This window comes from Miscanthus floridulus, chromosome 16 (assembly GCF_019320115.1).
Source record: "Miscanthus floridulus cultivar M001 chromosome 16, ASM1932011v1, whole genome shotgun sequence".
Taxonomy (NCBI): domain Eukaryota; kingdom Viridiplantae; phylum Streptophyta; class Magnoliopsida; order Poales; family Poaceae; genus Miscanthus; species Miscanthus floridulus.
In genome coordinates this window covers 12334775-12456670 of record NC_089595.1, presented here as the reverse complement: position 1 = coordinate 12456670, position 121896 = coordinate 12334775, and the positions used below count along the sequence as shown (strand labels likewise).

The 121896-nt window shown below is 47.2% G+C and overlaps 9 protein-coding genes and 2 pseudogenes across 12 annotated transcripts in view; 8 read left to right on the top strand and 3 right to left on the bottom strand.

The window, feature by feature from the left end:
- The first annotated feature begins 1939 nt into the window (after positions 1-1939).
- Positions 1940-2745, top strand: LOC136510288 (uncharacterized; annotated as a pseudogene).
- A 15102-nt stretch (positions 2746-17847) lies between these two features.
- Positions 17848-20545, top strand: LOC136514187 (putative protein phosphatase 2C 46). Its single transcript, XM_066508178.1, has 4 exons — positions 17848-18507; positions 18981-19584; positions 19693-20056; positions 20192-20545. The coding sequence occupies exons 1-4, from the start codon at positions 17933-17935 to the stop codon at positions 20311-20313; spliced, it is 1665 nt and encodes a 554-aa protein (XP_066364275.1). The 5' UTR covers positions 17848-17932; the 3' UTR covers positions 20314-20545.
- Positions 20546-20753: 208 nt separating this feature from the next.
- LOC136511996 (pectin acetylesterase 5-like) lies at positions 20754-24658 on the top strand. Its single transcript, XM_066506008.1, has 11 exons — positions 20754-21062; positions 21224-21306; positions 21612-21741; positions 22255-22334; positions 22414-22503; positions 22833-22957; positions 23525-23636; positions 23748-23825; positions 23920-24025; positions 24128-24273; positions 24358-24658. Exons 1-11 carry the CDS (start codon positions 20837-20839, stop codon positions 24478-24480), a joined length of 1299 nt encoding a protein of 432 aa, XP_066362105.1. The 5' UTR covers positions 20754-20836; the 3' UTR covers positions 24481-24658.
- A 3087-nt stretch (positions 24659-27745) lies between these two features.
- LOC136513616 (putative pentatricopeptide repeat-containing protein At3g28640) lies at positions 27746-32420 on the top strand. 3 transcript variants are annotated; one of them, XM_066507586.1, is made up of 5 exons: positions 27746-29625; positions 29682-29703; positions 32059-32109; positions 32221-32305; positions 32397-32420. In XM_066507586.1, the coding sequence occupies exons 1-3, from the start codon at positions 28159-28161 to the stop codon at positions 32085-32087; spliced, it is 1518 nt and encodes a 505-aa protein (XP_066363683.1). In that variant the 5' UTR covers positions 27746-28158; the 3' UTR covers positions 32088-32109; positions 32221-32305; positions 32397-32420. The 3 variants fall into 3 exon arrangements, with proteins under 3 accessions (XP_066363683.1, XP_066363684.1, XP_066363682.1); XM_066507587.1 differs by lacking the exon at positions 32397-32420 and having other exon boundaries at positions 32059-32343; XM_066507585.1 differs by lacking the exon at positions 32397-32420 and having other exon boundaries at positions 27748-29703; positions 32221-32275.
- Positions 32421-39383: 6963 nt separating this feature from the next.
- Positions 39384-42330, bottom strand: LOC136512836 (E3 ubiquitin-protein ligase XB3-like). 2 transcript variants are annotated; one of them, XM_066506847.1, is made up of 8 exons: positions 41948-42330; positions 41781-41840; positions 41524-41595; positions 41286-41407; positions 41053-41193; positions 40844-40951; positions 40218-40491; positions 39384-40036 (listed from the first exon to the last, which is right to left on the bottom strand). In XM_066506847.1, the coding sequence occupies exons 1-8, from the start codon at positions 42128-42130 to the stop codon at positions 39611-39613; spliced, it is 1386 nt and encodes a 461-aa protein (XP_066362944.1). In that variant the 5' UTR covers positions 42131-42330; the 3' UTR covers positions 39384-39610. The 2 variants fall into 2 exon arrangements, with proteins under 2 accessions (XP_066362944.1, XP_066362945.1); XM_066506848.1 differs by lacking the exon at positions 40844-40951.
- A 9152-nt stretch (positions 42331-51482) lies between these two features.
- Positions 51483-67626, top strand: LOC136510287 (protein ACCELERATED CELL DEATH 6-like; annotated as a pseudogene).
- A 13792-nt stretch (positions 67627-81418) lies between these two features.
- On the top strand, positions 81419-83144 carry LOC136510285 (uncharacterized). Its single transcript, XM_066504794.1, has 3 exons — positions 81419-81469; positions 81556-81660; positions 82686-83144. The coding sequence occupies exons 1-3, from the start codon at positions 81419-81421 to the stop codon at positions 83142-83144; spliced, it is 615 nt and encodes a 204-aa protein (XP_066360891.1).
- A 7043-nt stretch (positions 83145-90187) lies between these two features.
- LOC136510284 (uncharacterized) lies at positions 90188-91693 on the top strand. The gene is made up of 4 exons (XM_066504793.1): positions 90188-90324; positions 90442-91123; positions 91175-91279; positions 91370-91693. The coding sequence occupies exons 1-4, from the start codon at positions 90188-90190 to the stop codon at positions 91691-91693; spliced, it is 1248 nt and encodes a 415-aa protein (XP_066360890.1).
- A 6176-nt stretch (positions 91694-97869) lies between these two features.
- Positions 97870-99964, bottom strand: LOC136510283 (uncharacterized). The gene is made up of 3 exons (XM_066504792.1): positions 99817-99964; positions 99524-99717; positions 97870-99438 (listed from the first exon to the last, which is right to left on the bottom strand). Exons 2-3 carry the CDS (start codon positions 99569-99571, stop codon positions 97870-97872), a joined length of 1617 nt encoding a protein of 538 aa, XP_066360889.1. The 5' UTR covers positions 99572-99717; positions 99817-99964.
- A 2456-nt stretch (positions 99965-102420) lies between these two features.
- Positions 102421-112635, bottom strand: LOC136510282 (uncharacterized). Its single transcript, XM_066504791.1, has 6 exons — positions 112480-112635; positions 105137-105376; positions 104398-104957; positions 103379-103567; positions 102585-102873; positions 102421-102522 (listed from the first exon to the last, which is right to left on the bottom strand). Exons 1-6 carry the CDS (start codon positions 112633-112635, stop codon positions 102421-102423), a joined length of 1536 nt encoding a protein of 511 aa, XP_066360888.1.
- Positions 112636-121339: 8704 nt separating this feature from the next.
- Positions 121340-121896, top strand: part of LOC136510281 (uncharacterized) — a 1789-nt gene continuing 1232 nt past the window's right edge. Inside the window, exons 1-2 of the mRNA XM_066504790.1 lie at positions 121340-121560; positions 121798-121896. The exon at positions 121798-121896 is cut by the window's right edge and continues 55 nt beyond it. Coding sequence (XP_066360887.1) covers positions 121340-121560; positions 121798-121896 — 320 coding nt within the window. The remainder of the gene's footprint in view (positions 121561-121797) is intronic.

Here is a 121896-nt window from a genome sequence, read left to right as displayed (position 1 = left end):
AGAGCCTCAGCGTCCGGTCGAGTACAGTAAGGGTCTAAAACCGGTTTTCCTCGACCGGACGCGTCCGGTCTACCTCGACCGGACATAGCCCAGCGTCTGGTGGTAAACCCTAGCCACTGTACCGCCAAGTCAGCGTGACCGGACGTAGGCAGTCAGCGTCCGGTGCTTTTGGATCCAGCGTCCGGTCACTTGACCGACGCTGGCATCTCCTCCATTCTCTTCACCCTTGCTCAAGTGTGCTAACCACCAAGTGTATCACCTTGTGCACATGTGTTAGCATATTTTCTCAAACATTTTCAAGGATGTTAGCACTCTACTAGATCCTAAATGCATATGCAATAAGTTAGAGCATCTAATGGCACTTTGATAACCGCATTCCGATACGAGTTTGACCCCTCTTAATAGTACGGCTATCAAACCTAAATGTGATCATACTCTCTAAGTGTCTTGATCACCAAAATAAAATAGCTCCTATGGATTATACCTTTGCCTTGAGCATTTTGTTTTTCTCTTTCTTCTTTTCAAGTTTGAGCCCTTGATCATCGCCATGTCATCACCATTGTCATGTTATGATCTTCATTGGCTTCTCCACTTGAAGTGTGCTACATATCTCATGATCACTTGATAAACTAGGTTAGCACTTAGGGTTTCATCAATTCACCAAAACCAAACTAGAGCTTTCACTTGGTCAATCCAGTGTTCAAAGTAGGAATGATCTTTGAGTCTGTAGAGTTGCTAAGGAAGGCTATTATAGAATATAGTATGAAGCACAGGGTGGATATTAAGATGCCAAGGAATGAGAAGAAGAGGCTGCGAGCCATATGTGAGAAAGGATGTCCTTGGAATTTGTATGCTTCAAATGATAGGAGGGCTCAAGGAATGCTGATAAAGACTTTTTGTGGTGAGCACAACTGTCACAAGAAATGGGTATTAAAGAGGTGCACATCCAATTGGCTTGTTGATAAGTACTTGGAATCTTTCAGAGCTGATAAGAAGATGACACTAGGAAATTTTGCTAGAATAGTGCAAAAAGAGTAGAATCTGACACCAGCTAGGACAAAGCTTGCGAGAGCTAGAAGAATAGCAATGAAAAGGGTAATGGGTGATGAAGCAGAGCAATATAAGCTGTTGTGGGACTATGCTCAAGAGCTAAGAAGGACCAATCCAGGCAGCACATTATATCTGAACCTTAATGGTAATCTTTTTACCTCACTTTATATGTCACTTGATGCTTGCAAGAGGGGCTTCCTTGAGGGTTGTAGACCTTTAATATGTTTGGATGGATGTCACTTGAAAACCAAATATGGGGGGATAATGCTGACAGCTGTAGGTATTGATCCTAATGATTGTATTTATCCAATAACTCTAGCAATTGTTGAAGTTGAGTCACTAGCAACTTGGAAATGGTTCTTAGAAACTTTGAAGGCAAACCTTGGCATTGAAAACACATATCCATGGACACTTATGATAGACAAACAAAAGGTGAGAACTTGATGATTCATTGTTGTTATAGTAAATCTTATTGTTATTTACCTGATGTTCTAGACCTAATTCAATTTTTCACTGTGTGCAGGGCCTCATTCAAGCATGCAGCAAAGTATTCCCTGAAGCTGAGCATAGATTCTATGTTAGACATTTGTACAACAACTTCCAGCAGCACTTCAAAGGTGAGAACTTGAAGATACAACTTTGGAAATGTGCTAGGTCCACCACTGTGGATGTATGGAATAGAAACATGGAAAAAATGAGGGCACTAAACCAGAAGGCATATGAGTGGCTAGAAAGGATGGCTCCAAACACTTGGGTGAGGGCATTTTTTAGCACTTACAGCAAGTGTGACATACTTTTGAACAATAGCTGTGAGGTTTTCAACAACTATATCTTGGATGCTAGAGAAATGCCAATTCTCAGTATGTTGGAGCACATCAAGGGCCAACTGATGAGTAGGTACTACAGCAAGGAGAAAGAGGTTGGACAAGTGTGGCAGGGACCAATCTGCCCAAAGATTAGGAAGAAAGTTCAGAAGAATTCAGAGTTTGCCAACACTTGTTTTGCAGCACCTTCTGGACATGGTATATTTCAGGTGCAGGATAGGGGGGTATCAGTTAGTAGTTAACATTAGGCTGAAACAATGTGACTGTAGAAGGTGGGATCTCACTGGTATACCTTGTTCACATGCCATTTCTTGCCTAAGGCATGAAAGGATACCCACTAAAACAATGGTCCATGATTGCTATACTTCAGTAAGATTTCTGATTGCATATGGTCCCAAGATCTATCCATGTGCTGACAAGTCCATTTGGGAGAAGGTCCAAGGACTTCCTGTTGTGCTTCCTCCTCTATACGAAAAGAAGGTGGGTAGACCTCCTAAGAATAGAAGGAAAGAACTAGTGGAATTAGAAGGAACTAGTGGAACAAAAATGTCAAAGCATGGAATGCAAATGACTTGTAGCTACTGTGGGGATCAAGGCCACAATAGAGCAGGGTGTCAGTTAAGGAAGTCAGGAATAAGGCCCAAACTGCAACCTGTGAGGAAAACTATGGAAGAAGCACAAGAAGAGGACCCTACACAGCAAATGGATGACAACTTAGATGAAGAACCAGTGATTACACAGGTAGTATGGACTGACCAAATATTTTACTCACAATACACCAATTTTACACTATACTTGCACACCTAACTATCTATGCTTGCAGGTTGCCATTCATTTTCCAGAAACCAACACACCACTACTGTCACAGTAAACAAACACTATGCTTTCACAGCTGGAAGAAGAGGTACGACACTATTCTTTAACAACTACTATTGTCACATTTAACAAAGAGGCCTCTTTAACAAACATTTGTTTTCTCAGTCTTCACAGACCAGCAGCATGGTGAGGCAACACGAACCCATGCCAGCCTCTGCATTCATTGGAACAAACCTGCCAACCACAAGACCACTGCCACTTACAACTACATCAAAGCTGGGGAGGTCAACAGCATCTAAGAGAAGTGCCAGGCAGGGTGACAAGTCCAAAGGTCAGCAGAAGAACACCTCATCTCCAAAGTCTATAGACAAGCAGTAGAAGATGACAAGTCCTTTTGTGCTTTAGTGTAGTCCTTCTGTGCTTTTGTTCAGCACCAGCATAAGGATTTAGATTGTGCTGTACAATCTTTTGTAAAGCTTATTATGGCCCCAGAACATTGTTTGAGATGGTGGCAATAGTCTTTTGTTTAGATCATCACATGAATCACTGACCAAAACAGTGTATGTGCACATGGATGCTATTACTGCTATCAGGTAAACTATGAAATAGATGGAAAATTGAGATAAAAAAGGATGGTTTCCATTGCTTCTGATGTTCACATTACACAATGAGTACTCTTACACAGTTGTGACTGAGTTTATTTGCACAACTGAACAACCACAACTAACACAAGTGCCAACACTATACACACAGAGAGAACACATATCACATTCAGCAAATGAACTGTGTCTTGGTCCTTCCCTTGATTTCCTTGAGCTTTGTTGGCCACTGCATTGTCCATCAGGCCAGCATAGGGACGTAGGTTTGATTCACCTTCGGACTGGGCTTCACATGTGCCATTGCCGCCTTCCTTCAACATCTTTAAGATGTGCTTGATGTAGTCTGCTTCCCAGTAGAAAAATGGACACCCGCTGCCATCCCTCTACCAAAATAACCAAATCAAACTCAATTGCAACAAGGACACAGCAATCCAAGTGCTAAAGATTTGAATCATCAAACCCTAACTCACCTTATGCTCTGGGCAACAGTAGAATACCTTCCCTGCACTCCATGGCTGCGTGGAAACACGCCTCACCACCATTCGACCGCCGCATTCGGTGCACAGGATGAGGGGAAGGCCGCCTGCACGCCTATTGGAGCACGAGAGTAGATCCACAAGGCAGCGGCGGTGGCGGCGGCTTGGAGTTCGGGCAGAGAGACAGACAGAGAAGGGAAGAGGTGAAGGAAGGGGAAATGACAGAAATGAAAATAACTAGGGGGCTCTCTGCTTATTTGCACGCCCCAAACCAGGCTCACGCGCGGCTCACGTGCGCTATGTCCACGCCACGTCGGCAAAAAGCTTGATCCGATGAGTTATGGATCTAAGTAGCATACTTAAACAACATTAGGGTGCCAGAAGTCCGATTTGAGAGTTTGAGGACCTAAGTGGCACCACGCGACAAGTTGAAAGGCCTACTATGCATATACCTCATCTTTTTTGTACATTTTGGAAAAGACAGAGCGCTTGGGCATGATTACTGTTAGAAGAAGAGGGGAAAACAGGAACAAAACGAAAAACAGAAAGCTACTAGCAACCAATGGCGCTGCTGCGCACGAAGGCAAGGCCAAAGGCCAGCACTGTTAGTCTCTGACAACATTTTGCAGAATGCAGAGTACCCTGAAATCTGGAACATCAACATGACCAGCTACAGTTCAGGCTACTGTTCTTGATTTTCTCTTTTCCCTTAGATAACGGAAAATTGATATCTAAGTAACTGAGCCCAAAAAAAAGGATATGAGTATCTTTTTCCTCTTGGCCAGCACAGTTAGTCTCAGACAAGATTTTGCAGAATGCAGAGAGCCCTGAAATCTGTAACATCAACATGACCAGCAAGAGTTTTCAGGCTACTGTTCTTGATTTTCTCTTTTCCTTTAGATAATCGAAAATTGATATCTAAGTAACTGAGCCAAAAAAAAAGAGGATACGAGTATCTTTTTCCACTTGGCCAGCACAGTTAGTCTCTGAAAAAGATTTTGCAGAATGCAGAGTACCCTAAAATTCAAAGCATCGACATGACCAGCTACGTTTTCAGGCTACTGTTCTGGATTTTCTCTTTTCCTTTAGATAGCAGAATATCGATATCTTTTTTAATGGAATAATGGAATAGTGATATCTAACTGAGCCAAAGAACAAAGATATGAGTATCTTTTTCAGTTATGGTCTGAACTCTGAACAATCTTGCAAACTTGAAATGTGTTTTTGTTTTTTCTTTTTCGGAGAGAGATAGAGAGAAACAGCTCATAATATGCTTTCACTTGAATGAACCTAAGAATAGACAGAAAGAAAAAGTGAAAGCGGAAATAGATGAAGGAAAACAAAAGTTGCAGAATCTGGGATGGGCATGCAGTCTAATCATAGTGGTGTATACAAACCATATTCTGTGAGCACCTCTCTCTTTAAGTCAATTGCGCACTTGTATAAGTGCTATAAAGATAAAGATGATTATATACCCTTTCTGTAGAGTACAGTAATTTCAATAGTCCTCTGAGTCACATTCATTTGATAATAAAAAAAGTCACCTCTGTCTTGTTCTTTTCGCTCTATGTTCAAATTGAGTTTCATTTTTTGGCACAAGGGAATCTGGAAAAAATATACTTAAAAAGAGGGGAAAACTCCGCAAGAGTTTGTATTGAAATCCTTCAGCTTCTCTGCCTTTTATCACCGAGTATGTAAGCAAAAAAAAAAAAAAAAAAAAAGATTCAATCGGTTGGCACTTTCACAGTTCCTGTCCGATGTATGATTGTCATATGCTGATCCTGATGTCATCAGAAAGGAAATAGGATGACGATCTTGAAATGCCACTAAAACAGAGTGGAAATCCCTCGCTCAGTTTTTTATGCATAGCTTAACGAACAAGTTTAAACTGGAATGGTTAAGATTGAGGTCATCATCGGCAGTTCAGTACCAATTCAGGTACTATGACTTCTGAGCAGCCTCATCGATCAGTATTATACTCAACATGATCCGCAAATAGTCAAATATCAAACAATTCCCTTGCTATCATGGTACTGCTAGCATTGTTTTCTATCCAACGACGTCACAAGAACCACAGCCAACGCATGTTGCAAGCTAAGATCCGCCAGGATATTCCCGGCGATTCATTGGCCCCGGCATACACAGACTAATATTTCACCTCATTGTATACTGCTACACGTATGGGTGCGTATATTGTATACAAATACAAGTGAGTAGTCCACTTGCTACCCTCGAATAAAACTACGTCTGAACTTTTCATGTATGTCATGTGTGCAAGTAGTGCCATGTATTATACAAAAATATTCCGGCCTGGGGATTGACCTGAGGTTGTCTTCATCCAATCACCAGCTGCACGAAGAAAATGGCTTAGCTCGATCTTGTACTGCAGTCTGCAGGTGCCGGTGCTCCTGTTAATGGTCATGAACTGCGGACCGAGCCTAGCTCGGGTGGCAAGTGCCCAGCTGCTGGGGCTTGCCGGCCGGAGTTCGATCCCTCGGGGAGCAGAATTTCCGGTCTCGCATCCAAAAATATCCCCTCGCTGTGCACGCGAGCTTGGTGACTGCGTCGGCAATGGTGCGCCTCTCGCAGCGCCGGCCTGATGATATGTCCCGGTTCACTCAGCCCTTCGGGGTATGTGTCAGGGTTCAGGGGTTTTCTTGACCGGGGTCATACGGTCCCCTTCCTATGACATTGCTGTGAGGACAGTTCTTTCCTCACCGGTCGAGTTTTTTTTAATGGTCATGAACTTTCTAGGTTACCAAAGTCAGCGCAGGTGGATGTATGTATGTATGTATATATATATGTATGTCTGTATGCATATGCATATGGTGAAGAAGATGATGTCTCGAAGATGTGGGCATGGCGTAGCAACAGCTAGGGTGACCTCGATCAAAGAAATGCACCAATTTGTAATGCAACTTGTTCCATCTCTCGCTGTGTCTGCACTTGCAGTTGGTTTCAAGTGGAGTTTCATTCAGTGATGCTTGAGCCATCTGAACGATTGGCTCCTGCCTCCTCCTGTCCTATTCTTTTAGGAGCTACAATATATATCAAATCAAATATTCATCTAATCATCTATCTTTAATAAATATAATGGCTACTATATGTGGTTGTAGAGCGGCAGCAAGTTGAAGCTAGCAGGGGGCAGGACATATGATTCAAGGTGGAATGACCAAGTTTTGATTTATAAAGGACCAATAAATGGGATACAATAACGAAGCTAACATAGTTCAAGCCTTCAAGGTAAGCTTTTAAATAAAACACAAATTGAACACATATGGAGATATGATGCAAAGGGCAAAAATATTAATATAGAATGGAAAAGCATGTAAATTAGCTGGTTAAATATCAGAACCGTGTATTAAGTTAGGGAATAGATGAATGAAAGTCCAATGAATTTTTTATTAAATGTGAGCCCTAAATTTATCCATAAAACTTTGAATAATTAGATCTCTTCTAAATTAACCATGCCTCTTTTAAAAATATAAGTAATTTGGACAAGCATAGTTAATATATTATCGAAATAAAGTTTTATACTGGGCATACCAAAAATAAGCAGCCAAGAATTCCGGCTTTTTTTCTTCTAGTGGTGAGGATTCATATAAAAGTCAAACTTTTCCTCACAAAAATATTGTACAAGTTTCTGAAAAAAAGCTACACATGATACTTGAGTGTTTCTCCCTTCCCTAATACCCAAGCTTTCCTTTCTTATCCAGTGCAACTTTGGCAAGATCCACTCTAGTGTATTGTATCTTACTAGGGTTGGGTTTCTTCATAGGGTTAGGATTTTACTACTAAAAAGAGATTCCCCTGGTGTAAATGGGAATTTGGGGTTGAAATTTGCCACAATAATGCCTCAAGAAATGGGATAGAAATTTGAAGGACTTGGAGTTTTTTTTTAAAAAAAGGACTTAGAGATTTATGGCATGTTTAGATTTATTAGTACTAAAGATTAGTAGCTAAAATTAGTACTAATGGATCCAAACAGGCCTACTAATTATTAGAGGGCTACTAAATATTAGTTCCTGTAGATGGTTTGTAGTTGCTAATTGGTGCTAATAGTTCATATCTACCTTTAAATCGCTATCCAACCACCTATTAGCGGGTGAATTCAAACAATCTTCTACTAAAAAGTAGCTAGTAGCTATTAGCTAACTACTTTTAGTGCTAATGTATAGCACCCGGTTTTAAGAAAAAAAAACAGATACGCACCATATGTGAGCCCAGGAAGTCAAATCTAACATATAGCTACAAATAAGGGTAATATCGAAAGACAATGCTCAAAATATAACGTACTTAGTATAAAGGATATAACCTTAGACAGCAAACAGCGGAAAGACAACTCCGATCTTTGGGTGAAGACTCCAGTTCCATAGGGACAACTGATTGGTTGATCACAAGCCTAATTCCTCCAAACTCTAGCAATCTGGTACCCATCCGGAAATTATTCAAATATTTAAAAAGTAAAGCAAGCGTAAGTACATGTCGTACTCAACAAATATAACATGGGGTTCGAGGCTCAAAAGGCTGACACTAGTTAACTACGATTAGCTTTTAATGAGTCATAATTTTAACAATTGGGTGACAACAAGTTTATTCACAAGCCTATGTAAACACATGATCAGGTAAATATGAATAATGAATAGCATAAACAGTAACCATTAGTGAGCATCTTTATGATCAGTATCATCAGTGTTCATCATCTATTCCGTAAGGGTCCAAGGCCGCTCGTGACCGTGAGCAAGGCTGATACACCAGTTTTATACTCTACAGAGGTTGTATACTTTCACTATGAGTCGTGATTTACCCTTTCTCCTGAGCTCGCGAGCCTCTTAACCCACTACCAAAGAAGATCGGCAGGGTTCACTATGAAGCCTTTCAAAGGTTCGTCTAACAAGTTAGGGCCACTAAGGTTTCCCCATCAATAAGCATGAACCCCCTTCCAAGGAGTGACTAACAAAATACCAAGAAACCAAAGTGCACCCTCTTGGCAGGCCGAGATCATACCTGTTGGAGCCCCTCTTGCGCCATAAAGGTAACCACTAACAAGCTAGAAAAGGTCTTCGTACTGAGCTAAAGCCAGAGCCATGTAGCCTTCACAGCTGTACTATAAGTCCCGGATGATCACTTACATATAAGTCCTTAGGGAGAGAAATCTAGAGCACCATAAAAACAGCTCAATGCTCTAGCCCCCTTGTTCCATGTTGCTAAAAAGCATCTTTTAGTGTTTATTGCATAATCCATTAGTCAAGTTACAAGATCATGGCTTTAGTTGAGCACTTGCATCATACTACCCAATGCAATACCCCATAGGTATCAAGGAATCCAAGATATCAAATAGCTAGGAAAATTACTACGGTTGTAAGGTAGACACATACATACAATTAAAATCATATTAAGGTGAGTAGGACAACAAGGAAGATCACATGCTATACTTGCCTTAAACTCTGATCCTTCTTCTAGTCCAAACCTTCAATGGAACACCTTCTTGATCAACACGTAAAGCTCACCGACTGGACATAATCATAAGGCACCACACAAGCATCCAAACAAACATGCATAACATTCAAACATAGCTATATTAGAACAATACACCAATCTATGAAAAAGAATTTGAAATCAAATCTACATGTTGCTATGATCACATAGACATGAAAAGCACGCTAATCGGAGTTATAATGAAAAAGTTATGACTTAAATAAGATTTCCTTTAATAAAATAATAGATTAAATCTAATATTGAATTTTAAAAGTTGAAAATATATTTAACAGTAGGATGAATATGTAGATTACTCAATTATGAATCTAACACAACTTGAATGGATCAAAACGGAGTTAAAACGAAGATTTTATGGCTTAAATAAGACTAGTGGCAAAAATTGTAAATAGCTTGAACTTATTTTTGAAATAAAATAAATCAAAATTGAGATTTTGAATCAGCCAAGGGACCGCGGGTTGATTTTGAAGAACTACAGGGTGCTTCTACAAAAGTGCAGCAGCTAGCGGGTTGACCTGGTCCTCGTCCACGTGGAGGCCACATGGCGGTTGCGGGTTGGTGGCTCTTTGGTGGACCGGCTGGCGTGGCACTGTGGACTAGGTCCATGGTCCACGGTGGACCGATTATGAAGGGGTACGCCCCGATCTAATCTGGACCACACATCGATGAACAGATGGTTGAGGGTGGTTGGGAGGATTGGGTCACCGGCACAGTGATCTCGACGGCGGAGGCCATGGTCGGAAACTCGGAAGCTCACCTGCGCAAGCGAAAAACGGCGTAGGCGCCTCGGTTCTCCACGGGGAAAGCACGAGGAGTTAGCTTAGGGTGCGGCGAACTCACCTGGCCACTTCCCTGGGACAGTGATGGCTCAACGACGACGCTAGGCTAAATGGGGCGGCAGCGATAGTTCGGCGATGTGGCGGCACGAGAATGATAAAGGGCGAGAGAGGGAGCGAGCAAGGCACCGTCTGCTTGCTTACCTCTTAGTGAAGCTCGATGACCGATTCTTGACGTCGGGGAGGCAGTGCCTGGCTCCAGAAGCGGCGGCTGGTGACCTCGAACCCGATGAGATCCCTAGCGTGCGCACGGCGTGGGGTTAGGGCTAGCTACGGCTGTGACTTGGCTTGGCAGGTGCAGCATGGTGCAAGAGCTCTTTTTATGGGGCCATGAGGCGTGGGGCGTACGCTGACAGGTGATGATGGCACGGAGGCGAACTCTCGGTGGCAGAGTCTGGCTCAGCCACGGGAAGAAGGCATGGCTGATAAGGTAGGCCGACCTATCGGCGAGAAAGAGCACGGGGCCCGGCGATCAGTCACAGCGAGAGAGAGAGGAGTGGGCTCACGACTGGGCTAGAGCAGAGCGAGCCGCGGAACTAGAGAGAAGGGAAAGGAGCGGGCGCGCGCTTGGCCTTCGGCCGTGCTCAGGCCGACTTAGCAATTGGGCCATGCGAGGGATGGAGGGATTCGGCCTACAGAAGGGATAGAGTGGTGCTAGGCCTACGCGGCTGTGCTGGCTGGGCCACCAGGCCAAAAAATAGAGAGAGGGAAAGGTTCTTCCTTTTTTCTTTTTATTTCCAAACCTTTTTCAAATTCGCATTTCAAAAAGCATTTCAACAAATTTTGAATTTCTTTTTGAAGCAAAACAACTCATCTTAGTAAATCAAATGCAATGACATGTATGCTCAAACATGTTTCTAAACCCTATGATGAATTTTATTTTAATGAAAAATTATTATTTCCTATATTTTATGAGCACAAAAATACATAATTGAATCATTCTAACTTTATTTTAGAAAAAGCAAATTTTTGGGTGTTACAATTCTACCCCCTTAAGATGAATCTCGTCCCCGAGATTCACGAAGATGGTGACAAAAGAGATATGGGTATTTTGCCTTTGGATCTTCTTCACATCCTTGAGTAACTCCACCTTCTTGGTAAACCTTCCGCTTTACTTTGCATACCCTGATAGCTCAACTAATTCCAAGATTTTAACAGGCACCTTGAGCAACTCTCAGGTAACTCCAATCACTAGGCCACCTTTCCTTTTTAGTCCATACTTATTAGACCTCTTTCTTCATATGTTCACCTTCCAACAGAGCCTTCTTACTTTCTTGATCCAAAGTAGGTTCTATAACCAACTTTAAAACATTAATGACTTTATATGCTCATATCAAATTGCTCAACTCTCAAACACAATTCTAAGTCCACATAGAACCAACTATAGATGTCTCATATCTCCTCCCCAAGGTGTTTGTTCCTCTACATTGCCATCTGAAAACTCACAGCCCACTTTACTATCCTCACAGGACACACCTTCTAATAGGTCATTCTCATCTTCCTCAGGTGCAGGTTGAATACCCTCACACTCAATTCTTTCCCCTGACGGTGTTGTTAGTAACACCGAATGTTGAGCATACTTAATTACTCCTTTACAAGCATATAACCTTCCCTTTCCAAGGATAACATAAATGTCCATTAACTCCAAAACTATAAGGTTTGCCACGAAGTTCTTCCCTTTTATGTTTAGACTAACTTTTGGGCATATACGGTTTGCCTTCTTTTCTCCTCCTAGAGAGTTAACTATTGGGGGTTTCCTCATCGGAAGCATAGTTATCTTATGTTCTTTCACATATTCCACAGAGATGAATGAATGTGACGCACTGGGGTCAAATAACACCATAGCAGTGTCTGAGCTTACTGCAATCAAACCATAAACGACCTCCTTAGCTCCATGAGTGATAATCAGATCCACATTGTTCAACCTACCTTGAATGTAGTTTCGCTTTAACTTATTGCATTGCACCTGCTCCTTATAGACATTATGTTCTGGCTCTTGCTGCTGTTGACTCTAGCTTTGATTACTCTCAGCAAAGTTATCCAGACAATCATTCTTATAGAGTTCAATCTCACCCCAATCATAACCTTCCCTACTAGTAGAAGTATTTGTCGTTATCAAGATGATAGTGGGAGATGACAGACATGGCTCTTGAGAACTAAAATGCTGCACTTCATCATTAGGTTGCTGATACTGATCCTGATCTATACTCCCAAGCAGATTCATAGGGTGTGACTGATATTCTGGTTGTGTAGCGAAATGGAGACGAGTATTTCTTAACTGGCGTTGAAGGTCACGCTTTCTCTTCTTCTCTTCCATCTCTCGACGCTTGTTCTCAATTACAATTGCTCTGTCCACCAATGTTTGATAGTCGGCATACACCACGGTCATCAGCTGTAGTTGCAAACTATCATTCAGTCCTTTCAAAAAGCATTTTGCTTCTTAGCATCACTATCCACCTCTTTTGAAGCATAGCGTGACAATTGAGTGAACCGGTTATGATACTCACACACTGACATAGATCCTTGCTTCAAGTTGAGGAACTCTTCTTGCTTAAGTTCTACCTCACCTAACGAGATATGATAGGACCTGAAATTCTCCTTGAATTCCTACCAGGTGATAGCAGGAGCATTGTTGGGACGCCCATACTCAAATGACTCCCACCAATCTTGGGTAGTTCCTTGCAGTTGACTGAAAGCATAAAACACCTTTTCATGGTTGTCACACTGAGCTATGTCCAATTGTCGCTCCACAGCTCTAAGCCAGTCATCAGCTTCTAGTGGTTTGCTTGTATGAGAAAATGTCGGTGGGTGTCCCTTCATAAATTCACCACGCTTGTCAATAGGTGGCGCTTGATGTGGATTGTTCAACACACTTTGAGCAATAGTCTGTAATAACTGAGTCTGTATCATCAAAGCTTGCTCTATAGATGGGGAATTGGATGGCGGTGGATTAGAATTGGTAGGATTCCTTCCAGCACCTTGTGAAGCACTTCTCCTAGTAGCAACCATCTATTTTCAACATGTATGAATTAGGACTCAGTCATTCATAGCATTCTTATATGTAGCTTCAAGGGAGGGCAAGATACGAGAGACAAGACAAGACCCCACCACCGAGATAATTGATGCTTCCAAATGAATAACTAGAACGTATGAAACTTTATCTTGCAAATCCTTCAACTTGGCTACCCCCCTTAAGAAAAGATCAACTAGGGGACATAAAAAGGGTAGATTGCACCTCCTTCTAGATGAGCTAACTAGTATCAAGATACTCTTGTGTTTGGGCAAGGACAAGAAATATGAAATTCCTCGCATGATGAAAAATAGCAGCATAGTAAAATAGATGTAACTCTCATTCTATTAATTCAATGAAGTTGTAGCTTATACCGTTGGAAATCTTATCAAATCCTCCACAACTTCCTTATAGAACACTTTTCCAAATTCTGTAGTTTAGGTGGTCGAAAACAATGCACAACATAAACTACTCTAGATTTTAGACAGCGCGGTTGCATCATCTTGTGATTTTCATAACTCCATAACCAACATAGCTATCAAGGTGATTCTTGTGGTCAGAGAAAGATATTGAAGTCTAATGTCGTCCAGAATTTTGTCATGATTTTTTATCATCCAAAATCAGAGATATAAGCCAAAGAGTGCAGGCTGCTCCAAAAGGCGAGATAGGGAAAACAGAAGATAAACAAAACCCAACTACTTATTTCATTAATCCTTATACCTTAGGCATATAAACTAAATGAAATTGTGGAAAAAAACCCATAAGATCATTGCACTCATTACAAAGATCCAAAACAAGCATAACATGATAACAACCAATTAAACAATAAAGGTTCACACTTCAAATATTGACTCAATTAGCGATACTATCATTTTCTCCATATTAAGGGCAAAGATCCTAAAGCTCCTCTTCTGATGATGCAAGAAGATGGTAAGAGAAGGTTCTAAAAGCATATCAAATCAAGGAGTGGAGATGAGAACAAAGAGTTTAAAATAAGCACCAAGGTAGAGATGAATAGCAAGGGTAGAGATATAGTAGAGAAGAAAATATCAAGGTTTATAGAGCAAGGGTTTTTGTAGCAACTTCTAAACCTTAAAACGATTAGTTTCTATTAGGCTTGCATCCTACAGTTAGCATTGCTCTAATACCACTTTGTCACACCCGGTTTTAAGAACAAAACCAGATACGCACCATATGTGAGCTTAGGAAGTCAAATCTCACATATAGCTACAAATAAGGGTAATATCTAAACACAATGCTCAAAATATAACGTACTTAGTATAAAGGATATAACCTTAGACAACAAATAATAGAAAGACAACTCTGATCTTTAGGTGAAGACTCCAGTTCCACAGGGACAACTGACTGGTTGATCACAAGCCTAATTCCTCCAAACTCTAGCAATCTGGTACCCATCCGGGATTTTTTCAAATATTTGAAAAGTAAAGCAAGTGTAAGTACATGTCGTACTCAACAAATATAACATGGGGTTCATAAGGCTCAAAAGACTAACACTGGTTAACTGCGATTAGCTTTTAATGAGTCACAATTTTAGCAATTGGGTGGCAACAAGTTTATTCACAAGCCCATGTAAACACATGATCAGGTAAATATGAATAATGAATAACATAAACAGTAACCATTAGTGAGCATCTTTATCATCAGTATTATCAGTGTTCATCATCTATTCCGTAAGGGTCTAAGGCCACTCGTGACCGTGAGCACGGCCGATATACCAGTTTTACACTCTATAGAGGTTGTACACTTTCACTGTGAGTCGTGATTTACCCTTTTGCCTGAGGTCATGAGCCTCTTAACCCACTACCAAGGAAGGTTGGTAGGGTTCACTATGAAGCCTTTCAAAGGTTCGTCTAACAAGTTAAGGCCGCTAAGGTTTCTCCATCAATAAGCATGAACCCCCCCTCCAAGGAGTGACTAACAAAATACCAAGAAACCAAAGTGCACCCTCTTGGCAGGCCGAGATCATACCTGTCGGATCCCCTCTTGCGCCATAAAGTTAACCACTAATAAGCTAGAAAAGGTCCTCATATTGAGCTTAAGCCAGAGCCATATAGCCCTCATAGCTGTACTATAAGTCTCGGATGATCACTTACAGATAAGTCCTTAGGGAGAGAAATCTAGAGCACCATAAAAACAGCCCAATGCTCTAGCCCCCTTGTTCCATGTTGCTAAAAAGCATCTTTTAGTGTTTATTGCATAATCCATTAGTCAAGTTACAAGATCATGGCTTTAGTTAAGCACTAGCATCATACTACCCAATGCAATACCCCATAGGTATCAAGGAATCTAAGATATCAAATAGCTAGAAAAATTACTACGGTTGTCAAGGTAGATACATGCATATGATTAAAATCATATTAAGGTGAATAGGACAACAAGGAAGATCCCATGCTATACTTGCCTTAAACTCTGATCCTTCTTCTAGTCCAAACCTTCAACGGAACTCCTTCTTGATCAACGCATAAAGCTCACCGATTGGACATAATCATAAAGGATCACACAAGCATCCGAACAAACATGCATAGCATTGAAACATAGCTATATTAGAACAATACACCAATCAGTGAAAAAGAATTTGAAATCAAATCTATGCATTGCTACGATCACACAGACACAAAAATCACGCTAATCGGAGCTATAACGAAAAAGTTATGACTTAAACAAGATTTCCTTTAATAAAATAATAGATTAAATCTAACCTCGAATTTTAAAAGTTGAAAATATATTTAACAGTAGGATGAACATGTAGATTACTCAATTATGAATCTAACACAACTTGACTGGATCAAAACGGAGTTAAAACGAAGATTTTATGGCTTAAATAAGACTAGTGGCAAAACTGTAAATAGCTGGAACTTATTTTTGAAATAAAATAAATCAAAATCAAGATTTTGAATCAGCAGAGGGACCATGGGTTGATTTTGAAGAACTACAGGGTGCTTCTGCAAAAGTGCAGCAGCCAACGAGTTGACCTGGTCCTCATCCACGTGGAGGCCACATGGCGGCTGTGGGTTGGTGGGTGCTTGGTGGATCGGCTGGCGTGGCACCGTGGACTAGGTCCATGGTCCACGGTGGACCGGTTATGAAGGGGTACGCCCCGATCTAATCTGGTCCACACATCGATGAACGGATGGCTGAGGGCGGTTGGGAGGATTGGGTCACTGGCACAGTGATCCCGTCGGCGGAGGCCATGGCCGGAAACTCGGACGCTCACCGGCGCAAGCGGAAAACGGCATAGGCGCCTCGGTTCTCCATGGGGAAAGCACAGGGAGTTAGCTTGGGGTGCGGCGAACTCACCTGGCCACTTCCCTGGGACAGTGATGGCCCAGCGACGACGCTCGGCTAAACGGGGCGGCGGTGATAGTTCGACGACGCAAGAGTGACAGAGGGCGAGAGAGGGAGCGAGCAAGGCACCGTCTGCTTGCTTACCTCTTAGCGAAGCTCGGCGACCGATTCTTGACGTCGGGGAGGCAGTGCCCGGCTCCAGAAGCGGCGGCCGATGACCTCGAACCCGGCGAGATCCCTAGCGTGCGCACGGCGTGGGGTCAGGGCTAGCTGCGGCTGTGACTTAGCTCAGTGGGTGCGGCATGGCGCAAGAGCTCTTTTTATGGGGCCACGAGGCGTGGGGCGTACGCCGACCGGTGATGACGGCGCGGAGGACAGGGTGGGCTGACATTTCGGCGAGAGAGCGCACGGGACCCGGCGGTCAATCATAGCGAGAGAGAGGAGTGGGCGCGCGACTGGGCCGGAGCAGAGCGGGCCGCGGAGACGGAGAGAAGGGAAAGGAGTGGGCGCGCGCTTGGGCTTTGGCCGCGCTCGGGACGACTTGGCAACTGGGCCACGCGAGGTATGGAGGGAGTCGGCCTGCGGAAGGGATGGAGTGGTGCTGGGCCTGCGCGGCTGCGCTGGCTGGGCCACCAGGCCGAAAATAGAGAGAGGGAAAGGTTCTTCCTTTTTTTATTTTCATTTCCAAACCTTTTTCAAATTCTCATTTCAAAAAGCATTTCAACAAATTTTGAATTTCTTTTCGAAGCAAAACAACTCATTTTAATAAATCAAATGCAATGGCATGTATGTTTAAACATGTTTCTAAACCCTACGATGAATTTTATTTTAATGAAAATTTATTATTTCCTATATTTTATGAGCACAAAAATACATAATTGAATCATTCTAACTTTATTTCAGAAAAAACAATTTTTTGGGTGTTACATAATGGATCCAAATAGGCTCTTAAAGGGAGATCTGGATATGTATCTAGGCAAAATGTTATTTTTTATGCACTATGGATATGCTAAGTTTAAAAAAAAATGTGCGATCGAAATACGTTATTTTGAATTGGTTCCTATGTTTTACGTGTTAGGTGGTTTCCACCATATATTTTGCCATGTATCCATTTGGGTGCAATTCAACCCCGGGATGTCACATGTAAATAGGGCAGAGTAGCCATGGATGATGGGTGTGACCGACTGACCGTGTGAGAAGAGGACGTCACGACACGTTGAGCCAGAGCGCCGGCCCAGATAGACACTGTAGAATCAAAGCTCCAAGCTTGCATAAATGCCATTTTTGTTTACTCCTGAGAATCAAAGTTAACCTGGATTACGAGGATAAAGAAGAGCTGATCGCAGATACAAGAAAAACAAATGCAAGAGATAGATCCTGGTCAACTCTATAAACAAATCTTATTTGCTCCTCTTCAGCAATGTCAACGCCGGCCTAGCTTGCCTTCCTTCTTTGCTTGTTGCCGCCCATTTTTGCCCCGACCGGCGCCACATTCCCCGATGCCAATCCAGATCCGGCGATGGGCAACCGCGTGGCGAGGCTGGCCACGCCCTGCTTCGCGCCGGCCGACGGTCACGCCGCGGACGACGCGCACCACTACACGGATGCGGCGGGGACAGGGGCGGCGGATGATGGCACCGGCGTCTGCCACATTCTCAGCTTCGACGGTCGCGAGGGGCGCATCCACGGCGTGCTGCTGCCGTCGAACCAGTCCACGGTGGGCGGCTCCTTGTTCTTAAGCGACCGGGCGTCCTTCTCCGGCTCGTCGTCGTTCGACAGCTCCAACTCCTTCTCGTTCCGGACGCTCCAGCCGCGGCAGTACTCGGGCCCGCTGGACAGCTACGGCGGCAGCAGCAGCATCCCGTCGCCGTCAACGTCGAGGTCCGCCACGAACTCGGGCGTGTCGTCGGTGTCGCGCCTCCCCGCGAGCACCGACGAGCAGATCCTCGCGGACCTCTACGACACGCGGCACCGGCGGCGGCAGGCGTCTTGCAAGTCCAGCCCGCTCCTCGGCGGCCTCCGCAGGGCCGTTGCATCGGTGCTGCGCGCGGGGCCGTGCGTGTACCCCGGCGGCGGGAACGAGCACGCTGTTGTATAACCCAAGCTCGGTCATGCTCCGTTTCCTCAGTTAGCAGTCAGTTAGGAGTCTTAGCTGAATAATGAGCTCACTTGAGCGCGTCCTGTAAAGGCCAGACGCATGCTCCGTTCATGCAGCGGTCTTCCTTCATTCTAGCAAGTAGTGGTGTGCGTGTGCGCGTCGGTCTCGTCCGTGGGATGGCACGGGCCTGTCGGAGTTCGTGGCGCGCTTGCAGGAGTGGCGATCGGCATGCATCCAGTCGTGGGATGGCGCGACAATGGCGGGTGCGTGGTCGACGCAGCGTCGTGGCTTAGAAGCCGCATGTAATCTGCTATTTATATTGCATATAGAGTCCAGAAAATGCTGCGGTTGTTAGCGGCACCAAACCTTGTGTCTGTGTTCTTGAATTCCACCGTGTTCGCGCGAGTTTTACAGGAACGCACTGTTCCTCTTCTCCATCTCCGGCGACGGGCGCCGGCGATCCGGGGACAACACACGCCGTGGCAGTCGGCAACGGTGCGCCGGACGTCGACGGCGGCGCGGCGAGGGTGCAGTGGGCGCGCGGGAAGGCCGGGGAGGACAGGGTGCACGTGGTGGTGTCGGAGGAGCACCGCTGGATGTTCGTCGGCATCTACGACGGCTTCAACGGGCCCGACGCCACCGACTACCTCGTCGCTCACCTGTACGCGGCCGTGTGCCGCGAGCTCGACGGCGTGCTGCTGCGTGCGGAGCAGGAGGAGGACGACGACGAGGAGGCGGCGCGGTGCAACGGATGCGCTGGCGCGCGGGCGCGCGACCACGACGTGCTGGACGCGACGGCCCGCGCCCTGAGGAGCACGGAGGCGGAGGCGCGCGCGGCGGAGTGCCCGGAGCTGGCGATGATGGGGTCGTGCGTGCTGGTGGCGCTGGTGAAGGGCGCCGACGTGTACGTGATGAACGTCGACGACAGCCGCGCCGAGCCCGACCTGTCGTGCGCCCTCGTCGGCGACCTCGCCGGCGTCAAGGAGGAGATCAAGCGGCAGTTCGACGCGTGCGAGATGGGGGACCTCGTCGCGCTGCAGCTCACCATGGACCACAGCACCAGCGTCTTCAAGGTGCTTCACATGACACAGTCGATGGTGATCATCCATTGATTATTTGCTCGTAAATTCTTGTTGCTGCATGATGGGTTGGTTAATTTGATTTGGTCGATGATAATGCAGGAGGCGAGAAGGATCAGGAGCGAGCACCCCGATGATCCCGCCTGCATTGTGAATGGCAGGGTGAAGGGCTCGTTGAAGGTGACGAGAGCATTCGGCGCCGGCTACCTGAAAGAGCCGAGGTGGAACAAGGCTCTGCTGGAGGTGTTCCGGGTGAAGTACGTGGGGACGTCGCCGTACATCAGCTGCCAGCCGTACCTCCGGCACCACCGCGTGGGGCCACGGGACAAGTTCATGATCCTCGCCTCCGACGGCCTCTACGACTACCTGAGCAACGAGGAGGTGGAGGCCTTCACCGCCAGCTACCCCGACGAGGGCCCCGCCAAGTACCTCAGCCACGATGAGATCCTCCTCCGCGCCGCCACAAGCCGGTGAGTGACTAGTGAGTGTTCAGGAATAAAGGGGTTTATTTGAAACTAGTAACAGTGAACTGAATGAAGAAACTAGTGCAGTATATGTATATCTGATAGAGCTATGTATGTAAATTGCTGCGATGGTGAATATGCAGGAATGGGGTTCCATGAGTTGCTCGAGGTGCAGCAAGGCGACCGGAGGCGGTACCATGACGATGTCTCCATCATCATCATCATCTCGTTAGAGGGGAAGATTTGGAGCTCATCATAGGTTTCTTAAGAATTATTATTGCCATACTGATAATGGCATTGTAACCGTGGTAGCATGGATTATACTGATTCACAATGTACACTGTAAAAAACGAACAGACTAATTCTTTGAGCAAAAAGTTTTGGCGGCAGTTTCTTTTTCTTTGTATTTCTTGTAGTTGTAGGTAATAAAGGAGCTCTCTTGTTTCATTTGAAATTGAGTTGGCACAATACACATCTTTAGTTAAAGCTTATGTCATATATATAAAGATCTTTAAAGATGAGCTATAATGATACTGTATGTTATATAATCTTCATTTGTTTGAATCTTTGCTGATGGGGAACGATGAAGAACAGACAAGACAGTTGGACCAAAAGGCCGGAAGATTCGGCCCAAGTAAAATCGACCCAGCCCAGTATAAAAACTGGGGGGGCGCCGCCACCAACCGCAGGGCAGGGGCAGAGCACGAGCACTCCACGGCCGCCTGTCTGCAGCAGCCCAGCCGTCGCGATCAGATCCTGCGCTGCGCTGCCCTGCCCCGGCCATGCCGCCGCCGTCGGCCCCGGCCTCGCACCACCTGCGCCTGTGGTGGAGGCGCCGCGGCCGGGCTGGCGCAGTCGGGGCCACCTTCGCCGTCGCGCTCCTCGCGGCCGCGCTGCTCCTCGCGCTCTCCAGCTACGCATCCGTAGTATTCCCGGCGTCCGGTGGCCGCCGCGGCCCCGCTCTCGTCGGGCTCACCCTCGTCCGCCGCGCCAGCGAGAAGGGCGCGCGTGAGTTCCCGGCTGCCCCACACTCCCTCGTTTCAATTTTTCGATTTCAAAATTCGAACGGCCGTTCGTACTCGTACCGTCGTACGTACGGTACCTCGAGTACTTCCCGACCAGGAATCGGCCTCGGGATCTGAATCGGGTTTCTGCTCTGGTTTTCGCAGTGTGCTTGGATGGGAGCGCGCCCGGGTACCATCTGCAGAGAGGGTCTGGGAGTGGCTCGCAGAGCTGGCTAATCCACTTGGAGGTAGGTGACGTTTTCGATCGACATCACGTTTTGATACGAACCCGTGCGCCTTGGGTCGCCAAGCTCGTTTGGACAATGCGTGCGTTGTGAATTTCAATTCCAGGCATCGGACTTCGTAGCAATGTGGTCATTGGTACTATTTTTTTAAGTGAAGGTCTAAGGAAAATGCAGGAGCGCTGGGGCGTTTTCCATTTTACAGCGAAGCATAATGCTGTGCTATACGTTGTGCGACTCTGTTACGACAACAACAACATAATCGTCTGTTGTTTGTTCCCTAACTTCTCTATGTTTTTTGCAACCTCTAGGGTGGAGGCTGGTGCCGTAATCTTAAGTCATGTGCCTCACGTCAGAGATCGATGTTGGGCTCATCCCGGTACATGGAAGGCCAGGTTGAGTTTACCGGGATCTTGAGCGATGATAAATCTCAGAATCCTGGTATTGAAGTTTCCATCTCTGATAGTCTGATATCTGTTACCTTTCTTGTTTATTACGTTTATGTGTCTAAATTGCAACACTGCACCCATTAGTATGTCTTCACAATTGGGTAGTTGTGCCTGCAGATAGGTTTGGCTGTACAATTTACACTTTTTAGAAGCATAAAGTCCCCATCTAATTTCTAACCGTCCTTGAATTGCTATTTTGCATATTAAACCAATTAGTTAGATCAATTTCACTACAATGTAGGAATCTGATAATATTCATGAAGCGTAACTAGCTAACTAGCCGTATCTGCTTTCATATTCTTGTACTAGTGTTTTAAGTACCAGTTAACTATGAATGGGCACAAGATAGGCGCCCCCTGTAGTCCTGTAGTATTTACATGCTTTCAACTGTGTTAATTTCTCGCTGCAAACAGTCAACTCCTGATCAGCAATTAAATGATCATCCTGTTGTATTACTTCACAATAATAAATTAATATGTCCAATTGCTCTGCTGTCAATTTGCAGACTTTTACAATTGGAATAAAGTGAAGATAAGGTATTGCGATGGGGCATCATTCTCTGGGAATGTAAAAGATGAATTGCAGGTCTGATTTGCTTATTTTCCAGCAAATTATGCTTAATACTTGGAAAGTATAACGAGTCTTATTCCGTGAGCTCGTGCAGAATGGCACAAGATTCTTCTTCAGAGGCCAGCGTATCTGGGAAGCAGTTATGAACGAACTTGTAGTTAAGGGGCTCAGAAATGCTAAACAGGTCATTCCTTGCAAGTAGAATCGATTGCCCTTTTCTTAACGAAAAAATTGTACGTATTACAATAGTACTAGTCTCATTTACTTTGGCATTCAATGGAAGTCGTTGTCTATGAGCTATTAGTAAGGACGACTATTTTGGATGCTTTACATTGATGATTTTTTTGCTATATAGTATGTTGTATAATTGTATCTGCTTGCAATTTTAGTTCTAGGTGTGATTAGGAATGCATATGTTGATTGCATACTACTTATTTCATCTTTGCCCATATAAAGTAATTATAAACCACTGTACTGATAGTGTGATGCTGATATTTTATTTCCAGCTTTCAGGCTTTCCTAACAGGATGCTCTGCTGGTGGGCTAGCCACTTACATTCACTGTGATTCTTTTCGTGCACTGCTACCAAAGGATTCTAGGGTTAAGTGTCTCGCGGATGGCGGGTTTTTCCTTGATGTGTATGTCTCTCTATTGCATCCTGTGACTGATATTGATACATTTTGCCATTTATTTATTTATGACCTGTGTTGTGTGGTTTATCTTTTCACATGCATGTCTTGTTACTCTACTCTTGATAATCTGAAGTTTCCACAAACTGCTCGTGGCGGGAAATGACAGGATTACTAATCAGTCTAATTTAGACGTTTAGAGAAGCCCGTGTACCATCATTTGACAGTACCAGAAGTCATTATAAGACCAGAAAATGGGACCATAGTTTGAACTCTTAAGTACTTGTAGCTCACGGCATTCAATGTCAACGAAAACCATTTCAATAGTTAGATGCATTTTTGAACTTCAGAAACCTTACCTTAAAGGCATCACCAATCATATATCTTACTTGCTCATTTAACATTTTGAAATGCCAGTCAGTAAGCACCAAATTTCAGGTTTGTTAAATTCCTGTTACCAGTCAGGAATGAGATATTATCTTTGGAAATAAATAAAAAAGTGGGAAATGGGAATTGTACCACTTTTGCCGTGTACTTGGTTCCTATCTAATTCCTTGGTTTGTTCGTCAATTACAGAGAAGACATTTCTGGGAGAAGGACAATGCAGTCTTTCTACAGTGATGTTGTGCGCCTTCAGGGTCTAAAGGAAAGGTTTCCACATTGTAACTCAAACATGGAGGTGGGCCAGGTTAGTACTTAATTTTGAATAATATATAATAATTAGCCACAACAGTATCATCACTGATTTCCATCGCTGAATGTATGATATTCTAAAACTGTCACTTGCACTGTGTTCCAGTGTTTCTTTCCACGTGAAGTTGTGAAACACATTGTCAGCCCAGTCTTTGTTCTTAATCCAGCATATGATGCTTGGCAGGTACCCTTACCATATCCATCAAATTTCAGACTGTCCTATTTCTGTGCTAAAATATCAATTTCAACGTACTCATACTTGAAGATATATGTTTCAGGTACAACATGCATTGGCTCCAGAAGCATCTGACCCTCAACATTCATGGCTGGACTGCAGATTGGATATTAGCAAGTGCAGCTCTGAACAACTTGAAATTCTCCAAGGTTGACTCACCCTGCATATGACATTTTCTTGTTAACTTATCTAGCTTCCTGAGACCTGAATTAATGGTCATGTTTTGCCATGCCCAATGCAAAAATTTACAGGTTTCAGGAAAGAACTGCATGACGCTATAAGTGAAGTTAAGCAGAAACGGGACTGGGGATTTTATATCAACTCGTGCTTTGTTCACTGCCAGTCGCTAAGCTCGTTGACTTGGCACTCTCCAACTTCCCCCAGAGTCAACAATAAGGTGCTGTAACAATCATATATGAACTTGGTGATAACGATCTTGCCTGCCATTGTAATCTTAGTGTTTTTTCCTTTCGGTGAACAGAGCATTGCAGAAGCAGTTGGAGACTGGTTCTTTGACAGAAGAGAGGTGAAGGAGATAGATTGCGAATACCCCTGCAACCCGACGTGCCACAACTTGGTCTTCGAAAAGCCTTTCAAGATATGAAGTTTTGGCCTCTTCTTTTGCCATGGTTTTGTTGTAAAATTAGAAAAATAAACTTGTCATTACCCTTTTTCTTGAACTTATTTTTGTGAGTGGTACCCCGCCATATACTTGACGTATACAAAGTATAGTTGTAAAGAATATATCTGAACTATCCAATGAGCATTTATACTTAGAAGAAGCATGTTGTATCGTTATGCGATGATGATGCTATTGGCAAGTTTATTTTCAACTGATGCTTGACAGTGACCCTGATGAGGGCGTGCACCTGGCTTGATGAAGTTGACGGATGAACCAATTCGAATGGAGTTGGAGCTAGAGGCTGTTGTCGAACAATGCGCACCTGGAACAGCGGAATTTTGCCACCTCCAATCCTGATGCAGGCGTGCTCAGCTTGGACGTGACATTCTCAGCTCTGGCCTCTGGAGCACCTGTAGGTACGCATGCTCGTGCCAGGACATGTTTCTCTCCTTATCAGACCCATAACTTTCTTTTCCTTTTCCTTAGGCCATGCCCAACGCTCCACCCTGGAGTGCTGCCCCAACTTCCAGCTATGCACCTAGTGTCAGATTCTCCTGCAGAGGAAGCGGTGGCTTGGCCTGACAAAAAGTTGAAGCAGCAACATGTCTTGCGTTGTGGCATGGAAGAGCACGTAATATGCTGACAAAACTCTGGGCAAAAGCTGAGCCAGTGCTGGACCGTAGTAGAGGCAAGGTTCTGCTTGCGTTGAGACTTGAGAGGGTATTGGCCCTTGCTCATTTCAGTGTACGTGGAGCACAACTTTATGTTGCGGCTAGCACTAGGTTTGTTCAAGTGAGAAGCTCCAACTAAAGGAATTTTGCAATGTCTAGACTGACGCTTTATAGACTAAATAAAGTGCCTGTATTTATTTTTCAATGCCTGGATTGGGATTAAGATGAGAAGCTCCAACCGGAGAAGATTTTGCATCGAGCGAGTGGAGTCGAGCAGAAAAGCGAAGTGTTCACTGTCGAGTGTGTGTGCTGGGCCATTAGCGCATCAATGGGCACTATAGAAAGGCAAATTCTGCTGCTCTTTTTCAGTCAGTTTTCATCAGCCGATGAAGTGTGATGCCTAGATATATATTTCTTTAGACAGATAGATTAGGTATAATAAAGCATACGATGACGCGTCCTTCATGCAAAGAAAAGGAAAGCTTGTGAAAATATCTGGCTGAGCCTAGCTTCGTCACACTGAGCAGCACCAGCACTGCACAGTGCTTGGTGAATCACGTCATCTGGGAACGCGTCCGTGACAGGCAGCCGGATGTTTCACCGTGCTCCTGTGCCCAAGAAGTCAAACCAGACGTTTAGCCTGCATCTGCATGTAGGAGGCATGTCGTCTTTGCAAGCTCAAGCTGCGTATGAACAGAGACAGAGTGGCTGCGGCTGCACGAGGATTCTCTTGAACTTGAGCCCTAGTCCCCCTCCCCGAATCACTCACGGTCACGGAGACACGGAGCATTGGCACCAGAGCTGCAACTGCCGGCCGGCGATGGCCGGTCACGGTCACGGTCACGGAGGTGGTGACCCTCACCCCGCAGTTAAAGGGCCGGTACATTGTCATCCCGACAGGCCGCAGCAGAGCAGGCGTATCCCTCAGCAGATTCAAGCCACCGCCCAAGGGGCTGTTTAGATTGAAGGAATTACAAAGGAATTTCGAAGGATTGTATTCGTGTGGAAAGTTTTTGAAGATTGCTGTTTGGATTGAAGGAAAGATACATCCCTTTCCAAAGAAAAGGATTCCTATGCTGTACAAAACGCAGGAAAAAAAACATCCAGTCGAACTCAAGGGAAATCTTATCTCTTGCTTGGTCGCTTGCTCGTCACAGCAAATTAAAATACGTACAGGGAGAGAGAACGCTTAGGCAAAGATATGAATTAAAAAAGAACTATGCCAAATGATTAGTGAAAAGCACCTAAAATCCCCAGATGAATTAAATATGTTTATTTGTTAATTAAAATTCAACATTGCAATGACAAATATTTGAATAATAAAACAAGTATTCATGTCTTTTAATCACACCTCATGTTTTGAAAATCCTGTGTTATAATTCATACGTTCCAAACACATCTATCTATATTTTACTGTGTTTTTTCGTTCCTCTGTCCCATAACACCTAGTATACCCGTTCCTGCGAACAGGCCCCCAAAAGTACGGGGAGGACCACTGTGCTCAGCCGACGCCCACCGGTCGCACCAGTACAATGTACACTGGAGAGCACAGGAGCATGCCTCTCTGCTCTACAGCCATTAGCACCATGGCAGGTAACACGAGGTAAAAGGCAAGTGTGGCATCCTTTACTGCAGTTCGAAAGAAAAGCAGCTTAACAGCAACTCCAAGAGAGACTCTGGTATCTTTTCTAATTTATAGAAATAAAAACTTTAGTGAAAAAATTAACCTCCAATAAGCTTTTAAATTGGATTTTCAAATATAGTCATCCTCTATTCCGGATTTCTCGCTAGCCAAAGATGAAGAGCAACAATGGCTCTCATCTCTAAAGTGTGCATAAGGTATAGAAAGTGATTTTACTAAAAAAAACTCTCTAAATGATTATTTATTTAAAGAGTAAATTTTAGAAACACTCTTGGAGATGCTCTAAAGCACCCTATACATCTTCAAACATTCAAGCTTGTTATGTAAAAGCCATCACACTATATATGGATAACATTGCTAGATTTCAATATTGTCTTTCACGATTTTGAATCAAGAAATGATTGAACTGAGCTTTTCCAAACCAATAAAGCATTATTGCGAATGGAGTAGGGAGTTTGGTTTTTCATAAGTCATATTGTCTCCGTTTTACGAAGAAATAGAGAGAGGAAAACAACTTGTAAACAAGATGTAAACAATCATGCGGGCCGTTTAAGGGCCGTTTTTCCAATAATACTCAGGTAGGGAGCACCTCCCCCGTAGACATTAAAAAAAGAGGTCATTTTAGGTTTTTTTTAGATACATAGCTATTACTATGCATCTAAATATATGTCATATCTAGACATAATAAAATTATGTATCTAGAACAATTTACAATTTAGAATAGAGGGGGTACTAGTTTTATTTTGTTGTTCTTTTGGTTAGTTATATGTTGTAGTATCGGTGTTGTTTTTAATATCTGGAATATCTTTCCTGTTAACTCTTACTTAGTATTATTATTACTATCTCCTTTATAATGTTAGAAATGAAAAAAAAAAACAGTCTAAAGGGCATTCGTCCAACGACTCTTGAAAATATAGAGACGGATTTTTTTTTTAGGGGATATAGAGACGGAGCTAGGCGGGCCAGTTCGATAACCCCACGAAAACGTTGGATGTGGGGACAAGGGAAAACCTTACTGCCACCGGCCCAGCCCAATACTGTCCTCTGCACCAGCGGTCCAGCCGCCATTAGCAGCTGTGGCCTGTGGGCCTGTAGGTCTGTGCGGCTGCAGGCTGCCGAACGCCGATCTCCGCCGCCGATGCCGAGCAGCCGCAGCCCCCTGCCACCGTGAGCGCCCTGGCCGCCGCCCCCGGCGCCACCCCTCTCCCTTCCGAGCGCGAGGCTCGCCGTCCATGGAGTCAGGTGCCCGTGCGCCAGGTACCGCCGCGTGAGGCACCCCGGTAACATGAGAATCTCTGCACCTGCGACCCATCGTCGGCGGCGCGCGATCAAAGCAAGCAGGCAAGCATGCGCCAGTACATCCCCAAAGCTACCTTCGCCTTCTGCCACGGCCTCCTCGCCTCCCGCCTCCTCCCCTCCGCCGCGTCCCCAGCCGCACCGCTCCTCTCCGTCCAGGCCCTCCTCGTCACCGCCGGCCTGCTCCCGCGCCACCCGGACCTCGCCCTGCTGGCGCTCAACTCGCTCCTCCACGCGCTCTCCCGCCGCGCCGCGTGCCCCGCCCACCCGCGCCTCGCGCTCCGCCTCCTCCGCCACATGCTCTCCCCCGCCACGCCCCCGGCGCTCCCCGCCCCGGACCACCTCTCCTTCCCCTTCGCGCTCTCCGCCGCCGCCGCGCTCGACGCCGCCCCGGACCCGTCCTCCTCCGCGTCCGCCGGACCGCAGCTCCACGCGCTGCTCGTCAGGAACGCGCTGTTCCCGGCCGACCACTACGTCACGACCGCGCTGCTGCAGCTCTACTCACCCCACCCGGACCTCGCGCGGAGGGTGTTCGACGAGCTGCCACGTCGTGAGGCGATCCACTACGACCTGCTCATCGGCTCGTACGCGCGCGCGGGGGCGCCCGCCGAGGGGCTAGCCGTGTTCCGGGCCATGTTCGCCGTCGCCGCCATCGACGACGACGACGGGGTGGTGGTCCCGGACGCGGTGGTGCTGACCACGGCCGTGGCGGCGTGCGCGCAGGCGGGGGCGCTGGACCACGGCGCGTGGGTGCACCGCTACGTGGAGCGGACCTCGCCGGGGCTCCTCGCCGACGCCTTCCTCGGGTCCGCGCTCGTCGGCATGTACGCCAAGTGCGGGTGCCTGGACGACGCCGTGCGGGTGTTCGACGGCATGCCCGAGCGGAACGCCTACGTGTGGGGCACCATGGTGGGCGCGCTCGCGGTGCACGGGATGGCGGCGGAGGCCGTCGCGTGCCTGGACAGGATGGCGCGGGAGGACGGGGCGCGGCCCGACGGCGTCGCCGTGCTCGGGGCGCTGTCCGCGTGCGCGCACGCCGGGAACGTCGAGGAAGGGCTGCGCCTGCTCAGGGAGATGCGGCCACGCTACGGCGTCGTTCCGGGGCACGAGCACTACAGCTGCGCGGTCGACATGCTCTGCCGGGTCGGGCGGCTCGAGGACGCGGTGGGGCTCGTCGAGACCATGCCGATGGCCCCGCTCGCGTCCGTGTGGGGCTCCGTGCTCGCTGGTTGCCGGAGCTACGGCAACGTTGAGCTGGCGGAGGTCGCGGTGCGCGAGCTCGAGAAGCTTGGTGGCACTGCCGACGACGGCGTGTACGTGCAGCTGTCCAACATCTACCTCGATGCCAACCGGAAGGATGACGCTCGTAGGGTGCGGAAGCTGATCGGCACCCGGGGGATCAAGAAGGTCCCCGCGTATAGCGCCGTGGAGGTGGACGGCGAGGTGAGCTCGTTCGTTGCCGATGACCAAGCGCACCCCCGGCGTTTCGAGATTTGGGAGGTGCTCCGGCTGCTAGCTGACCAGATGGCGCAGAAACCTAAGGAAGAAGAATTTATTCAATTTGTTTGCATGCTCACAAGACTGTAACGGAGAGAGGTGCTGATACTTAGCTAGTGTTTAGTTGGGGAATTTGGGAACGTGGGCTACTGTAGCACTTTCGTTTTTATTTGGCAATTAGTGTTCAATCATAAATTAATTAGGTTTAAAACGTTCGTCTCGTGATTTCCAACTAAACTGTGCAATTAGTTTTTTTTTCGTATATATTTAATGCTCCATGCATATATCGCAAGATTCGATGTGATGGATACTGTAGCACTTTTTGGGAATTTGGTGTGGGAACTAAACACGGCGTTAGGGCCTGTTTGGTTACTACACCTCCTCCTAAAATTCTTGTCACATCGAATATTTGGACATATGCATTGAGTATTAAATATAGACTAATTACGAAACTAATTGCATAACTTGCGACTAATTTGCGAGACGAATCTTTTAAGCCTAATTAGTCCATGATTTGTCAACATGGTGCTACAGTAAACATATGCTAGTGACAGATTAATTAGGCTTAAAAAATTCGTCTCGAAAATTAGCCTCTATTTATGTAATTGATTTTATAATTAATCTATATTTAATGCTCCTTATTAACATCTAAATATTCGATGTGATATAAATTTGAGAAGTGACTAAAGAACCAAACACCCGTTACTTTACATATGGCCTACTTTACACATGGCCCGTGCATCGGCGGGGATACGGCGGCGGTTCTGGCGTGCGTGACGGCCACGCTGCTCGTGCCGCCGCCCCTGCAACACGGTGCCATGGCATTGTGTCTTGTGGTTTGACATGGGGTCTACCGACAGATTCTGCACGGAGAAGTCTGTTGTTCCTCTCCACCACCTCTCCCTGATCCACCCCAACTCACTGTAACAGGCAATCTTCACCGAGCCCATCGCAATGGTGAAGGAGGAAGATAAGTGCCCAGCTACGAGGCTCAGGTCCAGGATAAGCATTGTGAGGGCATTTGAGCACTGTAGCATAGACACATCAGTTGAAACCACGGCAACGAGGTCCATGGCCGGAAATGCAGCTGGCCTGTTCAGATATATTCAATTTGTGACCAATCAGATGCCTATTTGGGTTTAAGTTTGCTTCTTCCCTACCATCTTCTGCCATCAGCTGGCAGCAGCAATTGTTATTAGAATTTTATTTCTGTAGTTCAAGTTTTGCACGCTGAATGAGCATTTTGCCCATCTGGAGTTTGCTAGAATGATGATCGTGAGGATTAGATTGGAAGACTTTCTGGAATGGTTAGGGTGTAATTGTGTAAAAGAATCAGATTCAAGCGTTGTCCTCTCCACATCTCCCTGTTCTACGCCAATTCGCTGTTACAGACAGTCTTTGAAGAGCCGATCGCAATGGTGAAGGAGGAATCATCTCCATCTGTTGGCACAGATAAGTGCCGAGCTACGATGCTCAGGTCCTGGATAAGCATTGTGAGGGCATCTGAGCACCGTAGCATAGACATTGGTTGAAACCACGGCAATCAGCTCAGACGGCCGGAAACGCAGCTGGCCTGTTGAGATATTCAATTTGTGACCCAATCAGATGCCTATTTGGGTTCAAGTTTGCCTCTTCCCTACCATCTTCTGCCATCAGCAGCAATTGTTATTAGAATTTGTTTCCGTCGTTCAAGTTTTGCACACTGAATGAATACTTTGCCCATCTGGAGTTTGCTAGAATGATGATCGTGAGGATTGGATTGAAAGACTTTCTGGAACGGTTAGGGTATAATAATTGTCTAAAAAAATCAGATGGAATGGTTATGGTGTAATTGTGTAAAAGAGTCAGATTCAGACTGGTTTGGCCCAAGTTCTGTCAGAATGATGTTGACGCCTTGACGGGGATGAAGGCAAACATAATGTATTTGTGTTAGTGATCAAGCATGTTGTGCATCACAAACAACAGATGAATTCAGATACCAGTTCATTTAAATACTGTTTGATGTTCATCTAAAGTCACGGATAGATATGGCAACCATAATTCAAAGTATTTCGGTGAACATTGTTCTGTGTGAATCATGGTTGCCATTCTGTCCATGACTTTAGATGAATCAGAATTGGGCTAAGAGCAGAATACTGTAGGACCTTTGTATCGTGGGTCATGATACAAATAGAGAACTGCTAAGTGTTGGGCTATTCTGTTCCTTGGCTTTGAAATGGTGATACAAATTGTACCTTGTGGCATGGATCAATTTAGGATAATGATTGGACCCTTATTATTGAGGTTGGCCGCTAGAAATGCATGTCCAGTAACATTATTGGCTAAGTTCACTTGCCAATAACCATGTGTATGCTATATTGCTATCATGCTATGTGCACGTTGAATCTGGACATGCTACCACCATGTTTCTCCATTTCCAGCATCCATGTTTCATTTCTGAATGCTTTGTTTCAGGGTCTAAGGGAAAGCTTTTCGCACTGTGACTCAAACATGGAGCCGGGCCAGGTTAGTAATTTATTTTCAATGGCGTTATAATTAGCCACATCAGTATAATCACTCGTTGCCATTGCTGAGCATATATGATGTTCTAAAACTGCCACTTATACTGTGTTCCAGTGTGTTTCTTTCCACGTGAATGAAGCTGTAAAACACATGATCAACCCAGTATTCATTCTTAATCAAGCATATTGATGCTTGGCAGGTACCCATTTGCCATATCCATAATATCTGACATGTCCTGTTTCTGAGTTAAAATATCAATTTTCAACATATACTTCAAGAAATATTTTTAGGTACATACAACATGTGCAGAGTTCAGAGTCTATAGAACCAAAAGCATCTGACCCTCAACGTCATGGCTGGACTGCAGACTTGATATTAACAAGTGCAGCTCTGAACAACTTGAAATTCTCCAACGTTGACTCACCATGCATGTATAGTATTTTTCTTGTTACCTTATCAACCTTTCTGAATTCATAATCATGTTTTGTTTAGCAATGCTACGGCAGGTGATAGCCGGCCTGGACAGATATCGATGTCAAGGCTGTTTGGGGCATGTCTTTTGATAATGTAACATAACACCAAATCCGCTCACCCCTTCCCTGCCCTGTACTCCATCATGTTTTGCCATGTCCACAACAACAACAACAAAGCCTTTAAGTCTCAAATAAGTTGGGGTAGGCTAGAATTGAAACCCAGCAGAAGCAATCAAGGTTCAGGCACGTGAATAACTGTTTTCCAAGCACTCCTATCTAAGGCTAAGTCTTTGGGTATATTTCATCCTTTCAAGTCTCCTTTTATTGCCTCTACCTAAGTCAACTTCGGTCTTCCTGTGCCTCTCTTCACGTTATTATCCTGGCTTAGGATTCCACTACGCACCGGTGCCTCTGGAGGTCTCTGTTGGACATGTTCAAACCATCTCAACCGGTGTTGGACAAGCTTTTCTTCAATTGGTGCTACCCCTAATCTATCACGTATATCATCGTTCCGAACTCGATCCCTTCTTGTATGACCGCAAATCCAACGCAACATACGCATTTCCGCGACACTTATCTGTTGAACATGTCGTCTTTTCGTAGGCCAACATTCTGCACCATACAACATAGCAGGTCTAATCGCCGTCCTATAAAACTTGCATTTTAGCTTCGGTGGTACTCTTTTGTCACATAGGACACCAGATGCTTGACGCCACTTCATCCACCCTGCTTTGATTCTATGTCTAACATCTTCATCAATATCCCCGTCTCTCTGTAGCATTGATCCTAAATATCGAAAGGTATCATTCCTAGGCACTACTTGACCTTTCAAACTAATATCTTCCTCCTGCCGAGTAGTAGTGCCGAAGTCACATCTCATATATTCAGTTTTAGTTCTACTGAGTCTAAAACCTTTGGACTCCAAAGTATCCCGCCATAACTCCAGTTTCTGATTCACTCCTGTCCGACTTTAATCAACTAGCACTAATCGTCCGCGAAAAGCATACACCAAGGGATGTCCCCTTGTATGTCCCTTGTGACCTCATCCATCACTAAGACAAACAGATAAGGGCTCAAAGCTGACCCTTGATGTAGTCCTATCATAATCGGGAAGTCATCCGTGTCTCCATCACTTATTCGAACACTAGTCACAACATTGTTATACATGTCCTTAATGAGCCCGACGTACTTCGTTGGGACTTTATGTTTGTCCAAAGCCCACCACATAACATTCATTGGTATTTTATCATAAGCCTTCTCCAAGTCAATAAAAACCATATGTAGGTCCTTCTTCTTCTCCCTATACCGCTCCATAACTTGTCTTATTAAGAAAATGACTTCTATGGTTGACCTTCCGGGCATGAAACCAAATTGGTTCATAGAGACCCGTGTTATTGCTCTCAAACGATGCTCGATAACTCTTTCCCATAGCTTCATAGTATGGCTCATCAACTTAATTCCCCGGTAATTAGTACAACTTTGAATATCCCCTTTATTCTTGTAGATCGGTATCAATATACTTCTCCTCCACTCGTCAGGCATCTTGTTCAATCAAAAAATATGGTTAAACAGCTTGGTTAGCCATACTATAGCTATGTCCCCAAGGTATCTCCACACCTCGATTGGGATACCATCCGGTCCCATCGCTTTACCTTCTTTCATCCTTTTCAACGCATCTCTGACCTCAGATTCTTGGATTCTCCGCACAAAGCACCTATTGGTGTCATCAAAAGAGTCATCAAACTGAAAGGTTGTGTCCGTATTCTCACCATTGAATAATTTGTCAAAATACTATTGCCATAGATGTCGGATCTCATCCTCCTTCACCAAGAGATGCTCCCTTTCATCCTTAATGAACTTAACTTGGTTGAAGTCCCTTGTCTTTCTCTCACGAACCCTAGCCATCCTATAAATGTCATTCTCTCCTTCCTTCGTACTCAAATGTTGGTAAAGATCCTCGTACGCTCTACCCTTTGACACACTTACAGCTCGCTTTACAGTCGTCTTTGCCACCTTGTACTTCTCTATGTTGTCCACACTCCTGTCATGGTACAAGCGTCTATAGCATTCTTTCTTCTCCTTAATAGCCCTTTGGACTTCCTCGTTCCACCACCAAGTATCTTTAGCCTGGCCTCCACTTCCTTTGGTTACTCCACACACCTCTGAGGCCACCTTCCGATTGTTGGTTGCCATCTTCTCCCACATGTTGTTTATGTCCTCTTCTTCCTTCCAAGAGCCCTCTTTGATAACCCTTTCCCTGAATACCTCTGACGTCTCTCCTTTCAGTTTCCACCACTTTGTTCTTTCAATCTTAGCTTGTTTATTCCTACGGGCACGCACCTGAAAACGAAAGTCTGCCACCAAAAGCTTATGTTGAGAAACAACACACTCCCCTGGTATCACCTTGCAACCCAAGCATGCTCGTTTGTCCTTTCTTCTTGCGAGGACAAAATCAATCTGGTTAGAGTGTTGTCCGCTACTGAAGGTCACTAGATGAGATTCTCTCTTTCTAAAGAAAGTGTTGGCTATCATCAGGTCAAAAGCTACCGCGAAGTCCAGAACTTCCTCCCCCTCCTGATTCCTACTATCATACCCAAAACCTCCATGAACTGCCTCAAAACCTGCGCTTGTAGTACCTACATGCCCATTAAAATCTCCTCCTATAAAAAGCTTCTCACTCCTAGGTACAACTCTATTCAGGCCATCTAAGTTTTCCCAGAACTGTCTCTTAGCACTCTCGTCGAGGCCTACTTGGGGGGTATACGCACTAATTACGGCCATATCACCAATGACAAGCTTGACTAAGATAATCCTATCTCCTTGCCTTCTCACTCCCACCACACTATTCTTGAGGCTCTTATCAATTAAAACTCCTACTCAATTTCTATTCGTGACTGTCCTTGTGTACCAAAGCTTGAAACTTGTATTGTCCACCTCCTTCGTCTTCTGACCCTTCCATTTAGTCTCTTGAACGCATAATATATTTACACGTCTCCTAGTCGCGGTATCAACTAATTCTCTTAACTTACCTGTAAGCGACCCTACATTCCAACTACCTAAACGGATCCTAGTTGGTTCGACTAGCTTTCTTACCCTTCGCACCCGTCGACTCAGATGCGAAAACCCTTGCTCATTTTTCACTACACCCGGGCGCCGATGTAGCGCGCCACTAAGGATGCGGCGACCCGATCATTGCTCACTTGACACCGTGCCCAGATCGCGACACGGCGCGTCACGGGGGTGACGACCCGGCCCTTGCTCATTTAACACCATACCCGGGTTCTGATATGGCGCGTCGCTAAGAGGGTTACGTCCCAACGGTTTTCTTTCGAGTTTCATCTCCATTAGAATGGCTAGATTTAACGTTGGCTCGCCACGCCTATCACAACCCTCCTCCTTTATCAGGGCTTGGGACTTGCTATGTTGAGACAACATAGACGGAGTTATGTTTTGCCATGTCCAATGCAAAATTTCACAGGTTTCAGGAAACAACTACAGGATGTGACAAGTGAGGTTAAGCAGAAGGGGGGGGGGGGGGGGGGGGTGTTGGTACTCTCCGACTTCACCCAGAGTCAACAATAAGGTGCTGCAAAGATCATACATGAACATGGAGATGACAACCTTGTTACAAACTTTTAATCTCAATTGGTGATATACCATGCCTGCCATTCTAATCTTATTAATTGTTTTCCTTGAACAGATCAGATCATTGCAGAAACAGTTGGAGACGGGTTCTTGGACATAAGACAGGTGAAGGAGATGGATTCTGAACATCCCTGCAACCCGGCGTGCCACAACTTGGTCTTAGCAAAGCCTTTCAAGATATGAAGCCTTGTCCTCCTCTTTTGCTATGATTTTTTTTGTTGTTGTAAAATTAGCAAATAAAATAAACTTGTTATTATTCTTTCTTTGACTTGTTACCCCAAAAATTATATACTTGATGTGTATACATGGTATAATTGTAGAGCTATTAGAAGCATGTTGTACCGTTGTGCACTGATGATGTTACTGGCAGGTTCAGCTGATGCCTTACTGTGACGCCCACCCTGATCGGGCTGAAGGATGAATGAATCCATTCAGGTGGGCGCTGCTGTGAATCAAGGCGCACCCAGAGCATAGTGGCATTTCATTTTCCCCCTCCAGTACGCTGATGCTGCTGGCATGCTCAACTTGGACGTGACGTTCTTCCTCAGCTCTGCAGAACCTGTAGCTCTAGCCTCTAGGTACGCATATGCGCATGCCCAAGACCGTTTGTTTTTCTTTTTTGTTGGAAAAAATTTATGCCAAGACTGTTTCTCTCCGTTTCAATCGTACCCATAACTTTCTTCTTGTTTTCTTCCAACAAAAGTGAAACCAATTTCGTTTTCACCATCTGAGTCAATGCCTCTCTTGGGGGAAAAAAAACCCAGCTAGAAGCCTCCAACTCCTGGGATTTTGGAAAATCTAGGCTCTTACAGACTGAACTACTCTATGTAGACTGAGCAAAGTGTGGATTTTTCAAAGTGCAAATGGGGATTAAGATTGGTCACCGAAACTTACTTCTCCGGTCTTTGTTTGTAACCCAAAGCACCGGTTCCATCAACTTTAATTTGAAGGCAGAATAGCGTGATATCACACCATTGATCGAGAGAAACCGGATAGGATTTTGCATACTCCTGAGATGAGATACTGCCTGTGATACTCTGTTCTTTTGGGTTAGCAGTTTCGTCAGCACGATGAAGTGTGCGATGCCTAGATATTTTGTTTAGGCTGATAGATAGATTAGGTTAGAGTTTACTCCTACTACGCATAAACCACCATAGGATGACGCGTCCTCTATCTGCAGAGAAAAAAGCTGGCAAAATATCTGCCCCAGGCCCCAGCCTCCGTCACACTGGGGCCTTGCTGTGCTGGGCAGCAGCACTTGTTGGTCAATGACGCCATCTGGGACTGGAAACGCGTCCATGACACAGCCGGATAGTTCACTTTGACAAAAACGCCGTGTAGGCGTGGCCCTAGCCAAACCAGACGGGTAGTCTGCACGTACGGCCTTTTTTTTCCCCCTTGTCTCTTGCAGTCGTCTTTTATTAGTCTCGCAAAGCTCGGCTGCGTATGAACTGCACAAGAATTCCACACGCCATGGTCGGCTTAGCACGCAGTCAAGCCAGTCTTCTAACTCACTTCCTCCGTCTCAACAATATTAGTTAGTCCAGTATGATAATTATAAATATTGATACCTTTGTCATATATTTAATTAAATTTAAGGTTATGTTTGGTTTAGGGACAAAGAGAAATGAGAACGAGTGAATCCTAGTTTTCTGGGACGTACGGAATGGTCTCATGTCCCCGTTTGTCTGTTTTGCTGAAGGGACACGAACGTTCCTGTCTTGTATTTGGTAGAAAGGACAACAGGAAACAGGATAAACTCTATTAGCCATCGTTTATGGACTATAGATATCAGTCGCGTACACCGTAGAGAAGAAGAACGTGCTAGGCAAGATTGGCCACCGGCGGGCCTAGAAGCTGAGGGCGGGGCTCTCCCGGGGATGCCAAGGGCGTCTTATTCGTGTGCAATAGGTAGCCATGGCTCCGCTCCTCTTCCTACCACCTTGCGCCATCCACCTCCCACGTCGTCGACATCGGTGGCGCCGCCAAACATGTCTGGATTGGAGATGCTCGTGAGAGGGAGGCGAGGAAACGAAGCTCGAGTTCACATCCTAAGGGCATGTATGAAATCAAGAATTTCATATGAATCAGTTCAATTTTACGGAAAAACATAGATGGAGGGAAAAAATCCCGTGTTCCAAGCGTGCTCTAAGAAAGGGACGAGCTCATATCTAGTCAAGTCCTCAAATTTACTAGGAATATTCCTATCTAGGATAATCCTTGAAAAAAAAGACTGTCCCAACCCCAAATCTTACATTTTTGTTTTACAACACCCCCAATCCAACATTGTTTGACTGGCGTGCTGCAACGCGTCGGCATCCATCCACCGTACAGTAGAGCTACAGCAGCGTATGTACGGCGCATAATAACTGCGGCTGCTCTGACAGAGTGACGACCACCGCTCCTGCGTGCATCAGTCACGGACCATTGGCACCACAGCTGCCACCGCCGGACGACCATGGCACGGCCGGTCACGGAGCCTGCTGCCTGCCTGTGGATCGGTGACGGTGAGCCCGCAGGCCGCAGCAGCTAGAGCGAGCGCCCCGGTACATTGCCGTCCCTCCCGGCCTCCCGGCAGCAGAGCAGAGCCCCAGAGCAGAGCAGGCGTATCCTTGGCAGATTCACCACCCAGGACGGCGACGGGGATCGGAGGACCACCCTGCTCGCCCTCCCGAGCCCCCCATGGAGCACAGGGCACAGGACTCAGGATCAGGAACAGCCATTAACACCATGACAGTGGCAGCCAACAAGACGGCCAGGCCAAAACCGGGCGAGCCTGATCCATCCATTGCAGTGCAGCGCATCGTTACAACATCACACGGGGCATGGGAGGCCCGGATCGGAGACAGGCCTGCACTCCGGCAGAGCTCACATGCCATGGCAGGCCAGCTTTAGAGCCAGCAAGCTTGTCACCAACATGCAATGCCTCCTTCACAATCAGATCACCAGTCAAGTCGACCTCGCCGGCGGCCACAGTTCCCGACTGTGCTGTGCCTGCGACTGTTTACATACACCGATGGTGCTACATGTCTGTGGCTCAAGTTCAACCATAGCACAGCTGCATGAACAGGAAGGAATGGAATCTATAGCCGGTGACAATGGAATACGGCAATGGCCAGGTGAATCCTGGCAATGACATGCCCAAAAACAGGACAGACAGACAGACAGACATGGACATGGGGAGAAGAAGAGAATGCATTACACTACTTATTTTAATAGTAGTAGTAGCTCCTAGTATATATCTACATAAACCCACGATCACGCTTGCTTGGATGTCCTCATCTTGGAAAGCCAGTGGCAATGGCTGCTTCAGCTTCACTACCACAAGCCAGCCAGCTGGCCGATCAGCCCGCGCTCTGCTCCACATGCACAGGATCCAATGCCGATCACAGGTCGTGCTCGGGCTTGTCCATGCCGTCGTTGTCGGCCATCCGGCTCGACCCGCGCCCGATCTTGGAGAAGGACCCGGCCACGGCAGACGACAGACCCTTGAAGCTGCTGCTCCCGCCGTCACTGAGGTTGTGAGATCGCCGGGACCGCCGCCGGACAAGCTGCGGGGAGGAGGCTGCCGACGCAGCAGCCTTGTCCGCGTCATCAATGGACGTGGTGCTTGCCCTGGCCACGAGCAGCCGCGAGATGCTGCCGCGGCAGAAGGGGCAGGCCGGCGATGGCAGTGTAAGCGTTGTCGGGTTGGGCTTGCTGTGGCAGCACAGCGCCAGCGTGCACGGCGCGCACATCTGGTGCCCACAGTCCTGCACCTCGATCGTGCACGCCTGGTCGAAGCAGATGCAGCACAGCTCTGCGTCGCTCGCCTGTGAGTGGAGTGAAGTGAGTGAGTGAGCACAGATGAACGGTGATGCATGCACATCAGTCCCCCTCATTTCATTTGCCAGCAACCACAAAGCAATGAACTACCAGATGATGATCATGGTTCATGGGATTCTATTTCTACTCTCACAATTGTCACCAACAGAAAGCACTGAACATGCATACCTCCGAGGACGCATCGTCAATGGCATCGGCATCATTCTCATGCTCGCAAGGGGAAGGTGATGGTGGAGAGTACTTTGTGCCCTTCAGAATCTTCTTCTCCCTCTCCCTGTTGGCTTCCATCAGTGCCGCTTCCAGGAGAGCCTTCGCCTCCGGGTCCAGCTCACTGATGAACTTGAGCGGGGAAGGCCACACCATGGGCTCCGCTGACGAAGGGTTCAGCAGCGCCGCGCACGCTTCGTGGTTGCGCTTCAGCGCAACAGCATAAGGAATCCTCCTGCAGGGACCGAAACCATTCGCTGTAAGATCTAGTGGAAAGGATATGAGCAAGCCATTTCCATTCGTTCAGCAAAAGCGCAATTCGAGAACTACGCGGTCAGCAACTGGCCTCTCGTTGAATTTTTCCAAATGTGTCGTGAATTGGGCAAGTGGTTGATGACTCCACTTGCAAATGAGAATCCAGCAGGTGGTTTATGACTGACTCCACTTGACAGTAGACCAGATCGGTTGTGTTCAATGTGGGACCCATATTTGTTTTTGTTCGTCAGACCCACATCTAATCTCTACTCTACACTGAAATAAGACGATCTGCACAAAGACAGAGATCGAGACAGAGGTGTGGTGCTCACCCTGCGGAGTCCCTCTGGAGACGATCTGCGCCCCAGGCGAGCAGCTTCCGGATGCAATCCAGGTTCCCGCTGCGAGCGGCCAGATGCAGCGATGTGCTACCGGGGAACCTGCAGCACCGACGGCGAGTACATGGGTGAGCAGCAGCATCTTGACTGACTGAGCAAGAGGAGACCGACCGCACCACGCAGATAAGACAAGATTAGCGTACCCGTAGGAGCCGGTGAGGGCGGAGACAATGGCGCCGTTCTCCAGCAGCACCTGCACGCAGCCGGGGCGGCCCTGCCTGGCGGCGAGGTGCAGCGGCGTGGCGCCGTGGTCGTCCCTGACGTTGACGAACCGGGCGAAACCCCTGCCAAGCTTCCACAGCAGCAAGTGAGTCGCCGGCAGCGGAGCCGAATCGGACGCGGACACGATGAGGGGGAGGGGAGGCGAAGGTCTCACCATGAGTCGGCCACCGGCGTGGTCCGCGAAGCCGTGAGGATGGCCTGCAGGCAGTCGACGTGGCCGAAGTAGGACGCGTGGTGCAGGCAGGACCGCCCGTGCAGCGAGTCGAACATCAGGATCTGACACACACAGATCGGACAGCGCCGGCGGTTAGTTAGCTAGTCACTCGCACTAGGAAGAAGAGATTCCCTTGCAGGAGCAGGGCAGCGAGGAGGAGTTGGGAGGTTCTGCTCACATTGGCGCCGGCCTGCAGGAGCTTGAGCACGCAGTCGATCTTGCCGTGCATCGCCGCGAGCATCAGCGGAGTCTGGGCAGTGAAAAACAAGCAAAGCAAGCAGGGGGGGAAAAGATGAGATTTTTGTCCTTTGATTTGATTGGAAGCGGTAAAAAAAGGAAGGGAGATTTTGAAGCAGGTAGCCCGGGAGAGATCCTTGCGAGCTGCAAAGGGGAGGAAGGAAAAAAAAAAGGCTTCGATGGGACGGGATCCCGCACCTGCTTGTGCCGATTCACCGCGTCCGGCGGCACCCCGTGATCCAAGATCATGGACAGCACCTGCAGGAAGGAGATGGAGAGCAGCAGCGTCAGCACGAGCGAGATGGTTGGCTGGCAGCCGGCTCAGAGGCCAGGCCATGGATGGACGGGGAGCAGAGGAGGAGGACCTCGAGGTGGCCATTCGCGGCGGCGATGTGGAGCGCAGAGAGGCGGTCGTAGAGCGTGGCGCGGCGGGCGAGGGAGGGGTCGGCGGCGAGGAGCGCGCCCAGGGCGTCGAGGTCCCCGACCTGCGCCGCGCGGAAGTAGTCGTGCTCGTCGCCGGTGCGGGCGCAGCTCACGCCGTGCCCCATGGCTAGCTGCCCGAGCTGCCGGCGGCTCGCTTGCTTGGTACTCTTTTTTCTTTTCTTTTTTTCTTTTTTGGGGGTATGGCAACAGAGGAGAGCGGCTGCTCCGGCCCGACTCCACCCGCCGGCGGCGAAGTGGGGAGGTAGGTGCCGGGGCCGAGCGCAGCGCCGAGCCGAGGCAGCAGCGTGGAATGGGGAAAGAGTGGTGACGGCTTTACGCCTTTTTATCGACACTCTCTGTCGTTCTCTTTTCTTCTCTCTCTAAACAAAAAAAAAAGGAATTTGAGCCCGAAATATCTCTGGTTTTCTTAATATTCTGTTGATGATGCTGAATCGTCCGCGGTAAGTGTAACCGCTAAATGGATGCTTCGTAATAATATTCTGTCAAAAATAACGTAATAATTCTGGTTTTCCAATGAATCAAACAATTTTATGTTTGATCAAATTTATTAAAAAGTATTGTATAATATTTATAATATCAAAAAAATATCATTACATTATTTATGAGATATACTTTGTTAGTAAACCTATATGAGGACATAAAGATTGATACCATTTTAAATGAAATTTACTTAAACTTGAGAAAGATTGACTTTGTTTAAATTTAAAACTAAAGAAAGATTGACTTTGTTTAAATTTAGAATTGAGTTTTCTTTTGGACGGAGGGAGAAGCTGTTTTTGTTCACTGGATTTTGCTGCCGCTGTTATTCTTATCCCTTTTTCCTCTCGAGGATTATTCATTATTCTCTTATTCTAGTCTTTCGGTGTGGGATTATTAGATTCATTAGTAGATGCTAACAATGTTCTTTTCAAACCTGCTTTATCTCACCACCATGCTCGTGATCATGATGGTCCACCGTAACCACATATCTATAGCAACAAATTTAGAGCAACGATAATAACAGAGCCGACTGCCAGCTGCAAGGATTCTTACAGTCCATCTCTCAGCCTACTCATATAGTAGTTAACTCTTCAGCATTAATACATGGGTCTACTTGTCTCTCTCACAGAGTTTCTCGGTTCTTGTGTCTAAGCCGGCTGTAATCTTACAGCCCGCTTCTCCTCTCTTCTCCACTTCAGTATTTAGGCTGCTTACAACATGTTATTATACTTGCTCTTAACCGCTTTGTGATTCCAAAAGGCACATGAAATGAATGGATTTTAAGGTGATGTCGAAAAAACTAAGGGCCTCATGGGCAGCGCTACTGCATGCTCCGTCTTTGTGTACTGTTTACAACGGTAGCAGGAGCAGTAGAGCCAGAAAAATAAGCTCCGCCGGCTATGTGAACAGTGCTTCATGAACAGTGAGACGAAAAGTAGGAGAGAGAAAACAACTTCGATGAACAATGCTGCTACAGTGTAGAAAGAGAGAAAAACGGCTCCATAAACAGTACTGGTTCAGTGGAAGCCGGAGCCGTGAGAGCCGAAACAAACGGGCCCTAACTTTGAACGGCCTCCTTTCTTCGAAGTGGCCTGATGTATTTTTAAGAAAAATCTTTAAAAGAGAAGTGAGATTCGAAAGCTTTTGAGCGTACGTACGTGTCCAAATATAATGAAGGACCCCATGCTTGAAATCGTGTCGGCGCTATTGGACAAGTCCTTTTCTTTTTGGGAATATGGGTATGGCCTTTACCCTTTTTTCTCAACCTTTTTTTCTTGGCTCCTAATGTAATGGTGGGTGGGTACAACAGCATCAAGTGCATCATTGTTGAACCTAATGATGATGGTTTTGGTATTATATATCTTGCGGCCAATGTAGCTAAGGAGAGGGCTTTATTGGGAAAATAAACATTTAAAAAAATAATTTTTTTGTGACTGGTTAATTGGGATAATTTTTTTCTCATCATGCCTAGAGTAATAGTACTCCTTTGTATACCTACATATGTGAGCTAATTGCGCGCGCACTTTGACAACCAACAAAGAGAAATTGACTTCCACTTGGTTGGTACAAGGTTGAGAGGTATGAGTCTTGGGCACATGAACCGTGAACACGGAAGACGACTGAATCAACACTATTATGTGGAAAAGCATAAGCACACAACCATTTTCCACAAACGTGCACATGCTATCTTAACGTGATTGACTGATCGACAATAATGTAAGCCATCCTTTCAACTCAGATGGGTGTCTCTTAACTTAAGTTAGACGGATTCGAGTCGGTGGCGTGGCACTAATTGCAATTAGATCTACCTGCTGCCAATGGCACAAGTCTCCTTTTGTTCTCAAATAAAGCAACCACTTTTATAGTAGTTTTAACTCAAAACTATTTTAAACTGAACCGGATTTTGTAGAAAAAAGAACGGCAATTTTTATGTCACCAAATTCACAACCAGAATATTAGATTTGTCCTAGTAAGGTGGGGTTTTCTTAGTGTTTTGGCATTCAAAATTTAGTATAAATTTTTCTTATCAAATGCCTCCTAGTGAGATTCTTATGTGATAGGACTAGTGATAGTGTTTTATTACTACTTAAAAACACTAGGAGAATTCCACCATTTTGGTAGCGATTAGTATCAACGGATATACCATAAATATATTTTCATAGAGTGCATATTTGATGTCACAAATTTTGTACATTTTTTATATAAATTTAGTTAAAATTAAAAAAGTTTCACTTAACATATCTCGAGAGCTTATTTTCTTTATTACGGAGTTTTATATTTCCGTGAATCCTGGAGCCCGTGATATGCTGTAGTATGAATCAGGAGATTTGTAAAGTTTGCATGAACCTAGCTTTAGCTTAGCTGAAAAGCTGGTCTCACTCTCGCAGCTGGCTAGGCATCAAGGCCATACCGTGGATGTGATGCTCTCTTCGTTCTGGTGTGCCTTGTTTTTTTGCCAACACCCACCATGTCCAATGCGATTCAGTGCAAAGTCCCAGTTTCATGTTGGAATCGGGAAGCGCAACATCGTCGCTGGATCCAATCCAAGTGAAGTGCGCGTAACGTGGCAACAGATCCAAACACGACAGATATCAAGTGATTATTAAAAGTGCACCATCAGTGGTACGTACGGCGCCATTCGAGTACAAAAATCAGGCGTCCAAAAAAAGATATGCTAAATTTGAATCAAGTCGATTTTTTACACCAAAAAAATTAAATAAACATGAAGAAAACAGTATCAATATTTATGTCTCTTATAGAAGTATATTCTGTATTGATCAAACAAAATACTTATATTACTAGTATTTTTTATAGGTTTGATCATACTTTAAATTATCTGACTTAATAAAAAAATGAGAATTGTATTTTTTTTAAAAAAAATATAGGAGAGTTGTCACCTAAAGTTCAGTGCTAGGCTATCTAAACAAGATAACCGATAAATAGATTAATTTTTAGTCATACGTCACTACTCTCTTGCATTGGTCGCACTTTTGGGAAAAAATCATACTTCACTAACAACTATGGCCCCGTTTGATTCGCTGAAAAAAAAAGCTGAAACACTGTTCCGACTGAAAAAACAAACTGAAAAGTACGGATTATAACAAGCGAACAGAGCCTATAGTGCAAAGAGGAGCTAAGTGGCTAGCCCATGCCCATGTATGCAAATTAAACAGCGTATGATTTGATTTTAGTCACCTATTCAGCTAAAATTTAATCTTAGCAAGAAACAATGAACTAAGGTCCAGAAATCCGGACACTTCAACTATTGTAAACCAAACACAATGGCTATAATAATCCTGTGCATAATCTATGTTATAATAATCTAGCTGTGATACTTGTTAAAAAAAAAATCTGGCTGTGATCCGATTAAACAGGCCCTAACAACTAGTGCTACATTATTAAAGGACGAAGGCTCCCGGTTTGCATAAAAAAAACGATAGTGCTACACTGGTATACCCATTTTTTTCCATATATACTGTCAGTAACTAATGAGACAACGTCGGTGTGGGAGCGCATGTATATTTGTTCGTCTGAAGCGGATGTCTGATTGTTATGGCACTATACTACTACTAGTGTATGTATAATACTCCCTCCATGTTGGTAATTCAAGTTGTTTTGGACAGCGACACGGTCTCTAAAACATAACTTTGACTTCTTGTTTTTATAAAAATATTTATTAGAAAATGATATATGTATATTTTTATGAAATTACTTTTCAAGGCAAATCTTTCATATTTCCAAACTCAACAACTTAAAAGTTATTCATGATTTACATAACCAATATTTGACCCAAGCCTTGTCCAAAACAACTTGAATTATGGAGGGAGTATAATGCACCAGTAGTATTATGCCGCTAGCTTTAATTATTTATGGGCCTTGTTGTCAAGTCAAACCCTAGCTGCTCGCAGTGCAAGCGCAACTGTGCAAGGTCACGCCGGAGGTGACTGACAGTTGGGGTTAGTGCACGTTATCTTCACATCCATGGCTCGTGCACAAGCACAATGCATGGTTAGAAGCTAAAGAAAGTGACCTCAAAAAAAGAAAAAAAGAAGCTAAAGAAACCTTCGGCCACTGCTTCCATCTATCCAAGTCGCAACTAATGTGAAAACCAATTTTTTTTAAAAAAAAGAAAAGAAAAGTGAAAAACACAAAGTGGACTAATGGGCCTAGCTAGCAAGCTAGGGGAGCAAGCCGGTGTGTGTGTGTGGACCGTGTACGTACTTAGTACCGTCGCGTTTGCACTCGTGAGTCGTGACACGTCCATCTCGCGGTCTAATCATGCAGTTTAACTTAGATGGTTAATCAGGTCGGATCGGGTGACCTATGGATGGGTTTAATTGCCAGTAGGGCCACAGTCACGTGGATGGGTTAACGTGGCCATGCGTCCCAGTTAATCTTTGTGCATCAAGTACGTATTCAAGTTTTGTCATTTTTCTAATTAATCTCACAAACAATGCAAGGTCGAATTTTAATCTTGCACACGTGCATGCATGGCTGCAAATTAAACACTCACAAGTCACAATTTAGACCCAAAAGAGGTAATTATTATCAACTAACTATTAGTGCTAAGATCCAATCAGGGCGGGTTAAAAGTAGCAACCAACGCAACAAAGACGATCAAAGCGCTCTTGCTAATGGCGACAAAACAACACATGTTTAGAGCAGAACAATTCCAAGGGCAAAATTAACTTTTAGCATGATTCCAACTATCTCTCACTACCGGAATGCCCAGCTTTACTGTGTGTCCACGGCACACGACGAAGGCCAAAAACACTCGGCAAAGCCCACTCGGCAAACGGCACTCAACGTACACAGTGCCGGCAAATGTTTCTTTGCCAAGTGTTTTCTATTGTGCACGCTGCTCGGCTACGCCGCCGCTCGCCCGCGGCTCGCCGCCGCCACCACACCGCCCACTGTGCCACCACGCCGCCACCAGCGCGCCGCTGCCACCAGCACGCTGCTGCCACCACCACGCCTGCCGCCGCCAACAGCAGCAGCAGATGTCAAACAGGAGGAAAAAGAACTACAGAAGATGAAGGTAAAAATGTCAAACAAGAGGAAAAAAATTAGTGAGGCTGCTAGACTTTTGACCCAAAAAAAAAAGAACGAGAATGCTACTCAGGCAATGTCAAGCAGGGGGAAAAATTAGTGAGACTGCTAGACTTTTGGTTTCTCCTCGAGCATTTGGTCGAACAACTCGTAGGCAGAAAAACGCTGAAACAACGGCAGTAGTACAAGGAGTCAAGGACATGGCGGCGACGGTAGGCGGCACAGAACTATACCTTGGCCGAAGCGACCGTCGAGCAGCGGCAACGCAACGGCTAGCGAGCAGCGCACCCCGTGCGTGCAAGGCAAACGGCGAGGACTGGAGTGAGTCGATGATGTCTTCTCACCTCGTCCTTCGCTGGGGCGGCCGGAAGCTTTTTATAACGTGTCCAGTTTGCCGAGTGTTAGATCGAGGACACTCGGCAAAGATAGTGTCAGATCATGACACTCGGTAAACATATTTATTTGCCGAGTGCTTAGTTTTGTCAAGTGTTTTTTTAGTTTGTCGAGTGTCGAACTTTGCCGAATGTTTTTTTACATCGTTTGTCGAGTGCAATTATTTTATCGAGTGTTTTTTCGCAGCACTCGGTAAATGGCTTGTTTGCCGAGTGTCCGAGGAATACGTTACGTTTGCAGATACGACCAAACTGTTGGATGGAGTTTGGTGCGGAATTTCTTCGTCACATCATCTGCAAAAAGATCTTCAGTACATACAAGCCGACGAGCGTGCAGTGCAGATAGAACATTTGCAATGCAATGCAACGCAACGCTGATGAAAAAAAATTAAATTAAATTAAAATACAGCATGTATGGCCGTGTGTGCGTGTTTAATTAATTAGCACTCGCTCGCTCGACAGCGTTGACAGCACACCAAACTTCAATTATATTTCTTAATTAATTGAGTGCCGATTTATTTGTTGTAACAAACTCCATGTTGTTCATTTCATTACTCATTAGCATGCGAGGCTGACACGTTTGCCACGTACGAGAATGCACGCGCCCCTGGTGTGGTCGTTCACCGGCCGGCTTTGTTATTATTATTATGATATGGGTATATTATTCTTTGGATTAACGCGAAGCATATATAATGATCGAATCCGTCCACTGCTGGTTGGTATGATTATGTGTGTAATACTATAACCACTTCTGCCTGCACTAACAGTTACGTACGTGATTATTACACCTTGCCTAAAATAAAAGCTAAAAAATGTACATACTCAGTGCAGTTAGGTTGCAAATATATACAGATCGAGCTTCCCAACAGTTGGGCTTAATTTAACTGAATTTGGCTTGTTTTCATGTATTTTTGTGTACTTGATAACTCCATTTCAGTACATAGAATAGAACTACTAGTATGGTATGTTGTTGGCGCTGCCGTTTCACAAAATATACAACTGCTGAGGAATTACTATCCGTACGTAGTACGTCCTTTAGTTGAAGCACGTTCTGAACCAAGTTAGGCTTTGTTCGTTTGTTCTTCGAATCAAAGGGGGTTGGAGAGGGTTGAGCAGTATTTTGACTTGCAGGGGATCTAATCCTCCTCAATCCCTCCCAATCCCCTTGGTTATGGGATGAGACATCATTGATACTAGAGTGTGGGCGTGAGAAAGAGACCGTTTCCTTTGAACGGCAGGGCACCAGGGGAAATTCGGCCCCGGCTAGCCTTTGCTAATGGGTGAGATAGCAACCCATTCCAAATCTAGTTAGTTATTTTTCAACTCTCCACTCCACCCCATTCTAAATTAACGTAGACCCAACCCAACCCAACCCACTGTATCTTGGATTGCCGTAGGCTGCCATGGGTTTTGCAGCATACTTAGAATAGTACATATCATAGCATGCGACTCCGTAGCATACTTGGAATAATACAGAATAATTTAAAAGGAACAATTTTCACGGGATATTTAAGCGCTCAACAAACAAGCTCAAGTCTTTTCCTGCAGTCAGTAGCTGAGAGAAAGCACAAAACTGCATGCTAGAGAATCATGCAGGAAGACTGCATGCCTAGCCTTGCAGGCGAAACACCGACACCTGCAAGAACCGCAATAGCCTGCTCGCCAAAGCGAGCCTTTCACGTCGCGGCCTCATCAGGCTGCGCGGCAGCGGTAAGAGCGGCACGGCGGGCAGGACGAGTGGCGGCCACCCGCGAGCCAGAGCTCGATGCATCACACGCGGAAGCCATGGAATAACCCATTCCAATCCCAACCCGATTGGCTAGCAAACCCAGCCCATTTGACCTCTAAACCCATTACCACCAGTCCAAACAGTTCCATAATACAAACCAACCCAAAAACCCGAATTATTACCCGACCCATTAGCAGGCCTAGCCCCAGCCCATGAAATTTGTATGGTCCAGTTCCACCCAATTCACGCCATCGTGCCGCCGGCTGTATGCCCACAGGCCACAGCCCACTTCTCCTTCTCGTTCTTTTTTTTTTCTTTTCTTTTGGCTTGCTTGCTAGGATTGCTAGGATTCTGAGTCAGACGGCAATGGCGGCGGCGGCGACTCCCATGCCAGATTGTCTTGCGGCCGGCGAGCCTGACGACGACCCGCACCGTATCTACCTCATCCTTGTTCCGTCGACGCTGAACCCGGCTCCCTTGTTCCCATTTTGGCGAGATGGGGGTCTCAGGAGCAGCGCGGCTAGCTCCCCTTACCGCGACCTCCCGCGCCGGCGAGAAGCAACAAGGACAGCACCACCGGCCCCCCGCTTCCGTCGACTTGGCCGCCTAGGACCCCAACGCAAGGTACATGTCGTCTTGCCCGTCTCTCCTTCACCCCCCTTCGCTAGGTGATTCAAATGGATACATCTGTGTATGTATGACAGTTCGAATTAGCTTCAGAAAAAAGGCTTTGAAATGTATTGTGTTTCTGTGCATTTTTCTTCGGCTCAACGCACCCGTACCTCGCAGTGGCATTGACCCTGAGATTTACTCTCATTGCATCACCTCTGTCCTTGTGGGCTATTCAGTGAAAGGGACAGCATAAATCTCCCAATCAAATGAGCGACGTGCTATTATATTTGAGGCCTCATTATATTTGCATTTGCAACTCTTAGATAAACGGCCAGAAACCCATTGGCTGTGTAGCGGTCTATAGTCTTCTAGGATTATTAGGCAGCCATCCTTTGATAGATCCTTCAGGTTATCAGAACAAAAAATAGCAATGTGGCCTCACGAAAGGCACTGGAATGAACCGGCTCTAGAGGGAAAAGATTTTATTTTTCATAAAAAAACTCTAGAGACACAAGCCATGGACATTGTGCATTGGGATAATTGTTTCTTTGCAAGTGTTTCTTGAATTTTCTATATATCCTGTAGGAATTTAAGCAAATTCTGTACATCATTCAGAGTGAGCAAGCAAAGCAAGCACGCTCAACTCAGTAGCGGATTTCGGCCTTGGGCTGCTGGCGCTGCAGCCCAAGTCCTAAAGAAAAAACAAAACCAATGTTTTCAGGTGCCTGGGACAACACTCTAATACAACCAATTAGTACCATTGAAAGCACAACTCACAAAGAGACAATTCACAATTTTTTCTATAGTCAAACAATGACAATATTACCTCTTACCAGAACAACCACAAAAAATCAGGCACCTGAAATATAGGAGAAGTTCTTAAACATTGTGAAAATGAAAGATTATCAAAAGATTACAGCTAGTTTGACTGAATCAACCCCAGCCTGGAACTGAGCACACTAGACAATTTTTAGCATAACTTTGTTATCCGCCCCGACCAATGTAAATCAGGTGCAGGTGATTATTAAATGCTTCGTTCTAGTATACTACCAAAGTACGAAGTTGCTAGGAAGATGGGCCCTCCTCTTTGTATACATATACAAATATAAACCACTGGACCTATCCTTCGCTGTGTACATGTACTTGGCTGTGCCTACTACCCAGTTTAGGCCGGCCGCAAACAACATAGCATCGATGCACAAGCCACACACAATGAACCCCCAATTGCTCAAAGCTGTCTCCAATGGCAACGCAGACCTCTTAGCACAAATCCTATCCACGACAACAATATCTGAGGAGAGCCGCTGCGCATGCCTAGGAGGCGTCACAGCGGAGGGCAGCTCTGCTCTCCATATCGCAGCCCGCCTTGGGTACCTGAAGCTCGTCGAGATGATCTGTGATCAGGACATATCACTCATCAAGGCAAGGAACAATCTGCTCAACACGCCTCTGATCTGCGCGACAAGGGCTGGGCATGTGGATGTGGTGGATTACCTCATCCAGCTTGCTTCCACGCAGCGAGATACTGAGTATGTACTGAGGGCATGGAACTCCGGTGCCACGACGGCGGTTCATGAGGCTGTTAGGAATGGCCATGCATCTGTCTTGGGGAAGCTCATGTCGAGGGAGGCAAGCCTTGCTGCAGTGGTTGATGGGCAAGGTGTCTCCCCGCTCTACATGGCGGTTGTGTCCAACCGTGCTGACATGGTTGACATCTTGATACGTGAATCTCGTGGAGGTAGCGTGAAATCACCGGCGAGCTATGCTGGACCAGAGATGGACAAACTGCACTGCATCCTGCAGTTTTTGCTAGAAAGGGTATGGTGACATGAGTTCTTTCCGACACATTTGCTACATGCCATATCTGTTTTGTGTTTATTATGTATATACTTTATTTTTTATCTTTGATCTTTTGTGCAATATCATATACAAAAACAGAGGTATAGTACGACACTGGCGAGATATTTTCTTATAGAAATAGAAAATGCATTTGTAGAATTGGTAGTGTTTTGTGTCTATTCCCTCTACTCCACTTTCCTCAATTTGAAGCACGAAGGCTGTTTTTGGTAGACCTCTTTTTTACGTATTCTATGTGTGTAGTGATTCTCTTAGAAAAGTGATTACGTGGCTAAAATTGATTCTTAGGATAAACTATATGTAAGAAGTGATTCTATGCGGGAAGTAAATAAGGAGAAGTTAGTTTTTTTCAGCTCCCAGCCTCCTATATTATTTGAGAAAATCAGCATAGAATCATTTGTCTATGATATACTGTTTGTACGCCAGAGCTCCTCCTGAATTCAACTCTGAGCTCTACCTAATAGGCCTCAAGTGTTAAGTGTTCTCTTTTACTGTAGTGGTAATCTTTTCTTTTTTTTATAGCTCAAGAAATGTGTGAGTCCCTGCAACGCTGGGAGCAACACTTGCGCGAAAGGCTGACAGCTCTGGAAGAACTGCCCTTCAGTCCTTCACTATGCAGCGTCAGTTGGGAATACTGGAGTGGTAAAACTTTTACTGGTCAACAGCTTGCTTGCTTACATTCCAGGTGATGATGGTCTGTATCCTGTGCACTATGCTGCTATAGCTGGTTACTCAAAAATTATCCGTGAGATCATGGAGATATGCCCGAGCTGCGATGAGTTGGTTGACAAGAAACATAGAAGTATTTTGCATTGCGTTGTCGAATTCGGGAGGGCTACTGTTGTGTGGTACATCTGTGTTAACCCAAAGTTCACGAGTATAATGAATGCTGGCGATAGTGAAGGAAACACACCACTACATCTGGCTGTAAAGCATGTGCATGTATTGAGCTTCATCCTTCTTATGATGGATATTAGGGTGAACCTTGGTATTATTAACCATAAGGGATTCACACCGCTAGGTGTTGCCTGGATGTTGGGACAAGCGTCCCGAACAAGGTTGAGAGGTGAAGCCTCCTCTGTGGAGGCTAGTTGGAGAAGGTCTTCTGATGAAGGCCGACGGGAGAAGGCCGGCGGGAGAAGGCCCCCCGGCTAAGGCCGGTGGGAGAAGGTCTCCCGACGAAGGTCTCGAACAAAGGTTCCGGACGGAGGCCCGATGATTGTTCTGTGTGAAGGCTCCACGGAGAAGGCTACATGACGAAGGCTCCGCGGAGAAGGCTACATGACGAAGGCTCTGCGGAGAAGGCTCCACAACGAAGATCTGGTGCGGAGGCTCTGCGAAGAAGGCCCTGCGGTGAACGTTCCAACACGTGAGGGGGGAGAGTGAGGCGGTGGCTAGGGATTGCGAAAAATGTGTGTGAGAGGAGAGAGTCCATTTGTCCTCATGCTCTTGGCATTATATATAGGCAATGATAATTTACATGCGGCCCCTCGGTGGGGGTGAATTGACAAGTCATTACACTAACTTCTATTGGGCCTCTTCGAGGGGGAGTTGGCCCATGTGAATATGGGCTCCCCCAACACTGGAATGAGAATGCCCATAAATATTCATTCTCAGTGGTATTTCCCTTCATCATTCACTTTCAACTTCTCCTTTTCTTTTTGGTCTTATAATATTATTCCCTTTTTATGCAGTTCATGGATATTTACATGGAATTGTCCTTCTTCTGCTGTGAAGCTTATTCCATTCCATGCAACTTGGCTGGAAATCTGAGATGCAATCATTGCTTGGAAGACGATAAGAAATCCAGCAGATTCTCCGGTGTGTGCCAGACCATGTTAATGTTATGTCTCTCTGTGCTTATTGCAGCTGCTTCATTCGCTGCTGCTTTCACTCCACCTGGCAGCGAGAAGACGGGCATGGCACCGTTGGATGGGGAGTCTTATTTGCTGAGTTATGTTGCAGCAAATACCTTATCATTTTATCACTCCGCAATTGCAACATGCCTGCTTATACATGCCAGTCTACCAACTATACCCATAAGACATCGCGGCAATTATCTCAGTCTCTGCTGTCATGGTTTTAGCAGCAGTTGTTTGTATGTTTGAAGCATTTACGAATGTCGTACGGCTATCATTGGACCCTCAACTCACCACTGGAACTCTAGACTTTGCCGAGTGCCTGAGACTTTGCCGAGTGCATTTTATCGAGGCACTCGGCAAAGCAATATTTTGCCGAGTGCCACACTCGGCAAAATAAAGCACTCGGCAAAGGTGGCTTTGCCGAGTGCCAGGCACTCAGTAAAGCCTGGCTCTCGGCAAAACTGGGCTTTGCCGAGTGCCGCGGCACTCGGCAAAGATCCCACTCGGCAAAAGGTGGCCGGCCCGTGACGGCGGCCACCTGCCGTCAGATTTTGCCAAGTGCCTAACGGCTGGCACTCGGCAAATTTTTTTTATTTTTAAAAACTTATTTTGCCGAGTGCCAGCCCCAGGCACTCGGCAATTTTTTTTTATTTTTTAAAAACATATTTTGCCGAGTGACAGAGATATGCACTCGGCAAATTTTTTTTTATGTTTTAAAACTTATTTTGCCGAGAGCCAGACTCAGGCACTCGGCAAAATGTTTTTTTATTTTTTAAAAACATATTTTGCCGAGTGTAAGCCTTGGGCACTCGGCAAATTTTTTTTTAATTTTTTAAAACTTATTTTGCCGAGTGCGAGCGCCAGGCACTCGGCAATTTTTTTAAAATTTTTGAAAATCATATTTGGCCGAGTGCCTCCTGGGCCGGCACTCGGCACTAAAAAAATTTGATTTTGGGCCCAAATTTTTTTCTGGGGCCTTGTGACAGTATTTCAAACTCTATTTTAAAATTTAGGGTAATTTTGACTTTTTTTTTATATATTTCATTAGTTTATTTCGTTTCGTCGAATTTTTTGGGATATTTCAAATTTGAACTGCAGGTACATGGAGTAATGAACTTTGGTCATCCAAAAATTGATACTCATGATATTTAGGGTATGTTTAGGCCGTATCCAGGAACTCACGTGAAATCTCGAGCATCTCGTTGACGTAACATGTCGAGGTACTTGCCAGAAATGTGATTTTAAATTATATAAAATGCAAACGAAGTTCGAAAATCATGAAACTTGTCGAGGCGTCGTGTTATCGCATGTGGAGGCTATGGTAAAAAATTGAGAAGGTTTCGAGCAAGTTGTGACGTCGGATGCCAAAAACCCAGACATCTCCACATGTGATCACAGTGAGCCCCGGTCGCTGTCCACGCCTCGTTAGCGGCGGTGTCGTGTCCTCGGCGCCCCGCTCCCGACTCCACCCACCGTCGATGAGCACACTAGGTTCGCCCTTCCCCTTCTATTCAAATCGTGCAATGGATGTCGGCCATCGAGCCCTTGTTAGTAGTAATAGTTGTTGTATGTGGTTTTCGGCCATCGAGCCGTTGTTTGTGGATGTTGGCCTTCGTGCCAATCTTTTTTGCAGGTTTTTGAAAGCTCCCCGTGCAGGGGAGGTTTTGCCAAAATTTTCAATTGTCACTAATGTATTGCATTTTTATGCAGGAGGAGGCCCCGACGAAGGGACCTCGGTGACCCCGATTGTCTTCGTCAGCATTGCGGGTCTGCCTGCACCGCGTCGCGGCGCCACTGCACCGACTCGCCATAGCCCCGCTAGCCTGACCTCACCGGCACCCTAGGTATAACCCCTCTATCTGTATCATGGTCTTAGGTCGCTGATCTCAGTTAGGCGTCTCCCGTCCGAAAGAGATACGGTCGGAGTTATGCAGGTCTTTGCATATCTGCGAGCGTTTCTGTTTCAGATTGTCCACGTTTTTTGGACAGCCCGCGGATACGTAGATGGGTTAGTTTCCATGGTCCGCTCCAGTCCGAGACGGTGTTTCGGCATCACCCCCTTGTTGTTCTTCGGATACACACTCTCCCTTGCAGGACGTGTATCGGGAGAATAGCGGGGAGGTGCTGCTGAAATTCCGTCTCGGATAGGAGCGGAGCATGGAAACTAACCTCATCTACGGATCCGCGGGTGGGATTAGGACCTATCCTCACCTATTAGAGAGTAGGGACACCGCATAGATGCAATTGATGGTGACTCATATGTGCTGATACGTCTGTTAAAGGATGGAGGACCATGAGTGGATGTACACGCTCCGAAGAGACGAGCACGATTATGACTTGCTGTTTATAGTCAAGGTTGAAGAATTCTTACAGCATGCATTTGGCGAGAGTGTTGGAGGCCATTCTCTAGTGGTTTGTCCATGCAGCGGTTGTAACAACAGAAGAAGGAAAGATAGGTTAACCATGGGTAAACATATTGTGAAGTTTGGATTTACTCCGGGTTACCACCGGTGGATCCACCATGGTGAAGCCGATCGTATCAGGGAGGAGGTGGTGAGACCACGGCTCGAGGCTTTCGATGATGATGCCAGGGTAGCAGACATGCTGGATGACACGTACTAAGCTTAGTTCGCTGAAGGACGTGACAAGGAGGAGATGGAGGCTGTCGTAGATGCCTTCTGCCTGATGTTGGACTTGGCACAGAGACCCCTTCACGATCATACTAATGTTTCTCAGCTGGATGCCGTTGGTCGCGTAATGGGGTTGAAGGCCGAGTTAAACCTAAGTCGAGAAGGCTTCGACAAGATGGTGGCCATGTGGAGCGATATGCTACCGAAGACACACATTATGCCGAAGAACTTGTACGAGTCAGAGAAGCTCCTTCTTGCACTTAAGATGCCGTATGACAAGATACATGTGTGTTCGAAGGGGTGTGTCCTATTTAGGAAAGAACACGCGGATGCAAAGTACTGCCCGAAGTGTAAATCCTCCAGGTACGTGGAGGTAGACTCAGGCGATGGCCAGAAGAGGCAGCTTAAGATCCCCATGAGAGTCCTACGACACCTTCCATTCCTGCTGAGGCTCCAATGGCTATTCATGACCGAGCAATCTGCGAAATAGATGACATGGCACAAAAACGGCACACGGTACAATCCTGAGAAGATGGTACATCCATCCGATGTTGATGCATGGAAGTACTTCAATTCACGGCATCCTCTCAAAGCAGAGGAGGCTCGTAATGTACGTGTTGCGCTGGCAACAGATGGGTTCAATCCATATGGCATGATGGCTGCACCATACACATGTTGGCCCATATTCATCATCCCCCTGAATCTCCCCCCCCCGGCGTCTCCTTTCAATGGCATACCGTGTTCCTGTCGTTGATAATCCTTGGACACCCAGGGAGTAATATGGGTGTCTTCATGGAGCCTATGATAGATGAGTTGATCGATGCTTGGGTCAAAGGGGTGTGGACATACGACCAAGCTACGAAGACTAGCTTCAAAATGTATGTCTGGTACCACTACTCCCTGCACGACTTCCTGGCGTACGGGTTAATGTGCGCCTGGTGTGTTTAGGGAAAGTTCCCATGCCCAATATGCAAGGAAGCTGTGAGGTTCATATGGTTGAAGAAGGGTGGCAAGTATTCATCATTCGACAAACATCGTCAATTCCTCCCTCTTGACCATCCATTCAGAGAAGACGTCAAGAGCTTTATGAAAGGTGTCAAAGTGACGGACCCTAGACCGCGCTTGTGGCAGAACCACCTAATCTAATGCCTCACAGAAGTGCTTGTCTTCCATTAGACACTAAGCACTCAAGGGAGAACACTAAATTACTCGGTTCCGTCGGACACACCCCAGGGGAGAACCCAAAAATCCACATTTTTGCCATCAGGATCACAAATGAGAGAATAAAGCTTACATCATTTTTAATACAACATCAGAATATAATATTTATTAATATAACAGCGGAATGAAATCATATTATCAGAGTTATCAACAATTTAATTGAACAGCCAAATAGAAACATGTGAACAGAGTTACAGCGGAAATAAATATCTATTAATGACATGATGAAGTATTGATATATACACTACGACAACAGATTATGAAACTTTTATTTATAAAAGCATTTGGTGAGAGTTATAAATAGCAACTATGATCGCAGCGTAAAGGAAATCCTCTCTGAGCCCACCAGGAGGAATCCACACGCAAAGGTCAGCTCAAGCCTCCACCGGTTACCTGTAACAGGGGGAATAAAACCCTGAGTACTCAATTGTACTCAGCAAGACTTACCCGGCAGGAGAAAAGAAAAGACTCCAAGGATATGCAAAGCTATTTGGCTTGTGGGTTCATTGCATTTGCAGGAAGCATTACTAAACGTGCGTCCTTATATTCGATTTCTATTAATAGCTGCATTGGTTCATTAACTAACCATTCTATGTAAGCACCTGTGCTACTTTCAAGCAGGTGGTAAGCAATCAGATTTCCTTTGTCCATCTTCCATCTTTCATCTTTCAGTTCTTACTACGATGCTAAACCGTAGACAAGCCGTACCGGATAACCCGGCGATTCGCGAATCAATGCCCCCAGCTGGGTACCCCGAAAACACACGCCCCGCTTGTACCCCAGGCACAAGCAGGACCGACCCATCACTCTCCTGTCCCGGGTGTCCAGGTCCCCGTCCAAACTGGGACTCCAAGCCCCCGCCTCTGAGTCCCGGACTCAGTGCGGTGCAAGGACCTCCTCCACCAAAAACAAACCCTAACAGTCGGTCCGGAAAGAGCCGGATCCGCGACAAGAGAGCAACAAGTCTTCCAAGCGCCCATACACAAGTATGTGCTCGGGATAATAAGTCTGTGACCTGCCTAGAGTCATATGCACGATCGGTCCTTAACCGACCAGACAGGGAAAAACAGTGTAACCAAGCTATGACCCGCCTCCGCGGCGACACAACTTCTTACACCCACCAATACCCAAACCACATCCCTGCCCGGTCACCATTTTTCTTTCCACCATTTATATATTCCAAGTGATAAGCATATAGTACATATTTCCTATATCTCGCGAGTGACAGGCAATCACTTGACTTCTACCGGAGTCCTGTAGCATAGCAATCTACACGATCCTGTCATACTAGTAAGACTCATAGGATAAAGATATATATATGCAAGTGGGCTTCATTCAACTCCTTGAAACTTAATGCACAAATATAATTTAAACTGCAGAAAGGTAGGGGTTATGCACCGGGGCTTGCCTGGGAAAAATATAATAAGAAGTTAGCTTTCCATCATGGCGACATGATCTTCAAAAGCACCATTCCTCCAGCAACTCCCGAGGACTCCGTGATCCATCGTCGTCCCTATCATGATATGCAATGTAATGAAATGCAAGGGTATGATCAACTGACTGAAATCGTAACTCGTATAAATACGCTCTACGTCTCTCAAGTGAACGAGCTAGTTTTAACGACGACCGTACTTAGGCTACATATCCATGTTGTCGCATAAGACGTTATTTCCCAACAATTAGTTTAGTTATATAAACCAACGTTGTTTCTTGATTCCTTCCATCTGATTTACTATATTCGAATTAGGATATCATTGTCTATCTAGCAACTAATTCTTGCTAGAAATCTACTGTCGAAATTTCTGAGCTAACGCTATTACCAATTTACCACAGAAATTCCTACAAGTTCTCCTTTTAACAATATTAATCATTTTAAAATAATTAGAGCAACCTAAAAAGCATAACCCACCTATGTGAACAAAATACACTATTCGGTAGACCATGATTTTAGAAACTCGATAAAACTGATTTGGCATTTTTATGATTTTTCGGCGATTTACTATGAAGTTTATAAGTTTACCTTGCAAGCTAAATTAGGAAGTGCCCTACAATTCAAAAAGGCCGGCGACATCCCTTTTGGCCCAGCAGCAGCGAACAGCATGGGTGGCCCAGCAGCGGTGATAACCGCACGAGAAGCCCAACACCCGGTCAACCGGCCGGCCCAGCGCGGGACGGCACTAGCCGGCCCAACGAGCGAGAGCAACGGCGGCCCAGGCGACAGTATAGCGCGCGTGGCCCAGCCTCACCTAGCCGAAACGGACTGGGCACGCGGCCGACGACCCTGGCCATGGCCCGCGGCACGGTGAGCCCAGGTGCGGTGCGCGAACGGCCCACCCGCCAGCCCAGCAAGACGGCTCACGCGCGGAAGCAGACCGGAACGGAGGCGGCCGTGTCCCGGCGAAGCAGAGGTGGCGCCGCGGCAGGGAGCTCGGCACGGCGGCGATGAAGGCGAGCTGGACGGCTGCACGGCAGGACGGTGACCGACTGCATCCACACCCGGTCCTAACCCGGTCCGCAGTAGTCCGTGGCGGCCCGGCCACGGCAGTAGGCGGCTACGGCATCGGAGGGGACCGGGGAGGCGGAGCCCATGGTGGCAGTAGCAGCAGGGCGAGCCAGGCGGACGGCGTCGGGGTGGCCACTGCGGGGCAACGCGGCCCAGGCGCGTGTGGCTGAGCAGCGGCGGCACGCGACTTGCGGTGGCTTGGGATGCGCGGCAGCGGTGTCCCGATGAAGAAGCAGAGATGGGGGAAAAAGAGGCGAGTCGGAGCCATGGCCAGGGTTCCAGCGCGGGCCACGGAGACTTGCGCGCGCGGAGCAGAGGAAGCACCGGCCGGCGGCGAAACCCGGTCGCGCGCTCGTTGACGACGACGAGGAGGCCAACGGCGTAGTGGCGGGGCGCGGGCGCACGGACGACAGGGGGCGCAGCGGCTGTCGCGCTGGGAGGAGCAGCGCGGAGGGCGACGGTCAAGCGCGGTCCGGGGTGGGGACGCAGCGCTGTGGGCAGGTTGCGTTTGGCCGGGCGCTCGGCGAACGGAAACACGGCTCAGTGGCGTGGACAGCGGCTGGCGAGGCGCGGCCTCTCGACAGCGCAGGCACTTCGCAGGCCTAGGCATGCGGCCGAGGATCAGCAGGCGGCGCGCACGCGAGAGGAAGGCACGGTCGGGCATGGGAGCGCGCACGAGCAGCGTGAGAAGAGAAGGGAGAAGGGGCGCGGACGCACGGGAGGGAGCCGAGTGCGGTGGGGAAAAAGAAGGAGCGGCGTTCACGCCCGGAAGGCAAGGATGAGCAGCGCTGGGACTGCATCCAGCGCGTCCGCGAGGAAGAAAAAGAAAGGCGTGGGACAGGGTGACCTGACCCAAGAGAAGCCAAGGCGGAGGCAGGCAGTGGACTAATCAAGCTACAGGCGAAGGAAAAAGGACACGGCTCTCATCAATCACGGCAGCGGGTCACTGCGGAGAAATAGTGACCGGTGTCGTGGTGTGGTGCACTGGCACGGCAGTGACAACGTGCAGGCGCAGAAATTAATGCAGAACAACTGAGCAGATTTACTGCAAAGCCACGTGCCCCATGGTGTCCTGAGTAAATGAGGAGCGCTAAAAAAAACCTGAGGAGACCCGGAGTGTAACACGTGGAAGGAACAGGCAAATGACTGGTGTGAAGTGCTCATGATAACAATGGCATACATAGTTCATAATTAAGGAGATCATAAGCCATAGTGACCATCTGTGGATCAAAATCACCGTGGCAATAAAACTCAAGATGTTGATAGGCGAGCTAATAGACCAGTGATACTTTCGTTATTATTTTATCTCTCAATTATTCATTTAACAAGCCGACTATTATATTTTTGTTTATAAACATTGTTTTCATGTTTAATCTAATAGAACGAACCGTTCGTTATCAATTGGCTCGAATTGCCGTTCGACATTCCTAATTATTTCTACGCCCGGCGTGATTCAACTTAAGCGTTTATTCGAGTCCGCGAAACTAAGTCACACAAGGTTCGCTTATCGCTTCACGTACGTTAAATTAAAAATTCCGAGGAACTCGTTTTGAAAATCCGACTTAGGCCTAAATCACGGCGCTAAAAAGGATCGTAACACCGGAGTGTTACAGCGCTTGAGGACTGGGGCGGAGGTTCATGCTCAGATAGATGCTCTCGTGCCCAACGAAGATGGTGGTTTCGTGGGATATGGTGAGCAACATATGTGGACTCATAAGTCTGGCTTGACGAGGCTCCCCTATTTCGATGACCTCCTACTGCCCCACAACATTGATGTAATGCACACTGAAAAGAATATCGCCGAGGCACTTTGGGCAACACTCATGGACACTGACAAGTCTAAGGACAACCCTAAGGCTAGAGTGGACCTGGCGACGTTGTGCGATAGGCCAAACCTAGAGATGCGGCCTCCTGCAATAGGAAAGCAGTGGAGAAGGCCTAGGGCCCCCTATGTCTTGAAAATCGATCAAAGGAGGGAAGTACTTCGATGGATCAAGAATTTAATGTACCCTGATGGGTATGCAGCGAATCTGAGCAGGGGAGTGAACTTAGAGACTCTGCGAGTCAACGGGATGAAGAGTCATGACTACCACATATGGATTGAGCGGATACTTCCATCGATGGTTCGAGGCTATGTCCCTGAGCATGTCTGGCTAGTGCTGGCAAAGTTGAGCTACTTCTTTCGCCAGCTTTGTGCCAAGGAGCTATCTTCGACCATCATTACAGAATTGGAAACTATGGCACCTGAGTTGGTCTGTGAGCCTGAGAAGATCTTTCCACCCGGCTTCTTCTTGTCGATGTAGCATCTGATTATGCACCTCCCGACCGAGGCACGGTTGGGGGGGCCATGCAGGCCCATTGGTGCTATCCAATCGAGCGATGTCTAAAGACTCTTCGCAAGAAATGTACAAATAAAGCCAGAATTGAGGCTTCCATTGCAGAGGCAAGCATTCGGGAGGAGGTTACAAACTTCACGACATCCTACTACAAGCCGAACCTTCCTAGCAAGCATAATCCACCCCCTTGTTATAATGTTGGTGAAGTTGAATCGACCCTCAGCCTTTTCAAATGCCAACTAGGCAGCGCAAGTGGATCGACCCCCAAGAGATTGGATCTAGAAGAGTGGAGCAGAATCACGCTATATGTGTTCACCAACCTTGTTGAGGTTGCGCCATTCATTAAGTAAGTTCTCAATGAACTTGTTTCAATACGACATCACTATTCTGTATCGAACCCCATTGATTCTCTTTGGTACAGGGAATTTGTTCGTCAAGAGTGGCATCAATCAAGGGATCCTACCCCGCACGAACATGATACCCTTCTTTCAGAGGGTGCGGGAGCTAGGAGGCCTGATTTCATTTCTTGGTTCAAACAAAAGGTCGTACGTTCGTCGATATTCCTTAGTAGCTCGTACGTTCCAATAGTATAATGATGTATCATGCTTGAGCTTGCAGGCGCAAACCAATGCATCCATGAGTGACAAGTTGAGACAGGTTGCAAATGGCTTCAAGTTAAGGGTGAAGTCATATACCGGTTATGACGTGAACGGATATCGCTTCCACATGTCAAGACACGAGCAGACTCGGCCCGGTCGGAAAACCACCAACAGCCAAGTTTTTACACTGGGCACTAATGGCGTCGAATACTACGGAATAATTGAGATCTATGAACTTGAATATGAGGGCCGGGTAACTCTTACTCCTGTCATATTCAAGTGCCACTGGTTTGATCCTAGACGAACGAGACGGACCCCTCATCTTGGGCTAGTCGAGATTAGGCATGATTCCGTCTATAAAGGAAAAGATGTCTATATTATGGCTCAACAGGGCGTGCAGGTGTATCATACGCCATATGCATGCCAAGACAAAGACCATCTTAAGGGTTGGTCTATTGTGCACCAGGTATCTTCGCACGGTAAACTACCTGTTCCAAACGATAAAGATTATACCTTCGACACAAACACATATGATGGAGAGTTCTATCAAGCAGATGGGCTACAAGGGAGCTTTGAGATAGTCTTACCCGGTGTGATGACCGCCATGGAAGTAGACAATGAAACAGTTGATGACGAGGACCCTGGAGATGTAGTGCTAAATCCGAAGGACATTCAAATGCTTGAGCGATTCCATTTAGGCAAAGACAATGAAGAAGACACAGAACCTTCGGATAGTGTTACCCATTTGGACAATTTTGACAGTGATGATGAGACCTATGACCCCAATCATGAAGATTATTCCTAAACCATGTAATACTATGTTTTTTATTAAATTTTGTTATGTTTATTCATTTTGAACTATTTGACATGTATGTACTAACGCTTGTTGTTCATTCTTTGTACATTGCAGGTGACAGAACAAAGATGCTGGGCAACCGTTCACCGAGGTAGGTGCTCTCGGTGTACCAGAGGCTACACCCTCCTGATGAAGGCGAGGGGACATCTTCGCCCCCAGCGGCGAGAGCAGGCCCGGGTCGCCCCAGCACGGGGAGGGAGAGGGGCTAGGGTCGCCCCAGGAGGGACCCGCCTCCTCCCCCGGCTCTCGACCAGCCAGAGGACCTGTCTCCTACCCAGGAGGACCATGTGGCGGCCACGGGCACGACCACAGACACTCCGTCGAGGGACGAGGGGACTCAGCAGACGGAGGACAGTTCTGCTCAGTCGGCTCCCTACCTGCGAGGTCCCACAAGCCTTCCTCCAGTTCCGCTTCCTGACCGACGCCCACTGGTCGTCCTGTGGGAAGAAGGTAAGTAACTATAGATGCTATCACTAGTACTTCATATGATACATTGAAAATCAAAAGAGAAACTGATAATTTTTCTTAATCACTTATGCAGGGGCTGGCTAGTTCTATCGGGTGCTCTTGACCCCCCACGCACCCCCGCTACCATCCTGGGATGTCTATGCAGGAAACACTTCCCCGGCCTTGTGGACTTGAAAGAGGGGAGGTGGGAGCCGGCCTGGTCGTGGGACAGGTACAAGCTCGGCTCGGATGACGAGCAGGACAACAAGCAGGAGCGGGTTTTGGCGGACTTTTGGGTAAGTGTCTCACAACATAGCTCAATACATCTCCTCCATTGGTTAAGTCTTTTATTGAAATAATGAACAGATACATCGTGTTTGTATGCAGAGGTACTTCAAGGCCGAAGAAGGTCGAGAGACCCTGGCGGATCAGACGGCACACAGAGCCTGTAAGAAGTACGTCGGCAAGGATTCACGAGGCGCGACTCCAGGCCCACGTCGACTACTACATGTCCATCAAGAAAGAGCCCCTCAACAAAACCGGCGCAAGAAAGGTGGCGCTGACCAAGGAGTAGTACCTTCAGGTAGGTGAATAATATTGATTCGTTTTGAGATTTAGTAGGTCTAGAATTGATCTTCTTATATGTCAAACACTTGATGATGTGTAGGTGCCAGCCTCGTGGTGCATGTCGCATAGATCAGCATGGTCGAGGATCGTGGACAGGTACCTTGACCCAGAGTACATCGCAAAGCACGAGCAAGGCAAGCGGAAGCGGGCACTGAGGACCGGTCCAACTCACCACCAAGGCAGCTGCAACCTCTCCGCATTCAAGCGGGCACTTATACGAGATGTCATTTATCTATTCTAACGCTCAATTTTGCCTAATTTCTAATCATCTTGCCGTCTTTCTCGCAGGAGGTGGCACACCCGGACGTGCCGGTGTCGGAGTTTGGGGCATGGGCTGTGTCCCACATGGGCCCGGTGAAATCCGGTGTCGTCTTCAACCCGAATGCCACTACCCAGGCTTACTCTGACCCGAGCGTCCACGCTAAGGTCAGAGACTACGCGGAGGCGGTTAGGGCGCTCCGTGGCTCAGATCACAATCTGAGCACTGAGCCCCTTGAGACAGAGGTGATCGTGAGGCTGGGGCAAGGCATGAAGCACGAGCGGTTGTGGATTGCAGACGGTGCCGACTCCTCGAGCTCTGCACCTTCTCTCTCTGACGTGAGGGCACGGAGCACGGCCAGAAGCCTTCCCATACGTGCACGGCCTACTCCAACACTGTCGCGGGTCGACGAACTTCAGGTAATTCTGGTTTCACTCGTCGTACATTGAACGTTACACACATTGATCAGATTTGCAATACTGAAACATGTGATTGAAACACTGCAGGCCAAGCTGGCAGAGACAAGGGAGACGCAAGCGCACCTGACCACAGAGCTGGAGGCCACGAAGAAGCAGATGGCGGACATGTATCAGATCATGCAAACCATCGGGCAAGCATCGGGTGTCCAAGTGCAGTTGCCAGCTCTAGCTCCGGTTCGACACTTCACTCCTGTGAGTATGAAAGTTTAATGCGTTCGTGCCGTTGAGATTGTCGGCCTTTATGCAGTTGTGATTTTCGGCCTTCGTGCCGTTGGGATTGTCGGCCTTCGTGCCGTTGGGATTGTCGGCCTTCGTGCCATTGTTTCTTGCAGGTTGGAAACCTCCCCATGCAGGGGAGGTGTTGCTGAAATTTTCAATTTTGAGTCTAACACATGCAATCTCTTCTCTTTTGTGCAGCCTCCGTCGGCGGGTTCAAACAATCCCGCTACCGTGTCACCGACGGCTAATCGCGTCAACCCTTCGCCGCAGTCCAGTCCTTCACCACAGTACGGGGGGCCACACCTGCAGTCTCCGTCGCCGCAGTAGGGATGTTGAACTTTGTGATGTTGAACTTGTAATAATAAACTTGTGATGTTGAACTTTGGTGCATTTGTGATGGATTTATTAAATATGTGTGTGCTTGTGATATATAATGCATGTTGGTGATATAGATGTGTGTGTGTGTGTGTGTGTGTATATATATATATATATATATATATATATATATATATATATATATATATATATATATATATATATTGTCTGTTACAATGGAATAAAAAAAAAGTGCAATTCTCGGGGTCTTTGCCGAGTGCCATGGGCAAGGCACTTGGCAAAGATTTTTCAAAATATATATATATATATAATTTCTTTGCCGAGTGCCTTGCCGCGGCACTCGGCAAAGTATTTTTTTAAAAAAAATTCAGAAATTCTTTGCCGAGTGCCTAAACAGGGGCACTCGGCAAAGAAATTATTTTAAAAAAATAAAAAAAAACTTTGCCGAGTGCCTGGGCAGGGGCACTCGGCAAAGTACTTTTAAAAAAAAATAAAAAAAACTTTGCCGAGTGCCTGGGCTGGGGCACTCGGCAAAGTAATTTTTAAAAAAAATAAATTTTTTTTTTGCCGAGTGCTGAGTCGGGCACTCGGCAAAATAACCGTTAACGGCCGGCGCCGCAACGGCCGAAAATATTTTGCCGAGTGCCGGCCCAAGCACTCGGCAAATTTTTTTTATTTTGCCGAGTGCCCGGATAAAAAACACTCGGCAAAAACACTTTGCCGAGAAAAATTTTGCCGAGCGGACTTTGACGAGTGCTACATTCGGCAAAGCCTTTGCCGAGTGCAAAGGGTTCTTTATCGAGTGTAAAAACACTCGGTAAAGCCACGGACTCCAGTAGTGACTTTTTCTTGCCATTGTTAGTGGAACGAGTGACCTACTTTTGGTTGTGCCTGCTGTTAATAATCGCAGTATGTCTCTGGGTTTTACGAAAGAGAAAACATCCCAGGCCGGACATGCCTTTCAAAGTACTGGCTGCTCTAGCTAGTTTTCTTAGAATATGCGTTATCCTTTACGTGATATCTTTCGTTACAAGAGTCCAGCCTGGTAAACGAGAGTCCTGTAGCGGGCCTGGGTGTCATGATGCAGTTTTACTGGATTGGGGATGATGTTTTTTTTTATAAGGCAGGGTCGAAAATAATCCCGCATTCCTGGATTGGGGATGATGTTTCTGGGTTTAGAGTCGATGCCTTTGACTCCAGTTTTCTGTGACTATGAGCTAGAAGGCTCTGTGTGGTAGTGTTACCATCTTGACCACTTATTTCTGTTTCCTTTTAGCTGAACCCTTTGCAATTACATTTTGCTCCTCATTTCGATTGTAGATTTGGTGCAAGAAAAAACATAACTTTCCTTATTATTAGTTCAACTAGGTTGAACGCAGATGTTCGTATTCTTTGCTTGCATATGCATATGCATTTGATGCACAGCAACTTCTAGAATGCTTTGTTGGACAGCTGAAACGTTCTCAACCTGTAAATGTTCCTATATATGTTTTCAGGAAGCACTGACGGTAATTCTGAATATAATAACTTTGATCAGATGTGTTGCATGCAGTTGTCGCTTGGGCATTTATGCAAAACGAATCAGGTTTCTTGTGTGTTTCCTTGTGTAGCTCGGCTCCCGTCTGAAACCGGTGCGTCGGTGACTCGACTCGAAGAAGCAAAAGCCCCAAACGATTTCTTTCTTGGTAATGCAACGCTGCCATGCATGTCACGATCGATGAGGTCGCAAGGGCTTGTACGCGGACAAGCGATACTAATGCCTACCGCGGCCGTACTGCATGTGTTGACTCATTGACTGCCGCAGACGTACAACCGCGCGCACCTGGACTTCACTTGCTTGGTACCAGGACAGTGATGTATATATGCATACGCAGCACATACACTGGTGTGTACGCGGACAGCCGGACAAGCGTTGTGTGTTGCGATGGCGTGGCAAATCCTCTTAACTTTAAGAGGACTAGCTTTGGACTACCCCGCGCGTCCGGCGACGGGCAGTACGCGGATCGGAGTCCACTTAGCCCTTGTTTAGTTGAGGGCCAAAATCCAAAAAGTTGCTACAGTACCTGTCACATCGAATGTTTGCGGCCCGTGCATGGAGCATTAAATGTAGACGAAAAGAAAAACTAATTGCACAGTTTGGTGGGAAATTGCGAGACGAACGTTTTAAGCCTAATTAGTCAATGTTTGGACACTATTTGCCAAATAAAAACGAAGGTGCTACAGTAGACCCAAAATCCCAAATTCGCGAACTAAACAAGGCCTTATTTAGTCTCCTCTAATTATCCACTGACAGCAGTACGTGGACCTGAACGGTGCGTGCCCTGCCGAACTGCGCGTCACGTCGGGCACCAGCGCCGTGGCGTGCAAGAGCGCGTGCCAGGCGTTCGGGTCGCCGCAGTGCTGCTGCACCGGCGAGTACGGGACCCCGCAGAGCTGCAAGCCTCCCGCGGGCGTTCACCTACGCGTACGACGGCGCCCAGCGCTCGGTACTTGTATCTTGCTTTTTTTTGCGAGTTTACTTTTGTATCAGGAGCATGCTCAGCATCTATTTTAGTAACTAGAATATACTTGAGCAAGTAGAAAAGTAAAAGATACTCTCTGTTTCTTGCCTATAAAATTAGGGACAATGCTATTGTACAAATAAGTCATTGCATTTCCAATTCCAATGACACTACGTAGAAAATGATTTGTAGCAACGGTTCAATTTTTTTGTAGGGGCGGCTAGTGATGGAGCTGCCCCTACAGTGGCGTGCTCGGGTGCCCAGACACCAGCCGTCCCTACAAATGGAACAGCAGGGACGGCTGGTGATACGAGCCGCCCCTACAAATGGAGTATGATTTTTAGGGGCGGCTCAATCACCAGCCGCCTCTAGAAATGGTATTTGTAGAGACGGCTGGTGATTGAGCCACCCCTAAAAATGACCCGTATTTATAGCTTCTATTTGTAGGGGCGGCTCAATCACCAGCCGCCCCTACAAATGACCCCCATATAAAACTGAAGCAGCACCTTCTTCCTCCTCGGGTCATTCACTCCAACCCGTGAAAGAAAGTTGGGGAGGGCTTGGGCACCTCCCAAAAATTGCTCTACTAAGGGGGGAAGGTTTTGGTCTCAAATCCTTTGGTGGAGAGGTTGTAGAAGGTAAAAAAATGATATTCCACATTTTTTTTGAAGTTTTAATGGTTGATTAGTGAATAATTAGAGTTTTGTTTTTCTCTCTCTTCTATGGTGCTTGAGCTATTTATGAGCAAATTAGACCCAACTTTTAAATGTACTAGGATAAATTAGGGAGGGGAACAAGATCATACCCTTATTTGGTCCATATTTCTTGATTTTAGTGAACCATTAGTTAGTTTTATGGATGTTTCATGTGCATGTGATCTAGATCTAGGGTTTGATTTTTTTATTAATTTCGTTTTTGTAAATTTATGTTTGATAAAATTGGACTAGGGTTTGTACGAAAGATATTGTGTAAAGTATAATTATTGCTAATTGTTGTCTTTGAAATTATTTATTGTAATCAATAAATATGTATTTTAATTATTTATGGATAAATGGGCCATTAATTAATTTTCCTCTACCATGGTGTATTTGTATGCTTCATGTAATTATATTAGATTTATATTCATATATATCTGAGGTATATACACTTATTCTCAAATAATTATTACTTTGATTAATTTTTATATATATCTGAATAAGTAGTACTTTAATGTTTATTTTGTTGTTGTTATAAAAGATGGAGTACAGGAACTCTTGGATGTATGGTTTATTAAGGTTCAAGGCAGGTTTCCGTGAAGAGGTGGATAAATTTATTGAAACCGCAACGAAGCATGCAACGACATTGAAAGAGAATAATGATACAATTATTTGCCCCTGTAAAGACTTGGAGGTCCCCCATGCCATTGATGCTATACACGTACAGAAGAATGTCTTTGAGAGTCTCATTGCTACCTTGATGGACACATGCAAGTCAAAGGATGGTCTGAAAGCACGGAAAGACATGGTGCAGCTAAACATGATGCCACAGCTTCACCCGGTACCTGAGGCTAATGGAAAATACACTCTGCCCACGGCGTGCTTCAACCTAACACCAGACGATAAGAGAGCTATATGCACTTTCCTGAGGGGGATCAAAGTCCCGACTGGGTTTTCAGCAAATATGAAGAAGCTAGTGTCGATGAAGGACTTGTCAATAACACACTGCAAGGCTCATGATTGCCATGTGATGCTGACAGTGTTTCTACCTATTGCAATCAGGGCTATAAAGCCAGAGTTCTTGAAAATGGCCATCACCCGCATGTGCTACTTCTTTTCGAAGATCTCACAGAAGACGATTGGCAAGGAAGAGCTGAGTGACCTACATGAATTTATGGTGGAGACACAAAACCAACTGGAGATATGTTTACCTCCTGCTTTTTTTGATATAATGCCACATCTCATGATTCACATGGTTCATCAGATACAGGCGCTTGGCCCTTGCTACTTGCATGAAATGTGGTCCTATGAGCGGTTTATGTCGGTTTTAAGTCGATACGTGCATAATCGAGCATACCCAGAGGGCTCCATGATAGAGGGTTACAGTACTGAAGAAGTCGTCGAGTGCTGTCAAGAGTACCTAAAAGTACAGAAAGGGATTGGTAAACCCGATTCTCGTCACAAGGGTAGGCTGGCTGGGAAGGGCACCAGTGGTAGAAAAGTGTTCATCGACCATGATTACAAAAAGGTGAGTCGGGCGCATTACAGTGTCTTGCAGAGTACACAACTGATGCAACCGTATATTGATGAACACTTGGCTATCATTATGGCGGAGAGAAATGGCCGTTCGGATGATTGGGTCATGAAACAGCATAAGCAATGACTAACTATATGGTTGAAGGACCAAAACATACCGCCTGAAGAAACCATAGACTCTATTACCATCAGTAGGTTGGCGGAGGGGCCATCGAGACAAGTGACATCTTGGAATGCTTATGACATCAATGGGTACACGTACTATACCCACGCAAAGGATAGTAAATATGTGAACCAAAACAGCGGCGTTCGAATAGAGGCTCTCGATGGATTCGGGCGAAAGATCCAATACTTTGGCATCATTGAAGAGATATGGGAACTTGACTATGGAAGGGATATAACGGTGGCCCTGTTTCGATGCCGCTGGATCAAACAACACCAACTAAACGAGATCGGATTGAGAGTCCTGGACCTCGAGAATCTAGGTTACCAAGATGACCCTTGGGTGCTCGCTTCACGTGTCGCACAAGTTTTCTATATGTCTGACCCACAAAGTAACCTCCCCCCGAAGAAGAAGACAAAGCACGTGGTTGCCTCTGGGAAACAACACATTATTGGAGTTGATGACGAGGACAATGTTGAAGCTTACAATAACTATGATGAGATGCCGCTATTTACAGACTTTTCTAAGAAGATCAGTGGTGTGGAAAAGAACATCCCCAAAGATATAATGCCATGGGAACGAAAATGTGTCAAGGGGAAAGTCGTTACAGCGGGCTAGCTAGTTGTGTGTGTTTGTAAGGCTTCATTTATGCATGCGTGTGAGACTATATATTTGTGTACGTGTGTAAGACTACATATTTTTGTATGTGTGTGAGACTACATTTTATGCATGTGTGTGAGACTACCCTTTGCAACATCCAGATGACTCTATTTGAACATCCACTCTACTTGGTCAAACTTGCTCAAATGAGACACTAATGACCTCAGATGAAAAAACTCTGAATACCAAGTTTGATCATCTCAGGAAGATCTACAATTGTTACATAGCTCATTTTCCCATTTAATAAAGTTTTATCAAACACTAGTCATAAATTCTTGAATCTCATAGACTTTCTGAAACTATGTCACACACTTGTGAAATTTGAACTACATTTTGTTCAAACTTTCTCAAATGAAAAAATGGACTATATAAGTATTGTAGATCTTCATGAGCTGAACAAACTTGGTATTCAAAACTTTTCAATTTGAAATAACCTAGGGTTCCGAAAACTAGTTTGTAGGCGTTGAAATTTAAAAATCATAAATTTGAACCATCCAAACTTTCTCAAATGGAAAGTTGACCAAAACAACAATTGTATATCTTGATTCGTTTAACAAACTTGGTATTCAAAACTTTTCAATTTGAAGTCATTTACAGTTCATAATACTAGAGTCAAAGTGTTGATTTTTTATTTGACCAAATTTAACTTGGTCAAACTTGCTCAAATGAGACATTACATGACCTCAGATGAAAAAACTCTAAATACCAAGTTTGATCATCTCAGCAAGATCTAAAATTATTACATATCTTATTTTCCCATTTGAGAAAGTTTTATCAAACACTAGTCACAAATTCTTGAATCTCATATAGACTTTCTGAAACTATGTCACACACTTGTGAAATTTGAACTACATTTTGTTCAAACTTTCTCAAATGAAAAAATGGACTATATAAGTATTGTATATCTTGATGAGCTGAACAAACTTGGTATTCAAAACTTTTCAATTTGAAATAACCTAGGGTTCCGAAAACTAGTTTGTAGGCGTTGAAATTTAAAAATCACAAATTTGAACCATCCAAACTTTCTCAAATGGAAAGTTGACCAAAACAACAATTGTAGATCTTGATTCGTTTAACAAACTTGGTATTCAAAACTTTTCAATTTGAAGTCATTTACAGTTCATAATACTAGAGTCAAAGTGTTGTTTTTTCATTTGACCAAATTTGACTTGGTCAAACTTGCTCAAATGAGACATTACATGACCTCAGATGAAAAAACTCTGAATACCAAGTTTGATCATCTCAGCAAGATCTACAATTATTACATATCTCATTTTCCCATTTGAGAAAGTTTTATCAAACACTAGTCATAAATTCTTGAATCTCATATAGACTTTCTGAAACTATGTCACACTTGTGAAATTTGAACTACATTTTGTTCAAACTTTCTCAAATGAAAAAATGGACTATATAAGTATTGTATATCTTGATGAGCTGAACAAACTTAGTATTCAAAACTTTTCAATTTGAGATAACCTAGGGTTCCGAAAACTAGTTTTTAGGCGTTGAAATTTAAAAATCACAAATTTGAACCGTCCAAACTTTCTCAAATGGAAAGTTGACCAAAACAACAATTGTAGACATTGATTCTTTTAACAAACTTGGTATTCAAAACTTTTTAATTTGAAGTCATTTAGAGTTCATAATACTAGAGTCAAAGTGTTGTTTTTTTATTTGACCAAATTTGACTTGGTCAAACTTGCTCAAATGAGACATTACATGACCTCAGATGAAAAAACTCTAAATATCAAGTTTGATCATCTCATCAAGATCTACAATTGTTACATATCTCATTTTCTCATTTGAGAAAGTTTTATCAAACACTAGTCACAAATTCTTGAATCTCATATAGACTTTCTGAAACTATGTCACACGCTTGTGAAATTTGAACTACATTTTGTTCAAACTTTCTCAAATGAAAAAATGGACTATATAAGTATTGTAGATCTTGATGAGCTGAACAAACTTGGTATTCAAAACTTTTCAATTTGAAATAACCTAGGGTTCCGAAAACTAGTTTGTAGGCGTTGAAATTTAAAAATCATAAATTTGAACCATCCAAACTTTCTCAAATGGAAAGTTGACCAAAACAACAATTGTAGATCTTGATTCGTTGAACAAACTTGGTATTCAAAACTTTTCAATTTGAAGTCATTTACAGTTCATAATACTAGAGTCAAAGTGTTGTTTTTTTATTTGACCAAATTTGACTTGGTCAAACTTGCTCAAATGAGACATTACATGACCTCAGATGAAAAAACTCTAAATATCAAGTTTGATCATCTCATCAAGATCTACAATTGTTACATATCTCATTTTCCCATTTGAGAAAGTTTTATCAAACACTAGTCACAAATTCTTGAATCTCATATAGACTTTCTGAAACTATGTCACACGCTTGTGAAATTTGAACTACATTTTGTTCAAACTTTCTCAAATGAAAAAATGGACTATATAAGTATTGTAGATCTTGATGAGCTGAACAAACTTGGTATTCAAAACTTTTCAATTTGAAATAACCTAGGGTTCCGAAAACTAGTTTGTAGGCATTGAAATTTAAAAATCACAAATTTAAACCATCCAAACTTTCTCAAATGGAAAGTTGACCAAAACAAAAATTGTAGATCTTGAATCGTTTAACAAACTTGGTATTGAAAACTTTTCAATTTGAAGTCATTTACAGTTCATAATACTAGAGTCAAAGTGTTGTTTTTTCATTTGACCAAATTTGACTTGGTCAAACTTGCTCAAATGAGACATTACATGACCTCAGATGAAAAAACTCTGAATACCAAGTTTGATCATCTCAGCAAGATCTACAATTGTTACATATCTCATTTTCCCATTTGAGAAAGTTTTATCAAACACTAGTCACACATTCTTGAATCTCATATAGACTTTCTGAAACTATGTCACACGCTTGTGAAATTTGAACTACATTTTGTTCAAACTTTCTCAAATGAAAAATGGACTATATAAGTATTGTAGATCTTGATGAGCTGAACAAACTTGGTATTCAAAACTTTTCAATTTGAGATAACCTAGGGTTCCGAAAACCAGTTTGTAGGCATTGAAATTTAAAAATCACAAATTTGAACCATCCAAACTTTCTCAAATGGAAAGTTGACCAAAACAACAATTGTAGATCTTGAATCGTTTAACAAACTTGGTATTCAAAACTTTTTAATTTGAAGTCATTTACAGTTCATAATACTAGAGTCAAAGTGTTGTTTTTTCATTTGACCAAATTTGACTTGGTCAAACTTGCTCAAATGAGACATTACATGACCTCAGATGAAAAAACTCTGAATACCAAGTTTGATCATCTCAGCAAGATCTACAATTGTTACATATCTCATTTTCCCATTTGAGAAAGTTTTATCAAACACTAGTCATAAATTCTTGAATCTCATATAGACTTTCTGAAACTATGTCACACTTGTGAAATTTGAACTACATTTTGTTCAAACTTTCTCAAATGAAAAAATGGACTATATAAGTATTGTATATCTTGATGAGCTGAACAAACTTAGTATTCAAAACTTTTCAATTTGAGATAACCTAGGGTTCCGAAAACTAGTTTTTAGGCGTTGAAATTTAAAAATCACATATTTGAACCGTCCAAACTTTCTCAAATGGAAAGTTGACCAAAACAACAATTGTAGATATTGATTCTTTTAACAAACTTGGTATTCAAAACTTTTTAATTTGAAGTCATTTAGAGTTCATAATACTAGAGTCAAAGTGTTGTTTTTTTATTTGACCAAATGCATTTGTAGGGGCGGCTAGATCAGGAACCGCCCCTACAAATGGATTTGTAGGGGCGGCTAGATCAGGAACCGCCCCTACAAATAGGAGGGAGTATAAATAGGAGAACCGACGCACGGGAGTCAGTCTGGGCGCTGTCTTCTTCCATCGACACCATTAGGCTGCCCGCCCCCGCGCCTAGGGTTTCCGCCGCCAGTCCCGTGCCCGCCCCCGCGCCCTCGCCCGCCCCCGGCGCCCGGCGCTCGGCGTCCCGCACCCGTCCCCCGGCGCTCGGTGTCCCGCACCCGGCCCCCGACGCCCGCCCACACCAGCCCCCGATCCCGCGCCCGTGCCCGTGCCCGCCCCCGGCGCCCGGTGCTCGGCGTCCCGCACCCGGCCCCCGGCGCCCGCCCCCGCGCGCTGACGCCCGTCGTCCCACGCTCGGCCCCCGGTGCCCTCCCCCGCGCGCCGGCCGACCCCCGGCATCCCGCGCCCGGCCCCCGGCGCCCGCCCCCGCACGCCGACACCTGCACCCGGTCCCCGGCGCCCGCCCCGCGCGCTGACCCCCGGCGTCCCGCGACCGGCCCCTGACGCCCTCGTTTTCAGGTATTCATCGTTTTCAAGTTTGTTTATCATGTGTTCATGAATTAAAGAAAAAGTATTTCTTCATCCTTGCTGCTATTTCCATCAAACAGACTGAAATATTTGATAAGACATTTTCATATATCTAGTGTGGATGATAACTTAGAGATGAAGTGTAGGACGGTGATACATACTTTTGGAGTTTAGTATTTAGTTTAGCAATTGCCACCCCTAGTTTCTTCATTTTTCTTAATAACATACAGTAATCCATGGCTAAATTGGTTCATGCATCATTAGTCCCCCCCCTCCAAATATATTGATGGGCCCCCATCTTCTTTATGTTTGCAACGTTCAACTACCAGATAGATATATGCACCTGAGAGGTCCGATATGTTTGTTGACTTATATTAAATTCATTCAAGAATTAGCACAACTAAACTAGACGACGGATCAGATGGATGCCTTGTGTTTTTCTTTATGATTCAGCATGTCTGTTTGTTCCGTTGATGAGGCCAGGCAAAGCGGCACCATGCTTGGTTGTTGGTGGGTACTGCCCTGCCCCAGTGCCCCCCAAACTACTCAACTACTATTTGTGATGATCACTATATATGCTGTTTGAACGTTGGCATCGGGTATATATTCAGCTGGTTACGCGTTGTTTTCGGGGGCAGTTCGTTGATGATCACTATACTTGTGATGATTGTCGGCAGCCTCATCCCATCCGATCCATAGCTTGACGCTGACAAGGACATGACCTGACCACCCAACATATATATAAACACAAACGCACATATTTAAAGTATGGGAGTAGTCCTAGCAGTAGTAATCTAGTGGTGGTATGCTTTATGTTACTACTGATGACTACTGCTTGCTAACTATCACTACAGAATAATGTAAATTTTACTGCATATTGCCTTTTGAGGCGTTGTTTCTGTGGCACTCTGATCTGTTGCAGACCTAAACGTCCACACAGCCAGATTTAGGAAAGTTCATCGTGTCAATCAAGTTATTTTGCTCCATTCTTATACACTTGGTTACTTTCCTAGAATAAGGATTTATTTTGGGGTCAGGGTTCCAGGGATCCATTACGGGTTACATTTTTGGACTTGGTTGATCTATGAATCTCTGATCTTCTATATGTTTAATGATTCTATATGAAAGGACCATTCCTATAAGCTGAAATAGTTCTTTTCTGCCCTTACAATTTTACTAGATAAACTTGAGTTGAAAATCAGTAAAGTTGAGTTGAAAAATCAGTAAGCACACATTACTGTTTGATAAGGAAACCGAAAGTTCAGAAAACCAAAAATAGTAATCAGTCAGTCAGAATTACTACAAACTAGTTTTACATGTGGTAACTTGATATAGGAAAACAAAACATAATGCTAGTTGCCATTTGTCCTATACATCTCAAACTCCCAATATCATTATTGCCTATTTTAGACTTTCCATAAATACTTGTGATTGTGGGCATCCATTGAACATGGTAACTGACCAAACGATGAAAGATGAAGGAAGTTCTATTCTATCCGGTGTGCAATCTTCTTTTGGCAGCGTGCATTGATATTAGAAGTCATATTCTTCATGTATTGACCATACAAATCTGTAGAAATTAATCACCAACATAAATAAATTCGTAATTGTTGCCTTGCTTAAAGAAAATTCAGATTAGAGTTCATTCAAATAAAATTCAGAAATAAGCTGATTTGGCGAGTTTGATGGTGAACTCAGTGTCCAACTAGAGAAAACAATGTCATGTTAATTCAACCTGCTTGCTCTGCTTGGTAAGGCATTTGAAACCATCTAAAGCAATGTGCTGATGCCGACAACAATGTGCAACCATTTAAAACAATGATCTTTTAGCTATTATATATTTTTGGCCCTGGTATATAGTTCCAGCAGCCCTTTTCTTCTCATATGCTTGCTAAATTGAGTGATTCAATTATTGCATATGTTTCTTTGCACTGCCACTCGACACATGGCTCCTATTTGAACTTAACAGAAATGTGTTAACCTTGCAGCTGCTAACTTCGACTCTAGTACATCATCAACCTGCAAAAGGACCGTTCCTATAAGCTAAAATAGTTCTTTTCTGCTCTTACAATTTTACTAGATAAACTTGAGTTGAAAATCAGTAAAGATAATTTTTAGGAATAAGTATTTTTTGGAATGCTTAATTTTTATTGTTCTTGATTCTAGTTTCCTCTAGTAATTTTGTTAGTCATGTTTGTTATATGTAGTTTTTGACATGTTTGCTGAACCAAATATGCAGAGAATGGTGTTAGTGCACATTGAGGGGTATCACTCTCTTTGATTTTTAGCTTTGTGAATGTATTGATTTAGGTCAGAAAATGTGACAAGTGTGCAAGAGGGCTCACTGAAACATAAGTCTGTAGGTTAAGTCTGTCTCACTCATTTGGGTGTATTTGGGATGTAGTGTTCTCTGGCCATAAAAAAGAAACAACTATGATATACTTTAGGAGACTAATACTTCATAATCCATCATCTATCCTTAGAGTAAGCACATCACCCATTTCATTTTAAAGCTGCAACTTTTCCAGAACTAGGATTCTGAATGCATCTTGATTGAAAACTTCTGGTTTCAGTAATTGTGTATGCAAGTCACTTTCTACTTTCTAGTATTCTTCCATATGAGATGGAGCTAACATATTTCAGTAAAAATTCCACTACAGGAAGACCGAGCATCAGTGATAAAATGTGGTGGCGAAATCTTAATTTGTCACTGATTCCCATGTTATTAGTGGCCAAACTAATTTTCATCACTATTGCGTCGATTATTAGTGGCAAACTACTATATCGCCACAGGATGCACCTTCAGTGCCGAATTTAGTGATGAAACATTAATTTGTCACTAATAAATAGGTTAATTGTGACTAAATATTTATTTCCTCACAGTTTTGCCATCTACCGGTGACAAAATATTATATCACCACACGGTTCAAGGTCAGTGAGAAAATGTTGTGGCAAAATTGTATTTTGCCACTATTTACCATCTTAATTGTGACTAAAAAATTTCCCCCCACTATTAGTACATTAATATGTGACAAAATTTTGCTTCGCCACATGGTAGCTGATGACTGAGAAATTTTTGTGGCAAAATATTCTTTTGTCACTTGTTACCAAGTTAATTGTGAGAAAATAAATTTTCTTGTTATATAATATTTATATTAGTGATAAAAACATGGGTTCCGTATGATAAATAATTAGTGGCAAATATTGTATTATCATGGGTCCCACTTGTCAGTCAAACTACACCTTATCTTCTTCCGTTTTCTACAGCTGCAATTACTGGACGAGCAAAATCCACCTTATCTCCGGCCGCCCCCAAGCTTAGAGCTCCGCCAAGCGCTGACGAGGTCGCCCATAGTCGCCGGCCGTCGATGCCCTTGCCCATGGCTGCACCGAAGCTCGCACGTGCAGCGCTTAGCAAGCTCTCCCACGGCCGCAGCCGCCTATCTCGACGAGTGTCTCCGGCCGCCCCCAGCTCGATGCTTCTGCTCCGCGCCGACGAGCTCGCCCATGGTCTCTGGCCATCCCCGCTCCCACCTGGATCCACCGAATCTCGCCTCGCACTCGACGAGCTCGCCCACGGTCGCCGCCGCCAATCTCGACGAGCTCGCAAAAGGTCGGATTCGCTGCGTCCCTAGCCGCGGCCATCTGCGCGCGAGGAGGAAGACGCCGAGCCACTTGCTCGCGCCGTACTGTGAGCCGGGTATGGTCATCTTGCGGGCGTCAACATGGGCAGGGATGCGGGCAGCCCGCTCAGGCGTGTGGCGGGCGGCCGTGTTTGGTGGGCGGTCGTAGCTCGGGCGTGTCCGTAGTGGAGCACTGGAGCTTCAGGGCCGCCTGTGCAGCTAGCGGCTCGTGTGGCCAGGGACCTAACACTGCGGCTCATCCGAGGTCATAGGATTGGATAGTAAGCACTGTTGCTCTCCAGTTTAGATTATTTGATCAATTCACCATATTTGCCTATTCGATTCTCTGGAGTTTGAATGTAGGCTAGACACTGAATTGCCAAATGCCTTAGTGATGTTTAATTGGCATTGATTGGGCACTTGAACCTTGGTCATTGCATACGGGAAATGCCTTAGTTATGTTTAGTTACATAATACTAGTATATTATGTTGTAATTATGTAATTGAAGTACAAATTAGACCTCTATTATCTTAGGTTTTAGTGACTTTATGTACCAGTTAATTTGGTTGTGGGAACAAAAAGACACAAGTTTGTCTTGTAGGGATCCAGAACGGAAGTAAAATTAGTGACCATGAATATATATCATATTACCAGGGCTTGGAAAACTGATAAGTATTAGGAAATAAAACATAGCTGAAAATGCCAGAGTGACCATGATATCCTAAATGCTTATTTGTTTGACACTACTGTGTAGTGTTTGTAAAGCAAGTGACCAAGGAGATGAAGCTGCATCTCATATATATATTCCCTTTAGAAATTTCAGCTTCATTATCAGTTATTTGCTAGTCGTTATCTATTTATTCTTCCGATTCACTGTCTTCGTCATCTGAATCCATGTACTCACCACCTTCGCTGTCATCACTTTCAGATTCTTGTTGCTCATCTTCATCCTGAACGTCACCCTCATAATGGAGTATCGGATTACCTTCCACAGCCACAGGCATACCTTCAGCTTCCGCTTCAACTTGAGGTGTGTCCAATATACTTGTGTCATCATCTTCTATTGTATTTGGATTCGGCACAGTTATTACTTCATTTTCTTGGCAAGCTTCAGGACTGGATTTACTTGATTTAGTAGTGGCATCTTCTTCATCAGTGGGAGGAGTGTCAAAATAATCACGAGGTTTAGTCTTTACCACGACATACCATTTTAGGAATTTGTGGACGGATGATGATTTTCAGGTACATACAACTCATGTCCTAAATTACAGTGCTGCATAATTGTTAATGATACATTTATGCAATTTGTAAACCAGAAAAGGAGCAACCAAAACTCTATCAACAGAGGAAAGCAAGAGATGGGGTCCAAAGTAGGAACTAGATCAATTGCTCAAATCGCTTACGATCTGGTGAGGAAAATAGTTACTAGGCAGATTTTTTTCTATTACACATCGTTCTGTATTAGTGAATATATGCTTTTGTTATTCTAATGCAGCGACACCCAGAAACTGGTGAATGGCCTACTGCTATGCAAGTTTGGAAGGCTACATATCAAAAGGCTGATGGGACATGGTCCATTCCAACAGGTGAAGAAATAATGGTATGACCATATTACTTCCCTTCTTGATGGCATCTTTGGGTTTCACATTTGTCAATCTGTATCCTACCTTTTGAACTAGGATTAGGTGGAAGTGGTGTGTTTTTTGTATGAAAAAGTATGGTAGTAGAATTATGTATGACTTTTTCATGGTTATTATCTCTGCAATGTAGTCTCTGTATTGTTCATTTAATGAGTTGAAAAGTCTAGGCACTACGAAAAGTTTGCAGTATCTCTAATCATGAACAATATCGTTTTATTAAGCTGTTTGTAAATTTCATATATTATTTAATTTGTCTGCAATTTTCAATTATTAGATAACATGTTTGTAGATTTTTTTGAACAGTATCAACTCTGAGAACATTTGGATGTTACACTATCCTACGCTAGTGTTCTTTGGCCGCTTAGAGTGTGATTGGTTGTGTTCGTATCCAGGAGCAGGCCCCTCGAGGGATAGCTTGGGTAAATACAACACTACCATGTTTCGTTGCTTGCATCCAGTAGAGGGTCGAGCTGAGATGATGTTTGTTTGCTTGCACGAGAAATTAGGCAAGTAAACACAATCACGGTAGTATTTGTTATATGCAACCATTTTTTATTGCTCTTAATTTATCTTACTCATGCTTAATATTGTTTGAAGTACATTAATATCACTTAAAATATGCTAATAATGTCCTTACCTAGTAACTGTTCGCATCTGGCGAGCCAGGCTCTGAAGAAACACCTAAAATCCCTGTATCTCGAGAGCTAGGCTAAGAGAGTTTTTGCATGAACAGAACTAGGCCCGTGGAGCCATACAACCAACTAATCATCTAACTTGAATCCCGTGAGCCTACCTGGCATATATGCAACAAACCAATCATACCCTTATCATCTTGCATAGTTTTCATCATACCGAGATTTGATCCGGTGCTTCAGACTATTCTAGAGGATGTTGTAGACAATAATGTCTAATTTACTTACATGAACGTTTTTGCCTGCTGTGTAGTATATGGGTTCTTAATTAGTTTGTTTTTCATGCTTTGCAGACCAAACTACATGAAGCTGCTGGGATACATCAAGAAAAGATTTCTTCTGCGCCCGTGCCAATAGTGGAGCACTTCGCACTAGTTCTTGGTCGAAAGCCAAACCATTCACGTGGTGTTGGTATTCGTGCTGTAAACCGAGTGGCTGAGGAAAGAATCAGATTGCAGGTGCAAATTGAGGCTTCAGAACAGCGTGAAGCTGCAGCTCGAGCACGTGCAGATGCTGCTGAGCAACGTGCTGAGGCTGCTGAGCAACGAGCACAAGCTTTGGAAGGCCAAGTTTCCACGGTGGTCGAAACAAATGCACAACTGCAAGAAGAGCAACAATCCCAATGTGATGAGATGAGTTCTTTGCGTCAAGCACAGAGTGGAGAAGTTGCTCGCCTAGTGAGGGAACAACTTGATCATCAAATGGCTGCATTAATTGCACGCATTGGTGCCTCACAGCCTCCAGCATCTTAGAGTTTAAACACTTTAGTTGAATAATTATTGTGAGACTTTAAAGTAGTGTCAAGAGAGTTATTTTGAGGTTTGAGTGTTCTTAGTTTTATGTAATGCTTAATGCCAAATTTGAATTATTGAAATAAATATTATTGGTGCAGATTTGAAATAATCATATTGCTATAATGTACATTTGTTGAGCTATTTTTGTCACTACAACAAGGATAATAATGATAACTTTGTCGCCACAACATCTAATGTGTTTCACACAATTGAAACTTATCTTGTGACAAAACTTGTCCAGACTAATATTTTCCTACAAATGCTATGCTTTTTTGTGATGAAACTATTGATACATTTTGTCTTGTCAGTTCTCACAAAAAGATAATTTTTTGTGACAAAGGTTTGCCACCGTAGTTTACATGTGAGGATTAGTTTGCATCACAAATGAAAAGTATTTGTGTTAACAAGTTACCACTTTTTCCCATACATATTGTGGTAAACAATTAGACACAATTATAATTTAATAGTGAGAACAAGCATCGACACGACAAACTCAAGTAATGGCGAAACTTCTATCACTAATATGTAGTCTTTAGTGACCACAAAATTTGTCACTTTTATAATGGTAATTGTGACAATTATATTGCCATAGATTCTGTATAGTTGTGGCAACTATTATCACCACTAAAAACATTATGAGTGGCATCATTTTTTGCCACTAATGCATATGTTTTTGTGACAACGAATGAGCCACAAATGGTCCCGTTACTAGTGACAGTACAATTTGTCACTAATGAGTATGGTCATTTGCGGGGAACAAAAATTCATCACTAGAGTATCTGTGAGGCGAGTATTTGTGGCGACTAGTGGCGATTTAAAAATTCGCCACAAAGGCTTGTTTGTGGCGAAAAAATAAGCTTTTGTGATGAAAATTTTCGCCACAAAAACCCTTTGCCCTTGTGGTGTTCCCAACAACAGCTTGGAAAGCTCTCACTTGATAGTTGTGCACGACATGTTTCTTTCTTTTTTACTAAGGCTTTGTAGAATCTATTTATGGAATCTGACCTTCATGCTAGTGCCTAGTGCTCCAAATGACTATTGGAGTTTCTGTCTATGTAAGTGTATCTTTGCATGAGGACAATTACAGGTAGCATTGTTTGAGGTTAAAATATTTGAGTAATTTAGAGTTTAACAACCCCTCTCTGGCCCTCATTCTTCCAAAATGTAGGTCATTTTAGTTATGTTCTAGGTCAAACTTCTCTAACAATTGCTGTGGCCCTCATTACTATTGTTGTATATCTTGTGCTGATCATTCGAGCACTTTCAGGGCAATTTCATTGCCAGATGCATCCTACTTGTCTTTTCCCCCTGCTTTTAGAATATTTGAATTTGACTGTCAATTGCTGTGGTACTTATTGATTGTGCCTTCCCTTTTCACCTGGTACTTTGGCCTATTCATTTTGTGCCTTCCCTGCATACTAAATTCAAGTAGTTGTTATCAGTACCTTTATCTGTTTAGAGTATTTTCTACTTATGTAGTGAGTAAACTTTTACTTCTTTCTTCTGATGGAGTCTGGCTACTAATTGTTGTACTAATTGTTGTACAATTCTAATAGTCTTCTCTTTTTTTGATAATCTTAGCATTGCTGTAGCTTGGGGGCATAGGACCAGTGGGCCACTACTATTTTTGGCTAGTTTTGCCATCATCTACTGCTTTATGTTTGCTAAGCAGTTGTTGCTTTTTTTGCCAAATCTCCCCTCTCCTCTCCTCTCCTTTGTTTTGCCGATGATGAAATTGTCCAAGTCCATACATTATATAGAATATGAGCTGATGGTCAAGAACTTGTGAGGAACTTGGCATCATTAGCAGCCGCCCCTACATTACCTTCTCCTCTCTTCTCTGTTATGATGCTTTGATGCTCCAAGTTCAAGATCAGATGATGATTGACATGTTTCTGAGGCCTCTACCACTGCTACTTCTTGTTTTTTTATATTATTGTTTTATAGGACTACTTTGGTTTATAGACCTTTTTGATTTCTTATACCTTCTCGCGTACGTAAAGCACACTTTCTTGCATCTTTTAGAACAAAGCGCGAAATAATGTCACGGACAACAGACCGTGCAGCTCGATGCCCCGAGCATGATGAGCAGCCAACCCTTGAGGAGCAAGCACTAGAGGACCAGCTTACTCAGGAACAATTCGATAACGAGGTAGAAAAAGATCTAGAAGTGATGCTTACTCAGGAGGAGTGTGACGAGGAGGAAGGCCCTGAAGGAGAGGCTGCTGAAGGCGAAGAAGAAGAGGATGATGAGTCAGAAGAGGGATATGAAAGTCCCGAGGATCCTCTCCCACCTAAAGCAAGAAGGAGGCCAACAGAGGAAGATTTGGACAAGGATTTTGACCCGAACGAGGAGGTAGGGAAGAAGCCTTAGCTTGTAAATTTTGCTAAAGCTTTGGCTGTGTTACCTCTGCTAACACTTTGACCTGTCCTATATACAGGTCCCTCCTGAAACTCAGAAAAGACGACGTCGACGTCCGCGACATCTCGCTGGACAAGACGGAGTAGAGGAAAGGAGAGCAGAGGCAACAACCACAGAGATGGATCACGATGCCTCTGCTCCACAAACTCAAGACACAACCACGACTACCAAGCCTAAGAGGAAACAAGGGGATAGAAAAGGAAATCTATATCCAGATAAGGCTTGCTATGTGATAACGGAGGTTGGGCCAGCAGGAGAGATCCTTGAGCCGAAGGAATTAAGAGGACGATTCCGTAATGCGATCGGGGCCCTAGTAAGAGATAAATTGAACCCAGCAATCCCTAACTGGAAAGAGGTACCAGAGAACATAAAGAATGCACTATGGGATAGGCAGCTGAAGGTCAATTTTAGATTTCCGGAGGGTAAGCACGAATTGGTAAAAAAATGCTATCAGGATGATGGGAGAGTCATTGCGACGTTGGAGGTCGGAGCTTAACACGAAGTATATCCAAAAGGGGTTAACTCCCTTCAACGAGTTCAGCAAAATAACTCCTAGTCAATGGGAGGAGCTCGTGGCTCAGAAGACTTCAGCGGAGGCATTGGAGCTCAGTGCTCGTAACACCGAGCTAGCGAAGAGGAACAAACACCACCATCATCTAGGCCCCGGTGGCTACTATGCCAAGGAAGAGCAGTTTAGAAAGATGGATGAAGAGGTCATAGCTGCTAGGAATATCGATGTGACGAAGTTGAAGGTACGCTCAAGGAACTGGATATATGCGAGGAGTATAGAACCATCTGGCAGTAATCTTAAGTTTGATAAGCCAGAGACCCAAGAGGCGGTATCAAGGATACTGAAATATGCTGAAGACAAAGAGAAGGGCTCATTCAATCCTTCCAGAGAGAGGGACGAGCTTAGCCTTGGCTTGGGAAACAAGGAGCACACAGGCCGCACCAGCGGGCTAGGGAAAAGGATGACTTGGAAGCAAGGATTCGAAGAGGACAGGCACATGTACAAGAAACATGGCCGAGACTGGGAGACTAGTCTTGAGCTCCAAGTGAAGGCTCTAGTTGCGAAGGTGCTGGAGGAGCAAGGAATGTCTATGGAGCCACGTATATTAGTGACGCCACCGGGAGAACTGGCATTAGTTGGCAGCCCTCCGAAAGTTCCTAGCAGCCAAGGTTCCACTGCAGCCACAACCTCAGTCGATCTCATACGGGAACCTACTAGTTGCACCTTGGTGTTTCTCAGTGGCCGGCAGAACACTGTGATGGAGGTGGCAACGGGTGTTGCACATCCTCCCGGTGGCTTACACCACAATAATAACATACCGCCAGACTACACTAGGGTCGAGGTGCATACAGTGAAGCCCGAGTTCATGCAATGGAGGATAGACTACGCAACTCCCAAGGGGCTGGTGTTACTCGGAGACGTTATGGGGCAGTTCATCCTCTGGCACAAATGGGACATTATATTGACTGCTTCTTCACCGCCTCCCCCTCTCCCAAATTTGGAGCGAGTTGTTGAGGCCGAGGAGATATTTTCACCGTCTCGTGACCCCCACATTCCTGAGATGCCACATTCTTCCCCGCCTCCTATCGAGCATGTGCCTGATGAGATGCCACAACCTTCTCCAGCTCGTACCAGGCAAGTGCATCATGAGATGCCACAGTCTTCTCAATAAGCACAACCGATACATGAACAACGAGTGCCTCCTAAAGAAGGTGATGCATAAGAAGATGAGGACGTGCCTGAATGGGAACTCCGAAAGAAGATTCCAATCCACATAAGGCTAGTTTATGTTCCGATCAAAGATGTCTCGTCGGTGTCCAAGTGGTATTCCCATGATTAGTTCAAGCCTGAAAACCAAGTTAAAAAAGTCCCATCACGGGGTTCTGAGGAGGCCGTCAGTAGCAAACTTCACCAAATTGCAAAGCAGTATCCAAATGTTGATGCCATCGAATGGTCAAAGGATTGCCCGAAAAAATATGAAAGAGGCAAGCCCTTCCTACCAAACCGGGACATCCAGCGCCTACCACTTGGAATGAGAAGGTTCCATGATTGGTACTTGCGTGTTCTCCCAACGAGCATAGATATCATACAAGCATGCTTTTCCACCGGCACATTTGGAAGCCCAGCCGGGAAAATTGTCTTTGACTTCAATGACATGCACACATGCTTTCACCTGGGAGAAATGGAGATGAATCTAATTCGCACGTGGTGCCTGTAAGTCCTTGTCCTCCCGATATGATATGAATGTAATCTTTGAATTTTGTTGTAACTAACCCACGCCGTGATTTGTAGAATGCAAGTGCACATTGTCAAACAAATGTCAAGTGTGAAAGCCGGGTATGTAGACCCTCAAGCTATAGCCCAAACAAATTTTAATTACCCTAAACGGTGGACACTGGATGCCAAAGAGCTAGCAGCTACAAAGACTCTTCGGGAGAAAGAGCGCATCCATAGTGCGAAGCTAAGGGAAGAGTCCCTTAAGGTTGCGGCATACATTGCTCTGGCTTTCAAAAATCTCCAACAACACTCTACTATATGGCTACCATACAACTTCGAGTAATTTCAACTATAACTTAAAGCTATGTTCGATATATTTTATTCGATGTAAAAGAGCTTATCTAGTTCTATGATTAAATCCATGCAGCAACCACTGGATTTGTATAGCCGTCGATGTCGGGAAGAGCATGGCATGGGTCTTTGATTCAATAGATAAGGACCCGGCGACATACAAAGACTTCATATCAATTCTCAAGACGTATACATATCGACAATCCTCATTAGCTTATATGTCTGTATACATACTTGTAACGTTCACTTATGCATACTAACAAGTTGTATTTGCTAAAATAATTCGAACAGGGCATTTAGGTTCTATGTCTCTCATCATCACGGAAGGCATGATCCAGCGAGGAAGGAAAAGCTGGCTATAAAAACACTATGTGCGGTAAGTGTAACTTACTTCTTCAGTACTCCGTTACATGGCTGTCAAAAGCATTACCTAATATTTTCATATGCAAAACACACAGTGCCCCAAGCAGAGGCCTGGGAGTGTACATTGTGGATACTATATATGTTCTATGATGAGTAACACCGGTGCCTACAGGAGACACCCCTTAAGGGTAAGTTTGAACCTCTTCACCCGTAGTATAAAAACTTCATAAATGGTATGAAATACTAAACTAAAACTTGTTTTCTTGTAGTGGAGAGAAGAGAAAGGAATAAAAAGAGACCCATACAAGGATGACCAACTCTTAGAGCTCGTCGGCGACCTTTGCAACTTCATATTGGACCAGATTGTACACGTCAGAGGCGCCTACCATGATCGAGAGTCTGACTTAGGTACAAATCCTTAGTACCAACACCTTCGTGAGACTGAAAGGCTAGCTCTAGGACGTTGATAACAATGTGTATGAAATTTGTATATTTAATGATAGATTGTATATATATATCATTATGAATTGGACTTGTAATTGTACTTTATATAATACTATTGTGCTTGTAGTCGCGTTCGGAACGTTGGTCGCGTGGCGTTCGGCAACGCGAACACGGTTCGGAACGTTGGTCGTGGGGCGTTCGGCAACACGGATGCTGGACGGAATACGCAGAAACAAACAGTTCTGGTCGAATTTGAATTGTAAATTTGAATTTTTTTGGTGAGAAAACGTACTGTAGGGGCGGTTCTAGATTGAACCGCCCCTACAAATAGGTATTATAGAGGTGGCTGGTACTACAGCCGCCCCTACAAATAGATTTGTAGGGGCTGTTGGTTCTTGAGCCGCCCCTACAAATAGATTTGTAGGGGCGGTTCGTAATACCAGCCGCCCCTACAAATCTATTTGTAGGGGCGGCTCAATCACCAACCGCCCCTATAAATCGATTTGTAGGGACGGCCTGGGAACCGCCCCTACAAATGCATGATTTGTAGAGACGGTTCGGTAGGGGCGGCTGGCCAAACCGCCCCTACAAAGGGTTACCAGCCGCCCCTAAAAATGCTTTTTGTAGTAGTGTGAGCAGCTAAGGCCAAGCTGCCCTCTGGCTTTTCTAGATCCGACTTGAATCTGAGATTCATCTCGTCGTTCCTGGCCAACAATTGGTATCAGAGCTGAGGTGAACAGCCATGTCCACCGCCAGCCAGATCGAGAGAGCGCACGCCGCCGCCGCCGCTGCCGGTGCGGTGAGGAACCCGGTGGTGTAGCAGCAACAGGGGCCGACGTTCACGCGACGCACTTTGCTGCTGCAGAGGTAGCGGCAGCGGCAGCGGTCTAGACGGCTAGGTAGACGGCGGCTGTGGCTCAAGCCACGGCGGCTGCGGCTGTAGCGCTGCGCGTCGAGATGGAGCGGGAGCCGGTCGGAGGGTCGCGAAGCCTAGCAGGGCGTCATCTTCAGTCGTCGTCACCAGAGCGGCGGCGTGGACGCCGTAGCCGCTCGTCGGTGGCGCAGCCGGTGGTGAAGACTGTCTACCGCGACTCCAGAGCAGGGACGCCGTGGTCGATGCTCACGAGGATCAACTACCACGAGTGGAGCCTGTTGATGAAGGTCAAGATGCAGGCTCGATAGATCTGGGACACGATGGAGTTCGGAGATGTCGAGTTCCACGATGATCGGCGGGCGCGGGAGGCGTTGTGCGCTGTCGTGCCGCCAGAGATCGGCGCCTCCCTCGCCAACAAGGCGACGACAAAGGAGGCCTGGGACTCCATCGCCACCGTGTGCCTCGGCGACCACCAGATCCGTTGAGCGACGCTGTAGCAGCTCTGACAGGAGTGGGAAGGCCTCACCTGTAACCCCAGTGAGCAAGTCAAGGACTTTGCCTTTCGCCTTTCTAGCCTGAAGGAGCAGATGGCGCGCAACGGCGACACCGACATCACCGACGCTCGCGTGGTGGAAAAGCTCCTGCGCTGCATCCCCAAGAAGTACTCCCAGATCGTGCTGGTGATCGAGACGCTTCTCGATTTTGAGACGCTCTCCATCGAGGAGGTCACCGGGAGGATCAAGGTGGTGCAAGATCGCGAGGAGGTGCCCCACCGAGCTGAGCACCACCGGAGGCAAGCTGCTCTACACCACCGAGCAGTGGTGGGCCTTCGAGAAGAAGAAGGACGAGGCTTCCAGCTCTGGTCCGCCCCTCGGTGGCGACCACGCAGTGGCAAGAAGGAGGAGGAGAAAGGACCTCGGGCACAGGCTGGTGCTGATGGCGGCACCGCCGCCGAGCGCAAGGTGACCCGGGATGATACCTGCCTCTACAGCGGCTGGACCGGCCATTGGGCCAAGGACTACCACCTTCCTCCATGCCGCGGTGGGCAGGCTCATGTCGCGCAAGCAGAGGAGGGGGATCATACCCTGTTCTTGGTGCATAGGTGTGTTGAGCTGCGACAAGAAGCAGAGGATCATACCCTGTTCTTGGTGCACGGGTACAACCTGCCTCAACAGCTGGATGAGAATGGCTCATGTGTGGAGATAGAGCACAGGATACTGCACATCTGGGATTGCCATCATCGGCTCCTCGCCAAGGTGAACAGAGGCACCAATCGCCTTTATGTTCTCCATATGCAGGTGGTGTAGCCTGTGTGTTTTGTAGCCCGCCGCGATGATGACGCATGGCGGTGGCACGAGCGCTTTGGGAACCTCAACTTCGAGGCCCTGAAGCTGCTCGACAACAAGGAGATGGTGTGGGGCATGTCACGCATTAACCATGTGGAGCAGTTCTGCGACACCTACATCCTCACCAAGCAGCGGCGGCTCCCCTTCCCCCGCTAGGAGAGCTTCCGCGCCAAGCAGAAGCTGGAGCTCGTGCATGCCGACCTCTGCAGACCAGTGACTCCGGCCACACCTGGAGGATGGGGCTACTTCCTCCTCCTTGTCGATGACATGTCCCACTACATGTGGGTGGTTCTACTCGACACCAAGGCGGTAGCTGCGGACGCCATCAAGCGCCACCAAATAGCTACCGAGAAGGAATGCAGCCGCAAGCTCCGGGTGCTACGCATGGACAACGGCGGTGAGTTCACGGCTGCTGAGTTTGCGGCGTACTGCACCGATGAGGGAATTCAGTGCCACTACTCTGCGCTGTACACTCCGTAGCCGAATGGCATCGTCGAGCGCCACAACCAGACAGTGGTCGCCACCGCCCGCGCACTTCTCAAGTAGCGGGGCATTCTGGCGATCTACTAGGGTGAGGCTGTGATGACCGCCGTGCATGGTGCACCTGCTAAACTGCTCGCCATCCAAGGCTCTCGATGGCAAGACACCATATGAGGCCTAGCACGGGCGCAAGCCGGCAGTCAGCTATCTACGCGTTTTGGCTGCTTTGCATTCGTCAAGAAGCTCGGCCATGTCGGCAAGCTCGACGATCGTAGCCCTCCGGGGGTCTTCATCGGCTACGCTGAAGGGGCTAAGGCCTATCGCGTGTTCGACCAGGTGACATAGCATGTGTGAGTGGCGCGCGGCGTGGTGTTCGACAATGGTCGCGGCTGGGCGTGGGACAAGGCGGCTGATGATGGATCGACTGCAGCTCTACTCGACTTCACCGTTGAGTATGCGTGGGCTGGAGTAGCATCAACCACTGCACCAGCCTCGCCAACCACTACACCAGCCTCGCCAACCATTCCACCAGTTTTGCCGACCACTGTAACTCATTGGCGACGGTCAGCAGCTCGTCGGCAACCTAGCCAACCACTCAAGCTTCGCAGCGAACCACATCGGCACCGTAGCGAACCACCAGAAACTGGTCGGTGGCCGTAGGAACTCCACTAGCAGCCGGTTCGACCACACCATCTTCGTCCTCGAGCGCGGCATCTCATGCCTCGCCTACTGGTCGATAGTCTGAGATCAAGCTTGTGACTCCGCTGGAGGACGATGAAGACCGCCTAGATGCCTACTACGATGATGAGCCTCTGCGGTGCCGCACGATGGTGAACATCCTTGGTGACCAGTCTGCTTCAGAGCAAACAAAGCGGCTCTTCACCTAGCTTCATCTAACACACGCCGGTGAGACGACCACCTATGCTGTGGCATAGGGTGATCCGGCGTGGTGGGTGATGATGGAGCAGGATCTCAAGTCCATCGAGCAAAACCGCACCTAAGAGTTGGTGCCACTGCCCGATGGCCACCACCCCATCACCCTCAAATGGGTGTTCAAACTCAAGAAGGATGAGCAGGGCGTGGTGATCAAGCACAAGGCGCGGCTAGTGGCACGCAACTGCGTCTAGCAAGAGGGGATCGACTACGACGACGCCTTTGCCCCTGTGATGCGCATGGAGTCAGTTCGTGTCCTCCTCATGCTGGCAGCTCAGGACGGGTGGTGAGTCCACCACATGGATGTCAAGTCCGCTTTCCTCAACGATGACCTCAAGGAGGAGGTGTACGTGCACCAGCCACCGGGCTTCGCCGTCGATGGAGAAGAAGGCTAGGTGTACCGCCTACGCAAGGCCCTCTATGGCCTGCGGCAGGCCCCGTGAGCCTGGAACGGGAAGCTCGATGCCACGCTCAATAAGATGGGCTTCCAACAGAGTGCGCATGAGGCGGCAGTGTACGAGCAGGGTAGCGAGCGCTCTGTCCTGCTCGTCGGCATCTACATCGATGACCTCATCATCACCGGCACTGATGGAGATAGAGTGGAGGCGTTCAAGGCGCAGATGAAGAAGAAGTTCGACAAGAGCGACCTTGGCCTCCTCTGCTTCTACCTCGGCATCGAAGTGCACCAAGATGCCAGCGGCATCGCCCTCTACCAAACCCACTATGCCAACGCATCCTCGAGCTCAGTGGCATGATGGGCTGCAATCCAGCCCACACCCCGATGGAGGAGCGGCTCAAGCTTAGTCGGGACAGCACGACGGAGGAGGTTGACCCCACACACTACCAACGACTGATCAAGAGCTTGCGCTACCTAGTCCATACCCGGCTAGATCTCACGTTCGTCATCGGGTACGTGAGCCGGTTCATGGAGCGGCCCACGATGGAGCATCTATAGGCCATCAAGTAGCCAAGTTCCTTAGACACCTCCGCCTTAACCTTTTTGCCACCAAGTGTTTTTTCTTCAACCTTCACTTGCTGCAATGGCTCCCCGTCGCTCTCACCAAAAGGTCGAATCAAGCTCTGAAGAGGATCAGGTGAAGATTCCTCATAATATTTGGGTAGCTTCTACTTCATCAACAAGCCGACTGGAAACACTAGTCACCCAGGGCTTTCTCCCAGCGCAAACAATCCTCGGATGGAGAGCTGAAAAAGGTGCCGCTCTTCCTCTCCCCAATGCTGAAGATCTGGTTGTTTTTGAGTCTTTTTTCTCCCACGAATTTGGTCTCCCGACCTCCGTTTTCTTCCGCCGAGTGCTCAAGTTCTATCAAATTGATCTGGTAAACTTGAATCCAAATTCCATCTTGCACTTGGGCATTTTCTCTCACTTTTGTGAGGCCTTTCTTGGTATCCCTCCCCACTTTGGACTTTTTGAATATCTTTTCTACCTTAGAGTCCAGAATGTTCGGGGAGAACCCAAGGTAATTAGGGGTGCTAGCTTCTAGTTCAAAGAAGGGAGGAAGAAATTTTATCTTGATTACTCCCTCTCGACCTCCAACAAGGGATGGCACTCCCAATTGTTCTATTACAACAACCCTGCCCCTTCATTTCCAACCAACTACAGTCGTATCCCAGCCTCATCACAAGCGTGGCGGGCCGAAGCGACTGGTCGGGAATTGATGGAGGTCAAAGAGTTGTTGAAGATTATCGAAGAGGCGGTGAAGAGTGGGATAACCGGTGCTATGGTTGCAATGAACTTCTTGCACCACTGACTGTAGCCCCTCCGCTCTTCATTCGCCTTTGACTACACCGGGCCCACGGACCCTTACCGTAAAGTCCCCGAGGTCCTGTCCGGGTTTGAGATTGAGGAATGGCTAAACGCCATCCTTGCTGATAGGGGCGTAACAGCAATTGGGATGCACCCATACTGTAGTGAGAATCCCCGCCCAAAGGTATGTATCTCCTTTGTTCATCATCTGCTGATTTCTTGAATGTATCTCATCATTTGTGGACAACATTTTCCTTTTGCAGCGAAGGAAGAAGTTTGACATCCAGGAAGATGAGCGCCAGGCCAATGAGAGGTTAGGCATCCTGAGAGGCTCCAAATGCCAAATGGCACTGAGTGCCTCAGGTCGTCTGGCTAAGAGGACCCAAACCTCCCCTCAATGTGCGCCCGGTGGCAATCCAACGGTTTAGGGCATGGTCCCTGCGCCGACTGCTCCAACGTCCACCCGAGTGCCTCCTATTACCGAAGGAGAAATAAGGCACTCGGGTGGAATGATAGCTGATGGGGCAAACCCCCTTCCTGAGACCCCAGAGGCCACTCGAGGGAAGGAAATCGCCCACCATCTCCTGCTCCAACACCCACCCGAGTGCCTCCTATTACCTAAGGAGAAGGAAGGCACTCGGGTGGCGTGACAGCTAATGGGGCAAACCCCCTTCCCAAGACCCAGAGGCCACTCGAGGGAAGGAAATTGCCCCACCATCTTCGAAGAAAAGTGCGCCCAAACCTAGTGCCTTCCAAGTTGCCACCCAAAAACGATTCTGGTCCACTCTTACTGAGAGCGACCCAAAACCACTCGGGTCACTGGTGTAAATGATGAGACCAGTCGGGAGCCTCTAGCTCCCAGACCAATCCCTTCCATCACCCCACATGCTGAGGCAGGGGGTAGTATCGTTCGACCCCGTCTCAAAATGAAAGTCACCTCCAGGTACGTTCTTGCGACTTATCATCTGCTATGCATGCATGATCTGACTCCTACAACATCACTGTAGGAAAAGAACCATCTCGCCAATCAATAGTCCTAGGGCGATCAACACTTTGCCTATCGAGGCAGAGCCCACCAGGCTTGAGGAGGTCATGATTCCAACAATCCTGACCCTCCCAAGCATCATGGAGTTAGTTGAAGCGTCAGGGGAGCTCCAGGATGACGCACCTCACAACTCCCTGACTGCTGACATAGCAGTCAACCAGTCAGAAAATATCAGAGGTACATTTCTGCATCCACTCCTATCATGTTTCTTTTTCTTCAATCTCACTCTGTTGTTCTTCAGACCCCTCTCCAGATGCTCCTGGCCAAGCCTCGAATATGGCCCGAGTCCCCCCCACCGAGCATCCTATATCCACCCTCTGTACCATGATGGTAAACATTGGGAGGATGACTTGAGCAAGGTGGAGTTCTATAGAGCCGATGGGGACCATCATACAATCAACTTAGACAAAATGGCTTAGGACTGGGATAGGCTGGAGGAAATCCATCATGAGTACACCGAGAGCCTTGGAGTAAGTTGATCCTTGAGAAGCTCCTGAGTGCCCTCTTGATTACCGTCTTGAATTTATTCTTCTTGCAGGAGATGAGGGACCGTAACCGAACATGCATGGAATTTATCCATGACATTGTCCCAAAGTTCCGCAGGCTCGAGATCGAATTGGCCGCCGCTACTACTGACAATCTCAAGCTGTTGAAACAACTCACAGACGACAGATCTCAAGCTCTCTCAGCAGCTTCAGTCACCTCCTCAAGGAGATCTAAAGCTATTGAGAAAGCAAACACCAAGTTGCGGAAATAGCTCGAGGAAGCTGATACCCGGGCCAAAGAGGACCAGTCGGAGAAGGCCCGAATGCTTCGAGAAATCAAGAATACCAAGAGCCGTACATGGAAAACAGCTGAGGAGAACGCCCGACTGCGCAAATAGCTAGAGGAGTCGGTTACTCAGGCGAAGAATGTCGAAGAAGAGAATACCCGACTGCTCGCTGCCATGGAAGGCATAAGGAAGGAGCGGAAGAAATGTCTTCGAAATACTCCAGTAAGAAAACCTTTAACCATTATCTCCTCTCTCTCATTTGCTGATTTGTCTCTAGGTTTACAAAACTCTAGAAGTCCATTGAAGAGAAAGAGAAAGAGAAAGAGAAAGAGATCCAAAAGACCAAGGATGAAGCTCTTCATGCTTCTGCTGCAATGAAGACTAAATTTGGCGGTAGGTCCTTGATCCCTGGCTAATTATAAGCGCCGACTGATTCATTGTTCAGCCGACTGGCTTATTACTCTGCCGACTGCCTTTTATTTTAGCATATCGCTATAACATCTTCAGCCAGTTCAGAGATTTAGAAAGCCGATTGAGGGGTGAATCGAGAAGGCTATCGGCCTTATCAGCAGCAGTGACTTCCACCCTAGGCTACCTGCATCCAGATGGCGACCCAAATGCTTCACTGTAGCTAACTACCCGCGTTGAGAACATCCCCGCACAAGTGCAGAAACATTGCAAGACAGTCAGCACCGCAGCGGTTGCCCAGGCGGTGTCAATCTTGAAGTCCCACTACCCCGAGATAATTTACTCCATCATCAATGACGGGTATGCTGTTGAAGACACCGATGAGGCAGCCAGACTGTACGCCGAGGCCAAACCACTTGTCCGAGATTTTACAAGTGAGCTTGATGTAGACCCCTAAAGGGTATTCGGACTCGTGTAATCGGCTCTCTGTAATATAAATTCTGTGATAAATGAATATTTGTCTTCAACAATATCCATGTATCCATGTACCCAACCAGCTTTGTATGTGTTGTTATTTCTGTGATAACCGAGTACCCAGCTAGCCCCCGACTGCTTATAGTTTCATAATTGTGAAAGTAAAAGCAATCAGAAACATCGAATACTTAAAATGAATGTCCATACCATCTCCGACTGCTTCAAAGATGACAGACTGATTCTTAAAATTGTTAATGGCTAGTTAGCCCCTGACTATAATAATCAGGAACAGTAATGGACTTATAAGCGAAAGTATAGTTAGCCCCGACTGCTTCTTAACTTGGAAATGTGGAAAAGAAATATAGCCGCGAACACTTTAAACCTTAGAGAATGAAATCACCTCCTGAGTGCTTGTATTGAACTGAAAAGTGCACAAGGACTCGAAAAATGCTTCTAATGTACAAAAATTCTTGGAAACAGAAATTTACATGTAGCCCCCGAGTGCCTAAAGCAGTCGGAAATGTTGTAAGCCAGCCAAATTACGTGTAGAAACGTTGCAGCTGGTCGATGTTCCAAGACTTATGTACTTATGTCCGTCTTTGGTTGACAATCTGTAAGCCCCAGGGGCGAAGCCAGGATAAATGGCTGCTGGGGTCGGTACTCAAAGTACTAAGTGCTAATTTATAGGGTCCAATAATATAATACCATGCATAACATCAAATTATTAAAATAACAATGCATATTGTGACAAAATAAGGTTTCACAAGAGTAGTTACCTTTTACAGTTTCCCTCTACGATTACGATCCTCCATCTTATGAAAGCGAACTATCACATCTTCAATTGGAATTGCAGATAGAAATTCTGGTTCCACGAAGCATATGATACAATCATTCATAAATCCATCTCCAATACGATTTCTCAGTATTGTCTTCACAATTTTCATTGCTGAAAAGCACCTCTCCACCGATGCAGTGGCGATAGGAAGAACTAGTACTAGCTTGAGAAGCCGATAAACCAAAGGAAAAGCCAAATGTTTTTTTGTACCCACCATCAACCTAGCAAGCTCAGAAATAGTGTTCAAGTCGGCAAATCTTTCATCAGCTCGCATATTGTCAATGTAAATATTAAGCTCTCGATCAAGATCCTTAAGTTGTGTTGAGTTGAAATCATCAGGATATGACTTAGCCAACTCCATTAGACTCTCAAATTTGAATGCCTCAAAAGAATTCTTGGGATTGAAAGCAGCGATATGAGTAAGTAACTGAGAGTTTACCTCATTGAAACGATCACTAAACTCTGTAAGCTGCAAGTCAATAATTGGGTTCAAGCAATCATATCTATAATGTTGATAGTTAGTGCGATTGGTCTTTTTTCTTGGCCTATGGCGATCAATATATTCCTCATCCATATCCAACTTAGGAATGCCATGCTCTTCACAAAAGGAGTATACAATCTGCAGCAAACAATCCCAACCATCATCTCTAATTTGCTGAAATTTCTGCTTGGTTAACTTCACCTCTAACATGGCCTCTAGGATGTCTTTATCTTTCCTCTGCAAGGACAGTGACAAAGAATTTGCATGGCCTAAAATAAGCAACATTAAGTGCAAGTGAAACACAAAGTCAAAATCCTTGAGATAGTCTAGGAGACCACGGGCTTGGCGTCTCTTTGCATCATTTGGACCTTCTTTTTCCACGTATTGGAGAACTTCAATAACTTCAGGGAATAGATTGCTTAGGCTCTTAAGGGTTCTATAATGAGAACCCCAACGTGTGTCTCCAGCTTTTTGAAGGGATTGTTCTTGATTTAATCCAGTTCCACTAGTTAGTTGTCCAGTGCCTATGGCTTTTCTAACTCTCTCCTGTTGACTTTCTCGAATCATATCTTTACGTTTACAAGAAGCTCCTGCCACACTAAGCAATAGAGATATCATGTCAAAGAAGTCACTAGCATCATCATTCTTTTTAGCCACTGCGACAATGACTAATTGTAGCTGATGAGCAAAGCAGTGGATATAATATGCTGAGCTATTCTCTCTCTCGATTAAAGCCCGTAGTCCATTGAATTCACCTCTCATGTTGCTTGCTCCATCGTAACCTTGTCCTCTGATTTGTTTTATGCTCAAGCCATACTTAGCAAACAAATTGTCAATGTTAGATTTCAGACATGAAGCCGACGTTTCTTGCACATGAACAACAGCAATAAGTCTCTCCTTTATTACCCCAAGCTTATCAACGTACCGTAAGACAACTGCCATCTGTTCCTTCCCAGACACATCAGCTGACTCATCCACTAAAAGGCAAAACACATCACCATCAATTTCTTCAATAATAGATTTCACGATGATCTGCAAAAAACAAGTAAAAATCATTATAGACTATGAGAGATGACATAGTTTGTAAAACAAAAATAATATGACAGCCTTTTCTTACCTCAGCAAAACAATTCGCAATATCCCTTTGAATTTCTGGAGCAATCATCTTATTATTTTTAGGAGCATTATTTCCAACAGCTTTCTTTACTTTGTCATTTTCATCTGCCAAAAGTTGTACTAACTCTCGAAAATTCCCCTTATTGGTGGAATCCACTGATTCATCATGGCCACGAAAAGCTAAACCTTGATGCAATAAATATCGGACAGCTTTAATAGATGTCTTCAATCGAAGTAGATGCTGCTCTTTAGTGATATCACTCTGCTTGTTTAAAGCATCACCAATCGATTGGCCGGGCTTCAACAAATTGTCGCATCTCTTCACAGCCGTGTTATGAAAACTATTACATTTGCTGCCTACATGATCTCGAAGCCTATCAGATTTGTTCCAGCCATTCCAACCATCTATTACAAATGCATCGTTCCCACCTTGGCCCTTGTTGTAATCTCTGAACAAGTAACAATATAAACAAAAACACCTATCCATCTTTTCACTGTACTCTAGCCAACCATATTTAGTGAACCATTCATGTTGACACCGTCGTGGAAAACCCGCTATCATTGTCGTTGGAAACATAAAACCAGGTGGTGGCTTACAAGGACCTCTAGTCAAATATTTTCGCCTTATGTCATTTTGCAATTTGTCGCCTATGTAATCTGATATTCTCCTTCTATCTGCGGGATCATATGGAAGCTCATCAAAATTTACCTCCTCTCGTGAGATCCGTGAAGTGCGCTGAATAGTACAATTAATGTTTGATGCAGTGCCATCTCCATCTCTTCTTATTCTTGAAGTGTCTCCATGATTATTCTCATTATCACCGGCTGGGGGTAATTTTCTTTTAAGAAATCCTTCCAAAGTGCTCTGATTGCCTATCAAGTTACTAAATTAGTCACATAATAAAAAAACTAAAGCAAACAACATGTATGTGTACATTATAAATACTAGATAGATACCTGGCATCTTGCTGGAATGAAAGAGAACGTTCTTGACTAATGCCTTGTGAGAATCTGAGTTTGGATTGTATTGTATAGCTGGAAAAAAAACCTAAGACCTCAAAATTCAGACTTGATCATTAATTGCAAACTGCATAATTGGGTATTTGAGGGGTACCTTGTCTTGTCTAGATGCCAGGAGTACCTTGTCTTGTCTAGACCTGCCTGCTGCGTGCTGCCTGTCGATAGCCGCCGCACTAGGTCAAACTGCGATGGGAGCTGTAGCGTCGCCGTCAGAGAGGAGAGTCGGAGGCGTCGAGGTGAAGACAGACTTTTTGGTTAGCTGCTATAGACTCGGACGATGGGCATGGGCAGTGGAAAATGGGCCTTGGTCACTTGGTGGGCTTATTAGCCTGAATGTGCAAGCTAATGTGCATGGCGACTTGGTGATGGACGGTGGGCTGGAGCTACGTATGCTGGACTGCCAGGCTGCCGGGGTCGTATGATTTTTTTATTGGGGTCTTCTACGGTGAAAATTTAGTACCTACAAGACATTCGCAGGAAACCGTCGGTGTCGGTAGACCCCAGCGGCTCAACGTAGCTTCGCCACTGGTAAGCCCCCGGTCATAGTACTTGTGAGACCACATAGAAGCCTTCCCACTGAGAACTTAATTTATTGCGGCCCTCAGTGGTTTGCACTCGCCGGAGTACCAAGTCGCCAACATTGAAAGCCCGACTGCGTACACTTTGCTGATGGTAACGCCGAAGGGCTTGTTGATACAAGGCTAAACGGACTGTTGCTCACTCTCTGGCTTCTTCAAGGATATCAAGATCGAGCTGCATGGCTGAATAATTTGAGCCCTCATTGAAGTGAACCACTCGGGGTGATTGTAGCTTCAGTTCGGACGGGAAGACTGCTTCAGCGCCAAAGACTAGGAAAAACGAAGATTCCCCAGTAGAGCGGTTGGAAGTAGTTCGTAGCGCCCAAAGGACACCAGGTAGCTCCACAACCCATGCAGACTTATAACTGTGCAGTCGGTCAAACAACTTCTTCTTGATACCTTGAAGAACCAACGTGTTTGCTCGCTCGACCTGTCCGTTGCTCTATGGGTGCGCCATGAAAGCAAGACAAACCCGAGTACCCATGTCATCGTAGTAAACTATGAACTAGTGCCTTGATATGTAATGATTCTATTTGGCACACCAAACCTGGAAACTATCCCGCGTACGAAGCGTATGGCAGCCTCTGCCGTGATCTTCCTGACTAGTTCAGCCTCAATCCACTTAGTAAACTTGTCAATTGCGACGAATAGGAATTTATATCCACCCTTGGCCCTTGGAAAAGGTCCAAGAATATCCAACCCCCATACGGCGAATGGCCAGGTAATGATAATGGTTTGTAACTCCTGTGCTAGCTTGTGTATCTGTTGAGCATAAAACTGACAATTTTCACAAGTTCGCACAATCTGTTGGGCGTCTGAAACAGCAGTCGGCCAATAAAAACCATGGCGAAAAGCCTTTCCCACCATGGATTTGTAACCGGCATGGCTGCTGCACATGTCCGAGTGGAAATCCTTCAAAAGGGATCGACCCTCCTCTAGAGATATACACTTCATCAGAATTCCCAAAGAGCTCTTACGATAGAGACTCCCATCGATGACCGAATAATTTTTGGCCTGGCGTTGAAGCCGTTCAGCCTTACCCGGGTCAATTGGCGAAATGTCTCAGACTAAGAAATCCAGAAAATCTAAAATCCAGTCAGTTTCGATGCTAGCAACTTCAGGAGCAGCCAATGGGTGTTCGGTAGCAATAGCTATAGATGGCTTATATAATGCTTCCATGAAAACCCCTATCGGTACAGGAGAACGCTCTGACCCCATCTTAGCCAAAGTGTCCGCTTCTGTGTTAAATTTGCGCAGAATATGAGTGACCTCCAAGCCTTCAAATTTGTCCTCAAGTTTTTCAGACTTCCTGACAATATGCTGTCATCTTGGGATCAACTGTATCATTATCTTTCATAATCTGCGCGACTACCAGCTGAGAATCTCCATGAATTACCAAACTCTTTAAACATAAAGAAATGGCAATCCGAAGACCATAAAGAATAGCCTCGTAGAAACCAATACAATACCAGCTCCGCCACCTTCCCTCTTAAGAGAGCCATCAAAAAACATAGTCCAGTACTCGTAGACCTCAACCGGTGTTGGTGTTTGATACTCCATCCACTCGGCAATGAAATCCGCTAGAGCCTGAGACTTGATTGTTGTCCTTGGTCGGTACTCAATGTCAAACATCCTGAGTTCCGTGGCCCATTTGGCAACTCGACCCATGATATCTCGATTACGAATGATGTCACCAATGGGGAAGGAAGTGACAACGGTGATGTGATGATGCTGGAAGTAATGCTGTAACTTTCTGGAAGTGATTAAAACAGCATACATCAACTTCTGTACGTGAGGATACCGCACCATTGAGTCACCGAGTACTTCACTAATGAAATAGACCGGACGTTGAATCTTCTGTGCCTTATTTGGCTCTGTCAGTTCTAAGACCAATGCTGTACTGACGACATGAGGTGTTGCTGCGATGTATAGTAGTAATGGCTCCTTTTCAATCGGGGTAGTCAGAATTGGTGGGTTTGACAAAAATTTCTTCAAGTCTTCAAACGCTTCCTGAGCTTCTGCAGTCCATGTAAAAATGTCTTGCTTCTTGAGCAATCTGAAGAAGGGCATTGCTCGTTCCTCGAGTTGTGAAACCAGTCGGCTGAGGGCTGCTAAGCAACCAGTCAGTCGCTGGACATCCTTTTGAGAGGTCGAGACCTTCATATCGAGGATGGCCTTAATCTTCTTGGGGTTAGCTTCAATGCCGCGTTGAGAGATAATAAATCCCAACAACTTCCCTGACGGTATGCCAAATACACTTTTCCGGGTTGAGCTTCATACGGTACTCGCAGAGATTGTCAAAAGTCTCTTGCGGATCAACCAAGAGGTCATTCCGAGTTCTTGATTTTACTACAATGTCATCGACGTAGGCCTCAGCATTTCTCCCAATTTGTTTATGTAGACAACGCTGAATGCAACGTTGATAAGTTGCTCTAGCATTTTTCAGACTGAAAGGCATAGAGACATAACAATAAATGCCAAAAGGCATTGTAAATGATGTATAAATACAATCAGACTCTTTCAGACTTATCTGATGATATCCCGAATATGCATCTAAGAATGAGTACAAATCCAACCCGCCATTGAATCCACTAGCTAATCGATGCATGGAAGGGCGAATGGATCACTCGGACAAGCCTTGTTGAGGTCAATGTAAACAACACACATCCTCCACTTGCCATTCTTCTTCTTCACCAGGACCGGATTTACAACCCAGTTGGGGTGATGAACTTCCTTGATGAACCCAGCAGCTAGGAGCCGAGTGATTTCCTCCTTGATAGCTTCTTTTTGGTCTAGGGAAAAGCATCTAAGTCGTTGTTTGATCGGCTTCACCCCAGGCCGAACGTTCAATTTGTGCTCGATCACCCCCCTCGGAATGCCGGACATGTCCGATGGTTGCCATGCGAACACATCCTGGTTGTCTCAGAGAAAGGAGATGAGCTCAAATTCCTATTTAGGATCGAGCTCGGCACTGATAATCTCCGTCTTGGAGGGCTCAGCCTGGTCCAGCACTACCCTCTTGATTGGGCAGTCGGGCTGGGCTGAACCCAAATTCTTCGAAGGAACCATGCCGAGATCTTTATGATGTTTTGTGGCTTGATTGACATCCGCCGCCTCCAGGGAGACCTCAAGAGCCTCGACGAGTTGGATATGCTCCTGCTCGTAGGTATACGCCTATCGAACATCACCTCATACAGAAATGATGCCATTGTGAGCAGGGGTCTTCATGATTTGGTATATATAATGTGGTACCACCATGAATTTCGCCATGAACGACCTTCCCAAGATGGCATGATAATCCGTCTCCAAATCGGCCACCTCGAAGTTGACAGTCTCGATACGATACTTATCCCGAGTGCCGAAAGTCACCGGGAGTTCAATGTTCCTGAGTGGTATAGCGGGCTTCCCTGAGACAATGCCGTGGAAAGGCGCTACACTCGGCTTGATCCGACTGCATGGGATCTTCATGTCATCGAGTGTCCTGGCGAAGATGATGTTGAGGCCTGCCCCACTGTCCACAAGCACTCGGTTGAGCTTGACCTTGCCGACTGTGGGCGCCACCACGAGTGCATGCCTCCCTGGCTCAGGCACGCCACCAGGATGGTCCTCTCTAGAGAAAGTGATCAGATATTCCGACCACTTGAGATACTGGGGAGTGATGACCACCGCTGTGTTGATCTCCCTAGCAGTCAGCTTTTGCCGCTGCTTGGACTCGTACACAGAAGCACCCCCGAATATCATGTTCAGCTCTGCATTCGGCTCATGGAAATCTGAATCCTCCCTAGGAGCTGGCTGCTTGTCTCCTGGCTTTGAGCCAGAAGGTTGTTCTTGGGCACCCTTTAGGATGTGCGGAAATTTGAAACACTCATGAAGGGAATGAGTGGCATTCGGATGAAACGTGCACTTACTGTCCATCACCTTCCCAATGTCAAACCTCTCCCATGACTTGCCCCGCGATGCAGTGTGATTGACCGCCGTGATAGTATGAGATGACTTCCTCTTCCTATCCCTACTACCTTCGGGCTCTGACTGAGGCTTCTTCCCCTTTCTGGCCAAGTGGTTGTACTCGCCTCCTCCTTCTCTTGCCAAAGCACAGCTTCTTCAGCAGCCGCATACCCTTCAGCTATCTTGAATAGCTGTCGGGCATCGTGTGGTCTCTTGCGCATCACCTTCCCAATGAAGTCCTTGTTTGTGACTCCCTTCATGAAGACTGCTGTGATGGTGGAGTCAGAGCAGTCAGGAATGGTGTTGCGCATCTGCAAGAATTGCTTGATGTAGTCGCGAAGCGTCTCGTTCTTGCGTTGATGGATTTGGTGAGGTCCCATTCTTGCTCGAGTCGATCACATGTGCCGAGGAAGTTCGTTATGAAAACATCCTCGAGTTGTTCCCATGTTTTCAGGGAGCCGGCTGTTAAACCTGTGAACCAGGTCCGTGCAGCTCCCTTCAACATTATAGGAAGGTAATTTGCCATTACTTTATCATCGCCACCCGTAGCGTGAATAGTGACCTTGTAGATCTGCATCCATTCTTCAGGATTTGAAGTCCCATCGAACTTCTCAATTTTAGCCGGTCAGAAACTGGCCGGCCACTCAACGTCCTGGAGACGTTGTCCGAGTGGCCAGAGTCCCGAGCATATCGCTGAAGGATTCGTAGGCCGCTTGCTCTCGGCCTTCTCTGCCCGTCAGGCGTTGATTGTGTTACAAAGATCTTGCGATCCCGTAGCCTTAGATTTGTGCGCCGTGAATGATGACGCAAGATGAGAGCGGCCGGACAAAGCGGTACGGTGAGTGCACTGTTGAGTCCGCATCGACGCGCCTGACAATCGGGGAGCATCTCCCCGACTGCCAAATTGTCGAGTTGAAGTATTGGGCTGATCGACCTGGACGGCAGCCACATTGACAAAGGCACCGATCGATTCAGCGCCGGTGCCAATGGGTTGTCTGTCAGGATCTGAAGCCCTTTGAGCAATGCAGCCGCCGTGATGACGTTAGCTCTAGCTGACTAGAAAGTAGCAGCCGGAGCCGAAGAGGATGGAGCCATCAGGGGCGAAGCTAGGGGCGACAAGGAGCCTGCGTCTCTCTAAAGCCGGGTGGAGTTTGATGCTGTGGAGTCGTCCCCTAGTTGGTGTTGTTTGTGGGGGTCATCATGTAGATTTCCCGAGGCCCGGAGAACCTTCTCTGCCTCCTCCGACGGCGAATTATGCTAAGAAGGTTCGGGTGACACCAAGGATTAAGAGTTATATTCTCAGTTCGAGCAACTTAGCTAGAAACATTAATGTTTTGAAGATTGGTAGAAGAATTTTCTTCTGATCAAGAGATTCGTCAGGACTTCGTCGGAAGGTGGATATTTTGAAGAAAATTGGTATTATAGGAAAGGTGGCTTAGTGATTGGAGTTACCTAAGGGTTGTTCAAGGTACCTATCAGAATCTTGAAATCAATTGGGCAAGTTACTTGGTGTAAGATCAACATGTATGCAAAGTAAAGTGGGATCCCTATCGAGACGATGGAACTACACGAGGAAGTAAAGAAAAATCCAAAGGCGGAGAATCCGCATCTCTTTTGTCGACGTCTTTTGAATCTTGAGGACGAGATTCATCTTAAGGGGGTAGAATTGTAACACCCAAAAAATTGCATTCTTTCAAAATAGTTAAATTTGATTTAATTATGTTATTATGTGTACATTCAAATATAGGAAAATAATATTTTTGTGAAATTAAAATCCATCATAAGGATATATACATGTTGATGCACTCATGCTGGAGCATTTTATTCAATATGTTGAGTGGTTTTGAGTTAAACTAAAAAGGAATCAAAAATCATTTGAAAAATTGATTTGGAAAAAGATAAAGGAAATATTTTCCCCTCCCTTTCTCTTCCTCAATTCGGCCTGTTGGCCATTCTTTCCCCGCCGGCCTAGCTGGCCTGCTGGCCCAACTCAATCGCCGGCCCGCGCGCCTTCTCTTTACCCCTCCCCCATTTCCTTCCTGGGCCGGCCCAGCTCGGCTGGCAACCGCCGCTGCCGCGCCCCTTCCCCGCGCCTCAGCCGCTGATCGTCTGGCCCCACCTGTCGGCGCCGTCCCCCTCCTCCCGCAACCGCAGCGCCCGGTCCAAGCGCAACCGCCGCCGCTCCGCGCCCACGTCGTGCGTCGTGGGAGCCCTCCCCCACGCCCCTGCCTCTACAAAAAGAGTGCCGAACCCTTCGCCATGCTCCCTCTGTTGCTCCCCGCTCCGTTTTCGCACTCGCCGGGCACCACAGAAGCCGCAACTGCCGCGCCGAGGAGCGTTGGGGTCCGCCGTTCGTCCTCCGCGCGGTCCGCCATCCTCGAGCCGCCTCCGCCCCCGTTTGTCACCGTGGTGAGCTTCGTCACCTTTCCCTCCTTCTCCCCATGCCGTTTATTTTGAGTTTCGTGGCTTCTAGAGCCCTAGTCGCGTGCGCCGGGAAGCTCCATGCCGCCGGCCATGGCGACCGCCGCCTCGGCCGCGTCCTCCGGCCGCCGTATCGGCCTGTCCGAGGTCCCCTTCACCCTCTCTCTCTCTCCCGGTGTCCTCGGCTCTTCGAACCATGGCCCGTAGACCCCAGTCCGCGCGCGCCGGTGACCTTCTTGCCGCCGTCCATGGCTGAGCCGCCACGGCTGCTACTGTTCCTGGCCGGCGCCCCTTTCTCTCTCCCACCCATCTGTTCTGAGCCACCCATCCATGATCCAACAGCCCAGGATGGCCGATACCCCTTCGTGGGACAAATTGCTAAAGAGACCCCCGAGTTTGGTGATTTTGTACCTGCAGTCCTCGGCTGTTTATTTATTCCGAAATTGATTTATTTAAATTCAGAAATAGTTCATACTAATTATAGAAATGCTACTGGATTTGTTTTGCTCATAAAAACTTCGTTTTAGCTCCGAATCGACCCGTTCAAATTGCGTTAGTTTTGTAATTTCGTAATCTACGTGTTAGTACCACTGTTAACCCAGTTGACCGTCCCTGTGTTGGAGCCTCCATGAGAGAGCTGTCTTTTATTTTCCGCTGTGTTGTGTAAGACAAAGTTATGTTATTAATCGTGACGTAAGAGATACCGTGATGATACTTTTTGTAATTTGTCAGCTTGTGTGTGTGACTGATCCTGGGCACACATGAGTTTAGTGCATTCAATTTTATTCTTAAAATTAGGTGTGACAAAGGCCTTAAGTAAGAAATATGATTAATAATTAACTTTTTTTTTTGCTTTGCAATTTTGTTGACTGCAGTGGTACCATGTCGTTCGGCCCGAATTCGCAGCCACCACCACCGGGGCCCGGCGACCTACCGCACATCGACGTCACCGTTGTTGCCAACACCGGCGGCAACCAGTTCTCTGCCTCTGCCTGTGGTGTGGTGGCAGGAACCTTGTCTGTGCTGGCAGTAGTCTTGGGTGCCATCTTCGGCTGCTTCAGATACGTAATAAAGCGCAGGGCCCAACGTACAGCAGCGGCTGGCGAAAAGTAATAGAGATTATTAGCACGGGAGAAATGCAGGATCAGCCGCCTTCTGTGTTTGTTTGAGCTATGGCATGTAAAAAAAGCTGTTGTGATATGCACGGGGAGAAAGTTGAGAGCCGTTTGATTGAACAATTGTGGCTTTTGAAAAAACTGCTGTGTTAGTGGACCCTACATGTCATTCGTGACACCACATGTCAACCATCTAATACATATTTTTCTGTCTTTTCTTGTGCGTTTCTTCCTCATGTCATCGTCGAAGAAGAGGAGGCCGAGGCTTGCATCCTAGGGGCATCGGGAAGGGGCGAAGCCCCGACCTTGGGGAACCAGCCCAGGGGCAAGGGGCTTGGATCCCTGCAGCCGGAGCTGACCCCCCGTGCAGCACGGCGACTTTGGAGCAAGTCGGCGTGGAGCACCGCTACCGGAGTGGACCGGCCCTGTGACGCGGCGAGGGGCGGATCTCCAGCCTTGGGGAACCGGCAAGGGGCGGATCTCTGACATCATGCTTCTGTTGTCGGAAGTCTTATGTATGCACAAGTTTGTACTCGTCTAGACTTGGCATATGTAACCGGGATGCTTGGCAGATATGAGAAAAATCCAGGCATGGTCCACTAGAAAGTTGCAATGAAAGCTTTACGCTATTATAAAGGCACCAAAGATCTAATGCTCACATGTTAGAGGTTAGATAATCTCGAAATTGTGGGTTATTCATATGCTGATCTAGGAGGGTGTGTGGATAATAGGAGATCCACAACAGGCTATGTTTTCACTCTCGATGGAGGAGGAATTTCTTGGAAAAGCTCTAAGCAAAGTATAGAAACATCGTCGACGATGCAAGCTAAAGTTATTGCTTGTTACGAGGCAACAGGTCAGGCTGTTTGGCTTAAGAATTTTATCCCGAGCCTAAAAGTTGTACATGGCATTTCAAAACCACTTACTATGTAGTGCGATAATTGGGCTGCAAACTGTTTTGTGGTAACAACAAACCAGTTGCTGGATCAAAGCATTTACGGCGTGTTTGCTGGTTGGTTTCTGGAGTGGTTTGGGCTGGCTGGTGTTGGTTTGTTGTGAGAGGAAAACACTGTTGGCTGGTTGAATAAGCCTGGCTGAAACCAACAAGCGAACAGGGTGATAGTCTGAAAACAACAAACGAACTGATAACCAGGCCCACGCTAGGAAATCATGCGTTGGGTGTGTCAGTTTGTAAGAACAGTTTCTTGCTTACATGGCTAGTATAGAAATTACTCAGAAGTTTCTGGGTCAGACTGTCTCCAACAACCGTGACTCATAATACAAGATCCATTCATCCTTTGGATAGCATTATAGGCAAAGAGTTCAATACCCATTTTTTTGTCTTCTCCAACAACACGACCCAAGACAATCCTTTCTGTAAATGGGCCTCCAGGAGAGAGGATACTCAGATTTGGGTTATGCCTCTCCTGGCACCCAAAATGGGTCTTCCGTTTAGGTACTCTGTTGGAGGCTATATGTATTCTGTTGGAGACCCATTTTAGATTTGGATGCCGTAGTGGGTCTCCTGTTGGAGACAGCCTTAGGAGTGTCTTTAGGGGTGTGCTGCAAGGAACAACCGGTAGGTAATAAAAATCACAACAATAACAAGAATAAAAGAGATGAAAAAGATAATTAAATAGTAACCCTAGGTTAATAAATACTATTAGAGATTAATCCAGGGAAAGAATAATTAGTGAAGACACTAACTAGTATAGTTAACTAGTAAATTATTTGAGATTAACTAGCTAACAGATCAGGAGGCACACTTTATCCCCTCAACCCCCGCCCTCCGCCCATGTCTGCCTAGCAGCAAGGAGGTTACTTCCATGTAACGGGGATTTTCATTTCCTCACTATACGCTGTCACTAATTTCATCATTGGAGATCTATTTTTTTATATTGGCTGATAGGTTGTTTATAGGGAAGTCTCGTACGATCTCATTTCATGATCACAATCTAAAACGACTAGGTTTCGTTTCATAGACTTAAAGGCTAAGTAACGAAACATAGACTTAAAGGCTAAGTAACGGAAAACTAAAATTGTGATTTCTAATTCGTAAATTTAAAGGCCAACTGACAAAAAACTAAAATTGCAAAAGGAGACCTCACTCTCTCATGGTCGCATTCTTCTCCTTGGCCTCGGCCCGGTGAGGCGAGTGCGCACGTGTGAAGGTTCCCTTGTCTTTCCTGATAATAGACCTCGTGAAATGGAAAGGGCTTTTATACTTAAGTATGTTAACTTTTACTTTAGCGAGTAGGGTAGGACTAAAATCCCCGTATACTCTATACACAAACATGAGTAATTCTTTAAGAATTATTTAGAATAATAATTGAAAAAATTGTTTCTTGGGCCAAGACCATGCACATTCACGCGTATATTCCAACAGCTTCGCCAGTGGCAGGTGCATGTGAAAATTTTGATGACAATAAAAAAAGTGCTATAATTTTTAGTGGTAACGAGAAATTCTCTGTAAAAAAAACAGAGAGAGAAGCTGCAGACGTGCGACGATATTTTTGTTTTCTTCATTCACATGGGCCCCACGTAGCTCAGAGGGATCGACTCATTTTGGAACGTGTGGCCGTCCTTTGTTTTCTTCGCCCCATGGGCCTCACGTAATGGGAAAAAAATTCAATGGATACTTTATCCACCATGCTCCGGTGCATACGGTCCCTGTTGTCACGTGTCCAGTCTAAACAATCAAACACTGGCCACGTTTAGTTGGTGCCTGATTCGGCGCCGCCCGAATTGGTGAAGGTACTGTAGCTACAGTATATTTTGTTTTTATTTGATAATAGTTGTTTAAACATTGACTAATTAGACTCAAAACATTCGTCTCGTAAAGTACAACCAAACTGTGCAATTAGTTTTTGATTTCGTCAACATTTAGTACTCCATGCATGTACCGTAAGTTTGATGTGACGGGGAATCTTCTTTTTGCATAGTGTCAAAGTACTCCATGCATGTACCGTAAGTTTGATGAAGTAGACAGGTCGCTGGACGGGTAGAGCATGTCCCTTCTCCTGTCTCTCGACTACTACGGCCGCGCTGACCACTTGGGTCGTCGCGGTGACGTAGAGTAAGAGGTGCTCGTCCTCGGTGGGCGGAACCAGGACGGGGGGTTGGTGAGCAGTGCTTTGAGCCTGGCGAGGGCTTCCTCGGCCTCGGTGGTCCAAGAAAAGCGCTCAGACTTTCTCAAGAGGCGGTACAGGGGGCAGGCCTTTTTTGCCGAGGCGCGAGATGAAGCGGCTTAGGGCCGCAAGGCATCCCATGACCCTCTGCACCCCTTTGAGGTCTCGGATCGGGCCCATGTTGGTCACGGCCGAGACCTTCTACGGGTTGGCCTTGATACCACGTTCCGAGACTATGAATCCTAAGAGCATGCCTCGGGGAACCCCGAAGACACACTTCTCGGGGTTGAGCTTGATGCCCTTCTCTCTGAGACATGTGAAGGCAACCTCCAAGTCGCCGACGAGATCACCGGCCTTCCTGGACTTGACTACGATGTCATCCACGTAGGCCTCGACGGTTTGCCCGATGTGTTCGCCAAAGACTTGGATCATGCACCGCTGGTAAGTAGCCCCTGCGTTTCTGAGGCCGAACGGCATGGTTATGTAGCAGTACATGCCGAATGGAGTGATGAAAGAAGTCGCGAGCTGGTCGGACTCTTTCATCTTGATTTGGTGGTAACCGGAATACGCATCAAGGAAGGAGAGGGTTTCGCATCCTGCAGTGGAGTCGACGATTTGGTCAATTCATGGTAGTGGGAATGGGACCTTCGGGCACGCTTTATTTAGACCAGTGTAGTCCACGCACATCCTCCACTTGCCACTTTTCTTCCGGACTAATACAGGGTTAGCCAACCACTCTGGATGGAATACTTCCTTGATGAACCCGGCTGCCATGAGCTTCTGCACTTCTTCGCCGATGGCCCTGCGCTTCTCCTCGTCGAACCGGCGCAGGTGCTGCTTCGCCGGCCTAGAGCCCGCCCGGATATCTAAGGCGTGCTCGGCGACCTCCCTTGGTATGCCCGGCATGTCCGAGGGACTCCACGCGAACATATCGACGTTGGAACGGAGAAAGTCCATGAGCACGGCCTCCTATTTACTGTCGAGGGTGGCGCTGATCTTCAGTCCTCGACCGTTGGGGACGGTGGGATCGACAGGGACGAGCTTGACGACCTCCGCGGGCTCGAAGGTCCCGACGCGCCGCTTGGCGTCGGGAACGTCGCTACCAAGCTGGTCGAGATTGGCGATGAGGGTCTCGGCCTCCACGATGGCCTCGACGTACTCGATGCACTCGACGTCGCAGTCGTATGCATGTTCGTACGTGGACTTGACGGTGATGATGTCGTTGGGGCCTGGCATCTTGAGCTTGAGGTAGGTGTAGTTGGGGACCGCCATGAACTTGGCGTAGCACGGGCGCCCCAAGATGGCGTGGTAAGCCCCCTTGAACCCAACCACCTCGAAGGTGAGGACCTCCTTGCGGTAGTTGGAGGGAGTGCCAAAGCAGACGGGTAAGTCGATGCGCCCGAGGGGTCGTGTGCGCTTTCCTGGTACGACACCGTGGAAGGGCGCGGAACCGCCTCGGAGCCGTGACTGGTCGAGCTCCAGGAGCTCCAGAGTGTTGACGTAGAGGATGTTGAGGCCGCTGCCTCCGTCCATGAGCACTTTGGTAAGCCGGGTGTTGCCGATGATCGGGTCAACGTAAAGCGGGTACTACCCGGGGTTTGGAACATAATCGGGGTGGTCATCCCGATCAAAGGTGATTGCCTCCCGAGACTAATCGAGGTACCGGGGGGTGGCCACCTTGACCGAGAAGACCTCCCGGCATTCCCTCTTTCGCTGGCGCGCCGTGAGGCATGCCGAGGGTCCGCCAAAGATCATGAAGGCGTTGCGTACCTCGGGGAACCCATCATCTTTATTGCCGTCCCTCTCGCTGGCGCCCCTTTTCCTGGCGTCATCGTCGTCGGGGAGCCCGAGCCTGGCGTAGTAATGCCGGAGCATGGTGCACTCCTCGAGGGCATGCTTCACCGGACCTTGATGGTAAGGATAGGGCTTCTTAAGCATGCCGTCAAATAGCCCGGGGCCTCGGGGGGCCTCGAGGATTCCTGCGATCTGCTGTGGCGACATGGCCGGCCTCGAGGACCTCCTGCTTCCCTGGGCGACCCTTCTTCTTTCTCTTGGGGATGCGGGTGGGCGAGGCCTCGGGGGCCTTGTCCTTCTGCTTCCCCTTGGCATCGCTGTTGGGGAAGATGGCCCCAACCGCCTCTTTGCCCGAGGCGAAGTTGGTGGCGATGTCGAGGAGTGCGGCCGCTGTGGTCGATACGTTCTGGCCCAATTCTCAGACCAGGTCTCGGCAGGAGGTGCCAGAGAGGAATGCTTGGATGATTTCCAAGTCACCGACGCGGGGCAACTCGGTGCATTTCTTGGAGAAGCGCCGGATGAAATCTCGAAGAGATTCGTCCGGCTTCTGGCGGCAACCTTTGAGGTCCCAGGAGTTCCCGGGGCGCACGTAGGTGCCCTGGAAATTCCCAACGAAGACCCTCACCAAGTCATGCCAGTCGTGGATCTGTGCGGGGGGAAGGTGTTCGAGCCAGGCTTGCGCTGAGTCTGACAAGAACAAAGGGAGGTTGTGGATGATGAGCAGGTCGTCGTCCGCACCACCTAGCTGACAAGCCAGGCGATAATCGGCTAGCCAAAGCTCGGGGTTCGTCTCGCCGCTATACTTTGTGAGGTTGGCAGGTTGCCGGAACCGGGCTGGGAAGTGAGCGTTGCGGATGGCTCTACTAAAGACCCGAGGGCCAGGTGGCTCGGGAGGAGGACTGCGGTTCTCTTCGCTGTCGTAGCAGCCACCTCGGTGTGGGTGGTAGCCCCGGGCGGCTCCGTCATCGTGGCGCCGTCCCTGCCAACTACTTCGTGGTCGCCTTGTGCCTCGCGTTGGTCTCTAGGTCGATCGCGCACCGAGGGGGCCCTGCTGGCCGTCGGCGCGCGAGCAGGCTCGGGACGGACCGAGGCATCCTGGCCCCGGCGCGGTTGCGCCGTGGGTTGCTCTGAAGTGCCTCCGCGCCGGCGGGAGGCGGAACTTTCGGCCTGCTGCACCGCAGCGGTCTCGAGGAGGTCGCGGAGCTCCCCGCGGACCTGTCGCCCCTCAGTGGTGGAGGGCTCGGGCATTGCTCGGACCAGCATCGCAGCCGCTGCGACATTCTGGCTAGCGTGATTAAAGATTGGGGGTAGCTCTCCCCCCTCGTTGTCGTTGATGCAGTGATGGACGTCGCGGGCCCTCCATCGGGCTCCTCCGCCCTCACCGCGCCCTTGCTGCTCCTGCTCGAGAGTGTCCCGAAGCTGTTGCAGAAGGAGTCGGTCTTGTTCGACCTTGGCTTGAAGCTCGCGGAGCTGCTCCAGGTCTGGGCGTCGATGCTCCCTGCGGATGGGATTCTTGTTCCGTGCTGCCGGGGCTTCGAGACGCGGAGGTGTGGCATCGCCCGCCCCTGCCCAGGGCGGGGAATGGTTGCCTGTCCTCTCGTCCTCTTCACCCACCCTTGGCATCCCGAGCCTGACGTGGAAGCACTCACGAGATGGATCGTAAGTCCCTTCGTCGTCGGAGTCGAAGTAGCCGAAGCAGTAGTCGCTTGCAGTCATGAAGTGGCGCATGGCTTCGGGGTCACAAAGACTGGAGAAGTCTGCTCCAGCCCACGCCTCATCTTCTTTCGAGGAGTCAGCATGGGCGTGCGCCGATGTTGCGGGGGAGAAGTCGAGGGCGAAATGTTGGTGGAGTCCTGAGGGCTCTATGTGCTTGGAAGCGTAGGCGGAAGCGAAGGCGGCAGCGGCGTTTATCAACCCGAAGGGGTACGGGGATGGTGCTACTGCCGGGCGGCGCTCCACCGGGGCCGGCCCCTCAGGAGGTGGCGGGACAGAGCTTGATGACGAGGCATCGCCGTGCGTCACCGGAATCGTTTCCTTGCCCAACCTCAGGTTAGATAAGTCCCCGACCAGGGACTCTGTGCCAACAGCTGGGCAAGGGATACCGGCGGAGCGCGGCGCGTTGCCCCGAGCTTGCGTGGTGTCGGGGCGGTCCCGCTCGCGTCGCGCCTGGCGAGTGCTACGGGAGCCGCGGCCCGGACGCTGCCTGCGCCTGGGCTGCGGGTCTGTGGTAACATCGTCGGGCAGTGGAGCTCAGGGTGTGAGGAGTACCATATCGTATCCACATCCTAGAGACATGAACTCTAGGCTCCCAAACCATACCACCGTGCCGAGACACAACAGTTGTACGGGGTCTGCCATCCGGAACTTGCTAGGATGATGAAGCTAACACGCAGCGTGCCCCTACCTGGCGCGCCAACTGTCGGTGTTTCGGACTGGGGGGGTCCTTAACCAATGAGTGAATTTGTGCTGCGTGCCCCTAATCCCCGATGGTGATGTAAAGAGACATAAGGTTTATACTGGTTCAGGCAATCGACGCCCTACGTCCAGTCTGAGAGATCGATCTTGTATTCCTTGCATCGGAGTGCTCATAGTAGGGGGTTACAAGCTAGGTGAGAGAGGGAGCTAGCCCCAGGTCTCGGCGGGGGTGGCGCGGGCTACTTGAGGCGTTGTTCTCAAGCAACGTAGAAGTGTGTGGTTCTATTGGTGAGTTCCTCCTTCTGCTCGTTGTTCTCTTCTCTCTAGAAATGGCCCCGGTCCCTCCCTTTTATACTCTAAGGGAGAACTAGGAACGTACATATGTTGCTACATAGCGTTCTATGAATGGGGATGGCGTGTCCGAGCCCTGCAGCCGGCCACTGTTGTGGTATGGTCGATGGAGTGGCCCTGTCCTTGTCGTGCAGAAGTGACGCGCCGGTCATACTTGATCTTGTGCGTTGTGGGGCTCCAGTACAGCTTGAGGCAGGACATGGCGGGTGACGTGCCGGTCATCGTGTGATGACGTCGTAGGGAGCCGAGGCTCTGCAGATGCCGAGGCCGAGCCATCGTGGGGGGCTCGGCGAACATGGATCCTCAGGCTACCGAGCCCCTGAAGCAAACTGCAGAGGCTTTGGAGGGAATTATTGGTCCTGGGTACTGATTCCGAGGCCACAGTATCCCGGACGTGGCTCCCCATGCCGCGTTGTTCTCGGAGCAGGAGTTGGCAGCACAGTGAGGCATGGGCGTCAACCATGTGCATAGCAGTGGGCACAGTGGCGGGTAACCCCTGCCCAGTCCTGCCTCTCGTCCCGTCGGCCATTCCGCTGTACTGTGCCGAGCATGTGGCCGATGTCAGTGGCAGCAGTTTGGCTGAGTTAATATGATGCGACGTTTTGTCAGAGGGGCAGGTGAAGGAAGAGGCAGCGGAGTGTTGCCGAGCCCGCCTCGTGTGAGGTGGAGGGTCGGCGACCCGGCCGAGGCCTGCGACGAGAGGGGGTCGGCCGAGGCCTTCGATGGGGGATCGCCTGAGGCCAGCGGTGAGGGGCCTCGAGCGACACGGAGAATTGGCTGAGGCCTTTGATGAGAGGTCGCCCGAGGCCAGCGATGAGGGGGCCTCGGGCGAGTCGGAGAGTCGGTCGAGGCCAGCGGTTGTTAGCTGGTTTCGATCTTTACGAAGTCTAAGCAGTCATTTTTTGGTTCTTGCTTAGGGTACCCCTTCTCACGATATCCAACAGTAGCCCCCGAGCCTTGGGGGGAGTGGAGGCACTCCCCCTGAGGTTCTGATGAGAATTGGCTCTTGATAGTTCCTGTCAGGATGGTGTTCCGTACTCAAGGTTTCGGTGGGTGCGCGCGAGCGTACCCGCCGGGTGTAGCCCCCGAGGCCCTAGAGGAGTGATTTCACTTCTTCAGGGGCTTTTTTCTCTTTCGAGTGAGGGGTTTTCATTGTGTTTGCCGAGCCTGTGGATGTGAGTTCGGATCGCTGGGCCTCGACGATGCTGTGGGAAGAGCCCCTTAGCCTCTGCCTAGAGCGAGAGGGCCGTCAGGGGTTCCCCCGGCTTTTTGTACGACCCTCGCGCTTCCTTTTCGCTCGGAAGGAGGGGTGGAAGATGCCATGCTACCCTCGGTGGGCGCGAGCGCTGGCATTTCTGGTGAGCTGTTATCGGGTACGTCCGAGTGGAGGCCCGTACCCCGTTCGCTGGGGGTCGGCTAGCAGTCCGGAGATGCGCTCCAAGAGTACCGGAGGGTTTCTCTAGTGGGTGCCGAGGCCGTTCGCTGGGCCTTGGTGGCTCGGTGCCTCCCTACGGTGGGATCCCATTCGGAGACCTCCCTGCCGGTCTCGGACGCGACACAGGGCGTCCCAAGCGTTTCGCTTGCTTGGGCCTCGGCCTCGTACAGGCTCGCCCGTAGTCGCCCCTGACTCTGTTGCCCTGGGGCGGCTGTCAAAACCCCTAAGGGCCCAACCTTCAAACCCCTGGACCGTAACGGGCTTGGGTCGCTTGTCTTTATCTTGGGTGCAGGAAGAGCCCCCGAGCCTCCGCATGGAGCGAGAGGGCGGTCAGGGGTCCTCCTAACTTTTTTGTCCGTCCCCCGCACGTCCTTTTCGCTCGGATGGGGGGTTGTTTGCTGAGCCCACTCGTGTGCGAGCCTGAGCTGCTGGGTCTTGGCAAAGTTGCAGGAGGAGCCCCCGAGTCTCTCGCACGGAGCGAGAGAGCGGTCAGAGGTCCCCCTGGCTTTTGGTTCGCCCCTCGCGCGTGAGGGTCTATCTGACGAGCCCCCCTCGGGTGCGAGCCTAGGTCGCAGGGTCTCGGCGTCTTTGCAGAAGGAGCTCCCTAGCCTCTGCATGGAGCAAGAGGACCGTCAGGAGTTCTTCTGGCTTTTTGAACGACCCTCGCGCTTCCTTTTCGCTCGGAAGGAGGGTTTGTTTTGCCGAGCCCCCTCGTGTGTGAGTCTAAGTCGCTGGGCCTCGGTAATGTTTTGCAGGAAGAGTCCCTTAGCCTCTGCGCGGAGCAAGAGGGCCGTCAGGGGTTCTCCTGACTTTTTGTTTGACCCTCGCGCTTCCTTTTCACTCGGAAGGAGGGGTGGAATGTGCCATGCTACCCTCGGTGGGTGCGAGCGATGGCATTTCCGGTGAGCTGTTATCGGGTAAGTCCGAGTGGAGGCCCGTACCCCGTTCACTGGGGGTCGGCTAGCGGTCCAGAGACGCACTCCAAGAGTACCGGAGGGTTTCTCTAGTGGGTGCCGGGGCCGTTCGCTGGGCCTCGGTGGCTCGGTGCCTCCCTACGGTGGGATCCCATTCGGAGACCTCCCTGCCGGTCTCGGACATGACACTGGGCATCCCAAGCGTTTCGCTTGCTTGGGCCTCGGCCTCGTACAGGCTCGCCCATAGTCGCCCCTGACTCTGTTGCCCTGGGGCGACTGTCGAAACCCCTAAGGGCCCAGGCTTCGAACCCCTAGACCGTAGTGGGCTCGGTGCCCAATTCCTTTGCCTAAAAGGAATTGGGTGGGGGTTATTTCTCTCCCTACGGCTAACAACGGCAGGCGCATCTTTTGAGGCGGCTTTTTCGGGGAGGCGAAACGGCGCCTGCTGCTGCTGTGGTTGGACGCGACGTGGTGTCAGCCGACGGGACGTAACCGTACGCGCAATTAATGATGAGGGAGTGGGCGCATGGGCGGTAAGACCGGATCTGGATAACCGCAGCGAATTTTTGGGGGAAACTTCCCCGATTTTGTCGCCCACAATTTGCTCCCTTCCCTGCATAAATACGAAACGAGCCTCGCCCCTTCTCCCCTTACCTTGCCTGTGTCTACCTTTGCTGCCTTCTAGCTGTTGCTAAAGAAAAACAGAGAGCACCGGGAAGAAGGGAGAGAGGGGGGAGTGAGAGGCGGAAAGCGAGCCTTACCACCGTAGTCGCGACCTCCACCACGCGCATGTCCAACGTCGTGGTCCTCCCGGCGGACCCATGGGATCGGTCTGACGTGACTGCGGGAGTGCTACAGTCGCTCATCGACGACGGTCTCCTCCGCCCGATCACCGATCCCAGCAGGCCGGAGTGGATGGCTCAGGGAGGCGAACCAGAGCCGAGGCCTCGCGACGGCTACGTCGTGAGCTTTGTGTCCTTCCACAAGCGTGGTTTCGGCCTTCCGGCGGATCGGTTCATGCGGGTGCTCCCGCATTACTATGGTGTGGAGCTCCACAACTTCAACCCCAACTCCATTGCGCAGGCGGCCACCTTCGTCGCCGTCTGCGAGGGGTACCTGGGAATCCTTCCCCATTGGGAGCTGTGGCTTCACCTGTTTCGAGCGACGCATACCACTAGGCCGACGGGTATGACGGGCACGAGGAAGGCGACGAGGACCGGCGGCTGCACTCTCCAAGTGCGTCAGGACCGGCTGAACCTCTACATCCCATCCCAACTCACGTCGTCCAATCGTCGCTGGTACTCTAGCTGGTTTTACCTCCGCAACGACGACGGCGGGCTTCCTCCTTATACTAGGAGGGTAGTGGAGGTTCAGCCGGAGCACTGGCGGTATGGCGTCTCGAGCGAGGAGCAACACAGGCTGCGGCCACTGCTGAAGGCGCTGGAGAGGCTGCGCGATCGTGGCCTTACGGTGGCAGTGGCGATGACGGCCTTCCATCACCGGAGGGTGCTGCCGCTGATGGCGCGGCGGCATCATTTGTTCGAGATGACGCCGGACGAGCCGATTGACGGCATCCGGATGTCCGCCACGCCCCTCTCCGATGAGGAGGTTCTGCGCCGGGTGAACGAGGCGGTCGAGGGGCGGCAGAAGATTGGTGGCCTGTTCCCGTTCCCAATGCGCCCGACACCGGGGTACCTTTCCCTGGTGAGTCGTGTGCGGCTTCAGCCTCCGAGACCTCCTTGTTCCTCTCCTTGGCCTGAGCCCTTATTCATATTCGTCGTTTTTTGCAGGGGATGAGGGACATACGAGCCTCCCCACCACCCGTCCCTGAAGATGCACAGCGGCGGGCGGTGAACCGGGCGCACGCGGAGGCCCAGAAAAAGGAGAAGGACGCTAAGGCGGCAAAGCATAAGAAGAAGATCGTTGAGCACGACGCTCTGGAAAAGCGTCGCCGGAAGCAGAAGCTCGAGGGTCTCCCCGTGGAGGCGTCTCCGTCGACATCGGTGGAGGGTTCGAGCGGCGACGATGGTGGTGAGGGGGGGGGGGCGGGGTCCCCTCGACCACCTCCCTGACGTCAGGGAGATGGTTCTTGGGGCGTCGGTGGGCGGTCCGGCGTCCCAAGGAGGAGGAGAAGACGGCGTCTCGGGGCAGATGAGCGCCCGCCCCGCGGCCGAGGCCGATACGCCCGAGACGAGGGCGTTGGGAAAGCGCGCCGTCAGCCCGCTGGGCTCGACGGCAGAGGTGGAGCATTCGGCTGCGGGGCCGGCTCCACCGAGGGTTGAGCGAGCGCCGGAGTCCGGCGAAGGTCGGCCAGCCTCGGTGGACATGGGGGCCGTGCCACCGCCGCCGTTGTAGAGGAGGGACACGGTGAAGAAGCGGTTGAGCATCCGCTCGGGGTGAGTATTTCGCTAGTGAAGTCTTTTAACATCTCCTGCTTTTGTTTTGGTCGCGGGTCTGACCGTGTTTTGCCCTCAGCAAGAAGCGTCAGGTGGAAGTGCCTGCCTTTGCGCCACACAAGGCGCTCAAGGTGGGCATGGGTTCCATCGCCCCTGGGGCGGTGGAGGTACAGGAGTTGGTCGCCCAGGTAGGGGCTACCCAGGCGGCCGTGGGGTGAGAGGAGGAGGAGGAGCCTACACTCCGCGAGGACGCAGCACCTGCAGCTGTCGAGGCCACTGTGGGTGTGGCCGAGACCCCCTCGGCCATGGAGGCCACCGAGGGCAAGGTCGGGGTCGAGGCCCCCTCGGTCGTCGAGGCCACCGAGGGCGAGGTCGAGGTCGAGGCCCCCACGGTCGCTGAGGCCCTCTGGACCTCAGGGGCCGAGGTGGTGGAGATTGCGGCGCCCAGGAACTTTGGGGCCGAAGTGGTGGAGGCCGGAGTGAGCGCGGCGAGGGTGGCGGACCTGGAGGTGGAGACGGAGGTGAGGCAAGCCTCAACCCTACCGCCAATTCGGAGCGCGCTTCCGGTATAGGGGAGCGCCCGGGAGGCGGAGGTCCACCCGATCCCTGCCGACGATGCTTCCCGAGGGAAGGGGGTGGCCGATGCCAGGGCGGCCAGCGCCATGGAACAACCGGCTTCGGCCTCAGGCGAGGGAAGTGCGGCCCTCGTGCGAGTGCGGCCTGAGCCGTGCGGGTGGGATCACCCGTGAGTCTGGTGGCGAAGCCGGGACGACCCCGAGGGGGAGCCCATCTTTGCACTTGAGGACGTGGCCGAGGGGGGTCGCTGGGACACCCTCGAGCAGTACCGCAGCCTGGCGGAACG

What these genes read in the sequence shown, in the direction of transcription:
- LOC136514187 (XM_066508178.1), top strand. Translation starts at nt 17,933, where the DNA reads ATGGGCAACCGCGTGGCGAGGCTGGCCACGCCCTGCTTCGCGCCGGCC. An exon ending in GGGAACGAGCACGCTGTTGT is followed by an intron (nt 18,508 to 18,980) that starts ATAACCCAAGCT and finishes CGATCCGGGGAC; the next exon opens with AACACACGCCGTGGCAGTCG. An exon ending in CCTCCTCCGCGCCGCCACAA is followed by an intron (nt 20,057 to 20,191) that starts GCCGGTGAGTGA and finishes GCGATGGTGAAT; the next exon opens with ATGCAGGAATGGGGTTCCAT.
- LOC136511996 (XM_066506008.1), top strand. Translation starts at nt 20,837, where the DNA reads ATGCCGCCGCCGTCGGCCCCGGCCTCGCACCACCTGCGCCTGTGGTGG. An exon ending in CAAACATGGAGGTGGGCCAG is followed by an intron (nt 23,637 to 23,747) that starts GTTAGTACTTAA and finishes ACTGTGTTCCAG; the next exon opens with TGTTTCTTTCCACGTGAAGT. An exon ending in CAGCATATGATGCTTGGCAG is followed by an intron (nt 23,826 to 23,919) that starts GTACCCTTACCA and finishes TATATGTTTCAG; the next exon opens with GTACAACATGCATTGGCTCC.
- LOC136513616 (XM_066507585.1), top strand. Translation starts at nt 28,159, where the DNA reads ATGCGCCAGTACATCCCCAAAGCTACCTTCGCCTTCTGCCACGGCCTC.
- LOC136512836 (XM_066506847.1), bottom strand. Translation starts at nt 42,130, where the DNA reads ATGGGGCACGGCGTGAGCTGCGCCCGCACCGGCGACGAGCACGACTAC. An exon ending in GCCCTCACCGGCTCCTACGG is followed by an intron (nt 40,952 to 41,052) that starts GTACGCTAATCT and finishes TCGGTGCTGCAG; the next exon opens with GTTCCCCGGTAGCACATCGC. An exon ending in CTCCAGAGGGACTCCGCAGG is followed by an intron (nt 40,492 to 40,843) that starts GTGAGCACCACA and finishes CGGTCCCTGCAG; the next exon opens with GAGGATTCCTTATGCTGTTG.
- LOC136510285 (XM_066504794.1), top strand. Translation starts at nt 81,419, where the DNA reads ATGGGGTCCAAAGTAGGAACTAGATCAATTGCTCAAATCGCTTACGAT. An exon ending in CTCAAATCGCTTACGATCTG is followed by an intron (nt 81,470 to 81,555) that starts GTGAGGAAAATA and finishes ATTCTAATGCAG; the next exon opens with CGACACCCAGAAACTGGTGA. An exon ending in CAACAGGTGAAGAAATAATG is followed by an intron (nt 81,661 to 82,685) that starts GTATGACCATAT and finishes CATGCTTTGCAG; the next exon opens with ACCAAACTACATGAAGCTGC.
- LOC136510284 (XM_066504793.1), top strand. Translation starts at nt 90,188, where the DNA reads ATGGAGTTCGGAGATGTCGAGTTCCACGATGATCGGCGGGCGCGGGAG. An exon ending in ATCATCGGCTCCTCGCCAAG is followed by an intron (nt 91,124 to 91,174) that starts GTGAACAGAGGC and finishes CAGGTGGTGTAG; the next exon opens with CCTGTGTGTTTTGTAGCCCG. An exon ending in TGCTCGACAACAAGGAGATG is followed by an intron (nt 91,280 to 91,369) that starts GTGTGGGGCATG and finishes TTCCCCCGCTAG; the next exon opens with GAGAGCTTCCGCGCCAAGCA.
- LOC136510283 (XM_066504792.1), bottom strand. Translation starts at nt 99,571, where the DNA reads ATGATTGCTCCAGAAATTCAAAGGGATATTGCGAATTGTTTTGCTGAG. An exon ending in TTGCGAATTGTTTTGCTGAG is followed by an intron (nt 99,439 to 99,523) that starts GTAAGAAAAGGC and finishes TGTTTTTTGCAG; the next exon opens with ATCATCGTGAAATCTATTAT.
- LOC136510282 (XM_066504791.1), bottom strand. Translation starts at nt 112,635, where the DNA reads ATGCCGGGCATACCAAGGGAGGTCGCCGAGCACGCCTTAGATATCCGG. An exon ending in GCCTCAGTCAGAGCCCGAAG is followed by an intron (nt 104,958 to 105,136) that starts GTAGTAGGGATA and finishes CACATCCTAAAG; the next exon opens with GGTGCCCAAGAACAACCTTC. An exon ending in TATCATGCCATCTTGGGAAG is followed by an intron (nt 103,568 to 104,397) that starts GTCGTTCATGGC and finishes TATGCCTTTCAG; the next exon opens with TCTGAAAAATGCTAGAGCAA.